The sequence below is a fragment of the Leuciscus leuciscus genome (assembly GCF_965113295.1).
Source record: "Leuciscus leuciscus genome assembly, chromosome: 2".
In the NCBI taxonomy this organism is placed as follows: domain Eukaryota; kingdom Metazoa; phylum Chordata; class Actinopteri; order Cypriniformes; family Leuciscidae; genus Leuciscus; species Leuciscus leuciscus.
Window position 1 is genome coordinate 66,530,818 of NC_138726.1, and position 144,179 is coordinate 66,674,996.

Sequence of the window (144,179 nt, forward strand, 5' to 3'; positions counted from 1 at the left end):
CTTTTACTTTTCAAAGACTTTTAAACACAAAATACAAAAAAAGTATTTTGTATTTCAAATACGTATTTTAAAATACAGCCCATCCCTGTATATATGCCAATTTTTTTGTCATTGCAAAAAAGTCATTCATTCATTTAAAATGTTAGTGATACACAGCAGTCAGATATGCTGAATTTCTTAGTGTGAAGCAAACATTTCAACATTTAAATTTAGAATGACATTTTTAACATTTAAAACAGCTGGTATTTAAATGCCTGTAATATACCTGACAAATATCTCTTAAAAAAAAAAAAAAAAAAAAAAGGAGTGGCAGGAATGAGGTAGTGAATGTCTGATTTCGCCTTCCGCACCAGTTACTATAGTATACAGCAATATGTCAGTCCCAATCTCTCTCTCTCTCTCTCAACATGTAATGAGTCATTAAACCTTGCCACACATACGCTTTTAAAACTCCATCAAACTTCTCATACATATCAGAAATTCAGTCCATTTAAAGCAGACAGACAGATTTGCCATTCAATGAACTGACATTGCCCATTTAAAACACTATAAGCCACTTAAAGCTCAGACACTTAGTCCATTTAAAACAGGCTGCTAGCTAATGCAGAAGTTAGCACATTTCCCAGTGAACACTACGATCCATAGCCGGGTCTTTAACACTCATTACTGCCTGTCGAGCAGTCCTGCAGTTTTGATGAAAGCCGACAGCACACATGGTTGGAGACAGTGACACTGAACTAACATTGATTGGTAGTTGATGACCACAAGATCATGCAGGTGAGTGTCTCTGCAGGACACAAGAGGGTGTTACTCAATCATGGGGCATGATGGGCATTTCCAACTGCTTTACCCGATTTGATTTAATCCATTGGGGGTTTGGTTTAGGGCTGGGCCATAATGATTTTATCAAGTCTGTTGAAACTGGTTGAAAAACATCCATTGCAAATGGCCACTGATTGGTAAACGCCCAATTTGGTTTTGCATGTGCACTTCTTAGTAGTCTAAGACTATGTCAGTCCAAGTCCGCTTTTTGTGCATATCAGATTGAAATCAGATTTAGCAAGTGTGGATGGCAGTTCAGTTACAAGCTACATTAATATGTGTACTATTCAAATCTCATTTCTAGAAATCATTTTCAGTCTGACTGCTCTGATCGGATTTGCATGGTTTACACGCCAAGTAAAACGTAAAGGTGCCAGACGAGCAGAAAAAGACAATATAACAGAGACTTTTTCTTTAAACTAGCGGAGACGACAGCACTGAATAAAGCCGCTCACACCTCCTCCGGTTCTGTCACCGATGATGCAGTCATCCAGCGCGCCGGATACACGCGCTCACAGCTGTGTTCCAAACCCCTCCATGCTGTGGTTGTTGTTGGCGTACACCTAACAATGCAACGTCATTACCATATAGTGTAACGACTGAGACAAATCAGACACAATTATTTGTTATATTTAACAAATAATCTTTAAAACTCACTCTGGGATCTATGGTCTCATCCCCCCAACACAGGCAAGAAGGGTCTTGGTTACCATGACTACAATCAGATAAGTTGTTTTTATTGCTGTTAAAAAATGTGGTCACGTGGAAAAAGCAGAGGCCATAAGAAAGACCCACAGCCCTTAAAACAGACTTTCCTGCATTATTTTATGACCAAACTGATCTGTAAATGAACATGCACCCCAGGACACTGAGTGAATGATTTACTGTCTTGTGTAGTGTCTTTTGATACTATTATGTCTTTGATACAATGTATTTTATGATAGAACCAATGGTCAATGTAACCCCACCTGTATCATGTCTCCTATCTAATTAATCCTCATTTAATGACTCACACTTTAGTGTACATCACCTTCTCGTAGAATGCAGTGTGTGTTTGTTATATCTATCTGAGTATAAATTAACACAAACAGCAAGACCTATGTCTAACCACACTTGAGACACAGCCATAAATCCTCCCAACAGAAGTCCATCACAACTCCAACCATCAACTCCGACTTTCTCCCTTCTCCTGTTTGCTCTGCGTGTCCTCTCTGGCCCAGGCCACACTCGGCACTCCAGCCATGGGAACAGAGTCAAACCAACCACGCACGTTTATCACCAATTCTTCAGTCAACGCCGAAGAAATCAGTTGAGACTCATGGGACCATCAAAATCCTTCTTCAGGAAACTTCACAAAATGTTTCACTGCAAAGGCCATGCAAGTATAGATTTAATGAGGCGCTCTAAAAATGATAAACTGATAAATCTTTTCATAGTTCCATTTCCTGCTTCCGGTTTCGTTCTGTCACTCTCCATTTTACCTAGGCATTTATGTATGTGTGTTTAGTTTAGTTATGTTTGTGATTTAGTTGATACAACTTGTGCACAATACATATTTGGTTCTGATTCTCTGCTTGCAACAAAGTTTATTTTATGATTTAGATGTTGACTACAGGCTCTTACTCTTACTGACTATAGCACTGTACAGAAAGAAAGACATTTCCCTCCCCCGGAAATGAACATTTCTTAGAATTAATAAACAATTATCACGGAGTGTTCACGGGACGAACAGGTGGATTGATAGTAATGTTAATTTGACTACATTAAGTTAATTCTATTAACTGATCCAAATATTCATAATCAATTATAACAAGTTATGATTGATTATTAATTCAAGCCCACCGGCAACTATAGTTGCCACAGTGTATAGTTCTCATTTTCCTTTTGTAATTATTTTTCTAGATGTTATCCATGTTTTATATCTCAATGACATTCAAGCAAACAACCAAATAAAGGATTTCAAGAAAGAAAAAAAAAGGTATTCACTTCCTTTTTGTCACATGAGGCTGTCAACATCCTACCCCTACTTCCAGGAAGCATGGCGAAGGCAAACCCTCCCAAAGAAAGGTCATTTTCATGTTACTAATAAGTATTTTTTTGTTGACACACATATATATATATATATATATATATATATATATATATATATATATATATATATATATATATATATAAAATCATGAAGGTCTCTAGAATCATCCAAACGAAACAAATCTTACAAGAGATCTATAGTTTTTTGTATACTTAGTCAAAAGTCCAAGCAGCAACTATAGTTGCCGGTGGGCAGATGCCTTGTAAGTACATATATCATGGGAACATGGGTATACTGTGTTAATAGGTTAATAAATCAAGGTTATTGGTCTTGTTTAGTGCATAAACATAACTTAACCCTTTAAATGACATCTCTACTGTTCATAAATTGTCTGTATGCACTGTTATTTTTGTTATTTGCCATTTTACAGTTAACAGTCGGGCTGTTTGGGTCTCAGAGACCCCAGGCAACAAAATGTAATTTTTTTGCAAAATAATATATATTTTAAACAAATGTAATTTTACTCAGTTTATTAATGTTTTTACTCCACATCTGGACATTTTTATTCCAGAAAATGTATATAAATAAATTAATATTTTATTAAATAGGTTTTTATAAAAATTTTAATAAATCACCTTATAAAAGACCCACATTTCTAAATTTCATTCATGAGGATAACATGGATAATTTGACATGGTTTAGTGTACGATTTTTGCCCATATTTTGGAAAATGCCGTTTTAAAAGTACAAAAAAATCACTTTAACCAGTAGATTGCTGCAGAGCTCTAAAAGCACTTAAAGTTTAAAACTAAAAGACATCCAAGTTTTTCCAGTTAGATTCATATCTACATATTATGAAATCACAATTATAACAATAAAAGTTACTTTTTGCCAAAGTTTAGCAGTTTTTGTACTGAAAAGAATCAGTTTTTCAATAATGTTACATTATGATACATTCTCTCTCTCTCTCTCACTCTCTCTCTCTCTCTCTCTCTCTCTCTCTCACCCTCACTCTCTCTCACTCTCTCTCTCTCTTTGTCTCTCTCTCTCTCTCTCTCTCTCTCTCTGTCTCTCTCTCTCTCTCTCCCTCTCTCTCTCTCTTTCAATCTCTGTCTCTCTCACTCTCTCTGTCTCTCTCTCACTCACTGTCTCTCTCTCTCTCTCTCACTCACTCTCTCTCTCTCTCTCTCTCTCTCTCTATCTGTCTCTCTCTCACTCTCTCTCTGTCTCTCTCTCTCTCTCTCTCTCTCTCTCTCTCTCTCTCTCTGTCTCTCTCACTCTCACTCTCTCTGTCTCTCTCTCTGTCTCTGTCTCTCTCTCTCTCTCTCTCTCTCTGTGAGAAACAGTGTTCAGTGGAGGTTTATTTCTGTGGCCGGTCAGCATGGCTGCAGGTGAACAGTTTAACTCGCACAAACTGACGCTCCGACATGCTGTTAAACTGTCTCGTTCTGACGGTGTTCGGTTGAAGAGTGAAGTCTAGCAGTAGATGAGATTGCTGGATAAGAAAGTGTTAAATCTGCTTGCAGAATGAATAGTGCTATTGTGATTTTCTAGAAAACATAGACAAAATAAAACAGCTACTTGAGAGCGGAGGTGTGATTCAAGGTTCCTACACACCAGTTTTGTACCTAGTAAGTCCTGCTAAAAAGGAAAATTATTTCGAATGTACCCCCATTTCTGAAAAACAAGCTTTTGGAAAAGGAGCTGGGGAGACACGGGAAAATAGTGTCTCCGATAAAGATGATTCCTATCAGCTGTACTGTAAGTCTCCTCATCTTAAACATGTTGTGTCTTTTAGGAGACAAGTTCACATGATTCTTAAAAAGAGTGATGAAGAATTAAACTTGGTGTTAAAAGTTGGAAAAAAAATGTATACTGTGCATGTAACATCAGAAGTGATGAGATGTTTCGGGTGTGGATCTGAAGGGCATGTGATTCGCTCGTGCCCGGTGAGAGTATGTGAGAGTATGTGAGAGAATGTGAGAGTATGTGAGAGCATGTGAGAGCATGTGAGAGTATGTGAGAGTATGTGAGAGCATGTGAGAGAATGTGAGAGAATGTGAGAGTATGTGAGAGTATGTGAGAGCATGTGAGAGAATGTGAGAGAATGTGAGAGCATGTGAGAGTATTTGAGAGTATGTGAGAGCATGTGAGAGTATGTGAGAGCATGTGAGAGTATGTGAGATTATGTGAGAACAGGTAAGGTAAGGTAAGGTAAGGTAAGGTAAGGTAACTTTATGTATATAGCACATTTCAGCGGAGTGTAATTCAAGGTACTTTACAAACAAAAAAAACAAAACAAAAAAACACATTGGAATGCAGTTTAAAAAATAAGAACAACGTTTAAAAACAGATTAAATACAGAAATAAAAGTTACAGTACAGTACGGTGAATTAATTAAAAATAAGCAATATTAAAAAGATAGGTCTTCAGTCTTGATTTAAAAGAACTGAGAGTTGTTGTGGACTTGCGGCTATCTGGGAGTTTGTTCCAGATATGTGGAGCATAAAAGCTGAATGCTGCTTCCCCCTTTTTGGTTCTGATTCTGGGGACAGCAAGTAGACCTATCCCAGAAGAGATCCGAAATGTATCTAGGTCCTAAGCCGTTTAGTGATTTGTAAACCAGCAGAAGTACTTTAAAATCAATTCTTTGTGGCACAGGAAGCCAGTGTAAAGACCTCAAAACCAGAGTGATGTGATCCATCCTCCTGGTCCCTGTGAGTACCCGAGCAGGAGCATTTTGAATCAGCTGCAACTGTCTGATAGATTTTTTCGGGAGGCCTGTAAAGACACTAGGTGTTTCTCAATGTCAAGGATACTTCCTTGGCAGGACTGGTCCTTCCAAGTCACTCCCTTCAGAGGCGAGGCTCCTCTTTAGCATTCGGAGAACACGTACATGGAACAGGCTAGCAAGTGCACGGTAAACAGCTGCTTGTGTTCTACACGGAGACGTATGAACGCCTCCGTTTGTTCCTTGGTCCCTGTTAAAAAAGATGAGAAAGCTATGAATAACGCTGTGAATGGTATAATATTAACGTTAAATTACTTTGTACAACTTAACTAGTTATTTATAAAAGAAATGCCGGTGACGGCAACCAAGCTAACAATTGTTAAATGACAGGTCCGGTTCAGTTAGCCATCAATAACGTAATTTGTATATATTTGTATAATTTATAATATCAATACGGTAGTAATTTGTACTGGCATTTAAATGTTAAACTTTACTTAAATGTACTACGGTTATAACAAATGTTTGGTAACGTAAATATACTTACATTTGAAAGCATATTGCCCCGTTATTGCTCCGACTCTAACGGCTAACTTCCGACATTTTGTATTTTTTTAACAAAGCTGAGCGCATAGGATTGTGGGTGATTTCAGAGCGCGAAGGCTACACATATGCATCCTTTCCTGTATATGGGATATTTTTCGAACGAAGGGTCTGTCCTTGGTTGAAATTCCGAAGATCCTCGACATTGGAACAGTCCTTCGACGGATGTCGATGACGTAGCATCCTCGAAATTCTGGCTTCCGAGGATCCTTCCTTGACATTGAGAAAAGTCTACTGTTACAGTAGTCAAGTCTACTGAAAATAAAGGCATGGACAAGTTTTTCCAAATCCTGTTGGCAAATAAGTCCTTTAACCCTTGATATATTTTTAAGGTGGTAGTAAGCAGACTTTGTTACAGCCTTAACGTAATTGTTCAAATTCAGGTCTGGGTCCATTATTACACCAAGATTTCTGGCTTTGTCAGTTGTTTTTAGCATTGTTGGAGATAGGTGCTGACTTTTAAGCGTTCGTCTTTTACTCTAAAAACAACCACCTCAGTTTTAAGAAAATTCTGGCACATCCAATAATTAATTTGTTCAATGCACCTAGCCAGTTCTTGTATTGGCCTGTAGTCTCCAGGTGACAAAGTTATGCAGACTTGCGTGTCGTCCGCATCGCTGTGATAGCTGATGTTGTTGTTTTCCATAACTTTAGCTAGCGGAAGCATGTAGATATTGAACAGTAGAGGTCCCAGGATGGAACCTTGGGGAACTCCACTCGTCATACTTATGTGCTCAGATGCAAAACTGCCTATGGACACATAGTAGTTTCTATTCTTTAAGTAGGATTCAAACCACTTTAGTACTGAGCCGGAACGGCCTATCCAGTTTTCCAATCGGTTTAGTAGTATGTCGTGGTCGACCGTATCAAAAGCAGCGCTGAGATCTAGCAATACTAGGACTGTAGTTTTGCCACTATCTGTGTTTAGGTGGATGTCGTTAAAGACCTTAACAAGAGCCGTCTCAGTGCTGTAATGTGGCCGAAAACCCGACTGCAAGGCATCAAAAATATTGTTTAAGGACAAAAAAAAGGTTTAGTTGTTGAAAAAACGCTTTTTCAATTATTTTACCTGAAAATGGAAGGTTTGATATCAGTCTATAGTTGTCCATTAGTGACGTATCTAGATTGTTCTTTTTTAAGAGTGGCTTGATTACTGCAGTTTTTAGGGCCTGTGGGAAGATACCTGCTTGAAGAGACATGTTTACAATCTGTAAAAGATCTGAGGCCAAACAGTTTGAAACATTTTTTAACCCTCTGAGGTCTGAGCTGTTTTCTGGCCCTGGAGGTGTTCTGACATGCTCTGACATTTGTGCTTATTTCTGTTACTTGTGACATTGTCATGGCTAAAGTCTTATTACACTGTATTTAGCACAAACTCTGCTACAATAATATATCAGCAGCATGTATGTAAAAGTTTGTAGTTTTGAGATAATGACATTTATGCGTGGTTTGTGAAAATACCCCAAAAAATTGTCACTGAAATAAGGCCATGAAACCCATACTGATTATTTCTTCACAAGACTTTTGAAAATTGTATCACGTAGCCTAGAATATTTGCTTCAAAACTATGTGAAAATCACCCTGACTGCTCAATCAGATAAGACAATATATTGATTTAAAATTTCTAAGACGTGTTTTGTGTGAAGAGCCATATGCGAAGAGGCGTGATCATCTCATGAATATGTAAGCCTTCAACACCTGAGAAAGACAAAGACACTCGACACTCCCCTAACTGCCCTATTAGGAGCTATCAGGCCCTGTCATTCAGAGCAACCTTGCACAAAGAATGAGGAGATTTAAAAAAGAATGGCTTTTAGATTGTTTGGATTTATTTACAACACAACATAATCCAAAAATACACAACAAATGACAACGCGATCACGCTCCAAAATATGATGCATTCAAACCCACAGCGCGCTCCAAAATATGATACATTCAAACCCACAGCGCGCTCCAAAATATGCTACATTCAAACGCGATCGCGCTCCAAAATATGCTACATTCAAACACGATCGCGCTCCAAAATATTAAACATTATGGTTATACATATCTATGTTTGAGCAGATATCCACAAACAGTATTTAACAGTAAACACGGGTCTAAATAGTATAATATTCACCATATATCTAGCAACAGTTCAACTGCAATGTGAAGTTTATGCAACAATACCATAAACTAATAAGTAAGAATTTCTTACCTTACATCTTTCTTGTCTTCAAATCGCGTTCTTCTTCTTCTGATGTAAATCCAATGTAAGCTCAGACGTGTCTTCCAAACTCGACGAAAAGCAGAGACTTGTGAAGTGTTTTGGTGTTTTGTGTTTGAGGTAACGAGGGCGTTCGCGTTGCATGTGGACGATTTGCATGTGAATCACTTTTGCGCGAGTGGGCGTGGTCGAATTAAAAGTAATTAGCACACCCTGTTTATTTTCTTTATTTTACAAAAGCACAATGTTTTGATTTGATTGTAAGTGGACACATACAAAAGTAGAAATATCACAGATTCTTTTTTTATATTTCTTTTTTCTGTATAACCATAAATGACGGAGTAATTTAAGTTTATTGTACTACAATGTGAAGAAAATCCAGCAAAATGCGGGGGCGCGTTTGCCGACCTCAGAGGGTTAAAAAGGTCGGTTGGCAGGATATCAAGGCAACAGGAAGAGGTTTTCAGATGTTGTATAATGTCCTCCAGGTTATTTTGGTTAACTATTTGAAATTCTCTCATATGGGAATTGGCAAATAAAAGCACGTGCATTGTTATTGTTTTCAGCAATAATATCAGAGACGAAGGACCGCCTTGCATTTCTGAGTTCCAAATTATAAATGTGAAGTCTCTCTTTATAAGTATCAAAATGGACTTGGAGATTTGTTTTTCGCCACTTGCGTCCAGCTTTTCGACACTCTCATTTTCCGGATCTTACAAGTGGGTAATTTCTCAATGGAGATCTTTTTTTACTTGAGACAACTTTGACCCTAATGGGGGCAAATTGCATCAATAACACTTGTAACTTTACAATTTAAATTATTCACAAATTCAGTGATTGAGGACCCAAAAAACGGCGGGAGTGGAGGAGAAAAGGTGAGTGAATGATTCACTTGTGCTTTCAGTGATGTATCGTTTTCTTACTATCTTTGTTTGAACACAGTTGCACACAGAAATAGCAGCGTTGAAAAAAACACAGGAATGATCAGAGAGAGCAACATCTGTCACTACAATCTTGGAAATATTCAAACCCTTGGATATAATCAAGTCCAGAGTGTGACCCTTAATGGGAGTGGGCTCTGCCACATGCTGAGTCAACCCATAGTTCTCAAAAACACAGTACAGTTCCTTGGTCTCTCTGTCCTGAAGGTCGTCAACATGAATGTTGAAATCGCCAGCGATAATCACACAATCAAAGTCAATACAGATCATAGACAGCAATTCAGAGAAGTTATTGAGTATGTGAGAGCAGGATAGAGTATGTGAGTATGTGAGAGTATGTGAGAGTATGTGAGAGCAGGAGAGAGTATGTGAGAGTATGTGAGAGCAGGAGAGAGTATGTGAGAGTATGTGTGAGTATGTAAGAGTATGTGAGAGTAAGAGTAGGTGAGAGTATGTGAGAGCAGGTGAGAGTAAGAGTAGGTGAGAGTATGTGAGAGTAAGAGCAGGTGAGAGTAAGAGTAGGTGAGTATGTGAGAGTAAGAGTAGGTGAGAGTATGTGAGAGTAAGAGTAGGTGAGAGTATGTGAGAGCAGGTGAGAGTAAGAGTAGGTGAGAGTATGTGAGAGTAAGAGCAGGTGAGAGTATGTGAGAGTAAGAGCAGGTGAGAGTGCAGATTCAGAATCAGAATCAGAAAGAGCTTTATTGCCAAGTGTGCTTGCACCCACAAGGAATTTTTCTTGGTACTGAAGCTTCCAGTGCACATATACAAATACAAATACAACAAGAAACATAGTAATACAAATTCTAAGAATAAAATATATAAAAATAAAAAAAATTGTATAAAAAGTAAAAAAAGGGGTCACAGTTGGGTTTAGTCTGAATAAACATTTACAGATTATGAACATATTTACAGTATTTTGAGTAGTATGAATAATATAAATATAAATATCACCTGAGTTAGAGAATATTACACTAGACAGTGGGAGTCTAGTGCATGTTACAGATTATGAACATATTTACAGTATTTTGAGTAGTATGAATAATATAAATATAAATATCACCTGAGTTAGAGAATATTGCACTAGACAGTGGGAGTATTGCACTTACAGGCATATGCCTTGGGGGGCATGTTAAGTGTTCAGAAGGGAAATGGCCTGTGGAAAGAAACTGTTCCTGTGCCTGGATGTTCTTGTGGCCAGTGATCTGTGTCGCCGTACTGACGGTAACAGTTCAAACAGGGGGTGTCCAGGGTGAGTGGAGTCTGTGATGATTTTACCTGCTCTCTTCCTCACTCTGGAAGAGTACAGGTCCTGGAGGGTTGGCAAGGGGGCACCAATAATCCTCTCTGCAGTCCGGACTGTCCGTTGTAGTCTCCTGATGTCCGATTTGGTAGCTGAACCAAACCAGACAGTGATGGAAGTGCTTAAAACAGACTCAATGACGGCTGAGTAGAACTGGATCAGCAGCTCCTGTGGCAGATTGAACTTCTTCAGCTGGCGACGGAAGTACAGTCTCTGCTGGGCCTTTTTCACAATGGAGTCAATGTGATTTGCCCACTTCAGGTCCTGAGAGATGGTAGAGCCCAGGAACCTGAATGACTCCACTGCTTCCACAGTGCTGTTCATGATGGTGAGAGGGGGAGTGCTGGGGATTTTCTCCTGAAATCCACAATCATCTCCACTGTTTTGAGCGTGTTCAGCTCAAGGTTGTTATAGCTGCACCAGACAGCCAGCTGTTCAACCCCCAGTCTGTAAGCAGACTCATCACCATTTTGGATGAGACCGATGACGGTGGTGTCGTCTGCAAATTTCAGGAGCTTGACAGAGGGGTCTTTAGAAGTGCAGTCATTAGTGTACAGGGAGAAGAGCAGTGGGGAGAGAACGCACCCTTGGGGGGCGCCAGTGCTGATGGTGAGGGTCCTGGATGTGAGCTTCCCCAGTCTCACTCGCTGCTGCCGGTCCGTCAGGAAGCTGGAGATCCACTGACAGATTGAGGATGGCATGGAGAGCTGAGTCAGTTTGGCTGTGAGAAGATCAGGGATGATGGTATTGAAGGCCGAACTGAAGTCCACAAATAAGATCCGTGCATAAGTCCCAGGTCTGTCAAGATGTTGCAGGATATAGTGCAGTCCCATGTTGACTGCATCATCCACAGACCTGTTTGCTCTGTAAGCAAACTGAAAGGGATCCAGCAGGGGTCCAGTGATGTCCTTCAGATAGGCCAACACCAGTCTTTCAAACGACTTCATGACCACAGACGTGAGAGCGACAGGTCTGTAGTCATTAAGTCCAGTGATTTTAGGTTTTTTGGGAACCGGAATGATATTGGAGCGTTTGAAGCAGCAGGGAACTTCACACTGCTCCAATGATCTGTTGAAGATCTGCGTGACGACTGGGGCCAGTTGGTCAGCGCAGGCTTTTAGACAAGCAGATGAGATGCCGTCTGGGCCTGAAGCTTTCCTAGTCTTCTGTTTTTTGAAGACTCTGCTCACGTCCTCCACACAGACCTTAAGCTCATGTGAGAGTATGTGTGAGTATGTGAGAGTATGTGAAAGTATGTGAGAGTATGTGAGAGCAGGATAGAGTATGTGTGAGTATGTGAGAGTATGTGAGAGCAGGATAGAGTATGTGTGAGTATGTGAGAGTATGTGAGAGTATGTGAGAGCAGGAGAGAGTATGTGAGAGTATGTGAGAGCAGGAGAGAGTATGTGAGAGTAAAAGCAGGTGAGAGTATGTGAGAGTAAGAGTATGTGAGAGTATGTGAGAGTAAGAGCAGGTGAGAGTATGTGAGAGTAAGAGCAGGTGAGAGCATGTGCGAGTATGTGAGAGTATGTGAGAGCATGTGAGAGTATGTGTGAGTATGTGAGAGTATGTGAAAGTATGTGAGAGTATGTGAGAGCAGGATAGAGTATGTGAGAGTATGTGTGAGTATGTGAGAGTATGTGAGAGTATGTGAAAGTATGTGAGAGTATGTGAGAGCAGGATAGAGTATGTGAGAGTATGTGTGAGTATATGAGAGCAGAAGAGAGTATGTGAGAGTATGTGAGAGCAGGAGAGAGTATGTGAGAGTATGTGAGAGCAGGAGAGAGTATGTGAGAGTATGTGTGAGTATGTAAGATTATGTGAGAGTAAGAGTAGGTGAGAGTATGTGAGAGTATGTGAGAGCAGGTGAGAGTAAGAGTAGGTGAGAGTATGTGAGAGTAAGAGTAGGTGAGAGTATGTGAGAGTAAGAGCAGGTGAGAGTAAGAGTAGGTGAGAGTATGTGAGAGTAAGAGTAGGTGAGAGTATGTGAGAGTAAGAGTAGGTGAGAGTATGTGAGAGCAGGTGAGAGTAAGAGTAGGTGAGAGTATGTGAGAGTAAGAGCAGGTGAGAGTAAGAGTAGGTGAGAGTATGTGAGAGTAAGAGTAGGTGAGAGTATGTGAGAGTAAGAGTAGGTGAGAGTATGTGAGAGCAGGTGAGAGTAAGAGTAGGTGAGAGTATGTGAGAGTAAGAGCAGGTGAGAGTAAGAACAGGTGAGAGCATGTGAGAGTATGTGAGAGTATGTGAGAGCATGTGAGAGTATGTGTGAGTATGTGAGAGTATGTGAAAGTATGTGAGAGTATGTGAGAGTATGTGAGAGCAGGATAGAGTATGTGTGAGTATGTGAGAGTATGTGTGAGTATGTGAGAGTATGTGAAAGTATGTGAGAGTATGTGAGAGCGGGATAGAGTATGTGAGAGTATGTGTGAGTAAATGAGAGCAGGAGAGAGTATGTGAGAGTATGTGAGAGCAGGAGAGAGTATGTGAGAGTATGTGTGAGTAAATGAGAGCAGGAGAGAGTATGTGAGAGTATGTGAGAGCAGGAGAGAGTATGTGAGAGTATGTGAGAGTATGTGTGAGTATGTAAGATTATGTGAGAGTAAGAGTAGGTGAGAGTATGTGAGAGCAGGTGAGAGTAAGAGTAGGTGAGAGTATGTGAGAGTAAGAGTAGGTGAGAGTGTGTGAGAGCAGGGGCGTCGGACTGGGGGGATAAAGGGTACCGAGTTCCCAGGGCCCGAGGCAGGGGGGGGCCCTTAGAAGTCAGTTTTCTATACATACATATACATGCACTAACATTTGTATAGCATTTATGTACAAATAAAAAAGTTCCTGTGCAAAACTAAACTTGTAGTTAGGCACTGGTTTGGTATAAAAAAGTCATTTTCATGCTGTGCAGGGCCCCACCACCCCTCTCGAATGAATGTAAATGGTACGACTCGCAGGTCAGGTGCTTCTGCTACGGACCCGCGGTGAATCAGTTGATGAGAGACAGGAGGAGCTGGAGTGAGCTGTGATAGGAACTAGGAAGACAGGGGAAGAGTCATGTTTTTCCTTAAGAAAGGAAAATAAGGGGCTCAAAAACGAAAAGAAAAGAAGATTAAAGAGAGAAAGGCAAATGAGGGCAAGCAGTTGCTCACTCAGTTTTTTTTAAAAGAAAGGTGAGCTCCAAATGCATCATCGAGCATTGACATTGTTTTAACATAAATATCTACTCCAGGTAGAATAGCATACATTTATGTTCGTACTCTGTTTGAATAATATACCAATACTTTATAGTATCACACAGGGATGCAAACAGCGCGCTTTTCGGCGCCTCGCGCTTTTTTCACGTCAGTTTGGGTGACAAAGTCATCTGAGGCCATTCCATAGCTTAATGTGAGGGACAGATGTCGTATTACATCATTAAAGTTTACGGAAACTCGTTTTCCCTCCTCTGCGGCTGTCAATCTCCATTCAGTAACAGCTAACTAACGTTATTCAAACAGCGCGCGCGCCTCTGTCGGTTACAGCAGGATGCACGGTAAAACTCTCTCCAATATGATATATTAACATTATAATGCTTGATCTGTAGAGAAAAGGCTGTGGATTTGCATAAAATGACTTTATTTTGTTGGAGTTTGTTGCTGTTTTTAAACGACTCGCTACCGTGTGCCTGTTAGATCACAAACAGCACAAAGACTATGAATCGGCATCAAACGCACAATAACTGGAATTTAAAACTGAAGAAACAAATGATCAATAAACTGTTGGACGGATAAACACTAGGATTTGTGTGCTCGACATGTCTTCGCTTTGTGCCGTGAACTTTTAAATGCACACTTGCTGTGACTCCATGTCGCTTTGAGCACATCATTCTGCACCCGCGATGCGCATACGCGCTCTGTTTTGAAGCGTTTCATATTATCATGGTTTTGCGCACTGAAAGATTATTAAAAGCCTATATTTTTTTATACCTAGCCTGCTCAATGCATTTAAAATAAGCATAATTTAATTGTGTATTATTTCTGTGTAGTGTAGCGTAGGCTATATAAATACACTTCTAAATTCTTGACATTAATATATAAATATAAAATTGAGAAATGTATGATTGCCTAATTGAATTTTATACTAATAGTACTAATAGCAATTTGTTTTTATTAACGTGTAGATTTGATAAAATTACTGTGCAGATTTTTTCAAGAATTACTTTTTGCTGCTGATTTATAGGCCTACACTCAATAAGTTTAATAAAAATACATAATAATACATTTATGTAATATTTAAAGGTGTTAACCGTAATCTTACACTGCAAAAATCAGATGTTTACATGAAAACACTGTATATTTCCCTCCGTTGTCAAAATCTAACACCCGCAAAAACACAGATCGTTAGCGCCTATTTTACCGCATTGCTATGCAAATTAGCTCGCGCACGCTCTTACATTAAGTACAGAATTGTTCTCAGTTTAATGCACATCTTAATGATTGAAAATGACTAATTTTAAAAACGTAATTCAAAGACTGAATGTCTAGTTTGGCGGTTAGTGTACCCTGTGATTCTATAGTCTGCATTTATTTTAAACAGACAAATAATCATCAATTAACTTGTACTTTTGACAATAAAACAAAAATATATTAATCAGAGTGTGGCTTATTTTGTTTACATTTGAAGTGTTTTTATGATAAAAATGCAATACCCCACCCATTGGTATCACTATGGTATTTGGTACGGGGGCCCAGCAAGATGGTTTGTACCCAGGGCCCAAAATTTGGTGCTACGCCCCTGTGTGAGAGTAAGAGTAGGTGAGAGTATGTGAGAGCAGGAGTGAGTATGTGAGAGCAGGAGAGAGTATGTGAGTATGTGAGAGTATGTGAGAGTTAACACAGTGAAACCGGCGTCCGTTAGGACTGAAAGTGGAGCCTCTTTATAGGACGAACCGCAGGGAATTATGCAGGTTTCATTCATAGTTACATTTTCACTGTTACGGAGGTTGCAGCCAAAGAACGAATTTGGAACTGTTTCTCACACAACACAAATCATATGGATTTTGAATATTTTAATTACAGCACATGAATAAAATGTATTATGTTTATGATTATTTTTTGGTGCGTTTGAGAAACAAAATAAATATTAGATTTGTAATGGTTAAATGGTTACAGAACATTTATTTATTTTAGGACCTTAATATCTTGTTAAAGGGATAGTTCACTTTGAAATAAAATTTTGGTATGTTTTAGCTTACCTCAAGGGCATCCAAGATGTAGGTGTCTTTTTTTCCGCAGTAGTTTCAATTTTGATATTTTTAGGTCAAACCGTTCTTGTCTGTCAGTCATATAATGCAGGTCGATGGTCACTTGTCTGCGAAACCGTAGCCAATGGGACATCTAGTGTATATATCTATACCCGCCCGCGCTCTCAGATCACTTGGACATGGCTGAGTTCAAGAGGTAAAAACGATATAAAAACTGTTCGTTTTCTCACACAAACCGCTCGTTTCGTGTCTTAGGCCATCAATGTGTACTTACGATGGGGAATTGTTTAATTTGGACGACGGGGAATTGTTTTAATTTGGACTCTGTGCATGCTCTTTGAGACAGTGACCATCGACCTGCATTATATGACTGACAGACAAGAACGGTTTGACCTAAAAATATAAAAATTGAAACTACTGCGGAAAAAAGACACCTACATCTTGGATGCCTTTGAGGTAAGCTAAAACATACCAACATTTTATTTCAAAGTGAACTATCCCTTTAACAATTAAGTTCTTTCTGCTTTGAAACTAGATGCACCAAAGTCACAGAACAGAATGAAATGCTATCATTTCTATTTAAGTAAATAAGCCAATTGTATTTAAAAAAAAATTCTTCATCACAAGAAACTCAATGTTAGTATATTTGTTCATTTAGTTATATATTTCTTTCAGCTTGTCATACACCTGTGGTCTCACATTTGGTGTGAAATGTTGGGGTGACATTACAGTAGACAAGTGTCTTTAAACAAATCACACTACATTACACAGCAGTCCCATCATGCATTTCTATACTCTGTGTCTTATACCCTCACTGACCCTTCAGGAATCCCAAGCAAAGACATGACAATCAGATATGTGCATAGTCAGGGAAAAGTTGGATCCTATATAGGTAAATGTCGCTTTTGCTAAAGGTCTGTGACAAAATGCAACATTTTGTGAAGAGAAAAAGGAGGAGGATGAAAGAAAGAGAGAGTAAAAGCTCTCGGCCTGTTGGATGTGGAGTGTTAATGGTTTGCTGATTGCTATGCAGTAACCAGCTGTTAGCAGGTAATTGCCGCTGAAGTGTGTAAAAGCCCTGACGCCTCCATCAGCGCTCCCCCACCCACACACAGACACACACACTCACACCCACGCACACACACACATACACTCACGCGCACACACACACACACACACACTCACGCACACACTGCTGCAATATCTGTCAAATCACAACAGCAGGGCTGGATTTGTGGCTTCATGACTATTTTGCTCTGCTTTTGTCTCAAAATCTCACGAAGAAACATAAGTAAAGTCAAGTAATATTCTTTTCCTCCATTTTCATCGTGATGTTAGGCTCAAGTTTTGATTGTGAACGCTGAAAGCCTGACAGAAAACTGGCTCAATATTTTTCATTTTTCATCTCGTTGGTCTCAGAAGTCCATTAGAACTGCTTATGTATGATGTTAATTTCATATGAACCTGTTATAGGCAAGGCAAGGCAAGGCAAGTTTATTTATATAGCACATTTCATACACAATGGCAATTCAAAGTGCTTTACATAGAAGAAATTCAAATAATTAAAAGAAATAAGAATAATTAAAACAGTTTAGAAAAATAAAATACAGTACAGTACAGTACAGTACAAACAGTCGGACGAACAGCGGCACAGTGCTCATTCAGTAAATGCACAGCTAAACAGAAGTGTCATACAGAAAAAAGAAATATAAAAAAAGAATCTGTGATATTTCTAAAATATATACCAGGGTGTGCGTTCTGCCTCTCCGTCGCGGTGAACTTTTTTTTCTTGAGCACGTCTATAAACTGAAACAAAACTCAGCGAATACTTGTCACACATTTATGAGCCATATACCTTTATATACATTTAAGTGTGTACTTTTAAATGATCGGATTCAAACTGAAAACAAATATTCTCTGTTTAAGTCATTTGTATAAAACCAACAGGATGTCCAGTATCTCAAACGCTTGCTAATTACTTTTTAATTCGACACGCCCACTCGCGCAAAAGAGATTCACATGCAAATCTCCACATGGAACGTGAACGCCCTCGTTATCTCAAACACAAAACACCAAAACACTTCACAAGTCTCTGCTTTTCGTCGAGTTTGGAAGACACGTCTGAGCTTACATTGGATTTACATCAGAAGAAGAAGAACGCGATTTGAAGACAAGAAAGATGTAAGGTAAGAAATTCTTACTTATTAGTTTATGGTATTATTGCATAAACTTCACATTGCAGTTGAACTGTTGCTAGATATATGGTGAATATTATACTATTTAGACCCGTGTTTCCTGTTAAATACTGTTTGTGGATATCTGCTCAAACATAGATATGTATAACCATAATGTTTAATATTTTGGAGCGCGATCGCGTTTGAATGTATCATATTTTGGAGCGCGATCGCGTTTGAATGTATCATATTTTGGAGCGCGCTGTGGGTTTGAATGTATCATATTTTGGAGCGCGATCGCGTTTATAATGTTTAATATTTTGGAGCGCGATCGCGTTTGAATGTATCATATTTTGGAGCGCGATCGCGTTTGAATGTATCATATTTTGGAGCGCGATCGCGTTTGAATGTATCATATTTTGGAGCGCGATCCCGTTTGAATGTATCATATTTTGGAGCGAGATCGCGTTTGAATGTATCATATTTTGGAGCGCGCTGTGGGTTTGAATGTATCATATTTTGGAGCGCGCTGTGGGTTTGAATGTATCATATTTTGGAGCGCGATCGCGTTTGAAAGGAAAAATGCACCAAACATTAGGCTTTATGTTTTTACTATTATCTCATTTCATATCATCATAACGAATGGAAACATTTGAAGTAACATAAGATAATCAATATATTTTTCTCTAGCATTGTTACTGAAATCTTTTGGAAGATTTATAGGCTGCTATAGGTTATTGTTATAATTATTTTATGCAGTACTGCACATAGCTTATGCCTACAAGGCACAACAAACATGGTGTTCATTATATTATATATTGTTGGAAACATTTGTGTGTGTGTGTATTCTGTGAATTTTAAAAAGCAATTTTAACCAGAAAAATCTAAAATGTATTCCCAAAATCGTGCAGGCCTAGTTTCTCTTGATACCAGTATGTTCACTTTTTTTCTTTTCTTTCAGGGACCAGATGCAACTGAGTCCTGCTGACTTCAACATTCACATGAGTCTCTGTATATGAATATGGTAAAGTGAAAATCAAACACCTTGGAAATGAAAGGTATGTACAATGTTTTTAGGAATGGCACAAAGGTCTCTGTCTTTGGATCATTGTTTTCAATGTGCTCTTTTGTCATTTGTTGTGTATCTTTGGATTATGTTGTGTTGTAAATAAATCCAAACAATCTAAAAGCCATTCTTTTTTAAATCTCCTCATTCTTTGTGCAAGGTTGCTCTGAATGACAGGGCCTGATAGCTCCTAATAGGGCAGTTAGGGGAGTGTCTTTGTCTTTCTCAGGTGTTAAAAGCTTACATATTCATGAGATGATCACGTCTCTTCGCATATGGGTTTCTCACACAAAACACGTCTTAGAAATTTTAAATCAATATATTGTCTTATCTGAATGAGCAGTCAGGGTGATTTTCACATAGTTTTGAAGCAAATATTCTAGGCTACGTGATACAATTTTCAAAAGTCTTGTGAAGAAATAATCAGTATGGGTTTCATGGCCTTATTTCAGTGACAATTTTTTTTGGTATTTTCACAAACCACGCATAAATGTCATTATCTCAAAACTACAAACTTTTACATACATGCTGCTGATATATTATTGTAGCAGAGTTTGTGCTAAATACAGTGTAATAAGACTTTAGCCATGACAATGTCACAAGTAACAGAAATAAGCACAAATGTCAGAGCATGTCAGAACACCTCCAGGGCCAGAAAACAGCTCAGACCTCAGAGGGTTAAAACACAACCAACACCATCAGATCACCATTTCTATTTGTTCATCTGGCTGTAATAACTCAGGTACAGCAGCCAAACAAAAATCTAAAATTAAAGCTATAAGGGTCAAGAACCCAACTAAAACAAACACTTATCACCACAATGGTGGCTTAAAATGACGGTTTTCTCCTTCAGCCAATAGTAGCTATTCAAGGGCGGGTCTTGGCGTGGCCATATATCGCCGTCTAGCGTAGAGAAGACTGATCTGCGCATGCCCACAGGTCATAAACTTACTTTTTCTAAATGAATCCAGCTCAAGTAGACTGAGCTGGTAAGAGTTTTCAACCTCAAAGTACAAGTGACTTACTAAAAGTGAGTGTTAATAGCAGGTTGAAAAAAAATGATTAAGGTCAATTTACTATTTTTAATTAAATACCATGTTTGCATTTACAGTGTAGAAATATAAAACTTTTACTGACAAAGAGCGTTTACAACCACTGGAAACAATGAAATCCAAGAAAGACCAAACCGACCCTGATATGAGATATGGAAACCTCGTAGATAGATAGATAGGTTTGTAGAGAGATTCTCTCTCTCTCTCTCTCTCTCTCTCTCTCTCTCTCTCTCTCCCCCCATCTGTGTGTGAACCATGAAGGTTGCCAGGCGACAGGGTTGCCTGGGAGCATGACTTTGATGGACAGTCACGGTGTAACAGATTGGAGCCCCTGCCGTTCACAGTTTCTCACAGACTCTGCAGCAAAATGGCCGCCACTGCTGATCAATGACTGAGGAAGGCAATTAAACAAACTAGAGCTCGGAGAGACCCGGAGCCTTCAAACCCTGCGGTCAGGAGCAGAACAGCCACACACACACAACACACACACACACACACACACACACACACACACACACACACACACACACGTACACATGCCCACATTCATCTCAGAGCCTGTTATTGCTGCTGGCGGCTGGCTCTCAACAGGAGAGTGATCAAGTCACATGCAGTTCAAAGAAAACTTTATTATCTTGTGTGGGTCAAAACCCTCAAATGTATAACCTTCTCAAACTATAACTGGAGGAAAAGGTCTATATTTTTATTACTACTTTTTTGCTTTTCACATGGAATTCATACAATATTTATTAATGTTAAAAAAATTTTTTAATGCAGCACATTTAGGGCCCTATTTTAACGATCTGAAACGCAAGTATCAAGCGCGAAACACAAGTAACTCTGTGGGCGGGTCTTGGGCGCTGTTGCTATTATACCAGTGGGATAAATGACTCTTGCGCCCGACGCAAATCTAAAATGTGTTGGTCTGAAGTAGCTTCATTATTCATAGGTGTGGTTTGGGCGTAACGTGGAATAAACCAATCAGAATGTCATCTCACATTCCCTTTAAGAGCAGGCGCTCTTGTTCCATGGCGGTTTGCTATTATAACGGCGGATTTGCCAGACGCATGCCAGGAGCGGTTCACAGCCGAGGAGACCGACATTCTCGTCAGGGCCGTAAAACACAGAGAAGTGACATTGGGGATGGAGAAACACACCCAAATTAACTTAGGTTAAACAGACGTATGATAATTTTGGTAAATGTGTAAGCTAGATGTATGCTTTTATAATAAACTGTCTATCTATCTATCTATCTATCTATCTATCTATCTATCTATCTAAAAATCTCAAGGCTAAAAAGCACCTTGGAGAAACTCAACAGCAGTGCAACATATGAAAAGACAATGCAGAAAAGCAGAGCGCATGTGGCGGAAGACAAAACTTGTAGTCCATTATAACATCTACAAAGACAGCCTGCATGCTTTCAATATGGAACTAGGCAAAGCTAGACAGACTTTCTTCTCAAATATTATAAACAGCAATTTAAACAACACACGCACTCTTTTTGCTACTGTAGAGAGACTGACAAACCCCCCAAGCCAGATTCCTAGTGAAATGCTCTCAAACAGCAAGTGCAGTGAGTTTGCTTCTTTCTTCTCTGAGAAAATCAATAATATCAGAAAGGTGATCAGCACATCCTTGAGTTGCACTGGGGTCAGACAGATCAGACCACCTGAGAAAGTAGTTCCTATGTCTGACTTCAAAGAAATTGATGGCAAAATTTTGGAAGAAACCGTACAACACCTTAAAACATCAACATGCGCCCTTGACACACTTCCCACATCTTTCTTCAAAATTGTGCTAAACAGTTTAGAAGCAGATCTTCTAGAAGTGGTAAATGCCTCACTTCTCTCTGGGAGTTTTCCAAACTCCCTGAAAATTGCAGTTGTCAAGCCCCTCCTGAAAAAGAGCAATCTGGATAAGACCATATTAAGCAACTATAGACCGATCTCAAATCTTCCTTTCATAGGCAAGATCATTGAAAAAGTTGTCTTCAATCAGCTGAACAAATTCTTAAGCTCGAATGGATACTTTGACAATTTTCAATCTGGTTTCCGACCGCACCACAGCACAGAGAGAGCGCTCATAAAGATAATAAACGATATTCGCTTAAATACTGATTCAGGAAAATTATCAGTGCTGGTACTACTCGACCTCAGTGCTGCATTTGACACTGTCGATCACAACATACTTCTGGACAGGCTGGAAAACTGGGTGGGGCTTTCTGGGATAGTCCTAAAATGGTTCAGGTCATACTTAGATGGGAGAGGTTATTATGTGAGTATAGGAGACCATAAGTCTGAGTGGACATCCATGACATGCGGAGTCCCTCAAGGCTCAATTCTTGCGCCACTCCTGTTCAACCTGTATATGCTCCCAATGAGCCAAATAATGAGAAATAACCAAATTGCTTACCACAGCTATGCAGACGACACACAGCTGTACTTAGCCCTATCGCCTAACGATTACAGCCCCATTGACTCCCTGTGCCGATGCATTGACGAAGTCAACAGTTGGATGTGTCAAAACTTTCTTCAATTAAACAAAGACAAAACTGAAGTTATTGCGTTTGGAAACAAAGATGAAGTTCTCAAAGTGAACGCATACCTTCACTCTAGGGGTCAAACAACTAAACATCAAGTCAAGAATCTTGGTGTGACACTAGAGTCAGACCTTAGTTTCAGTAGTCATGTCAAAGCAATAACTAAATCAGCATACTATCATCTGAAAAATATTGCCAGAATTAGATGCTTTGTTTCCAGACAAGACTTAGAGAAACTTGTGCATGCGTTCATCACCAGCAGGGTGGATTATTGTAATGGACTCCTCACTGGCCTTCCCAAAAAGACCATAAGACAGTTGCAGCTCATACAGAACGCTGCCGCCAGGATTCTGAGCAGAACCAGAAAATATGAACATATCACACCAGTCCTCAGGTCTTTACACTGGCTCCCAGTTAGATTTAGGATTGATTTTAAAGTATTATTACTGGTATATAAATCATTCAATGGCCTAGGACCTCAATACATTGCAGATATGCTCACTGAATATAAACCCAACAGATCACTCAGATCATTAGGATCATATCAGCTAGAAATACCAAGGGTTCATTCTAAACATGGTGAGTCTACTTTTAGCTATTATGCCAGCCACAGCTGGAACCAGCTTCCAGAAGAGATCAGAGGTGCTCCTACAGTGGTCACATTCAAATCCAGACTCAAAACACTTCTGTTTAGCTGTGCATTTACTGAATGAGCACTGTGCCGCTGTTCGTCCGACTGTTTGTACTGTACTGTATTTTACTCTATTTTTCTAAACTGTTTTAATTATTCTTATTTCTTTTAATTATTTTAATTTCTCCTATGTCAGCAGGGCATTTAGCCCGAAACTGTAAATGCCCACTCAGAAGGTGATAATGTGAAAGTGATTAATGTGGGTTTGAAAGTAGAACAGTATTTAAATGACGATATTAAAGTTTTCGTCTGAGAAAGAATGTGAACGCAGTGCTAAAGTGCTAAAGAAAGTGAAAAGACCGTGTGAGTAAATGAGGGAGAAAAGAAAGTTAAAGGAAAGTTGATAGATGGAAGTCGTAAGAAGATTGAAGGTTAAAAGAAGGTTGAAAGATTTAAGTCTTAAGGGAATCCTTTGAAAGAAAGATCTATAATAAATATTCTTTTTTATTTTTTAAAAGTACTGTATTTTATTTTATTTTTCTAAACTGTTTTAATTATTCTTATTTCTTTTCATTATTTTAATTTCTTCTATGTAAAGCACTTTGAATTGCCATTGTGTATGAAATGTGCTATATAAATAAACTTGCCTTGCCTTGCCTTGCCTATCTATCGTAATAATGTATGATTTGCAAAAATGAAAACTGCTGCTTCTGTGTAGATGAGAGAATCAAAGTGTATGCGCGTTGTGCACACGCTACACTGATTATGGCCAAGCATGCCCCCTTAAAATAGCATATGAATAACATGCGCAACGCGCCACTGACTTAAACTAGATTTTTTCGGTCAGTGGCGGAATTGTTTTCTAAACCTTCAAAATAGCACCAGGCAACGTTTGCGCCTGAACACGCCTCCTCTTTGCGCTGAACCGCCCCCCCGGGAGTGCAAGTGTATTTCTTAGTTTACCGACGTGCGTCTGTGGAGGGAAAAGTCCGCTGTGCGTGGGTGCAAAATAGGAATGATACATGCGTCGCTGTACAAAGTCAATTGCGCTGGGTGCAAGATAGGGCCCTTAGTGTGAGTGTGAACTCTGGAGTGTGTGTGTGTGTGTGTGTGTGTGTGTGTGTGTGTGTGTGTGTGTGTGTGTGTGTGTGTGTGTGTGTGTGTGTGTGTGTGCGAGTGTGTCAAGGCGCAGGGCCCTAACCCTAACCTAATTTATGCAGCCTAATATTGAATTCTAAAAATGTATAATATGTTATGTGTATGCTAGGTCAAAGAGATGTGTTTTTAGTCTAGATTTAAACTGATAGAGTGTGTCTGCTTCCCGGACAAGGATATGCTAAATAGGAGAAGGATCTACTGCCAGCAGTCGATTTTGACATTCTATGTATTATCAACTGGCTGGAATTTTGAGATCGCAATAGACGTGAAGGACTATAATGCGTTAAGAGCTCGCTCAAGTACTGCGGAGCTAAACCATTTAGTACTTTAGCAATTAGTCATATTTTAAAATGTATACCATGTGTAATAAAGAGCCAATGCAGTGTTGACGGAACCGGGCTAATATGGTCACGGTTCTGGTAAGAACTCGAGCTGCTGCATTTTGGACCAGCTGTAGTTTGTTTATTAAGCGTGCAGGGCAACCACCCAGTAGAGCATTACAATAATCTAGCCTTGATGTCATGAACGCATGGACTAACTGTTCCGCATTTTTCATTGAGAGCATATGACGTAATTTAGATATATTTTTCAGATGGAAGAATGCGGTTTTACAGATACTAGACACGTGACTTTCAAATGAAAGATTGGTATCAAAGAGCACACCCAGGTTCCTAACCGACTTGACAGAGCAGCCATCAAGTGTTAGACAGTATTCTAGGTTATTACGTGCAGAGGTTTTTGGTCCAGTAATTAGAATCTCTGTTTTTTTAGAATTAAGTAGTTGGAAATTACTAGTCATCCAGATTTTTATATCACTAGTCATCCAGATTTTTATATCAGCTATGCATTTCGTTAATTTTGTGAATTGGTAAGTTTCGTCAGGCCGTGAAGAAATATAGAGCTGAGTATCATCAGCATAACAGTGAAAACTAATGCCATGCTTCCTAATGATATCTCCCAAGGGTAGCATGTACAGAGTGAACAGCAACGATCGTAGTACTGAGCCTTGTGGTACTCCATACTGAACTTGTGATTGATATGACATCTCTTCATTTACTACTACAAACTGATAACGGTCAGATAGGTATGATTTAAACCATGCTAATGCAATTCCACTAATGCCAACATAATTTTCGAGTCTATTTAAAATAATGTTGTGGTCGATAATGTCAAATGCAGCACTAAGATCGAGTGACACTAATAGAGAGATACAACCACGATCGGATGATAAGAGCAAATCATTTGTAACTCTAATGAGAGCTGTCTCAGTACTATGGTACGGTCTAAATCCTGACTGGAAATCCTCGCAGATTCCATTTCTTTCTAAAAAAAGAACATAGTTATGAAGATACTGCCTTTTTTAGTATCTTTGACGGGAAAGGTAGATTCAAGATCGGCCTGTAATTGACTAATTCTGTAGGATCAAGTTTCGTTTTTTTAACAAGCGGTTTAATCATAGCCAGCTTAAAAGTTTTTGGTACGTATCCTAATGACAAAGATTAATTAATGATATTAAGAAGAGGATCTATGACCTTTGGAGGCATCTCTTTCAGTAGCTTAGTTGGTATAGGGTCTAACATACATGTTGTCGATTTAGATGATTTAACGAGTTTAGAAAATTCTTCCTCGCCTAAAGCAACGAATTGATTTTTTCCTCAAGGAGACTACAATGCACTGCCTGATGCGATACTGTAGTAGACGGTTGCATAGTTATAATTTTCTCTCTAATATTATCAATCTTGTAAGTAAAGAAGTTCATAAAGTCATTACTGCTGTGCTGCTTGGAAACAACTGGGGTTAAAGCTTTATTTTTTGTTAATTTAGCCACTGTTTTAAATAATGTTTGTTCTATGGCCTAAAATGTTAGAAATGTTCTTAGAAGGTTGAAAAATAAGCAGATCTAGCAGTTTTTAAGGCCTTTCTGTAAAAAGTCATGCTCTCTCTCCACGGAATGCGAAAAACCTCTAGTTTTGTTTAACCTAACCTATCCATTAAATCAGAAAACATGAAATAACACTTAATTTCAACATTAACTCACCCGATCCAGTCTCATGAAAAGCATGTAGTGAACGTCTCAGGTTACGACTGTAACCCTATTTCCCTGAGAAGGGAACGAGACGATGCGTCAATGACGCTTTGGGAACTCTCCTGCGTGATTGCGTCTGAAGCACTTCTGTCAATTAGTCCAATGGCGAGAGTGGGCGTCACGGGCGGGTGACGTGACGACCAGGAAAGGATAAAGTACATCTGGAATAGAACCGCGCTAGCTTCGAAAAGGGCCAAAGCAAGTCGATCACAGGGATGTAGGAAGTATGGCAAAGTAACGCATCGTCTCGTTCCCTTCTCAGGGAACTAGGGTTACAGTCGTAACCTGAAACGTTCCCTTTCGAGGGAACTCGCGATGCGTCAATGACGCTTTGGGAACGAGAATACCAAAACGCCATACGAACCAGAGCCTGTCTGTGTGAATACTGCACAACTAAGACAAGAGCACCTGAGAACCACGTCGAAGTTGTAAAACCTTACGAATGTGAGCGGAGAGGACCAGCCTGCCGCATACCACATCCAGGGATATCTACATATATAATAAGGCTTCGAAGCCGCCATACTCCTGTCCTGGTCTAAAAGCACCACGGAGTAAACGACCAAAGGTTTCCCCCCTTTCAGGGAAATACCACCAAAAGGGACATGGTAGGCACTAAGGCCGCCACATACACCTTCAGTGTGGAAGGGGATAACCCTGCAGAAAAACGAACCTGCAGTAACTCCAGCACTGTACCAATTGTGCAGTAAACTGGGCCCCACTGTCCAAGATCTGCAATATGAAGTGAAAACCCATCACTTAATACATACAGTTTCCTCGTGGAGGGAGCTCTGGTGTGAAGTATGGTCTCCACAGCCTCAGTTGAGAGACCAAAGTCAATGAGTTGGGCCCCATCAGAGGCCAAACCCACAGGTTCCAAATCTCTGGGCTGGGGTGAAGGGTCACCCCTTCCACTTGAGACCGAAGGTCCCTCCTGACTGGAATCTCCAAGGGAGAGCCGTTGATGACAGACACCAGGTCCGAGAACCAGTCAGCTCGGCCAGTACGGTTCTACTAGTAGTAGAATTATTCCGTCCCGGCGGACCTTCTCCAGAACTCCTGGGAGCAGAGTAATCGGGGAAAGACGTACAGACATAGCATGTCAATACCACAACGTCCAGCCCCAATGGAGCTGGGTGTGTGAGGGAGAATCAAAGTGGACCATGCGTCGTATCCTGAGACGCGAAGAAATCCACTTGTGCCTGGCCATAAACCCCCCAAATGTGCTCCACCACCTCAGTGTGGAGCCTCCATTCCCCGGGCCTCAGCCCCTGCCTCAACAGGATGTCTGCTCCTACATTCTGATGCCCTGGAAATAAACTGCTTTCAGGGAGAGCAGCTTCCCTAGGGACCACAAGAGAATCTGGTGCACCAGTTTGCATAGTGGACGAGAACGCAGACCCCCTGCCGATTATGTAAGAGACCACCGATGTGTTGTCTGTACAGACAAGCACATGATGGTCCCTCAGGTCTGGGAGGAAATGTCTCAACGCATTGAAGACTGCCATCATCTCCAGGCAGTTTATGGGCCAAGAAAGATGATGACAGGCCTTCCATTACCGCTCCCCAGCCGGTGAGGGAAGCATCTGTCGAGATAGCAACTCAATGGCAAAGAGCTCCCAACACCGGAACCTGGGATAGGAACCAGTATTTCCTCCATATAACCAAGGCGTGGAGACACCGTCGCGTGGTCTTGATCTTACGAAGTGGGTTTCCCCAAGGGTCTCATGTACAGTAGGCCAAAGGGTATCACATTGGACGCTGCTGCCATGAGGCCCAACAGTTTCTCGAACTGTTTCACAGTGCGTGACTGGCCTAGCTTCAACTCTATTTTGCGGCTGTGAGGATAGCAGCTACACGAACGGGCGATAATGTGGCTCGCATCGTGACTGAATCCCATACCACGCCAAGGAAAGTGGTTCTCTGTAGTGGAGAAAGCACACTCTTCTTGGAATTGAGTCTCAACCCCAATTTCTTATGTGAGCGGGGACGACATCTCGTTGCCGGGCCGCTAACTGTTCTGATTCCGCAGAATCAGCCAGTCGTCGATGTAGTTCAGAATGCGTATGAACTGCAGCCTGAGCGAGGCCAGAGCTGCATCTACGCACTTTGTGAACGTGCGGGGTGATAGAGCGAGGCCAGAGCTGCATCTACGCACTTTGTGAACGTGCGGGGTGATAGAGCTAGACCGAATGGAAGCACCCGATAATGGAATTCTTTACCCCAAAAGGAAACCTCAGGAACTTCCTGTGTTGAGGGAGGATGGAGACATGGAAGTAAGCGTCTATTAAATCTATCGTGGCAAACCAGTCCTCAGATCTGATTTTGGTCACGATCTGTTTGAGTGTGAGCATCTAGAACTTGAGTTTCATGACTGCACAATTCAACAGACGAAAATCTAAAATGGGACGCAACCCCCCATCCTTTTTACAGAATAATAAAGTAGCGACTGTAAAACCCCGATACTCTGTCGGGTGAGTACACCTGCTCTACAGCTCCCTTCGCTAATAGAGACTCTACTTCTTGCTCCATTACCAGAACCCGCTCGGAATGTACTAACGCGAGAAGCACCCCGTTGTAACGAGGTGGAGGAGAATGAAACTGGATTCTGTAACCTCTCTCTATTATCTGCAGGACCCATGGAGATATATTCGGCAGATTCTTCACTCTGTCAGAAATCTACTAAGGGTACCAGTCTCTCGAGATTGGCCTCTGGTGCTATTGTAACAGCCACTTCGGTGACCTGAAGCATACTGGCAGGAAACAATCGAACTGACTGTTTTTGAACCCCCCTCAGAGGATGCGAGTTTGACACAGAGTCGTGGTGACACTGAGCCATGTGGTCGCTGGAGACCGCTGCGCCCTGAGGCACCAAGGGTGGTGGGGTTGGCAGAATGGCCTCCTGAGGGCACCGAAGTTGGGCGGGCACCGTATACTGAGGTATACACCGCTCCACCCCGGTCGGGGTTGCCCTCAGAGGTCTGACACCAGTAGCGTCATGACCTTGGCCGAAGCCTTTTTCGCAGAAAAAACGGTCCTTAGATCCATCTTCTTCTTCAAAGGGCTCTGTTGAGAATGCCATTCCGGTCCCCAATTTTTATGCGGGGGAGCACAGGAAACGACACTCTGTCCTGTACAAGGAGTTTGTTAATGGCTAGGGCTGCTCTATTTACGCCTTACCCACCAGCGGCAAAAGTCTCTAACTGGCCTGGAGACTAATGCCGAGCCTTAAGGGGAGCCTAAGCCGTAACAGGACTGATAGCTCGCAAGCGTCTGTTCTGCCTTTGGCATCGGCCATGCCCAAGCTCTTTCAACCCAATTTATTAAACATCAATTTTTAGAATTGAAAATCCAGGTAGAAAGGGTTGATCAGGGATATCATTTTTTATTAGTAGAGATCGGGAAAAACTGGAAGGCCCTGACATGGAAGCTATAAACTCCAAAACTCATTGTACACAGGGGATTGAGATGGAGAATCTTCAATTCCCTTAACTTGATGCTCAGCACATCCATCTCCTCTAGGAGAGGAAGGGCGGAAGAAGCCGCGGCGCGGGCTTCCGATCCCAGAGAGAGAGCGTTGGATCCCCCGGGTAAAGGCAGAGCAAAGGCGGAGCCCGTCTCTAACCCCTCCGCGAGATCCATTTGCGAACCCCACAATACCAGCTTCCGTGCTGCCTCGGCAACAACGGGGCCGGTACTGCGAGGAACGCGAGCCTGAACACCCTCCTCAAAGAGTGACAAGCGGGAACGGAGCGAGTAAAGTGATAATAACTCGCAATGCTCGTAGTCAGCGCCCTCGAGCACTGACAGATCATGCTCCGTTCCAAACAAACAACACATACATCGTGTGTATCCCCACCCTTAAAGAAAGAGGGCAGGGAGGAACACACGATCTAAGGTTGTTTTGTTCACCATAACATCTATGCTTGGGACTGATATAGTGACAGACAACAATAAATAAGACAGACAGTATGTAACACAGAGCGCTTGCTGAGGCACAGAAGCTGGCGCGGTTCTATTCCGGATGTGCTTTATCTTTTCCTGGTCGTGACGTCACCCGCCCTTGACGCCCACTCTCGCCATTGGACTAGTTGACACAAGTGCTTCAGACGCAATCACGCAGGAGCGTTCCCAAAGCGGCATTGACACATCGCGAGTTCCCTCGAAAGGGAACTAGAAATCCACTGCCCTGTTTCAATTGTCAGCTCCTGGTGACTAACAACCAACTCTTGCTTGTCTATATTCTTCTGTACTGTATGTTAATTATTTTTCTTCCTTGTTGTTTGCTTGTCATCTTCACTTTATTTTTCACAAAGTAATATTTTGCTTTGCTTCAGCTATGATAAAGAGACATCCACTGCATTGTGTGTTTGTGCATTTAGGGGGCGGAGCAATGAAGGGAGGGGTGTGTTTGTTTGGATTTGTTTCCGGGAAATCACTTACTCTGCCTTAGAGTAAACTTCATTTTACAAATGTAGGTCTATTTTTACCTCTGATTACCTCATGTGACAGGTAATCAGATATGGGTCTGTATTGATTTTATACAGCAGTATAAAACTATGTAAATAAACATGAAAAAGTCAAGTCAAGTCAAGTTTATTTGTATAGCGCTTTTCACAATACAGATTGTATCAAAGCAGCTTCACAGTATTAAATTAAAATAATACAACAAAGTTTGTTTCAAGAGGAATTTATTGATTGATTAAATTAAATATCCCCAAAATATCCCCAAAAAACAAAACAATAAAACAAAAGAGTGACTCAAAAGAGGTTATTGTGTGTGGAACTACTTTCTTCTGCCATGGATTCAAACCTGTAGTTGATAGTTTAATAGACACTCACAAGTTTCCGTTACTAATTCTAAAACATCACTTTAGATCTAACAATGACAGCTTAGGCTTCTTCATTGAAAGATATTAGTGTATTAGAGTATTACTGAGTATTATGAGCAGACATTCACACTAACTGCTCTTCTCTTTCAGATTAAGTTTCAGAGGTTGTGTGAGATTTTAACTAGCGTAAAGGTGATGACTTACAATCACATCAGCACTGACGCTGTCAGCCAGATAAATCAGTCCTCTGTGGAAATGCCAGTGTCATCATGAGCACATCAGTCACACATCAGACCACTGCTTTGTTTGCCTGAAATGTCACGACCCCAGATAAAAGTGCCATTGTTTGCTTTTTGAGATACAAGCACCAGTACACAAGTTAATTAGAAATTAGTAATGAAGAGAAGCCGTTGGTGTGTGTAAGACTGTAATTGATCCGGTGTCCATGCAAGCATGCGCTGTAAGTTTGTGTTCGGATATCTTCCCTCTTGTTTAACCCAGTGCCTGTTGTCTTTTATCTTTACAATAGAGAGTCTTGTGTGGAAGTGATCTTGCTTTGCTGCCTAAAGAAAAGTATACAGACGTTCCCTCTGAATAATCTACACACCTAGTTTAGGTTGACTCCATTTGATTCGGAACCTGGAGTGTTTTTTCCTTTAGTTCTCTTTGTTTAGGCATATTTGAACACTGAAATTACACTCGTATCCATACCAGAATAACTGCAAAGAGAACTGGAACAATTATTATGGAAGACAGATCTACCTGTTGGCAGCTTTCTTATCTGTAGTAGAGCTACACACACACACACACACACACACACACACACACACACTCTCTCTCTCACTCACTCACTCACTCACTCACTCACTCTCACACTCACTCACTCACTCACTCACTCACTCCCACAATGCACCACATTGCACAGCTCCGCAAGCCACTCCCACTAATTTTCACAACACAAACGTCCGTGTCTTCGTCTGATTCAGAGATTTCGTCCAGTAGAAATTGGCATCATTGAAATCCTTTGCAGCAGACGGACTCTATCTCTGTGTCCGTAGGCGCACAGTGAGAACACAGGCACCACCAGTCCGCCCCAGCTTGAGCCAGTCCAGGCTCCTCGTCCGCAACAGGCAGGTCTTCTGCCTCGGCTCAGCTGCCTCCTGCTTCTCCATCAGCCTCCGCTGCTCTTCACTATATTGCAGCTCGTAAAGATAGCCACGAACATCTGATTTGAGCATCAGACTTTCGAAATCCTCTTCTTCCATATCATATTGAGTACCTTCCACCATTGTCGTAACTTCACATCTGGCACCACAGCACCTGTTAGCTTAGCTTCCAAACAAGATGGCGGATATTGCTTTTAGTTTCTGCAAGTGAAGTCCCACCCACTGATCTGTAATAGGTCTGTATCATGAATGGATCCGACCCCCTGGAAAAAATGAGGAACGAGTGTTTGTAGTCTCAACCCCTCTACAAAGAGATAGGACTTCCTGCTTAGAATGACGCAAAATGACGATTTTTACATAATTATAAGCAGGAACTGCAACACTGAAATCCGTATTTCTCCCATCTCAGGGGAAAATGAGGGAATAATGCCCGACCATTCAAAAATGTGACTGGGTTTCTAACGATACAAAGCTTAATGCAAATGGGTGAAGTGTCCCTTTAATAACCATCAGACCTCACTCAAAAGCACAAACATCAGATGGAACGCCATTCTAGACGCAACTCGGATGCCACGTTCTACACGAAGGAGAGAAAACCAGTTCCCTTTCAAAAGCTACACTCAATGCTGCACGAACAGTGCTATGGGGAAAACATCTTCGTTTGACCTGTTGTGAAGTAGTGTGGCAAACACGCCAAAGAATTTGGCTTAACCCTCTGAGGTCGGCAAACGCGCCCCGCGTTTTGCTGGATTTTCTTCACATTGTAGCACAATAAACTTAAATTACTCCGTCATTTATGGTCATACAGAAAAATTAAATATAAAAAAACAATCTGTGATATTTCTACTTTTGTATGTGTCCATTTACAATCAAATCAAAACATTGTGCTTTTGTAAAATAAAGAAAATAAACAGGGTGTGCGTTCTGCCTCTCCGTCGCGGTGAACTTTTTTTTCTTGAGCACGTCTATAAACTGAAACAAAACTCAGCGAATACTTGTCACACATTTATGAGCCATATACCTTTATACACATTTAAGTGTGTACTTTTAAATGATCGGATTCAAACTGAAAACAAATATTCTCTGTTTAAGTAATTTGTATAAAACCAACAGGATGTCCAGTATCTCAAACGCTTGCTAATTACTTTTAATTCGACCACGCCCACTCGCGCAAAAATGATTCACATGCAAATCTCCACATGGGACGCGAACGCCCTCGTTACCTCAAACACAAAACACCAAAAAACTTCACAAGTCTCTGCTTTTCGTCGAGTTTGGAAGACACGTCTGAGCTTACATTGGATTTAACTCAGAAGAAGAAGAACGCGATTTGAAGACAAGAAAGATGTAAGGTAAGAAATTCTTACTTATTAGTTTATGGTATTGTTGCATAAACTTCACATTGCAGTTGAACTGTTGCTAGATATATGGTGAATATTATACTATTTAGACCCGTGTTTACTGTTAAATACTGTTTGTGGATATCTGCTCAAACATAGATATGTATAACCATAATGTTTAATATTTTGGAGCGCGATCGCGTTTGAATGTATCATATTTTGGAGCGCGATCGCGTTTGAATGTATCATATTTTGGAGCGCGATCCCGTTTGAATGTATCATATTTTGGAGCGAGATCGCGTTTGAATGTATCATATTTTGGAGCGCGCTGTGGGTTTGAATGTATCATATTTTGGAGCGCGCTGTGGGTTTGAATGTATCATATTTTGGAGCGCGATCGCGTTTGAAAGGAAAAATGCACCAAACATTAGGCTTTATGTTTTTACTATTATCTCATTTCATATCATCATAACGAATGGAAACATTTGAAGTAACATAAGATAATCAATATATTTTTTCTCTAGCATTGTTACTGAAATCTTTTGGAAGATTTATAGGCTGCTATAGGTTATTGTTATAATTATTTTATGCAGTACTGCACATAGCTTATGCCTACAAGGCACAACAAACATGGTGTTCATTATATTATATATTGTTGGAAACATTGTGTGTGTGTGTGTGTGTGTGTGTGTGTGTGTGTGTGTGTGTGTGTGTGTGTGTGTGTGTGTGTGTGTATTCTGTGAATTTAAAAAAAGCAATTTTAACCAGAAAAATCTAAAATTTATTCCCAAAATCGTGCAGGTCTAGTTTCTCTTGAAACCAGTATGTTCACTTTTTTCTTTTCTTTCAGGGACCAGATGCAACTGAGTCCTGCTGACTTCAACATTCACATGAGTCTCTGTACATGAACATGGTAAAGTGAAAATTAAACACCTTGGAAATGAAAGGTATGTACAATGTTTTTAGGAATGGCACAAAGGTCTCTGTCTTTGGATCATTGTTTTCAATGTGCTCTTTTGTCATTTGTTGTGTATTTTTGGATTATGTTGTGCTGTAAATAAATCCAAACAATCTAAAAGCCATTCTTTTTTAAATCTCCTCATTCTTTGTGCAAGGTTGCTCTGAATGACAGGGCCTGATAGCTCCTAATAGGGCCGTTAGGGGAGTGTCTTTGTCTTTCTCAGGTGTTGAAGGCTTACATATTCATGAGATGATCACGCCTCTTCGCATATGGCTTTCTCACACAAAACACGTCTTAGAAATTTTAAATCAATATATTGTTTTATCTGAATGAGCAGTCAGGGTGATTTTCACATAGTTTTGGAGCGAATATTCTAGGCTACGTGATACAATTTTCAAAAGTCTTGTGAAGAAATAATCAGTATGGGTTTCATGGCCTTATTTCAGTGACAATTTGTTTTGGTATTTTCACAAACCACGCATAAATGTCATTATCTCAAAACTACAAACTTTTACATACATGCTGCTGATATATTATTGTAGCAGAGTTTGTGCTAAATACAGTGTAATAAGACTTTAGCCATGACAATGTCACAAGTAACAGAAATAAGCACAAATGTCAGAGCATGTCAGAACACCTCCAGGGCTAGAAAACAGCTCAGACCTCAGAGGGTTAAATAACCTGTTGATGACGTCATCAGAATGCATTTAAATGCATACGGATTACTTAAACAGAGAATATTTGTTTTTGATATGATTTACATAATTTAAAATAGAGACTTCAAGCTTTGTAAAGACATATGTTTCATGTCAGTGTGACAAGGATTCGCTGAGTTAAAGATCATTTTCTGACGCATTTCAGAATGAACTTCACATTAAAAGAGAGACGGCAGAACGTGCATCATATTTATTTTACGAAAAACACAACATTTTGTTTTTATTATTAGTGTACACAAATAAAGGAAGACATTTAACAGTTTTGAATGATGTATAACACTTGCCTGTATGACAAAAATCGACAGAGTTATTTGGGTCTCTTTTGCACTGATAAGAAAAAAAGCGAGACAATCATGCCGGCACGATGGCCAACTTACTACGTCACTTATTACCTTCACATCTATCCAATCATGTCCTAATACTTGCTGTATAAAAGATCGGTACTTACACATGTTTGAGTTCGCAGATGCTGACGCGAACAATTACCTCCACCCTCCCCATCACCACCAGGATGGTCCTGTCCATACCTCCCGGGGGGTCGGCTGTGCACCTGCCTTCATCTTCAGGCACGAAATGCAGATCCGCTACCCTCGGATTATGCACTACGGACGGGGCCTATGCCAAAGAACTTTATAAATAATTGGTTGCTGGGCTGTCAATAAATTAATGCTTTGTTACATCATTCTATCTCCCGAGTCTTTCTGGTAGAAATTACTTTCCATCCCTTTCAAAAGAGCTCTAGGTCTTATGGCAGCTATGTCCACAGTGATATGTTTGGGCCTTCTGCACATGAGACCATTTTAGCTGTGGCTCAGAGCCAGGGGATTTCATCGAAGGGCTAATCCCCAGAGGCAAACAGGGGTAAGGGCACACGCAGAGTGCTTCGTGCCCTTTCTAAAATCCAAGTTTATGGTAAGCGTACACATTAAACGATTTGTGCCCTTTCTAAAATCGTATCCTTTCTATGTGGCTCAGGCCCTGGTTTCTCACCTTGGGTCCCACTCTAGGTGCATGTTGTCGGGGGATCTTGGAGAGGCCGTCATCTCGACTGGCATATCAATTGCCTCGAACTGATGGCTGTATTTCTGGCCCTGGAATACTTCCTCCGGCAGTTAAGGGGCTACCATGTTCTGGTGTGGGTGGACAATACTGCGGTAGTCACTTATATAAATCGCCAGGGCAGACTGCGTTCATGCCGTTTGAACAAACTAGCACAGCAGATTCTGCTTTGGGCTCAGGACCATTTCCTGTCCCTAAGGGCGATTACCATTCCCGGAAGCATGAATGTGGCAGCAGATTTATTGTCCAGACGGGAGGTCACACATGGGGATTGGAAGCTCCATCCCGATGTGGTCAGTCAGATCTGGGAAAGATTTTACTGAGCAGAGGTGGACCTCTTCGCTTTACAAGAAACAGCACAATGTCCCCTTTACTTCTTACTGACACCTCCAGCCCCACAAGCTTCTGAATCTAGAGTTGTTGTTTTTTCATGGCTATCACTAAAGAGAATTGGAGATATGCAGGACCTGTCGGTTTCACCATCATGCTTATACTTTGCCCATGGACCGGTCAAGGCTATTTTGCACCCTCACACTGACTATCTTCCCAAAGTTTCATTTTTGACAGTACATCCGGTCATTGTTGAATCCTTCTGTCATCCGCCGTTCACTACCGCCGGAGCAGGAGAAACTCCACTTACTGTGTCCGGTTCGTGCTCTTCAGATTAACGTCCCCCACACTAGCCAGTGGCCTAAGTCAGAACAGCTGTTCTTTTGTCATGGGGGCCGTAACAAAGCAGACTATCGCATTGGGTGAGGGATGCTATTGCTCTAGCCTTTGAGGCGCGCGGTCCAGCTTCGCCTCTGGGACTTAGGGCTCATTCTACCAGGGATTTGCATCCTCCAGGGCTTTAGCAAGAAGCGCCCCTTTGCAGCACGTATGTGATGCGGCAGGCTGGTCCTCTCCGTACACATTTATTAGATTCTATAGTTTGGATGTTCACGTTACTTCAGGCTCTCACGTCCTTGAGTCGACATCCCAAGGTCATGTCCTTCTCGTCTTTGTGCACACACACTACACAACCTTGAGGAGTCCAGAGACAATTCCAGTGCAGCTGCGTTGGTATTCTCATTCCCCTAGCGCTGTTTTCGCAACATTGAGTGTAGCTTTTGAAAGGGAGCATCTCAGGTTACTTGACTCTAACCCTGTTACCTGAAAAAGTGGGAACGAGATGCTGTGCTTTATTGCTGCACTGAGGGCGTGTTCAGGATGTTCTTCAGTTAAAATGACCTGATGAGCGCACATGTCAAACGTCTATTTATAGCCTCTGATGTTTGCATTCCGATGACGTCATCATCAGAGGTAATTTAAGCCAATTATTTGGCGTGTTTGCCACACGTGTTCACAACCAGTCATACAAAGACGTTTTCCCCATAACACTGTTTGCACAGCATCTCGTTCTTGCTTTTTCAGGGAATAGGGTTACAGTCAAGTAACCTGAGACATTTTCCACTTCCAACCTCAATAAATTCGCAAGTCACGGTCACATGTGCACACCACAAGATGGCACCATGAGTCAGCATAAGTCATTCACACAAAACACTCATGTTTGCTTTAAAACATATATAAGTATTACATTATAAACTGAATGTCTTCACTAAAATATCTATTCTTTAACCAGGGCATTTTCCATGACCTACCCAGTTATTTCTGATTACCAGATAAGTACAATTTAAAAACACAGTTGTGCCTAAAGCCCTATTCAGACGTTAATTGTTTCTCATGTGGACGTACGTAAAAATTAATTTGCACGGCACCTCAGTAATAAAACTTTTATTAATTGGCAGTGGAGTGAATTTTGTGATTCTACGAACCCGGGAAGGCGCTGCACACGTGGTCAGTCAGTCGCATGATTGTTTGCTGTATATAAAATTGTATATGTTTGGAATATAAAAAAATATATATATAGTTTTTGATGTAATAAAATTTTTATTAAATAATATGAAAATAATAACCTATTTATTATTTGAGTATTTAAGTCTCCTCTTTAAAAATAAAAATATAGACACGCTATAGTTAAAATGGTTTTCTGTTTTATCTCAAAAGGATCAATGTCATTTTAAAAATTTGGAAATTAGCAAGAATAAATTTAATACAGAATCTTATTTACATGAGGTAAGCAAAGATGCTTGGTTTATATTTTTAATGTATATAAGTGCTGTCATAATAACGGCCCATTTCAAATGTTAACGTACTTTATGTTAAAGTGTAGGCTACATCTTTAAAATGCATCCAAATTACAGCGAAGCTCAACCATACGTTGCTCAGCAGTGGTCAAGGATTTAAACAGTGATTTTTCAATTGATCTCTTCTTGTAAAGTCAGTGATGTGGATTCTGACAGCAATTAAATTACCACACAACCTTGGTCTTTGTCAAAATAACATATGTAATTCAGCCGGGGATTTTTACGCTGGTGGTGGGAGAAAAACACTGATATTCTAACAGCAATAAAATCATAGACTAGCCCCTGTAAATGTTGAAAAGTCCTTATGACCCCATGAGAAACAATTACCATCAGACTAGGGCTTAAGTGATGTGCCATCTTGGAAATGACATCAAACAATGTTTCTTACTGAGGTTGGAAATGATTGATTTTAGAGCGCTTTTCCAGTCATCATTTTCAAGAAGGAGGTGGAAAGTTGTCTGGAACGCACCATGACCCCTAAAAGGGCGAGCAAAAGCGGCCGAAGGCTGTGGATGATTGATCGACAGGTGGGTTAAGGTGGATTTCAATGGAAAGGTCAATGGAATGGTTGGTGTGTGTGTGTGTGTGTGTGTGTGTGTGTGTGTGTGTGTGTGTGTGTGTGTGTGTGTGTGTGTGTGTGTGTGTGTGTGTGTGTGTGTGTTGTGTGTTTGTCAGTACGACCCAAGCAAGCACACTCTCAATTCTTGTTTGTCTTTCATTCAAAATATGCTAATATAGCAAGGAGTACTGAAGCATTATGCCTGTCTGCAATTATTGACATTTGTGAATGTGTACAGTACATGCTTGGTGCAATCACTGAAGGACGAGGTGAATGATACAACAACATTAGCACAGAATTCAGGAATGGAAACCTCAACTCAACACTGGGGTGTGGGAAAAGCAATCTAGAGACTGCTCTTATTCAAGGCAAATTAATAGAGCTGTTTTATCTGCACCCCAAAGGAGAGCGAGACCGAATGCGGTCAATGGGTGATTATCTGAAACATCTAATGGAGCCTTCTTATTTCACTGCGGAAGTAACCATAGCAACAGGAAGCAGCCACAGACACAAAATGGCAGGTTCAAGCGGGAAAAGAGAGTTGCTGCACCAACCGAATCCTTTAAAAACAGCATGGACACAGTATGCAATAATAAACATTTCACAATATTGCTGTCACATGACCTCAATACACACATAGTTTATTTCACGGAGTCCAGAATTTAAAATTATCTTTACTCTTGGATTTTCAGTCTAATAATGAGTCAAGAATAAAAGATATCTACGAAAACCTGGCAGATTTTACTTCATCACATACCTGTAGGTGAAGATGTGCAGAAAGTGGAGTGTATTGCATTGTGGGACACAGTATCTCTTGCGGAGTACCCTGTTGTGTACATATGTATGCATATTCAGCAGATAATATAGTAGGTATTCTACATACAAAACACAGTATATATAATATGTGCTGCAGAACAAGAAAGTAACTGGGGGGACCAATTTTTTTATAAAGCCTACAGAACTGTGAAGGAACTTCTACTTCTATTTCTAGTTGGAAAATAATCATTTTTAACTATATGCAAATAATATTAGACAGTAAGGAACCTCTGGGTGGAATATAACAACACTGAGCTTTTCCACAACGGCAGGTTTGCCCTTTATCAGGTAAATCAGACCCATCCAGTCTGAACATGTGGCAACAGCTCTTGTTATTTCAAGACCAACGAGACCGAGCCTCTGCAGGTGATCTGGCATCTGGTCTTCAACCAGCCAAAGAGATCCACGTCACAGCCCTCCTGCTCTCCTTCCACTGGTTCCCAGTGCCGGACAGAAAATTATTCAAAATTATGACACTGTCACGAACCAAAACTCACCCTCTCTGCTCCTCTCTGGTGGAATGAGCTGAAACTCCACCTGAACCGCTGAGAACACCTGACACACCCTCTGAATATGTGTTTTCATTGAACAGCATTTTGATATGCAAATGAGTAACACAGTGATTGGCTGATGGACATATCTTAATGAAAACACTGTGTAATTGTAAGAAAGAGACTAAGGGCCAATCCCAATTCTACCCCTTACCCCTTCACTTACCCCTTCCCCTCTGTTTTGCGTGTGCACGTGAAGGGGTAGGGCTGTCTCAATTCTCTTTTGGTTGGAGGGGTAGGGGTAAGGGGAAGGGCCGGATAGCCCTTGAAACGAAGATTTTTCGGGACCACACTTCAAACGAAGGGGTATGAGAAATGTACCTGCATACACCGGCTACAGAGGCAACATGACTGCCAATAATAATTTTCTTTGTCACATTCAATCTTGTGTTCATATTTACGGTCATGTTCTTCAAAGAAACAGTTGCAAAAAAATCGTTAAAGTTCGTTAACAATATGACGCGTGTAAAAAGCAAAAGTTTGAAGCGAAGTGGACGCGCGAATGAGGCGAATTCGCGTCCACCGCACCGCACTACCTCCAGACGCGTGTAAACGCGTCTTTTAACATTGAAATCACTCGCGCCAGACGCTCTATTCGCGTTTGGTGTGAACGCAGCTTTTAGGCGTCGAAGATATCGTCATCATCGTTATTTTCTGCAAACTGCAGAAGAAAAATACAAAAAATAGCTGTAACTCACGCAAGACTACAGCTGACGACGGCATCTTGGAAGTTTGTAATAAACATTGGCGCATCTCCTGTGACGTAGGCGCTAGCGACGATGTATAATGACATGTAACGGTGTAGTAGTGGTGTCCCATTTCTCAGGGGAATATTTTCACCCCTACGCCTTGACACTCTGTTTCAAGGGGCAAGGGTTAGGGGTAGGCGAAGGGTTAGGGGTAGGCGAAGGGGTATAAAATAGAATTGGGATTGGGCCTAAAACAGTGAAGTTTTGCATAAAAAACTATTTATTGTGACATGTTTTTATTTTGTTTTGTTTTTTTACATTTGTGTTTGTTCTAATGTCAACATTTTTAAATAAATAGACAACCCAGCAAGACCGGAGCTGATCACACGCACATTGTTGTATTCCACCATTCCACAGATTGCTGGGAACGCTTAACTGTCAGCTGATACGGAGATCCTGTGATCCACATGCAGACCTCAGAACTGAGCTTGCACTGAAGAAAATCTCATTTTGAGCAGTATTGAGGGGATTCTGACTAACCCTGATTGGCCATTTGGTTGATGCTTTCAACATCTGTGATTGGCTACAATGCTCAGAGCTTCAAATAACACACTGAAAATAGAAACCTTTGACTCTCTTCACAGAGGAACGCTCACACAAATACACATGAAAGCGTTTGAAAGCAACCGCCTATCAGTCTCTACTCTGTACTGAAGAAAAGCTACAGAAATAACATTTAGAAAATGTCATAACGTCATTCTTCGTACCGAAGTCTCCGGTGCTTTTGACAACACTATTCCTTCACATATCGCTGCCGCTGCAATGCTGACACACAAGCAGTTTACAGGCGATGACCCCTTCTCATACGGTATCAATTAGTCAGCAAGTTACTGAATTGTTAAACTGAATTTTTATTGTTAGGTACAGCTTACCGGTTAACATTTGAGCAGTCGGTGTGCTCGTCATCATCCGCGTCAGCTGGTCTTACGGATCCGACAGATTTTCAACCTGAAGTTGGAGGAGGAGTTCAAAACCAAGCTGTCAAATCCGACACTTTCTGCTTTCCGCTCTTTATTGCACATGAAATGGACTAGATGTGATATTTGTCAAATAAACAGACATTTAAGACTTTTACATGAAACAACAGAAACACTTTTCATTCAATACGTTCTGTACTGCTTTAATATGGAAGCTTGTTTCTGCCACAGTATAAACATTAAAAAGTTAATTGCGATTTTTTGGCTCACAATTCCGTCTTTTCTCAGAATTGTGAGATATAAACTCGCAATTGTAAATTATAAAGTCAGAAATGTGAGCTAATAATCCCAATTTCAACTTTCTTTGATTTGTTATACGAGATTAAACCCTTCTTGAAATGAAAGTGGAAATGACTTGTACAGACAAATTTGATTATAATTTAAAACAGAATGAAGCTAAACTAATACAATTACGCTAAATACAAATAATGTAGGTCCATTTTTTTGCCAATTTAATTTTGTGAGCAATAGAGAAACTAGGGTGTCAGAATAAACATAAAAAGCTTGTCTTTGGCAATGTCTGTCGATCGTGAAATACAACCCTTGAAAAAGCCTTCAACCTGATGGCAAACAACAGCAACAAACTCCCACATCTGCTAGGAGAACTGAGCTGGCTGCCAGGTTTGTGAAGGGTAACAGCCGCATTAATGACATCAACGCTGTAAACATTTGGATAAAAACATTTTGTCAAACTTCTTTTATTATTGTGTGTAAATGTGAATGTCTGTAATTTAATGTTACCTATGCTTTGGCAATGTAAAGCCTTTTACCAATACATTAACACTACTTAAATATGAGCCAGCAGATGCTCTAGAAATACTCGTGTTACTTTGATGCTACGGCACAGTGATGTGGCATCGGCGCGGTCTCAAGTGCTTGAAGTCAGATGCAGAGCTGCATGAATCTGAACACACTATCATCTAACTACTGCAAGCACCAACACGAGACCAAACGTCACCCGACTGAACGCCACAATAACCCCTCTCACGTGTCAAAACTCTTCAGGAAACGCTCCTGAACAACGCTGAGTACTCCATGCCAGTGGTAAACTGGAACATTTTGTAAATAATTTTCCAGGACAGTTTATAATTTCACTCATTTTCCATGTGTTTTATTTTTTCAGTTTTCCAGGACTCATGAGGAACCCTGTATTACTGTCATGTTATGCATCACACCATCAATTCAAATCTTTTATCAACACCTTCAATGCAAAGCAAGTTGCTTTAGATAAAAGTGTAAAGTGCTTCCACCATATGTCAGTAATGAAAAATATTCAGTCAGACTGTCAGTATGAATACAGCTGACGGATCATCTCACACACGTGTTCAGGGCCAGATTCATGCATTCAGTGCCTCGGCTCGCTGTCCAGGTGCCAATTACAAGAGGAGAAATCATTATTATTATTATTATTTCACTCTAATAATTCTAACACTCTAATAAAAAATTATTAATAATATTTGTTTCCTGTTTTACTTTGATTTTCTAATATGAAATGAAAAATTCAAAAATGATGTGAACCCATAACAGACAGACATGCTCTTTTTCTCTTTCTCTCTCGTTCTCTCTCTTTATATTTTCTGATGGCACTTTTATCTACAGCACTAAGAAGAATCCGACAATAACATTTTTTCGGCCCATCATCCTAATGGTCAATAAACTGAAAGGTCAGTCATTTCAGGCCCAGATATTGCTCACGACGGTGGAGAGAATGGTCTAAAGGCGGGGGTGAAAGATTGGTTAGCAAATCGCAATATGAAGCTTTACAGAGTCCCGTCAAGCGCTATAAGCTTTGATGGCGGGGAAATTTGGGACAAAACACTTGATCCATTTACTGCGGGGTCTCTCTCACACTGAGAGCGCTGAAGCTGTAAGCTGTAAAGGTCAGCTGTAGAGAGATGGGATCCTGCTAAACACACATGTGAACCTGTCCTGTCACATGCTATCACTGGTAATGCTAGCACACATTAGCATTGTGAAATCAACTGTTTTGATTAGAATGTGTTTGTGTTTGGATGTTTTGCTGTGAGTTTCAGCTATAGTAGTGATTCCTGTCGCTCTAACAGTAGAACATGGAGAATCAGAAGGAGCTGTTTGATGTGTATGTTTACACATACGAGGAATTTTTCTTGGTGACAGAAGCTTCCACATCACAGACAGAATGACAGTGACTAGACAGATAATAAAAATATTAGGGATGCACTGTAATTTCGCCGAAAATTGTCAGCCAAACAAGGCCAAATATATGAGCTGAAAATATATAAATATATGCCACCTCCCCTCAGTGTTCAGCGCTCAGGTTTCACTCTCGCTCTCGCCATTTTCACTGGATGACTTCGCTTTTCGCTAAATATTCAGCTCTATGCTATGGGTTTAGCGAATTGATTCCTCTTTTGGATCTCCGTTCGCTCGAACGGACACATACACAAAATATTTTACGTAAAGAGATCGGATGTGTATCATTATATTGGGTCTGTGCATTCGATCTTAAAGTGACAGCAACCTATAAATACTTGCTGCTGACTCAATGTTAATCAAACAACAAAAGCTTTAACAAAGATTAATCTACATTTAATTGATACAGTTAACACTATAGTGTTTTTTGTACATTTAGTCCTATTATTACATCTCTGTACTTAAAATACTCTACAGTTAGACCTTACTTCATTTGTAACTTTGTTATTGTATTTATCTATGATTGTAATTAGGGTTTTTGATCTTAATAATATTAAAGAATCACATTACACTGCTTTAACATAAATACTGGCGAGTAATGCACTCTATACTCGTAACCATGAAAATGACAATTCAGTAAATATCGCCTTTACTCCAGCATTGATAATTGTATGAACTTTCTTGATGCTAATTTTAGCATTTTTTTAAACCAATATGAAATATGCTTATGAACTGACTTTATTTCAAGAACCTGATTTTAACCCAATATCTGCTACTGTATTTTAAAATCACATTTTTACCATATAGATCATAAAAGCATTTTAACACTGAATCCTACTCAAATTCTTATTAATATTACACCATGAAATGCTCTTTTAAACATAATGGCTGAAGGACTGATGCTAGATGAAGTTTAAACATGTGATCACAGGCTGATTCACACTTGTGTTTAGCTTAGTTTCATTAAAATCACACACGGCTAACGTTCTTAAACATTGATTCAGTTTATCATTCATCACTCACCCCACATTTTCATCCCAACCATGGTATTTTTAAACACTTATTCCTCATTTTTCTCACGCTGAAAGTTGCAATCTTTTACCAGGATTATGAACATTATTGTTCCCATTTTAGGCGCAAACACTCTTAATCACCGTCAAGTTTAACATCTATTTTGAAGTTTCCTAATGTTGTTTTGGAGTCTCCTACAACAGGTTTACATGCATCAAAATGTGTTACTGAATGTATTTGTGTTGTCAAAGTTTTAGTTTTTTAATTAGAACTCAATAAATTGTTTTTGCATGTCATACCACATCCTGTAGGGATACCACTTGTATAATAAGGCTTTCTAAAGCCCCATTCGCACGGGATAAGTATTACCTGGTGACCTCTAGTCATTTGTAATAATTGCGGAGGTTGTCTGTGATCTTAATCCCATGTGAATCGGCCATGTCTGTAATTTGTAAAGTAAAAATTCCCCCGCAAATGACCTACCATATCTCGCCGAACACCGAGGTCCTGTGATAATATTAGTCCCGTGCGAATCGGCCGAACACAAAGGTCCTGTGATAATATTAGTCCTGTGCGAATCGGCCGAACACCGAGGTCCTGTGATAATATTAGTCCCGTGCGAATCGGCCGAACACCGAGGTCCTGTGATAATATTAGTCCCGTGCGAATCGGCCGAACACTGAGGTCCTGTGATAATATTAGTCCCGTGCGAATCGGCCGAACACCGTGGTCCTGTGATAATATTAGTCCTGTGCGAATCGGCCGAACACTGAGGTCCTGTGATAATATTAGTCCCGTGCGAATCGGCCGAACACCGAGGTCCTGTGATAATATTAGTCCCGTGCGAATCGACCGAACACCGAGGTCCTGTGATAATATTAGTCCTGTGCGAATCGGCCGAACACCGTGGTCCTGTGATAATATTAGTCCCGTGCGAATCGACCGAACACCGAGGTCCTGTGATAATATTAGTCCTGTGCGAATCGGCCGAACACCGTGGTCCTGTGATAATATTAGTCCTGTGCGAATCGACCGAACACCGAGGTCCTGTGATAATATTAGTCCTGTGCGAATCGACCGAACACCGAGGTCCTGTGATAATATTAGTCCCGTGCGAATCGACCGAACACAGAGGTCCTGTGATGATATTAGTCCTGTGCGAATCGGCCGAACACCGAGGTCCTGTGATAATATTAGTCCTGTGCGAATCGGCCGAACACCGAGGTCCTGTGATAATATTAGTCCTGTGCGAATCGGCCGAACACCGAGGTCCTGTGATAATATTAGTCCTGTGCGAATCGGCCGAACACCGAGGTCCTGTGATAATATTAGTCCTGTGCGAATCGGCCGAACACTGAGGTCCTGTGATGATATTAGTCCTGTGCGAATCGGCATCTCTGTGATTTGGCGGGGTCGTTTATAAAAACAAGGTTTTTGTTTCCTGTGCGCTTTTTTATCCATCTTTCGTGAAGAATGGAGGCGGCGTTGGAGTGTTTTGATAGTATTTTGGGTGCTAGGGCTGGGGGATAAAAGATAACGATAATTATCGCGATATAATTTATTCTCGATAAAACTATATCAAGAGTTCGATAAATGTTCGATAATGTTTATGCGCTAAAAGTGGAACGAAACTCATTTGAACCGCACGCCACACGGACCATTAATCCGCCCGGCTCAAAGTCCAAACGGCAGTGCAGCGCGAGCTCACTAGAGCAGAGGCGTTTACTCTGATCGCTCTCGCTCACGAGATCCAGTGAGAAGCGCTTGAGTTCAGCGAAGAACACACGTCTCAGTGATTTAAACCAGTTTAAAGGCAGATGAAACAGCGCTGACAAACAGGAGCAACACTGTGCGCAACGATACAGTCAGAAGGATTTTCCGTCTACAAATTTCCATCATTTACCATGGATTTACTGTAGACAATGTATTAAAGGACTAATGGAATATAATTACTATTATTATAGTATTTACTATACATACATACATACATATAAATACATACATGTATCAATACCTCATACATATAAATACTAGTATTATAGTATTTAATAATATATTAAAGGGCACCTATTATGCAAAATTTACTTTTACATGGTGTTTGAACATAAATGTGTGTTGGCAGTGTGTGAGCAAAACCACCCTAGAATGATAAAAATCCACCCAGTGTTTTTTTTACAATCTCAATAAATCATAAGCACTGTCTCAGAATGAGCTGTTCTCAGATTCAGCGCAATGTGACGTAGAATTGTGCAGGCCCCTCCCACGACTGTTGAGTGACACTTCAGTTTGAGCATAGCCCCGCCCTGAGCTGGACACAGTCCGCCATTGTTCGACGCTTGAGTAGCTGTAGACAAGAATGTCTCCTAAGCGATTGAGGTGTTTTGTTGTTGGATGTCAGAATGAACATATCAGTCTTCATTTACTCTCGTTCTTACTCGAGGATGGATCTGTACCAACTGTTCGTGATCCAGATTACACTCTCCGGAGCGACAGGGCTAACGTTACTGACCACGGCAGAAATGAAAGTGATAGCGCGCACTTTATGACAGCTCATCGAATAGTTTTACGGATTTACAGTGTACCAGTTTATTAAGCACAGACTGAAAAGGTGTGTATATATTTGTTTGCTGTTAGTTGTAACTAGACATGTGCCGGTATTCGGTAATGCGATATATCGCGGTAAAGAATATGCACGATATTGTTATCGCGGGCACTTCAAAATACCGTGAAAAATAATAGATCAGAATTTATATTTATAGAACGCGCATCAGCTTATTTTCCATCAACCGCTTAAACAAACACTGCGTATATGCTGCGCGAAACACGTGCGCGAAACACGTGCGCACTCTGATGTAAACAATCCCCACATGTAGAAGCGCTGTGTGCATGCGGCGCCGTGCGCACTCTAGTCTAATGTAATGAATCCTCACATGGAGAAGAAGCATGACGGAAGGAGGAACGCTGCCGTCGATTTATCCCCCTTCTAAAAGCAGGGCTGTCAACTCTACGCATTCAGCGTGAGACTCACGCAATCGACACTTTTCACACGCTCTCGCGCCACACATCCATTTTCTCACGCAGAGAAAAATCGCGGAGCAAAGAGGACACTGACACCGACAGACTAGACAGAGCAGGTTACTTTTGATATGAAAAAAATTTTCAGCTCTCAGGTTCTGTCCATTTTATTACGAAATTCAGACAATAAATACCGTTTTGGTGCTTGTAAATGTGACGTGACCGATCGCTGTAGCGCCTCAGTTCAAGTAAACCGATCATCTGTTACCTCTTATTTAAAGATACAGTACAACTTACCGAAAGGTTTTTTGCCTCATACATAATATCGATCAATCAGTGTTTTTCAACCACGGAAAGAGGTCAATGAAGCTGCAGGTGAACAATTATGCCATTTAATGACCAGCACGTTAGTTGACTATAAAAAAATAGCTATAGAGAGGAGTATTTTGCTAAATATGTGCACTATATTACATTTGTATTATATTTTTACTTGTGTCATAATTCTTATTATAATGAAAACCAAATTATATTAATGTTAATTTTTAACCTTTAATAATACCTGCTGATAGGGCTCTCTGTATGTTTGCAGCATTATGTGAGATATATTTTTTCTTGAGAAAAATTTACATGTAGGCTATCTACTGTAGCCTACCTAATATTTATCCGAAGAGTCAATATTGAATTGGCTTTCTACTTCGCTGTGTATGTTCCATGATAATGAAAGGGAGAGAGAGAGTTTATGGATAAGACTTTAATGCTCACTTCTTATACTGTGTTTATTTAGCTGTTCTTACAGGGATTCTCTGGAGTAAAACTAACGCTTCATCTTTTGTGTGATGTACAATAAACTTCATTGAACTCATCAGTATATTTTGGTCATCATTCGGACGAGGTCTGCTACAGCAGGCTTTTATTAATAGTGGATAAAAGCAGACGACAAATAAGTTATAACCATAATTAAGCTAAACTATACCTGTTTAATCTCCATACAGTATATATTCTCTGGCGCTGTGGGCATTATTGTCCGACTCCGAGTCAAAATGAATACGCTACTGAGAGTTTCTGTTTTGATATTATCAGACGAGATTGTCCTGACTGAAGCGCGAGCTCGTGAGGCTCCGCCCCCTGGGCCGGCAGCAGCAGTTAATTTGCATTTAAAGGGATACACACTAAAACCGCGCGTTTTTCTGAGCGCCCAAAAAATGACAATTTAAACATGCTGTAAAAAAAATATCTGTTGGGTATTTTGAGCTAAAACTTCACATACATACTCTGGGGACATCAGAGACTTATTTTACATCTTGTGAAAAGGGTCATAATAGGTGCCCTTTAAGGCTACTTTTTTTCATACAAATACCATAGAAACCATAAAGTTACATTTTGCCCTGATAGTGAGGTGCTATAGGCTATGCCTGGTTTTATCTGTGGTTATCATGATCTAAATGCATGATACTGGATGACCAATGGTTAATTTTAATAAAACTCATACAGTCAGAATATTATATTTTACCACATAAAAATGTTACATAGTAAAAACATTAACATAGTAAATCTGCATCCTAACTCAAGCTAATACTACTGTCAACTCACTGTCAAAAATGCATTTCGAGACAAAACATAATATTAATATTGCAGCCTGCACTGCAAACTGAAGATACGTGCCATTAAAGTCAGGCAACACAAACCTGTTTCAAGACTAGAAACAATATCCCCCATTAGCACATGCAGAAACTATGAAATACATTTTTCTATTAAGATATTTCAATTTGTTAAGGAAAAATGACAAATGTTTGAATGTTGTACCTCAGATTTGTGAAATGTTCTCCTGTTGGGCAAGTGTTTGTCATGATATGTTCTGACATTGGCTATGTATTGGCGAAGGCGCATGCGTACGCGTGCGACTGGCAGTGGAAGAGCAGTGGAAGAGCTGGCGTCCGATTTGTTTGTTTTGTAAGTGTTATTAAGTGCATCTAATTCTGTCTAAAGTTTGTACAAAGTTTGTCTGAGACTTCCTACCGAGCAGTTAAGCGTTAACCTAAAAATGGAACTTCTCTACTTGATTGTAGGTGGTTCGAATCCACTGTGGGTGGTAGTGGCGCAATGGATAAGACACATGCCTTTGGTGTGAGAGACCCGGGTTCGAATCCACTGTGAGACACCAATGTGTCCCTGAGCAAGACACTTAACCCCTAGTTGCTCCAGAGGCGTGCGACCTCTGACATATATAGCAATTGTAAGTCGCTTTGGATAGAAGCGTCAGCTAAATGAATAAATGTAAATGTAAATGTAAATGATTGTGACATGGATTTTATCATGTTTGCTGCTTGCCCAGGATTCAAAGCAGGCAGCTACCCAAGGAAGAACACAGTACAGCAGAGACCAATTGCTTCATCTTAGCTCTGGGAACTTTCCTAGTGTATTAGATATAACCTTACACTTACCAGACTGTATACGAAAGGATTATAAGTCCGGATCCTCGATATGGCAGATAAAAAAAGAGGAAGCGGGGAAAACGCGGAGGTGTCAGACTACGCCTGAGGAAGCAGGGAATGAGACGGATCCCCCTGCCCACGATGATAATGGGGAATGTGCAATCCCTTAGGAACAAGGTGGATGAACTCCAGGGAAATGTCCAGCTACAGAAGGATTTCAGGGAATGCTGCGTCCTGGCCTTCACGGAGACCTGGCTGTCCAACCGGGATAAAGACCGAGATCTGTGGATTGATGGCTTTGGATCACCTGTTCGGATGGACCGGGAAGTCAGTGCAACGGGAAAGACACTTGGTGGCGGGGTATGTGTGTACTTTAATAGACGGTATTGTACCTCTGTGACTGTTCGAGAAAAAATATGCTTGCCCGATATTGAACTCCTGTCTGTGTCATTGCGACCGTTTTATTTACCACGGGAGTTCCCACAAATTTTCTTAACAGTCGTGTACATACACCCGAGGGCAAATGCCACCACCGCTTGCACTGTGATTTCTGATGTTGTGCAGAAATTACAGTCACTCTCCCCAGACGCGCCAAACTTTATCCTAGGCGACTTTAACCATGTAACCCTGAAAAAGACTTTAAGATATTTTTACCAGTATGTCACCTGTCCTACCAGGCGGGGAAAGACACTGGATCTCTGCTATGGCACAATAAAGAACGCTTATAAATCGACGCCACTCCCCCCACTGGGCTCCGCACACCATAACTGTATACAACTCCTCCCCACTTATCGTACTGTCCTGAGAAGGGAAAAAGTGCAAACCAAGGCAGTACAAGAATGGACTGAGGAATCAGTTATGTGTCTCCAGGAGTGTTACGATTGCACAGACTGGGATATTTTTAAAGAATCATGCAAGGACTTGGATGAAATGACTTCATATGTGGCCTTTTGTAGAGATATGATTATACCTAGCAAACAAGTAAAAATATACCATAATAATAAACCATGGGTGAATAGGTCTATAAAAGAAAGTATACCAAAAAAAAAAGACATGCTCATAAGCAGGGAAATGCCTCTGATCTACATGTAGCAACCAAAGAGCTTAAAAGTGAGATATATAAAGCAAAACTAAGATATAAGTCTAAACTTGAAAAAAATCCGGTGACATTATCACAGGGCAAGTTTGCATCGAGTGATTCAAACTTCTCCTGTAAATAGGATATTTCCCAATTTGGACATTTAAACTGATTATCTAACATAACTCCCCTTACAATAATAAGTAATCTTTTATGCATTATCTACATCTGCCTGAGAATTCTCATAATTTGTCGGCTTTGATGTGTCAGCTTGTTCTGTGGTTGTTGGGTCCTTATTCTTCCTCTTCTCCGTTTTCTTAGCTTTATGAAGTTCTCTGGCGTGGTCTTTCTGGAGTCGTGCAACTAAAAGATCGTCCATAGATATTTCAATTTTGTCAGTTACTTTTGAGACTCTGTCAGTTCCCTTTGAAACATGTAAATCATTTAGGAGAGGTTCCAATTTAAGGGATTTATCAGAAGATTTCATATTAGAATCTAGCAACACAACAATATGCTAATTCAATTCAATGTTTGTGTGGTAGCTTACTAGCTACCAGATTGATAATTCGCTCCTCTACTAGCATTACTTGATTCATGAAGATAAATGGAGGACCAGATCGCTTCCGTAACATAGCCAGGCATACAACAAATTCGAAAAACTAGAGATAGTATGCAAGCAATATACTTACTAGTCCAACAGCATGACGGCCAAGTCAGCATTGGTCGGGCACCCCTCCTCCTCCTTTAACTAACCAGTTAAAGCGAGCGAACGCTAGACCAATATTGATCCTCGTCCGGCCTTTGATTTTGCCACTCTCCCTTTTTCTCTTCCTAGACTCCTCCGACAAAACCTTTGCCTTCTTCGGTTTCGTTGCTGCTTCGGCCATGACAACAACATACACACGCTATACCAGCCGGCAGACAAACGCTAGTTGGGCTCTCACGTCCGAATTTGAGGAAATGGGGAGTGGGGGGGTGGTGGGGGAAGTGAGGTATGCCATAAAGCAGTCGAATTTTGTAGTTATTTTTGTGCTCGGGTTACTACCCGAACCCCGAAGTTACGTAGTGCCAGTAAAAGCAATACAGACCCCGTCAGGCTATGGCAGACGTGTCATTCAACCTATTGTAAGTCGATGTACCATCACAAGGGTCTTGGAAAATATATTATGAAGGTTGAAAAACTACATGGTGTTGCTTTAAGTGATTGTTCATTTTAGCTGTAAACAAGTTGTTAATTTAGTTCATTTATATATATGTAGCCGCTCTGGAAAAAAATGTGATGTCATCGTTCACCTCAGTTCAGTTCTCATATAATAGTGTCAATGCAGGCAGATCAATAATATTGTTGAATATTAAATTAAATGTCCCCAACTAAGCAAGACAAAAGCCAAAGGTGAAAAAAGGCGACAAAGGTGAAAAATGTGACAGTAGCAAGGATCCAAAACTCCATCAGGTGACAGAATGGAGAAAAAAACCTTGGGAGAAACCAGGCTCAGTCGGGGGCCAGTTCTCCTCTGGCCAACGAGCGAACAGTGGGAACACTTCAGGGATGCGTCATGGATGGGTCCAGGTGCAGGTCCACCATCTGATCTGGATATGGCCAGGATCCGGCAGACTGTGGTAAACCTCGGATAAACAGAGAGACTAATATTAGCGTAGACGCCATCCTTATTATGATGTAACGAGTACATCAGGATTTATGGGGAGTGTTGCCAGTTCCGGCTGACCTGATCTATGCAGCCTAACATTGAATTATAGAAGTCTATAATGTGTTATGTGTATGCTAGGTCAAAGAGATGTTTTTAGTCTAGCTTTGAACTGACAGAGTGTGTCTGCTTCCTGGACAATGTTAGGAAGACTGTTCCAGAGTTTTGGTGCTAAATAGGAAAAGGATCTACCGCCAGCAGTCGATTTTGATATTCTAGGTATTATCAACTGGCCGGAATTTTGAAATCACAATAGACGTGAAGGACTATAATGCATTAAGAGCTCGCTCAAGTACTGCGGAGCTAAACCATTTAGTGCTTTGTAAGTAATCAGCAATATTTTAAAATGTATATGATGTTTAATAGGGAGCCAGTGCAGTGTTGACAGAACAGGGCTAATATGGTCATACTTCCTGGTTCTGGTAAGAACTCGAGCTGCTGCGTTTTGGACCAGCTGTAGTTTGTTTATTAAGCGTGCAGGGCAACCACCCAGTAGAGCATTACAATAATCTAGCCTTGATGTCATGAACGCATGGACTAATTGTTCTGCATTTTTCATTGACAGGATATGACGTAATTTAGATATATTTTTAAGATGAAAGCTTTCCTGTAGCTCAGTGGTAAGAGCATTGCGTTAACAACGCAAGGTTGTGGGTTCGATCCCGGAGTTATGCCGGAATGGAGATGAGTTTGTGGAGGATCAGTGCTGATGGCTGTTGTGTCGATGAGGCCTTACAGAGCTTTCCTGTACATCTAGCTCCTGAACGAGCTAAATGACTTTTATGCTCGCTTTGAAAGAGACAACAGAGAAACTGCCACCAAGCTCAAATCCTCAGCTGACCACCCGCCGATCACACTCTCCTCCACAGATGTCTGCAATGCACTGAGCAGGATCAGCGCGCACAAGGCTGCTGGACCAGACAACATCCCTGGACGCGTACTCAGGGCATGTGCGGAGCAGCTCGCTGGGGTTTTTACAGACATTTTCAACCTGTCTCTTGCCCAAGCAGCTGTACCAACATGCTTTAAATGCACTTCCATTGTGCCAGTGCCAAAACACTCCAGCCCGAAGTGCCTTAACGACTACCGCCCTGTAGCACTCACACCCATCGTAATGAAGTGCTTTGAGCGGCTGGTCCTGGCACACCTAAAAGACTCTCTTCCATCCACATTGGACTCACACCAGTTTGCCTACCGTAGCAATAGGAGCACAGAGGATGCAGTTTCCATGGCACTGCACTCTGTGCTCACACATCTGGACAATAAGAACACTTATGCACGCATGCTGTTTGTTGACTTCAGCTCAGCATTCAACACTGTCATCCCAACTAAGTTAATAGCCAAACTTGGAGACCTGGGCATCAACACCTCCATGTGCAACTGGATTTTGGACTTTTTGACCAACAGACCCCAGAATGTTCGATCAGGCTCCAACTGCTCCACGTCCATCACACTCAACACTGGTGTACCACAGGGCTGTGTGCTAAGCCCGTTTCTCTACTCCCTCTTCACCTCCGACTGCAAGCCTGTGTACGGATCTAATTCCATCGTCAAGTTTGCGGACGACACTACGGTGATTGGTCTCATCAGCAACAACGATGAGACTGCCTATAGGGAGGAGATCAAGCACCTGGCCACATGGTGCACTGAAAATAACCAGCTCCTCAACACCACCAAAACGATGGAGCTCATCGTGGACTTCAGGAAAGTGTCAAGAGGCACACACGACACCATCCACATCAATGGAATGGCTGTTGAGCGTGTCTCCAGTTTCAAGTTCCTGGGGACCCACATCTCGGCGGACATGACCTGGACAACCAACACCTCCAGCCTGGTCAAGAAGGCTCACCAGCGCCTTTTCTTCCTGAGGACACTGAGGAAGAATCAGCTTTCCTCCACTATCCTGGTGAACTTCTATCGCTGTGCAATAGAAAGCATCCTGACCAACTGTGCTACAGTGTGGTATGGGAGCTGTTCTGTTGCAGAGCGCAAGGTACTGCAGCGGGTGGTGAAAACCGTCCAGCGCATCACTGGGACTCCACTACCTGCCATCGAGCACATCCAGAGGAAACGCTGTCTGCATCGAGCTCCCAGCATCCTTAAGGACTCCTCTCACCCAGCCCACAGACTGTTTTCTCTCCTGCCCTCCGGCAGGCGTTTCAGGTGCCTACGGACCAGGACCAGCAGACTAAAGAACAGTTTTTTCCCCAGAGCTGTCTCTTTATTAAACTCTAACCCTCATTGATCCCACTCCCCTCATATACTGATTGACTCTCCTCTCCCTCCTCACACCTGCCTCCATTTTGTTATTTGCAATACTATAATGTTCATTTGCACTGCTGACTGTTATTATAGTAACAACTGTTTACATATGCATCTTGCACTACTACCTTGACTGGAATATGCTCAATTTGCACTGCCGACTGTTTATTTACAGTACCGACTGTTTACATATACATTTGCAATACCGTACTTTAACTGTAATATGCAATTACTTTCCACTGCACTTTCACTCGGATAGCTTCTGTCCAAACTTTATTTGCACTACTTTAAATCCATTGTTATACTGCTCATTTTAGCCTAACTTATACATATATCTATTTGTAAAATTCTGTTTATAGTAATAGCCATCTGTATATTATGCTCACATTCTGTTTATAGTAACAGCCATCTGTATATATATTCATAGTACATATCTATCTGTAAAATTCAGTTTATAGTAACAGTCATCTGTATATTATATTCAGTACATATCTATCTGTAAAAATTCTGTTTATAGTAATAGCCATCTGTATATTATATTCAGTACATATCTAGCTGTAAATTCTGTTCACAGTAATAGTTATCTGTATATTATATTCATAGGACAAATCTATCTGTAAATGTTTGTTTATAATAGTATTCAACTCTATATTTATTCAGTACATATCCATGTTCTGCACTTATGGAACCACTGTATATCCTGCACTTGCTGCTATTGCACTTCTGGTTAGACCTAAACTGCATTTCGTTGCCTTGTACCCGTACTTGTGTAATGACAATAAAGTTGAATCTAATCATCTAATCTAATCTTACAGGGGAGAGTCTAGTTGTCTGTGCGGGGGTGAAGAATCGTGCCTCCCAGAACTCCTGGGATCAGAGCAATCATGGGAAAAGTGTACAGATGACGTTATGACAATGAGCTCCTATGGGACCTTGGGACAAGAACCAAGGCTTCCTCCATATCACCAAGGTATGGAGACACCTGCACATAACCATGATCATGCGGAGTGGGCTCCCTCTCTGGGAAAACCCTTTGGTCCTGAATCACCCCTGCAAGAGTCTCATGTACAGCAGGCCAAAAGGTATCACGTTGCCATAAGACCCAACAGTCTCTGAAACTGTTTGACAGTGAGTGACTGGCCTAGCTTTATCTTGTTAATGGCTGTGAGATTCAATACGAGCAGGAGACAGACGTGCCTGCATCGTCGTTGAATCCCACACCACACCTAGAAAAGTAGTTCTCTGTGCTGGAGAAAGCACACTCTTCTTAGCATTCAGCTTTAACCCCAACTCTATTATATTGGCGGGGACAACATCTCAATGCCAAACCACCATATGTTACGATATCCATTTGCGCTCAACCACTGCGCTGTGTCTGCAGCCACGGGACTGGACACCGAGTCTGATCACCCTCCTTGAAGAGCACCGGAGGGACAGGAGTGAGTGGAGCGGTAATATCTCATGCATGCTTCGCTCCCAAACAAACCACGCACAAATTGTGTGTATCCTCACTCGTGATATAGCTAGGGCTAACCCTAACACACAATATAAATGCCTGTTAGCTCTCCATTATTGTCTTGTGCTTTGTGACTTGGACAAACAACACTAAATAAGACAGACAGTTCACACAGAGCGCCTGCTGAGGCACAGTAGCTGACAATGTTTGGTCTGGATGCGTTTTATAGCTTTCTGATCCTGACGTCACCCCGCCTGTGACGTTCTGTCATTGGACTGAGTTCACACACGCTTCAGACGTAATCACGCAGAGCCATTTCCAAAGTATCCTTGACCAGCGCTTGTTCCCTTGAAAGGGAACTCACTGTTCCTATAGAGATGGAGACTTTATATGCTGAAATGCATCAAAATACTGATGTACCTGCTGCAGGGCTGATGTGTTTACCACTGGGGTTTCGTGGCAGTAGATTACACTGGTTCAGAGTCTAGCTGGATTTTATTCGTACCTACACTACACTAATATCAGATTAGTGACAGAAGGACAATATTAAGCAAATGTCCAGTTCAACAGTTTAAGTGTCACTTGTGCTTTTCACCTCCCCAGCTCTGATAAAGTCCAATGAAATTCTGTTCTTTTGAGGGAACGAGAAAGGAAAAAAGAAGTACGGAGGGAAAAATAGATCAATATTTAATTTTCTCTGCTGGTGAAATGTTCAGCGCCTAATCAGCAGGGACTGGGAAGATGACACCAAGAATGTCAATTAGATGAGAGTGTTGTGTTCATCTCTCCTTTTCATCAGTCACGTTACCATTGAGGTCAAACCCAGGGTTCAGAAGTCAAATGTTTGCTAACTATTCTGTTGGATAGGCCATTTACAGTGGCGTCTTGCACTGGTTTTCAACTGATCTGGTATCAGATGAGAGGACAAACTAGGACCAGTACTTATGGTGTGCATCCGAGTTCGTTTGATGTCAGAAGTGGCTTGATTTGGTTTTGTGCGTGTTCTCACTCACTGTCCTGACTAGCGGGACGGGCGCACTGCTAGCAGAGAGAATGTACTGCGCATTTCTGATGGCCTTCCCTTACGAAAAATAAGTTTATTCAAGTGTGCTAATAGTAGACTTAATTTAAACAAAAAAACAAGAAAGTATACTTTCAGTCAAATTTGTATATACTTCTCAGAAATATACTTTATGGGCCCTATCTTGCACCCAGCGCAATTGAGTTTGTACAGCGACGCATGTATCATTCCTATTTTGCACCCGCGCACAGCTGACTTTTCCCTCCACAGATGCACGTCGGTAAACTAAGAAATGCATTTGCGCTCCCGGGGGCGGTTCAGCGCAAAGATGAGGCGTGTTCCGGCGCAAACGTTCCCTGATGCTATTTTGCAGGTTTAGAAAACAATTCTGCCACTAACCAGGAAAAACCTAGTCAAAAGTCAGTGGCGCGTTGCGCATGTTATTCATATGCTATTTAAGGGCGCATGCTTGGCCATAATCAATGTAGCGTGTGCACTTTGCTTATCTCATCTTCAAACAGACGCAGCAGTTCTCATTTTTAGAAAACCATACATAATTACAAGGAAAAATATTACACGAGGGAAATCATTGTTGTATCCATGAAGATGTGAAAAAAATAGGCATAAATCTAGCTTACATATTTTACCCAAATTTGTATACGCCTGTTTAACCGAAGCTAATTTGGGTGTGTTTCTCCATCCCCATACAATGTCACTTTTCTGTCTTTTACAGCCCTGACGAGAACGTCGGTCTCCTCGGCTGTGAACCGCTCCTGGCGTGCGTCTGGCAAATCCGCCGTTATAATAGGAATCCGATATAGAACAAGCGCGCCTGCTCTTAAAGGGAATGTGAGATGTCGCTCTGATTGGTTTATTTCACGTTACGCCCAAACCACACCTATGAGTAATGAAGCTACTTCAGACCAACCCCTTTTAGATTTGCGTCGGAGAGTCATTTATCCCGCCGGTATAATAGCAACAGCGCCCAAGACCCGCCCACAAAGTTACTTGCGTTTCGCGCTTGATACTTGCGTTTCAGATCGTTAAAATAGGGCCCTAAGTATTTCTCAGAAATATACTTAAAATTGCACTTTAGTATACTCGAATTATACTGACAGAAAGGTCTAAGTATATTTGGCCTACTTGTACCTATCTTTTGATCGAGATATACTTAAATGTATAGTTAAGTATTCTAAGTATACTTGGCTTGTAGTTGTGTTTAATCTTTGGATTGAGAAGCCTATTAAATACTTTTTTCACATAGTTCCCTTTCGAAAGGGAACTCGCACTGCGTCGAATGACGCTTTGGGGAACGCCTCAGGCGTGACAGGTGTCTGAAATCACTATCAAATCACGGCAATCATAATGACCGGCGACAGCCCGTGAATCATTAACGTGAATGATTAACGTGCGACCTGCAAGTATAAAAGGGCTCCTTGCCAACATGACAAACATCTTTTTCGTCTTCAGGAACTGTCTGTTTGATATCGCTGGGAAAAAAGTCGGCAAAGAAAAAGTATGAAACGCACGGAGAAGGCTGAAAGCTTCAGGAAGTGTGCAGATCCGTGCCCAAGGTATTTGACGCCGGGTGATACACACGAACTGTGCGTTCTCTGTCTGGGCAAAGAGCACGCACAGGCGGCTCTTCAGGGAGCCGTCTGTGCAAACTGTGAGCGTTTTGCTTTGAAAACGCTCCGCTCTCGTCTAGCCCTCTTCTCGAGTGAGGAGGGCTTACCATCTGTACCTCGTGGCTCAGGTCCCGCTCGCGCTGAAGCAGAGCGGCGACTCGCGTCATGGGGTTCCCAGAGGGATGTCGCCGATCGCCTTGAGAGGGGTGTTAACCTCTCAGATGATTCGGCGGATGACGAGGGTGAGTTGCAGGTGGATGACGAAGAGGATTTTTCTCCGACTATTCCTGCAACAGATGCTCTTCAGGACGGGCAGGTGATGGATGAGGAGGAGGTCATTCAGGTGGACCCTGAACCCTCTCAGCCACCCTGCCCCGTGTATGCTGAGCTGCTGGATGTAATGGAACGCGCCACTGACAGGTTGCAACTGCCATGGCGGCGCGTTAGGGGAGAAGTTGCTCGTGGCAGGCTGGACGATCGATTTCTCCCCGGCCATAGACCACCAGCTCAGGTGAGCCTTCCATTTCTTCCCGATCTCCATACAGAGATCGAGAGGGCATGGAAGAACCCATACTCTGCTCGGATCCACCGACATCAGCGGGCTAGTTTCGCTGATGTTGAGGGGATCGGCGAGTATGGGTATGTGTCGATGCTGCCCATTGACGAGACGTTTGCGAACCATCTCGTGTCTGGGCGGGCGTCGACGCTGAGTGCTCCAGCCCTGCCATCCAGACCGCTCAAGACCACAGCGCGTCTGAATGGCAGAGCATACACGGCAGCGGGTCAGGCCGGTGCCGCCCTGCACACTATGGCGGTGTTGCAGGCGTACCAGGCCGACCTGCTGGGGGATCTGAGGCGGTGGCTGAGCTGCGCCGCACCACAGATCTTGCTCTCCGGGCCACTAAACATACTGCCGCTTCGATCGGTCGTTCGATGTCGGCAATGGTGGCCACGGAGAGGCATCTGTGGTTGAACCTGGCTGGCATCGGGGAGAAAGAGAAGGCCTTTCTCCTTGATGCACCGGTTTCGCCCTCTGAACTTTTTGGCACCTCCGTGGAGGCGGTGGTCGGAAAGTTCAGGGAGGCGAAGGCGCGCTCAGCGGCATTTAGGACCTGTATACCGCTGAGATCCGGGTCCGAGCCCAGCAGGCGGGAGAGCCTGGCCCTTCACGACCTGAGGGCCGTAGACAGGGCCAGAGAGCTAGTGTCGCCTCTCGTGCACCCCCTCCATGTAGGAACAGGTCACAGAGGAGGCGTGACTCCTGCAGGAAAAAGAAGGATCTGAGGGAGGTGATCCAGTACAAACGATCACAGCGTTAGTGATGGATCAACTCCTGGAGGGCGGTACAATCCCAGCCTCTCCTCTTTTTCCTGACTCCCCAGGCGTTTCTTACACCAGGCCTGGAGCTGGGCCTATGATGAGAACAAAGTTCTGATGGCCCGCCTCGGCTTGGTTGGTGAGAGCGCCTCTTTCAGGCATGTAAGGTGATGGACCCCAGGTTCATAAAGAACTCTCTGGCGAGTCTTCACTCCGCACGCCGCAGGTGAACTGGTTGGTTTTGAAACAAATTTCTGTGTGTATACTAACACTGATTTGTATTTCTCTACAGACCTTGTTCCCTGTATAGATCTAGGGGGTCATTCCTAGAGGAGCAATGAGGTAAGGTATTGGACTTCAGGGCCCTGAAGCCTCCCCCCAGCTTGTGGCTAGAACGATTTAGGGAGAAGCTCAAAAAAGATTTGGCTTCCGTGTTGAGTGTGATGGCCTTCCTGTCATAACATATGATATGCGTGGTGGGCCACCACTCATTTCTATTTAGCCTCAGGGCTTTTAGCCACCCAAGGGTAGAGTAGTTGGTCTTCCTAAAAAAAAAAAAAAGTAAAAAAAAAAAAAAAAAAGAGCGTTTTTGCTTTAGGTTTAGACTGACGCTGGCGCTTCAGATAGATCTTATGTCCTACCTATCGGTTTGTGACATTGGTATCCTGAGTACTTCGCTCCCCTGAGCTCTAAGGTTTCAGTAGGTTGAGTGTTTCACAGCCTCTCAATCTAGTAGGCTGTGGCTCCTCCGAGCCCTCAGGTAGATCTATGCATGTAGGTCGGGGCCGCCTCTGTAGCTGGCCTAGGCTATGCTAGGGGTATTGGAGGCGTTCTGCTAAGTATAGCTGCCGCACTCATCAGGTATTAGGCTTCCTCCCCTTTATTTCAGCCTCTTCCCTTAAATGGGAGTTGTTGGCCAAGGCCCGCCCCTTTCACTGCATTCAGGGGTGATAGAGTAATGCAGGGTGGTAGTTGAGGTATGATCCTTCAGGCAGGGTTAGGCTGTCTTTCACTCTGCGATGTGATAGTTTGCCAGACCCTGCCGAACAGAGCTACTGGTTATTAGGCCTCTAGAGCTGGCTCCACTCAGCCTGTTGAGCTGAACCGCTCGAACGATGGGTGAAAGTTGGGTGGCTTGTAAGCAAGCCCCCGCTCCCCTAGGCTGGGCACAGGACAAATCCCTGTCACCCTTTGGAGCCACTTGCAGGCCCGCTCCCTGTCTAACATTTCAGGGGCATATGGTGTTACTCCCCTGCTAACTCAGGGTAGTTTTGAGTAGTCCATTCTCAGCTTTGTATTATCTACCTCACACCACGATGACTCCGGTTGAGCTGGGAGTTCTAACTGCATTTCATTCCGGTCTTTTGAACTCCGCTCCCTTGAAGCCAGAGCATTGCCATGAGCTGACGCCCATGCATATAGTAGGTAGGCCCTTAAAGTGGGGCCTCCACTAGGCAGAGTGGCGTATGTTGTACTCCCCTGCTATAAGGGTATTGCTTTTTGCTGAGTACACTGCCTTTGGCAATGTGATTAGGTACCAGGATGCTGTAAGCGCTGTAGTAACAGTTTTCTGCCACGAAGGCTGCATGGTTAGGTAGTAGGCCCCAGCAGGCCTCCTTGACCGGGTAGCCCCCAAAAAGGGCTCCTAGGCCAGCTCACCTTTGTTGGTTGGCCCTGGTAGTTCTGGCGGAAGGCTCGCTGCCGAGTAGTAGGCCTTAACAGGCCTCCTCGGAGGTGGGTCCCAACATTGTGGAACATACATTAAGGGAAAAACTATAGATACGTTTTTTAATTCGGTATGCTTCCAGCAGTGTTCGTTAAAGTAGCAGAATAGACTTGCTATCAGCTAGTAGGCCCGACCAGGCCTCCCTGTTAGGCGAGTCCCCAGCAGTAGTCACCATGTAGCCCAGTCTGGCAGGCCTTAGCAGGCCGCCCTGGGACTGTAAGCACCCGGATTTAGGGCTCTTAGTATCCAGCTGTTAGACTGTTTTCAGGTAGTAGGCCTCATCAGGCCTCCCTGAAGGAGGTCTCCCTGAGGGTTAATTCCCACATACTGTGGCAGGCTGTTATCAGGTTGCAGGCCTCACCAGGCCTCCCTGAAGGTGTGCTTCCACATATTGAAAGTGAGCTCCCTCATGTCATGGTTGTCAGGTAGTAGGCCTCACTAGGCCTCCCTGAAATTGAGTTCCAACTTACTTTAAGTTTCCACTCAAGGTGGTTATCTGGTAACAGGTAGTAGGCCTCTCTAGGCCTCTCTGTAGGTGAACTCCCACATATGTGGTTATCAGATAGTAGGCTTCACCAGGCCTCTCTGAAGGTGAGCTCCCACATACTGTGGCTGTCAGGTAGTAGGCCTCTCCAGGTCTCCCTGAGAGTAGTTTCACAGTGGTGCTGGGTTTTGTAAGCTAGCGGCCGCTTACTATCAGTTTAGCAGTCCTTATCAGGCAGCTACCGTAGGTGAACTTGCGCCCTGGCTCGACTCAAGTTTTTATTCTCTGCTACGGGTTCCCTCCTGGAACCTCTTTATCCTGCTACAGCCTGGTTGCCTACCAGGTAGATCTAATGCTCCCCTCACTGAGGGTCAGTATGAGTATGTGGTCTCCTGAGTCTGGTCAGTCGGTCGTAGGCCTCTCATGAGGCCTCCCAGTTAGATCAGTCCTAGGCCCTCACAGGCCTCCTCAGTGTTTTGAAACACAAACGCTGGGTAGATCCGTGGATCGAGTAGAGAAACTCCCCTCGCTGGCAAGGGTTGTAAAGCACTATGCTGAGTCATACTCTCCAGGATATCCCGTCTCTGAGATTCGGGCCGAGTGGTTCACTGCCTGCTTCACAGTCCCTCGGGTTGGATGCCTTCCTAAAGGCAAGTGTCCAGAGGCTCTGTCTTCAGACAGACAGGAAGTGGCCAGACTGTAGTGTCAAGTCAAGTCAAGTCAAGTTTATTTGTATAGCGCTTTTCACAATACAGATTGTATCAAAGCAGTTTCACAGTATTAAATTTAAATAATACAACAAAGTTTGTTTCAAGAGGAATTTATTGATTGATAAAATTAAATTAAATATCCCCAAAATATCCCCAACTGAGCAAGCCAAAGGCAACAGTGGCAAGGAACCGAAAAACTCCATCAAGTGACCTATGGTGTCCTAAAACTCCATCAGGTGACCTAATGGAGAAAAAAAAACCTTGGGAGAACCCAGGCTCAGTCGGGGGCCAGTTCTCCTCTGGCATTTATGAGCTAGAGGCCGGATTGTAGTTTGAACTGTGGGATTATATGAATGCCTGGCTGAAGAGATGCGACTTTAATCTAGTTTTAAACTGGGAGAGCGAGTCTGAGCAACGAACAGTATCAGGAAGACTATTCCAGAGTTTTGGAGCCAAATGTGAAAATGCTCTCCCTCCTTTGGTGGTTCTGAATATCCTAGGTATGACCAAAAGCCTTGAATTAAGTGATCTTAAAGAGCGCGATGGATTATAGGGCGATAGAAGATCCGTTAAATAGACTGGAGCTAAGCCGTTTAGGGCTTTATAAGTCAGTAGCAATACCTTGTAATTAATACGGAACTTTATAGGTAACCAATGCAGTGATGATAAAATCGGTGTTATATGATCATATTTTCTTGATCTCGTAAGAACTCTAGCGGCGGCATTTTGGACTAACTGTAGCTTGTTTATTGAGGATGCAGGACAACCAGCTAATAAGGCATTACAGTAATCCAGTCTCGAGGTCATGAATGCATGAACTAACTTTTCTGCATCAGAAACTGATAGCATATTACGTAGCTTAGCAATGTTTCTAAGGTGGAAAAAGGCTGTTTTTGTAACATATGAAATATGATTTTCAAAAGACAGGTTGCAATCGAGTATAACACCCAGGTCTTTTACTGTAGCGGATAAAGTAACAGGACATCCTATGATGTTAAAGTTGTATTGTGCGAGGTTTTGTGGGCGGTTTTTTGAACCGATAAGTATTACCTCTGTCTTGTCTGGATTTAATAAAAGAAAATTACGCGTCATCCAATCTTTTATATCTTTAACACACTCTGTCAATTTGGAAAATTTAGCGTTTTCATCCGGCCTTGATGAAATATATATTTGAGTGTCATCAGCATAACAATGGAAACTAATTCCATGTTTCCTTATAATATTTCCAAGCGGCATCATATATATTGAAAATAACAGAGGGCCTAACACAGATCCCTGCGGCACTCCATAGTTTACTGGAGTTATGATCGATTTTTCTCCATTTAAATAGACAAAATGGTACCGGTCAGATAGGTATGATTTGAACCAGCTTAGTGCTTGTCCTTGAACACCAGTATAATTTTGTAGTCGATCTAAGAGTATTGTGTAATCTATAGTATCGAACGCAGCACTAAGATCAAGTAAAACTAGTATTGAGATACAGCCTTGGTCAGAAGCTAAAAGTAAATCATTTGTGATTTTAACGAGCGCAGTTTCAGTGCTATGATGCGGTCTGAATCCAGACTGAAACTTTTCATAGATATCATTTTGTTGCAAGAAAGAGCCCAGTTGAGCGGACACCACTTTTTCTAATATTTTAGACATAAATGGAAGATTTGAAATGGGTCTATAATTTGCTAGATTATTATGATCTAATTGTGGTTTCTTAATGAGAGGTTTTATAACTGCCAGTTTAAATGTTCTTGGAACATGACCTAGAGATAAAGACTCTAGGTCATAGATAAAGACATAGTGTCTTATGTTGTGACACCAGGTCAGGCCTGCCTGGTGGCATTTCAGGTGGCACGTTCCCCTGAATAGTGACTGGCTGAGGTTCCCTTGGGTTCCCTAGCCACATTCCCTAGAAAGGACCCCTTCTTAGATTGAAGTGTGGTCCTAGGCCCTGGAGCAGGCCCAGGTAGACCTTTCACTAAACTATGTTTATGGAGGTTTTCTGTGGTATCATTTAGCTTGGGCTATGACCGTAGGGAGTGCTGTCACTGACAGCCCAGTGTGACCTGAGGGTGAGTGGTTCTAGCGTTTCATTTGAATTTGCTAGTTCTGACAGTTGTCACTGCCGCCTGGCAGGCACTCCCCTTAGCATGGTGGCGTTGGTATATCGTTCCCCAAAGCGTCATTCGACGCAGTGCGAGTTCCCTTTCGAAAGGGAACGTCTCAGGTTACGACTGTAACCTATGTTCCCTGAGAACAGGGAACGAGACACTGCGTCTCCTTGCCATGCCTCGGGGCCTGCCTACCAAACAGTCCCTTCAGACGATAAGGTGTTTGTCATGTTGGCAAGGCGCCCTTTTATACTTGCTGGTCGCACGTTAATCATTCACGTTAATGATTCACGGGCTGTCGCCGGTCATTATGATTGCCGTGATTTGATAGTGATTTCAGACACCTGTCACGCCTGAGGCGTTCCCCAAAGCGTCATTCGACGCAGTGTCTCGTTCCCTGTTCTCAGGGAACATAGGTTACAGTCGTAACCTGAGACGTTTTACATATTGTCTTATAAACTTACATTGTTTGAAAATATTGATTTTAATTCTGAGAATCTGAATATTTGTGTAGGCTTTTCCACTAGTAGTGTACTTAGGAATTTTTCTTTCAAATCTACTTTACTTTTCCCCGTCATTGACTGAAATTTCAGGCTATCAGTGTTTCCACAGTTATACAGTGAGGGGCGCTAATACACATCTTCTGAAAGAGGACTGAATCTCCGGATCAAACACAGGAGAAGAAGAAGCTGAAACAAGTGATAGAAGATTGTTCAGGCAAATGTAAAATAACATGATCATCAACATTAAACAGCATATAAATCAAAACTGCCTAATGCTACTGAATGAAATGTCGACGCAGGACGAGCTACAGGACTGTGAATCTTTGAGGTGTTGATGGACTCGATCTACTCCATCTGTGTTTGATCATCACTCTGAATCCCATCCGTACGAAGTCTTTGACAAAAATGCAATTTTCTCTGCTTTTTGTTTAAAGTGTTTGGGTGTTGAAGTGTTCATTACGTTGAAGTTTTAAAACAATTATAATTACCCATATTCTAGTGTTGATAAAAAAGGATGCATGAAGATAAAGAGTAAAATGTTTTTAAAATTAGTTAAAGTGCAGTTAAAGGGTAACTTTCGCCAAAATGCAACCTAGGGTATTTTTGTTAATCTACCCGAAGGAAACTTTCGTTTAAAAGCATCATTAGAATGGAAACGCCACTTTTAAGTTTGACCGTATTTTAGTTTTCGGTCAAATTGCCTTTTGAATGGGAGTGCTTGGGGCACTTCTATGATAGCATCAAAAATCGCTATTTTAAAACACTAAGAAGGCTCGACACAACATGAAACTTTGCTGGAAGTATCACCAGAGCATTGAGACACAGTTGAGACACTTTGTGTACACAGAGTTTACTAAAAAGAAAGATTTTGAAGAACTCACTGTAGCTGTGTCAGCCGCCATTTCGACAGTCAAAAATGGTCGATCCCTGAATGCAACGTAACAGGGAGGAGAGTAAAGATGGAAAGCTCCTAAAGCTTAGTTCCATATAAATTCACGGATAATTTGTGGTTTTGTCATTAGTAAAAATCAAAGGATGCTCATATAAGAAGCAAAACTAAAATTTAGAGTCAGTTCATTCACATTCGGAGACTGTCAAAATGCCGGCGGACACAGCCACAGTTGTTCAAAATCTTTATTTTTTTGTAAACTCTGTAGACCACTTTAGTAAAGTAAACTTTAGTAGACCACTTATCATTAGCGAGACAGGAAATGAGGCGCACGCAGGAAGTGAAACAGCGTTTTGTGCTTTTCAACTGCTCCGATTTAATGTTGATTTAAGTGTTCGGCAGCGGTGAGAAACGACAAGCAAAGCAAGTGTACTTTGTGAAACTTTAGTGCATTTTAGCATCATTTACAAGTAGAGTCTGAGTCTGACGTTTAAGTTAATTTGCTTCTTTTGTCTCTGTTTCTCTTTCTCTGTGTTTGAGTTCTTAAATTTACCAACATATTCTTTCGCTCATTCAGTTTTTCTTCGCTTGTGCGTTTTCAAAAACGAATCCCTTTCTTTTCCTTTCTTTGTGTCCCTCCATCTCTCCTTCATAAGTGAGGGGGCGTCAGTAGTGCGCACTCTTTCTCTCAGACGCTCGTGCACTACACAGCCGTCCACAGCTAGCTCAAGAAAAAGAGCCTGCGACCCTTCTCCTCCACTTCACTGCAGACGGGCAGAATCTCGGCATAATGAGGCACAGAAGAATATCAGCGTGAACGCCCTTGTCCAACATGCTTTAGGAACTGCCTGATGATTTCTGCAGCTGTGATTCATCTGGAATTATTCCCTCTCAGATCCTACACCCACAGACTGACGCTCGTCTCCTATGGGAGCTCGACTTAACAATCCCTTTCACTGTCACCACTGAAGAACCGGCCCGTGGCTCGGTCTGTTAGCTGCTATTTATCTCTCTCTCTCTGTGTTTTTATGTTTCTTGTGCTGCTCCTGAGGGTTCTAGATCATTGATTTCCCACAGATGATGTCATAGTCCACTCAGCACAGAACAGCCAATAACAGCAGCAGAAATGTCATGGAACAGGGTTTGTACATATTATTAAAATATTATATATTAATGTTCTTAATAATTTAGAAAATATTAATATAAAGTAAAATATTTAAAAAACAGTAACGTCATAACCTGACTATTCGTGATCCATTCGAACCCCAGTGGGAAAAAAATCTAGTCCTGCTCTGCTTTTATTTCCTGCTGATTATATTTCACTTTGGAAATGACCTTAAGGTATAGTTGGCTGAATGTTTTCAAATGTTAATGATGTGTTGTTTTGTATTTCTGTATTTCAAATGTTTGGATAGGGCTCTTAAATGATCTATGGATGAAATGTAATGTGTTCTCCGTCCAGTATCAGCTCACCGCTGTAAATCAACACAGCCGACATTTACAGCACAGCACTTGAAATGTCAGTGTTGGTGTTAGCAGGTGTTTCTGTCTCACTCGAGTCTCCAGGGAACATGGAGGGATGAGAGTGGATAAGGTTGGAACAGAGTCGTTCTTCATATTGCACCCACAGAAACTGTGGAAAGGTTCAGAAAATGTCCACAATCATCAATATCTCAGTTGTCACTTATTTGATTGTAGGTTCATATTGCACAATGAAGCATGCATATGAATCAGAGCAGGGTTTTAAGATTGGCCTTTCCCAGTGTCTCGGGTCTCAGGAAGGGAAACACTGGATGAATGAACAGTCCTACAGGCTATATGTTTATATAGGGCCTTTTATAGTCAGGTTCACTTTACAAAGGCTTAGTTATTATTATTATTATTTCTGTAAAAACATTACTGTTTAAAGCTTTAAAATGCTTTGAAATAAGTTTGGAATGTTTGTCAGTTAAGTTGCATTTCAGAGGTTTTTATTGGTAAACAAGGAATTTGTTTGTTGTTTGAATTGTGTTGTCAATAGTAGTGGTATTTGGGTACCAAGTCGATACTGAAATTGTAAAAATGTGATGTTCCTTCTGGTATAAAACGCTACAGGGTTCCGTGTGTATTTGTGTTTGCGCTGCAAGGGTCGTCAGAGGTTTTTCGTTCAAAGCGTGGTTTTGCAGTGTTGAGCTTTGTAGCCAATCACAGAGATGTCTGATGAGCTCATGAGCGCAGTGGCCAATCAGAAGTGTTTAAGTTAGTCAGAACCCTCTAATTCTGTAAACACTATGTAAATAAGAGATTGACTGTGCAGTGAGGTCAGCTTTGAGAAATTCACTGAAGTGTCAGGAGTGACAACTGCATTTAAATGAAGCTGTTCCGTCTGTGGCGTATTTCGGTTGTGTTTTCTTTCCCCCTTTCTTTCATTCTTGGCTGTCTGTATTCTTAGGTCTCACGATTGGTTTGTTATCATGTCAATCATCATGAGTCAACGTGACAACATTCCCCCAAGGAACCAATCCGAACTCTCTTTTCTCCATATAAAGACCAGGAAGTGACGAAAGAGCAGGAGGCGCGTTTTCTCTTGTGTAACCCTGATGTACAGTATATATATTTGTCATTTTCTATATTTACTGAGGGTGAAATTATGATAAAATGCTTTTATTTATTTTTTTGTATTTTGAAACATGTTTATGTTCAACATGTATTGTTTTTTTCTTTTCTACATTATAGTTTGGTTGGGGTGTACATGTGAAAAACGTGTCTCACATCATCTTGGGTTGTTAGTTCATGTGCATTGGCCAAATAAGAGACTGACAAGTTTGTGAGCCAATCAGATTTTCCTATGGGAGAGTTTTTTTTTTTTGTTGTTCAGAAGAAAGTTCGAGAGAAAACAGAGGGGAGACGAGAGAAAGTCATGGGGAGAAAAGACGCGACTTGAGTGATTTCTTTGAGTGTTAAAGTGTTTTAATCTTTCCTGTAATCAGAAGTACTGCTCGTATTTCTTCACTAAGGAGGTGGCTCGTTGTAACTTCGGACTGTTTCATGTGAGTTTTGCCGTCTTTGCATGTTTGGCTCGGCAAGAGTTGAACGCTTGTGTGTGTTGGCATACTTTCTAGACTGAAACTGTTGTTGTCATCTGCTTAAACCGAGCGGAGTTTCATGACAAATACGCAGACTTTTGGTTTCCCGGGATGAAAATGTCGAGGAGCATCATCCAGTAATTCTACGAGGATCCGACGTTCAAACCAACCTCCGCATCTGTTGCACACGGAGAAATTGCAACCCATGGGACACCGGACCATTTCAATGTGATGAATGCGGATGTGTTTCAACGTACACTAGCAACCAGATTGAGGTAACTTTTGAAACAATTCTTTTTGTTTGCTCCCTCGAGCGAAGGGGCCATTTTCGTTTTCTCGGCCACTACGCACTCAAGCTCCGAATCAGGCCTGCAACGGGGTGGGATGTGTGTTAACATTCAAGTGCACTAATTATATTGTGACCGGTCTTTTTCTTTCCATTTTGAGTGTATTTTTGGATGTGTTAAAAGTTTAAAAGGGTTATTAGAGCTTATACAAGTGATACAGAGTTATAAGTTAATTTGATAGTATAACTTAAAGTTAAACAGAAAGAAAGGGTGTATGCCTATATATGGTTAACTTTAGTGAGTTAAATACATTCAGACAGTGACTTAATATTGACAATCCTGCCGTGATACGGTAAAAAAAAAAAGTGTTTAGTTACTGTTAAAAGGAAGGCAATCACAAGAGGGTTGTTTTGTCATATTTTATTTTATTTGGTTTAGTTTTCATTTACATTGTCAAATTCAAATAATTGATCTATTTCATTTCATTTAAATACAAAGTTTCAATTTACCTTACATTTAATACAATACATATCGATTTAAACGTTATTTTGTGAGTGTGTGTGTTTTTGTAGTTTAAAAGTGATTTATAAACAACTCAAGTGCTAAGTAAACAGACTGCTTGCATAAAGTGATTTCCTGGGGGTTCATTTATATTAGAAGACAGGGTTAAAAGATCATTTAGAAATAAAAGAACTCAGGTCCTTATCAAAAAACTCTGGCCTAGTGCAAATGGTTGGTGGATAGGGGCTACACTTGTTTGACTTGGATCTTGCTGTTTGTTTCTTTTTAGTGAAACTGATTTTGTGTATAAGTAACTTTTCTCAGTTCCTTTATTTCTCTAAGTTTGTATTGTTTGAATAATTTGTGACCTGACTCAGCTGTTCTTTTTGAAATATCTTCCGGATCCAGAGTGATGGGATAGTATGTCACGTGACCGACACAATGCAACACGTTCGATCTTGAGTTTGTTTATACACGTCAGGTAAGGAGTGGATGTTACCCCATGTATGTATGTTTGTTAGTTAGTGTAGTTTAGTTGGCAATCCGTTGCCGAAGACTTGTTTATTTTCATGTTTTATTTCCTTGTCAGTTTAGTGCTTTAGATGGTGTAATTTAGAGTGTTTTGGTTTTGTTGATTTCTTTACTTTAGCATCACTCATGGTCACACACTCCAGTGTTCAGTGTTTTTGTTTTATTACTTGTACATATTCTGTAAATATTTATTTCTTTATTCACTATTGCTTTGTAAAAACAATCGGGTGTATTACCTTTACTACTTTGACCTACTAAAAAGCATTATCCAAATCTGTCTCTGCCTGATTCATCTCACTACACAAGCTATCAGTAACTGAACCTGTTTTTTTGTTTTTTTTATTATCTAACTTTAAAACTAATGTTGCATACCCTGTTACCCTTAGGCATCTTAAATAGGGAGACACAACAGAAGCTACAATAAAAACACACAGCATAATATTCACTACTTTTAGTCTCAAATTATTTTCAAAAATGTACTCTTATTTAACATGAAATTTGTTACAAAATAAAATGCTAAGCATGTTGAGTAGCCCTGCTCTAGCCAATGCCCTTTAACTATAACTGGCCTGTAAACTCATAATCAACTGTCTGCCACATTTTAACTTTAGAAACGTGTGTATGTGTTAATCATCAGACCTCTGCAACAGTGTTCAACACACAGCATTGAAGAATCACCAGAGAGAGAGAGAGAGAGAGAGAGAGAGAGAGAGAGAGAGAGAGAGAGAGAGAGAGAGAGAGAGAGAGAGAGAGAGAAAAACTTTACAGTAATCATTCTCACAGGTTTTTACATATTACTTCATCTCTATTCATCAGCAAATAGTATAACATTATTTTCAACTTTACAAAGTACATCTCCATATGTCCAGATCTTTTCAAATACCAATAATTTTTTCATATATAAATTAAAAGAAAAATCATGTTTAATTCTCACTTCTACAAGTCCTTTAAACACAATCACTACATTAGATTCATTTTCTGTTTTCTACTTAAATAAATAGACATTTTTGCTTGACCAATAATGAAATTGAGCAAACGCCCCATTTTTCTCTTTGTTTTAGATTCCTTAAAACCATAAATACAAACATTTATATTAAACATTTCACCAAAGTTATTTAACCCTAACAGTTCAAACAGAGGCTTCAACTTCTCACAATATACAAAACAATGAAATATAGTTTCTCTCTGTTCACAAAAAAAATCCAACTCTTTTACTAGCGGATTAAGAAATAAAAGCATTAACGGCAATAATGCCATGCATGATTCTCCACTGCAAATCTGGCTTGTATAGTGTACCCCACTATAACCAACATGTGCTACTCTGAGTAAATGCTAATTAAGAATCTGTTTGTAGGGAGGGTCACAAACACCAACATATGTTTTAAACCAATGAGTAAATAAAAACAGCAATGTAAGCACCTTTTGTGACTTTTATATAATCACCAAAATAGACTCAAAACAAAGAAACAACAGCACTGCAGAAACACACTGCACACAAAGATATACATAGAGTTCAGGAGGCGAGTTGATGCAAGTCCCGATTGTCTTTAAGGAGTCCAGTGATGTGGAGGCTTGATGGCAAACGAAACCCAACGATTGCAGACGACAGTCATCAAACACATATATCTCCCGTCAAAGGCAGTCCGCAGCAGCAGTCAAATCATGAACCTCGTAGAAGTACTCAATGTGGCATAATCCCAACCAGGACCACAAAACTGGCACAAATCCATTCAGCAGATACAAAAAAGTCCTTCTACAAAACACAAAATGCCTCCTGTAATTTATCTGCATCAAATCCCCTATATTCAATAAGCACAAAGATAATATTTCACCAGTAAATAAAACTTAAACATTAACATGAACGTTTTACTTACAGTTGAGCATGAAACAAACTGTTTCCCAACAGGACCTTGTTTGACCAAGGAGGTCAGCCATGATAATTTATTCTACTGCTCACCTGTCTCTTTATCTAAACACAGTTGTCTCACTAATACCCCTAGTGGTGAGGAGTGTAATTGCGGTCTAAGTAACTGACAGGTGTCTGTTACACCACATTGGTTTAGAACTAGAATCCAAACAGGATTATCAGAACGATGCATCAACTGTTCTTTATTCCACACTTTTACACACACTTTATAAAGTTTTCCACCAATAAACTTATTATTTCGGTCCTTCCAATCTTTTGACACTGTTAACGGACAGTTAATATCTGTATCTGGAGAAATTATCATTGCTGGAAACAAGTCTTCAGCATTTAACTTGCTTTTTAATGGTCATAGAGAAGCGTCCATTCTTCTTCAGATAAAGAGCCTCGACATTTTTCCAACATCTGTCAAACTACTCTTTAGGACCGAAGTCCAAGTCTTTGAGTCAATGCAACAGTATCACTCATTCCATCCAGTCACTTCCACCAAATCCTTCACTATTATAATCTTCCCGTTCTTCGATTTTTGTTGAAACCATGGCATTATTTCACAGGACAAATTAAAATGAGATCCATTAATCAATGGTTCTAACATTAACCAATGCAAAGATTTTCCATCAGTGGACCTTGTTATTTTCATCAAACGCCATGATTTTCGAACACCCATGAAATTTCTATCAAATCCATTTTTTGTAGAATTTGTCCAAAATAATTCTCTATTTAATCCTAACTTCCCAACCACACTTAGAAGCTTAAAAGCTATATTTGTCCAAGACAGCTTTTGATACAATAACTTTTTAACAAACAAAAGTCTAAAAGCGGTTTTCCGGCTTGCAAGGTGTATTAAACCTCCTCTACAGGAAGGTACAAAACACTCTTTGGAAGCCAATGTAATTTGTCCCAGAAAAAATTAACAAGAGAGGTTTGACTCTTCTCTAACAAGCCCACTGGGGGTTCTAATACTGCTAAGCGGTGCCATAACATAGATGCCACTAAATTGTTAATTACAAGAATTCTCCCTCTAACAGACATTTGATCTTCAATATGCTTTCAATATCCTCATAAAGGACCTTTATCATGTCTAACCAGGAGGAGAACCAAAAGCTTTAAAAGTATCTCATAAGTAAAAATGTTCAACCCGGTCAAAAGCTTTTTCCTGGTCCAGTGAAATCAGACCGCACTTTAGGCAAAAAAGCCTAGAAACCTCTAAAACATCTCTAATTAGTGAGATGTTGTCCACAATCGATCTGTCATGTATACAATATGACTGATCCATGTGCACTATCATCCCCAACCATTTTTTTTAGCTGATTAGGCAAAGTCTCAGGGCGTTTTTCCACTGGGTTCGTTTGCTGCGGTCCGAACCCGAGTGCGCTAGTTCCCGGCGCCCCCCGCAGCGTTGGTCTGGTTTCACACTCAATTAGTTGTATCGAACCCAGGTGCGTTTGCAGTGATCTTACGTCATCGCAAACGCACACGGAAAACGCATGGAGAATACAACTCGACTGAGCATAGCTGTAATTTGTCTGTTTTTTTGGTGCTATTATGCACAACATAGTGAGAGACAACTACGTTTATGTTCACGGCATTGCTCGATAGTTCTATGAAAACCCAACTGTTTTAATTTGGCGCTGAGTAATGCAAAAACGTCTGCATTCTTGTGTGTTGTATTTAACTGCTCCTGTATGGTTTGTTCTCCCCAAATTTGAATGAGGCACCTCACCTCTTCAGTGTCCCACAACGTTCCCCTGCCACTCATGGTTGTCGTGTGTGAGGAAACAATGATATCGACAGTGATACGCATGCGCGGGATACTATACTTCCTGAACAAGCGCGCACCCGAGTCCGTGTTGCTTGCACATTAACGCGATCGGGAGCAACCGAGCTCAGACCACCTCCTCCAGGTAGTCTCGGGTTCGGTACTCTAGTGCGCACCCGGGTCCGATGACAGCGTTCACATTAGCGATTTTTCATGCGAACCGTGCCCCGGTCCGCACTAAACTGCCAGTGTGAAAGCGCCCTTAGATAAGATTTAATAATCAGCACACAACAATGCCACTGGTCTCCAATTTTTTATTTCCTTTAAGTTGCCTTTTTTTGGGAGCATGGTTAAAACTGCCCTTCAACAGCTCTGTGGCAGCTTTCTTCCATTTAAACTGTCATTCAAAACTTTTAGCAAATCTTCTCCCAAAAACTCCCAATAGACCGTATAAAAATCAACAGGTAAACCATCAATTCCTGGTGCCTTGCCATTTTTTAAGCTTTGTAAGGAAACATATAACTCCTCCTTTGACAAAGGTTTCACTAATTCTTCAAACGCTTTTTTAGGCACCTGAGGAAGATCTTTATAAAATTGTTGTGCCAGTAAATCATCTTCTTTATGCTCACTGGCATGGAGCTCTTAATAAAAATTAGTTGCTCTTCTGCGTATATCAGCAGTTTTTCTAAGTTCTTTTCCATCATCAGATCTTAAACAACGCATTAACAGACTTTGGCCATTTTTTTCTTTCCAAGCTAAAAAAAAAAATCTGGATGGGGCATCCATTTCAAATATATTCTGATATCTTGTTCTCACCAACTCTAACTCCAAGTAGATCAGCCAAAATTGCTTTTTTATTTTTTAGTGCAAAGTAACTAAACCCTAAACCAACTTTTTTTAGTTAATGATCTGTAAGAATGGGGCTTTATTAGTGCTGTTCATTGATTCGAGTAACTTTTTTTACATTTGGGTATAAAGTGTTTTAATTCTACAATATATGGTGTAAAAACGTCTGAGTGCTGCCCTCTTCAGGTTGAACGGTGGCTACTGCGGTTGAATTTTCCTATTGGATGTTAGCGGTACTACGTGACGTTAGCAGGCTCCAGCTCACCACGCCCCTGGTACGAGCTCACCACGCCCTTGGTATGATGAGCTAGCGTATATTTATCTGTATTTAGTACAGTGGGCAGGAGGGTACGTAGGTGTAGTGTTGCTGGTTGCAAGATCACTGTTGGACTGCATAGCTTTCCAGCAGACTTGTAAATTAGGCGCCAGTGTTTGCATGCACTTGGCCTAGAAGACCGTGAGTGTGAAACCTGCATTTTACGTGGAATTGCTTTTGAAACGCAATAGAGGTGGAAATGGGCTTCTCCACACAGCTCGCGCTGAAAAGCGCGCAGTGCCAAACGCTGCTCCTCCTGCATGGACTCCACCACCGCAGCGGCGTCTTGATGTGAGTGATCATATATATTTTAATCACAATTTATGGTTAGGCTAAAGTTAATCCTTTGGGGTCGACAAACGCGTCGGCGCATTTTGCTGGATTTTTTCACATAGCGACAAAATATGAAAATGCCTACAGAGAGCGCGCGCTATTGACATCAACTCGATAACACTCATCAGATGCATGTACTTTACATTGTCTTGCGACCCTGTGAGTCACTCTCCATTTTAGAGAGTCTGACAGCAGGTTTCAGGTGCACGCCCTCCTGCTCACGGTTCGTCCCCTCTATCTCTGCTGGGGTCTGCCCACTTTTCTAGCATTTTTCAAATATTGCCAGTGGGTGGAGTCAGGTTCTGACCAGGGGTTTAGTTTCCCTTTAAATTTATCTTGATTTCCTATGGACCATCATAAATTTTGAAGCTCCAGAATTTCAAATTCAAATTTTTTTTATAGATCTTGCAATGTCCTTAGTCACATTGAAAACATATTGATTACAAAACTGTTCAATCTGATGCTTTCCAGCATCCCACACCATTGTTGCAATGAAATAAAATGTTCTTTTTGCAATCTCCATTTTTCCCAAAAAAAACCAAAACATTTCTTAAAATTTTAAATCTTCAATAAATGCACAATTAAAATACCAGTATGCATTTAAACAGAAGTAATCACCACATAATGATCTGATAAACCTAGTGGACATATGTGACAACTTATAGCATTGCGACTGAAACTTAAAACAATAAGATCTGTCCAGCCTTGCCAAAGCAATGTGTATTGTCTTGTATTGTCATGCAAGTTCCTCCAAACATCACAAAGTTCATTTAATTCAATAAATTGTAACAATCGACATCTTGAGAGACACCAGCCACCATAGTCACATGTTTGCCGGGAGCCAGAGCGCCTGACATCAAAGCAAATTTAAAAGTGCTGGCTAATGCTAATCGTAAATACTCTAAGATTATTATTCACGTCGGCACTAATGATGTTCGACTCCATCAGTCGGAGATCACCAAAATTAATGTTAAAGAGTTGTGTGAACTCGCAAGTACGATGTCAGGCACTGTAATTTGCTCTGGCCCCCTTCCTGTTCGCAGGAGTGATGAGATACTTAGTAGACTGTCCTCACTCAATGGCTGGCTGTCGAGGTGGTGTCCGCAAAATAATATAGAATTTATAGACAACTGGAAAAGTTTTTGGGGCAGACCTGACCTATTGAAAAGAGATGGTATTCATCCCTCCTGGGATGGTGCTGCTCTTCTCTCTAGTAATATGGCTCATAGTCTTGGAGCTCAAACATGACAATCTGGGGCTCAGGTCAGGAAGCAGACAGACTGGCTAAACCGACCGTCTGCTAGCTGTCTCACGTCACCAAGGTCAGATAAATCCCATCACATAGAGCCTCTTTCACCTAGATATCATCATATAGAGACTGTGTCTGTTCCCCGAATTAGGACATACAAAAAATTCCTAAACCCATCTAAGGGTAATAATTCAATTGATGTTCAACAAATAAATAAAAAATAATAATAATACAAATGAGCAAATGATAAAGCTTGGGTTGCTGAATATTAGATCCCTTACTTCAAAAGCACTCATTGTTAATGATATGATTACAGACTATAATCTAGATGTGCTGTGTTTGACAGAAACCTGGCTAAAACACAACGATTACATTACTTTAAATGAGTCCACCCCGCAAGATTACGGTTATAAACATGAACCTCGTCTGAAAGGCAAAGAGGGAGGTGTTGCTGTAATTTTTAGTAATATTTTCAGAATTACTAAGAAGTCTAGTTTCAAATATAATTATTTTGAAGTGTTGGTGCTTAATCAATATCTAGCAATATCTAGTGTAAATGATAAATCACGTTTGAGATTTGTGCTGGCTACTGTATACAGGCCACCAGGGCACCATACAGACTTTATCAAAGAATTTGCTGACTTTCTATCAGAGTTAGTACTGGTTACAGATAAAGTCCTAATTGTTGGTGATTTTAATATAAATGTCAATAACGAAAAAGATGCATTGGGACTGACATTTAAAGACATTCTGAACTCTGTTGGAGTTAGACAACACGTGTCAGGACCTACTCATTGTCGTAATCATACTCTAGATCTAATATTATCACATGGAATCAATGTTGATGCCGTTGAAATTCTGCAGCAGAGCGATGACATCTCAGATCCTTATCTAGTCTCGTGTAAACTTCATTTAGCCAAGGCTGCAAAGCCGACTCCGTGTTACAAATATGTTAGATCTATCACTTCTGCCACTAAAGATTGCTTTATTAATAATCTTCCTGATCAGTTTCATCACCTCAGCATCCCAGATAGCTTAGAAGAACTCGATAATGCGACAGAAACTTTTAAATCTCTCTTTTCCAGCACTTTAGACACAGTTGCTCCTTTACGCTTAAAGAAGATTAAAGAAAATAGTCCAACACCGTGGTAAAACGAGCACACTCGGGTCCTTAAGAGACCAGCCAGAAAAATGGAGCGCAACTGGAAGAAAACAAAACTAGAGGTATTTCGCATTTTATGGAAAGAGAGCTCGATTGCATACAGAGAGGCTTTAAAAGCTGCTAGATCTGCTTATTTTTCAACCCTATTAGAAGAAAATAAACAAAACCCTAGGTATTTATTTGACAGTGGCTAAACTAACGAGAAATAAAGCTTCAACCCCAGACGTTTCCAAGCAGCACAGCAGTAATGACTTTATGAACTTCTTCACTTATAATTTTCTCCCTGATATTATCAATCTTATAACTATGCAACCGTCTACTACAGTATCAGTACAGGCTCAGGCGGTGTGGTGTCGGCGGCCATCATGGCTGAGGATTCAGGTGGTGAGGTGGCGGCCATCTTTGCCAAGGGCTCAGGCGGTGAGGCGGCAGCCATCATGGCCAAAGGACACAGGCGCACGGCAGGCATGACGTGAACAGTCTCTGGCTGGGCAAGCATGGCGTGAAGAGGCTCAGGCTGGGCAGGCCTGACGTGAAGACATTCAGGCGGTGTGGCGAGGTAGATGGCTGGTGATGGTGGTTGAGTGGCTGTGTAATTATACAGGTGAAGGCTTTACCGTTCAACAACAGCACATGATCCAGGTATTGTGCGAATGAATATGGTTTAGCAGCTGAAGCTGGCTGGTGCAGAGGATCGTCCAGTCCAAGCCCGAACACGTTCTTTAGGACGTCATCTGTCCAGGTGAGCTGGTTTGAAATATCTAGAAACTCCTTCACATATTCTCCAATCGAGCATCCATTCTGAAAACAGGTTAGTAGACGATCGGTTGGGTTTTGATGGGTGTGTGAAATGCCCATATTTTGGTAATGGTCTGGTATTCTGTAACACTGAAATCCACAGAAAATTAAGATGAATCCCAGGTTTATTAAACAAGTACTAACAAAAGAGCCCACCATGTGAGCCAGTGTGCTATGCACAAACAATACCAGACACTGACCTGGGGCCCGTTCTTCGTACGTCGCTAACTCAGTTAGCTGGATTTGATTGTTGACGATTTGGCATGATCTTGGATTGTTTGGTTCTTCGAAGCTCATCCTGGACTTGCTGTCATAGCAACAGGTCCGTAAGCTTAAACCTGCTCGGGAGCAGCTTATTTCATGTAAACAGGATTAGACTGCAGCTTTATAAGCGGAGCTGATACAGGAAGTCCAGCGCAGCGCGATAGTGCACTTTCTGAGATGTATATTTTTTCTCGTGACTTGTGAGATTGTCGTTTACATTATTAAATTGTTGGAAACGCACATTTATTTTCGACTTGTTGGAGTCGGGCTTTAACTGCAGCACAAACTGTTTGCATTGCCCTGAGATTATTTGCGATTGGCTCTTTCCTTTACACTATTGGAGATGCGGAGAACTTGATGAAAAGTGCTGTCTGTAGTGTCATTCGGAGTTTACCTGGCGCTTTTAGGTTTAAAAAACAGTTTTAGTTTTTTTTGTGGCATTTCCAAGCCACTGAAGACCCAGTGTTGTAAAGCAGTTTTTTTTTAAAGCAATTTTTTTTTTAGGCTATCATAATTTTTTATGAAGATCATGCAATCATGACCATGCTGATTACAGTATGTCACTCAGGCTTCACTAACGTGATTAGTACCATAGACTATAGGCTACCATAGACTGCCATCAAGGCCTCAATGAAGGTTATTATGTGAACAGAAAGGGGGATTATGTGAACAGAAAGGGGGTTCACAATGTAAATTTGCAGCCCAGTTACTATTGGGATTCTTAATATTCCAGATTAATAATATTATATCAAATAAAAAAAAGGCAGTTGACTAAAATCTTCCATATCACAAAATTTGTGAAAGCAAAATGGCCAGGATCTGTGCATGACTTAAGAATTTTCAGAGATTCACATGTATGCACATTATTTGAAAGTGGTAAGAAAAGTTCCACAATTAAATGTCAAGCTCACTGTATTACATACACTTATGCTGATCCTAACAGAACTGCATTTCTTCATAGGTGATTATGACATGTTCCTGCCTGCAGACAGGTGTTTATGACCCCATTCCCTGACCCAAACCAGTTACAATGCAGCTCTAGCCAGGACAAGGGCACACAATGAAATGAACTTTGGCTAACTAAAGGGAAGATTTCAGTGTCGGAAAAGTCTGAGGGTTGCACACCTGACAGGGCCTGTGACATTGTTGCATGTGCCATATTACACAACATTGCCAAAAAAAACAACACTTTTCATTAAATATTTAATAAAAGACAAATATACTTAGTTCCTTGAGTTTTATTTCAGTTGTTCTTTGTAAAGAAAAGCCAGTGGTCAAGTGCCTGCAACAAGAGATATTAGACACATGCCTCATGCAACAAATAAAAAGGAAAAGTTGGCTATCCACTGCCCACCTTGTAGGCCTATGTCTCCTCTGTCTGTGCAGACTCTTCTGTAGGCCTTTCTGTAGATGTGGAATCCTGCAACTTATATTGCAGCCATAAAGCATACAAGTATAAATTAAGTAAAGTTATTTATGCACTTGCAGGTAGGCTAGTTCCTCCATATGACAGTTATCTGAGAGGGTTTATTCACTGTCCAGTGCAATGGAAACAAATGGACATTACAAAGTCTTATACTTTCTTTCCTTTGGAAAGTTAGAAAATGTCCACTTAGTGCACATATTTCAGCCACCACTTTCTTGGGAACAGATACAAGTGTTGGTGTATTATGTAAAAGTGCACAAAAGAGGAAAACACAATGTCATTACAATGAATACTCGGGAAAAATATTTATACATTAACATAAGTTTATCGGTTTTCACTTTCACAAGTTAAAGCAATTCATCATTACTCAAGATTTAACAGTTGAAATGACTATACGGCCTTAATTTAATGCAGCAAAAATTTGTTTACAGTGTAGGCTACTAAGATCTTTTTCTTGATTGCTTTTATAAACAGACAACCATTTATTTAACAGTGCCTTTTATAAAAGAGACTATAATATAACAAAAAATTACCATTATGTAGAATATTTTTGTACTTCACTTTTATTTGTTCCCATGTTCTAGTTCTTTTGTAGACTTTGAGGTGTTCCCTGGCGTTTTGATTAAACATTAAAATTCCGAATAAACTTCGACTATTAGTTCTTGCTCTGCTGAGGAGAAAAACTGAGCGCGCTCTTTGGCCACGCTGAACAGCCAATAGCAGCGTTGCTGATCAATGTTTCTACTATTGATACATATCCCCTTTTAAACCAGCGCATGAACACGCAATTATCTCAGATAACTCAATCCAACTATACTAATCATATCCGGCAAGTGTGTTCGAAGAACCGAGTTAGCCAGATCATGATTAGCACGATGATATCATCTTGGATGTGTCATTTGATCTCGGATGTAATAAGCAACGAGCGAAGAAGGAGCCCCTGATGACAAGCAGGAACTAAATACACAGATGATAACGAGACAATGACAGACAGCTGTGATGATAGTTTGTGTCCATGGTGATTGATGACGTGCAGGTGATCAGGTGATGGCTGATAGTGTGCAGGTGGGAAACATGAGGGATGCTGGGAAGTGTAGTACCGTTGAGGTGTGTGACACTTTGCCATTCTACAGCATTTTCTTGTGTGCTATGAGTTTCCTATACAAATGCTATATCTTTCATTTTAAAAACATCATATAATTGTGCTCTTTTAGCAGCATCTCTCGCTCCATTTCAATTAATGGATGAGGTTTTAAAATGACTCATTAGGAGAGAGCAAAACAAAAGGCACAACACATACACATTACTATTATTCCACCATTTGATCACTTTCATTTTACATTATTTGAGAACTCAATCTTTGTACAATTTTCTTCAGCCGATACACATCTGGATTTGACAGACAATTTTCTCCTCTTTGCCTCATCATCAATCTGGCTGACTCAATAAACAAGGCCTGATCAGAAAAAAGATCTATGACTTCAACATTTCGCTTCCCTTTAGTAGATTGTAGAAAATGTCTTATTCACTCCAATCTGTAACCACTAAAATCTTTCAGATTTGTATTAGTGAGAGAATCAACAGCTTCTCTTTCAGAGACCTCATAGGCACTACATGATTTACCCACTAACTCCATCATCAGTTGCACCAACATCCTGCATTTCTTTCTTAGATTTAGGAACAACTTCCCGTTGATTTGCTTTTCTCTTGATTGTTGGAACTTTAAAAATTGTCTCATCATCTCGAAAATGTTCTGCTTCTAGCTCAATCAGATTTATTTCACCACTTTCCTGTGTTTCCTTCACATTCCCCTCTATATTTCTATTCACCTCTTCCACCTTTTTTTCTTTTTCTTTTTTGCCAACTACAAGCTCCTGTTCTATTTTATTGCTGTCCTGATTCTTTTCCTCCAAATCTCTAGAACAATATTCAAATCCTCTATATCACTCTTCAGCACCATTTAGACTTGTCTCCTGAAAGAAACAACGTGTTTCAACAACGGAGACTTACAACCTAAAGGAATGTTCCTTATGGTTAAGACAATCTGACTATGTCTTGAAAGTTCCCTCTCTATAGTTTCATCCTAAATAAATGGGGCACATTCAAAAGCATCATTTTCTTCGCTGGATTAACCAAAGGAAAAACTTTCACAAAGCTGTCATTCAGCGTTATTCCTTTTTCAACCTTATCCAAAAACAGAACAACAGCACCGTTCATCCTAGATGCAGACCATACACTATCATATCCAACAATTTTTCCAATCGCTAAACCAGTGGTTCTCAATTCCAGTCCTCGTGACACATTTTGTATGTCTCCCTTATTTAACACACCTGAACCAGATCATCAGCTCATTAGGAGAGACTCCATGAACTGAACTGAGTGTGTCAGATAAGAGAGACATACAAAATGTGCAGAGCAGTGGGTCACGAGGACTGGAATTGAGAACCACTGCGCTAAACTAACCTCCTCCACTGAGCTCTCAATGCCAACCGGCACTTTAATTCCACGCCGCCGGGTGAGCTGGGCAAAATCTGCTCCACCCAAACTATCCATGGCCGCCAGTTTAAAACTGGCTAACTGTTACGGCCAGCTCGTTTCGACCGTACATAAAGTATACAAGTACACTGAGGTAATGACTTGCAAGATTTTATTAGTCTTCAAAAATACAAATAACTTAATATAACAAAGTCTAGGGTTCAAAATCAAAGGGGAAAAATCATAATCCAGATGGGGAGGAGAAAAGGTTGGCATGGGCTGTAAACAAATAAAGGTTCGCAAAACAAGTGACTTCTCCAGAGGCTGTCGATCCCCTGGACGAAGTGAAGAGGAGTGGTTGAGTCCAATGTTTTATCCTCTCCATAATTAAGTGGTAAACAGGTAACAGAGGTGTGCGATCTCCCACGCTCTCCTAGAAGAACACCGCTACCAGCAGGCGAGCAAGTAGAACGCAGGGTCGTAACACTAACCCTCCCCTATCCCACTCCCCCCTCCAACGTAACAGACCGTAAAAGTTGAGAAAAACGTCAGCCACGCTCTGAATCACCCTCCACTTGCTCCACAGATGCTCACGCATGCGCAAATGCGGAGAGAGAGAGTGTGAGAGAGAGAGTGTGAGAGAGAGAGAGAGAGAGAGAGAGAGAGAGAGAGAGAGAGGGGAAGGTGATCAGATGGGGTTTGGTGTTGTTGAGTTAAAGAAGGGATAGGGAGAAAGACTTCTTTACTTCTCTGGCTCTTCTGCATGTCAAACAGGCAGAGAGGAGAGACGCGAATGAAAGCAAAAGAACAGCCTGTGGGTCTGAACACTGAGCCTGAAGATGACCTTTAATGACTCAAATACGCTGCAGATTCAGTGTGTGTAGATACACATCACGCTACATGTTGCTCATCTCGTACTGTCCTTCTGCTTCTATAAGGGCACTGTCTCCAAGGGCTTCACGCTCTATTAAAAAACAAAGTTAAAAAGGAGCCTAATTGCCAAGATCCTTTTTTTTTTGCACTGTTAGTACTACAGGAAGCACATATAAGAATCAGAAAGAAACATCTTAGAAATTCAATTGTGTAAACGTTTACATCTTTATAAAATGTTATGGCTTTTTAAAAAAAAAAATGTATTAGTCATGAAACAGTCAGCAATTGCAATTCTCTCTCTCTCTCTCTCTCTCTCTCTCTCTCTCTCTCTCTCTCTCTCTCTCTCTCTCTCTCATTTATTTACCATTATTCACCATTATTCAGCATCTTTTGATTCTAATGCTGCCACTTTTTGGCTCTAAATGCCCAAACAGACTCTCTCACATTTCTCATGCAGATATATTCACACAACAGATTTGCATTATAAACGGAATGTTAATCCTTCCTGGTGTAATTTGGTACATAGAAGCTGAGAGTAGACAATGCCACTTATTAATTTGTAAGGACAGTATTCATTATAAAGCACAACAAACAAGCAGACACAGGAGAAATGCGTATCTCTCATTAGAGGAGCAGAGGAGCTCTCCATCCCAGCAGCCATTAAAACATGCAAATTAAAGCTTTGGGTTTAAGAGAATCAGGAAGATTAGCAGTGGATTATCATTCTGTCTCTCTGTCTTTCTATGTATCTGTCTATATATCTATCTGTCTCTGTGTGTCCATCCGTCCCTCTGTCTGTCATCTGTGATGATCTCATTCTCCTCAATCCACTAAAAGCAACCACAGGGTGTAAATAAACATTTGTTGCACTAAGACTCAAATCGTATTATATGGAATTATATAAACTCCGCCACAGTGTGAACCCTGTCGTTCCCCACATGCATCTTTCCACCTCAATCATTCAAATCTAACCGATTGGGTCACAATCATCTCTGCAAATAATGAAGTTCTCAGAACCATCAGTGTTGAACCGACCCAAACACGGGCAATACATACAGTCTCATTAGCTCATAAAAAAGTCCGTGACAGCTCGGGTCTATGTGTCTGTCTCGGCCTCGGCTAATCTACTGATGTGTTTGACATCGTCCTACATTCGTTCTTCCTCTATCAGCTGTTCATCTGATGAGCACGTCTGTGCTGAGAAGCCCATATAAATGCAAACAGCCATGCATTGATTTTACTGGGATTTTTCTGCATTTCACATCAGCCTCATAACGACGTGATGAACCGTCAAGAACAGTCTGTGTCTCAATTCATTTTTTTCCACCTAATTCATGTCAGTGTGTGTATGTGATGGGCTAAAAGATTAAGCAAAATAAAATTGAAATCACAGTAAGACTTCGTATGAATTGGGATTCAATCAAATAAATGTATCATTGCACATTTACATTGTACACATACTGTATCATTTATATGTGCATCTCATGGTTTAATATTTGAAAATAAAGAAATCAATACAAAATATTAGTATTGTAGCTTTATAGTACTTGTCATGTCTTTTATTTTGAAGTTTTCTCATAGTCTTGTTTCCTGGTTTCGTGTCATGTGCTTCCCTTGATCTTCATGTTATCTGGGCTGCGTTCAGCCCCGACAAAAAGCTGCAAAACGTTTTTTGCTTTTTTTTAAATGGAAACGGTGGTGCGTTGAACACCCTGTTCTGATGACGCAAGAGTTGCAACTATGGCAGCTGAGAAGGCCATTCTTTGTGTTCTTTTTGAACAATTTCGGAGCCTGATGAAATCGGTATGAATACGTGTTTAATACTATATGCCCTTGTTGTCCAGAATAAAAGAGAACATTATTCAAATCAGTTAAATGATTATTAGGCTGTATAGATTAGGTCAGCCGGAACCGGGGACACTTCCCATAACACCCGATGTACCCGTTACATCATAAGAAGAATGGCATCTAAGCTAATGTTAGTCTTTCCGTTTATTTCGAGGTTTGCTGAAGTCAGCCTAATCCGGGCCGTATCCAGGCCATATCCATATCAGATGGTGAACCTGCGCCTGTACACGACCACAATGCATCCCTTAAGTGCCAGCCTCATCAGCCCTGTGAAGGCCTCATCAACACAACAGCATCGGCACTGATCCTCAATAAACTCGTCTCCATACCGGCCTGACTCCAATCTTCAACCAGATGGAACTGGATAAATATTCAAAATTTTCTGATCCAATCTGACTTCTGACCTGTAATGCTGCCTGAATCATATCATACACTGTTGGTTCGTTGGCCAGAGGAGAACTGAGCGACTGAGTCTGGTTTCTCCCAAGGTTTTTTTCTCCATTCTGTCACTGATGGAGTTTTGGTTCCTCCACTGTTGCCTTGCTTAGTTGGGGACATTTATTATTCAACAATATTACTGATCTGCCTTACTTCAGGAGGACGATGACGCAATTTTCTTCTAGAAACAAACTTTGTTATATTATTTTCATGTTATCACTGTGAAGCTGCTTTGATACAATATGTATTGTAAAAAGCACTATATAAATAAAGGTGACTTGACTTGAGTAGATATTAAAGATTTAAAGTTTATTTTTTATCAATGTAATATGCTCAAAATATACGGATTTAATTATTTGGAAAGTTAAACAGTGCAATAAGAAAATATGATAATGGGAAAGTGTGTGTAATAATGGAAGGAGATTGGAATTGTACCACTAATTTTGTATTGGCCAGGAATGGGGAAGAACCTCATTTACAATCTAGTAATATGCTTATCAAGATTACTCAAGAACTAGAACTGAATGATGTGTGGAGAAATAGGAATCAATCAACGAAACAATACACATGGGTATATTAGATTCGAGTAACAAGTTATGAATGTTAGTATATCTTCTTATGTGTTTTCCGATCATAATATTTTCACATATATATTTATTTCAATACTACAAGTGTATCACATCTGAAATTGTATTGATCATTTTAACTTTAAATTTGTCAGGGTTCTCCTTTGACAGTTCTGTCTGTATTGTCTTAGTTAAATGTCTCTTGGTGTGTGTTGTGCTTGAGCACAGCTCTGTCTTGGTGTGTGTTGGCCATGTGCTCCTCTTGTCCCGCCTCCTTGTTCCCAATTACCACACGCTCTTGTTGTAAATGAACTTGATTTGAATTGTTTGGTTTCACTTTATTTTGATTGTCCCTTTAACACATTCTGTTGACTATAAGTAACGTTGCACCTACATGTCTACTAACTCTCATTAGAGTGTTAGCAGAGTATTAATAGACTGGTAAGAATAAGTTGACATGTAGTTGCAAAGTTACTTATAGTCAGTGGAGTGTCTGTTGGAGGACCATCACAATAAAGAGTTAGCAGATATTAAGCAGACAGTCTACTAATGCTCTAATAAGAGTTAGTTGACATGTTGTTGCGAAGTTACTTATAGTCAACAGAATGTTCAAAAGGGACCATCAAAATAAAGTGTTACCGAATGTTTTAGCTGTAACCAATGATTTAAAGAAAAAGAGATTTCCTTTTCCTCTTTGTCAAATGTACTACACAAAACAGCATGATTGCAAAGACATCAACGACCCCAAACAACATTGTATTGAAAATATAAAGGCAACTTGGACAATTGTAAGGCACACGCAAACATTACATAAATCTGTTGACTCTTTGTATAAAACTCACACAAAATAGTCCATATAGAGAAAGTTCAAGAGTAGTAAGTCCATGCAAGCAAAATATATTTAACAAAGATAATACTCAACAGTCCTGTCTCAGTCTTTTTCTGCTTTGGGGTAGGTAGGCAATTTAAAGTCCTGATGAAAAAAAACAATGTCCCCAAAAAGAGAAAAAAGTATAAATCCACTAGTTCAAGGCCCCACAATAAACAGGTTATCCTAAGCTGGAAAGAAGTCCCCAGAGTTTAGTCCACCACGTATATCCAAGACCAGAGCGTGCACATATGAAATGGCTCCAACGTATAATACACAATGTCTCTCTTCCCAGAGATCATTTTGGGAAATTTACTCTGAGCTAGGTTAGCCAAAAAAAAACAAAACATGCCACCTCACCAAACACACACTTTTCAAAATGGCCCCGCCTTTTCCTTATCCCTTGGCTCATCATAATAAGAGTCCTTAGAGTCCAACAAAAGTCCCCCTAATTCCCCCTCAAACTAAAAAGTATAGGCAAATGCTCAAAATCAACTACATGCAGATAAAAAATAAACGATAAACATGTTGGTATGACACATATACATACAGTATACAATATATGTATTGTTGCACTTAATTTATATATATATATATATATGCATATATATGTATATAAATTAAGTGCATCGTGCAGGGCTTCACGGTGGCAGTGTCACAAGATGATTTCATATGAGGTTCCAGACAGGAACACAGTCTGGATTCTTTTCAGATGCAGTATTAAAGGGATAATTCACCTCTGGAAAGATGAATGTGTATTTAATTTGAGTCATTTATGTAGTAGAAATGTGAAATTATTTTTGAATTTGGAGCTTTCTAGAATGAGAAAAGCCAGAAAATTTATTTTTGGCTCATGTGGATGAACGACAACAACTCCCAGAATGCACTTGCTTCGCTGCCCTAGGAGGCATCTCCCAAGCCACGCCTACTGGTTAGAGAGAAGTGAAACAACAAAGCTAAGCTACTAGTGAGTCTCCGTGACTAGTCTGCCTGGGTTTTTGAGATCGCACAAAATGTCCGGGATTCGGCTTTTGCGTTCTACAGTCGCCATTCATTATGTTTACTGTGGCGAGCAGGACGAGGCTGAGGGCCGCGGGAGAACGGCGCGAGGCCGGTGGCGTGATTACTAATGAGCGTGTGAGACGCACCGATCTCGTATCTCTCACGGAGGAGCGGGAATTTTCTTAGCAATGTTAAAACGCACATCAACCGATCACTTTTTTAGCGTTCATGTAAACACTACATTCAGATTCACCATTCGGAATGACTTCAGTTAGATTGAAACAAAAGGTGTGCATGTAAAAAATGAACAGCGACTGCAGAAAGCAAAAGCCGAATCCCGGACATTTTGGAAGATCTCGACGGGTGGACATGTCCGGGAAAAAGAGGATGGTAACCCCTACTACTCAGCTTTCTCCTACTACTCAGCTTTCTCCACAGTATAAGAGCCTGTTAGCTTACAGTAGCTTCCAAATAAAAGATGGCTGACACTGTGTGTACATTCTGTGAGTCAGATCCCTCTATGGGCGGGTTGAACACATGCGGGACAGCTCTTACTACTGGCTGTAGTCTCTAGCCTCTGACGCAAAATGAAGATTTTTGCGTCATTGGAGGATTTTTTCCAGACAAAAAATACATAAATCTCTCGTCTCAGGGGGATATGAGGGAGGAAAGCATGGTAATTCGAAAATACTACAGGTTTTCTACTGATACAAAGCTTAATGCTAAATCCTGAAGTATTCCTTTAACCTGACTCTGTTAAGAAGAGGTAAAGTAAGACATTTCAGTAAAACACAGGCTTTCAGAGAGTATCAGAGCTGTGCTGAATCCACCTGATCTAATGACAATGAATAAATCTGTGCAATTTTTCCCTGTATAACATCATGGCACATGCATCATATGGTCTCTTACAAAGGCAATTTGCAATGTGTATGTATTATGTTTGTGATAACTCTAAATTATTTTTTATCACAATTTTTGCTGAGTGTTGGCGAAGTACTTTACTAATGAAATCCTTATGTAGAACAGCAGTTTTTACCTAAGCTCACACAGAAACCAAACACTGAAGGCTTGACTGTCAATGTCTACTGCAGAACCAGGCCGATTTTCAGGTGCACTGTTTGCGTCGCTGTTTGACAAAATGAGGTTTTGTTTGATTCTAATGAGGAACTGGTGTTGACAGCAGGAGAATGGCACAATTCAGTGTAGCTAATGAGAACTAGAGTTTTTTTGGCCGCTTTCCTGGAAGCTTCAGAGAATTGGCATGTAGCTCCACCAGGCGACCACAGAACAGTTCAGAACAATGTTAGTTATTTACACAGAAGCGGCCGTATATCCAAACCTTGATAACACAGGCTGACAAGTGATTCAACAGCCAATTACAGGCCAACAGGCCACTTTTTTGTAAGTACTCATTGGAATTTCAAAAGTGCTACAATCTACACGCTTCGCTGTGGCAGCAAAGTCACTTTAACATCCACAGATTTCACTATTGTCTCATCTCTATGCATCAGTTTGTCTGCTGCCCACTTCTGCTCTCTTGGGTTAGTGGAGGAGTGGAACTCTGCCTGATCTTGACTTGCTGGACCCATGAGAGATAAGAAAAAAAAGTATCTTGTTGTATTATTTATTAATGTCTCCAGATATCATGGTTATACATGCTGTATATGTCTCCCTCCTGCCTTCCCTGAGCTTCAAAGCAATTAAAGTGGTGCAATGAAACTGGGCAGGTCATGCTAGGCTAAACCTTCACATTCCTTCATGCTTTAAAGGGATACTCCACTTTTTTTGGAAATAGGCTCATTTTACAACTCCCCCAGAGTTAAACAGTTGAGTTTTACCGTTTTCAAATCCATTCAGCCGATCTCCGGGTCTGGGGGTCCCACTTTTAGCATAGCTTAGCATAATGAATTGAACCGGACAAGACCATTAGCATCTCCCAAAGTTTCTTGATTATTACGCAGGAATGAGAATATAGTTCCTGGCCATATCAGCCTAGAAAATCGCAACTATACATTTTCCGTCGGTCTAAATACACGATGTAACTACAGAAGAGTCAAGTTTTAAATAGGAAAAATATCGAAACTCTTTGTTCATTTTTTTGAGAGAGATGCTAATGGTCTTGTCCGGTTCAATTCATTATGCTAAGCTATGCTAAAAGTGGGACCCCCAGACCTGGAGATCGGCTGAATGGATTCGAAAACGGTAAGACTCAACTGTTTAACTCTGGGGGAGTTGCAAAATGAGCCTATTTCCAAAAAAAGTGGAGTATCCCTTTAACTCCGCTATCTTAGGCCTCGGAGACCAGGGGCTCTAGTTTAATCTCACCGGGTCAAGAGCTCACCCACTGCTCACATGTCAGTCCAGTCAAGTGTCCTTTACAACAATTCTCCAGTCTATGAAGTAATAAGTGCGTGCAGTTTTGTGTAGTACTGCAGTTAAAATGCTTTCACATGTTCTATTTTATATTGTGATTGCGTTGTGATTGTGCACTGTGGTTCTCTGTCCGTAACTTCACTTACAGTTCTGAAAAACATGTTTGGAAAATGGCAGAAGTGCACAAGAAAAACTGTCCAGTGTTGGCAGATGCTTGTGTTTAATGCTTTTGAACCTACATTTTATTCTTATACTGTATTCTATGTTCTGAAAATATTATGAATTCTTGTGCATATTTCCATTTAAAAAAACTAAATATTTGTCTTAATAATAATCCTTATCTTTAAACTGTAAAGCTACAAATATAGTGACTAAAATGATAAACATTCCCATACATTTACAGGAAAAATAAATTACAATATATAATGTTCAGTTTTTATACAGGACATTTTACATGTGACCTGAAAACACTCTGATTGCAATGTTTGCTGCTTCTTCCTGAAATAGAAAGCTATGCACAGTGAATTTTGTAGCATTTATAATTTAAAAGATTGGCAAAAATATTTTTCTCCTAAAAAGTTATTTGGGATTACTTGTGGTTCCTTGAAGTCCAAGACGTGGTCAGTCAAGGAGCTGATTGGAATTTATGTGGTTCATGATCAAAATCTAAAAAGCTGCATTTACATTAAGTTTGGGATCCGTCTTAGATAAATAAATTCAAACTCTGCCAGACCCAAAAAAAAAGAAAAAAAAAGGGGGTGATTATTTTGTTTCACAATCTAAGTGCAGCACAAATTGTTTGCATTTTATTATAAAACATTAAAACAACTCAATAATAGTGCAAGAGTTAAAAGTTTAACACATTATGTTAAAAAAGAAAGCTATATTTGAATGTTAATTCAGCAATATCTATTTTGTGTTAAAGTCGATGTTGTTGTGGGGACTTTTATTATGACGGGTATATAGAAAGGGGAGAGTGGAAGAAAAGGAAAATAATAATAATAATAATAATGCTGTAAAATGAGAAAGAGGCTAAAAAGAAGCACTTGTCAGTGTCCAAGGGTTTTACTTCTATATTCCTAAAGTTGTTTCAGGATTAAAGCCCTGGAAACACCCACAGGCAAATATTACTACAGTCCTGGAGTACCAGAACACACCAGCGCCAACACGGAGAGAACAGAAACAGAGAGAAACACTCGTGAACCGCTGGACTCTGCACAGACGCCATTATACTACATGTTGTTGATGGGTGTTTTTGATTGTTTCTTTTTGTAATAATTATTGATATTAACATTCAATACTTCTTGTATTGATTGGTTGATTATTGAATAATTATTGTAATAATTATTGGTCTCAGTGAGTTTTGGAGGTGATATTAACTGTTTGGCCAAGATTCATCTTGGCAATGCAGACTGAATGAAGAATTTTGAAAAAGTGGCTTCAGTATTGACAGATAGCAATTGACAAAAACTTTAATAACTAAATTAAAATCATTTTAACTTTGGTTGGAGAGACTTCAGAGACGTCTGGAGAAAGCGAGAGTGTCCTGATCTTTGTCTGAAGCTGAACATATACTCCAGATGAAGATGTCCATGTGCCAGCGATGTCGTAAACTCATTAGGATGCCGAGTCACACTATAGAAGTAACAGACACGACGTGTCACGGTCCAGTTAAACTCACCTCCGGCACGACGATTCCCCCCTCTTCAAAGCCACAGGTTCTTCTGAGTGTTTGTGAGAGAGTGATCTCGGCACGCAAGTATCAGGAACAGACGGATGGACTGTCATGAATAAATCATGAGTCTTCCACCTGGAAAGGCCAGAATTATCCTGCATTAAGCACAGCGTGGCCATCGTCAAGGTTCATTACACAACTATGCATACTGAAGCACAAACATAGACTTTCAATGAATGAGATTCTCCTTTTACTTTTTTCATATAAAGGTAAAGATTCTAGAAGAGAAAATTATTTCCTCAGAAACATCTTTGTTGTACTATACATGACTGTACACTTTTACAGGCTTGTATCCACTGCCGCATTTGTTTTTTACAATCGCTAGGACACGTTTCTCAATCTTCACACAGTGATCACAGCATCAGTCTATGTGAGCTAAACTGTGGACCATTTATCATTGCTTTGACACAAAATACATTCAACAATGACATCTTAAATTACATCAATTGTTTTCTCACTTCGACACAAACACCACCAAAACTCTGTGTACCTACAGGACAATTTGGCCAGTTTACATACTCTTCAAAACTGTTAAACTTAACTTCAAAACCTAAGAAAGTTAAGTTTAAGAAAGTTAAGTTCTCTTAGAACTGTGTGAAGAGTTTAAAAAAAAATGACCTACGTTTTGAGAAATGTGTCCTAGTGATTGTAAAAAACTGTAAAGTACGGTTAACTCTCCTAAAATAGAGCTAAGGCCCTGTTTACACCTGCTATTGAGATATATTTTGTTCAATCAGATCACAAGTGGACCACGCTAAATACAGGAATAAACGGGGTCTAAAACGTTTTGAGCTTGTCCACTTTCAACCACTACAAGAGGTAGTTGAAAATGCATTTGGATCCTGATTGCTTTCGTAGTGTAAACGCTCCTGTGGTGGAATGTGTTCGAACAGCCACAAAAGACCACCTACTCTCCGCCTTCTGACCTGTGGGAAGTGCACTAGACAGACGAGATTTAAACTTTGTCGACTGAAGACCCAAGTTTGGTTTGAAGAGGAAAAACGTACCCAGCACAATGCTCTCTCACTATTTCTGATTTCTAACACACACTCAAAGTGTTCAGCTGGTCTTGCGGCTGTCAGAGCAGAAACAATAGCTGATGCTCTCCATGTGTTTTATGTTTAGAAAATTTTACATCCCCAAAAAATTTTTATTTTAGTGGCAAGTGAGTGTTTGTGTTTGAACGAGTTCAGAACACTGCCACAAGGGCTTCGAAAAAGGTTTGGAACATAAATAAAGCATTTCCAAGGTTCTAAAGACTCAATTTCTTTGAACTGTTGGGACAATGCAACAAGCTCTACGGGATGGAAAGATGGGACGTGATGGGCGGACACTTGGAATCAGGGTTTTTCCTGCATTGACATTTTTTTGACGTCCGCCAAAGCGTATTTTTGTCCCGCCAAAGCCTTATTTGATCAGTGAGTAGCCTAATGTAGATGACTGCTGAGCTTATGACAGGGTGGATGTTAACTGAAAGAATGAGCAGAGAGAGAGAGAGCCCCGGTCGCGTGCGCACACTCTCTTCACTCTCGCTGTCTCTCCCTCACTCATATTAATCAAATCAATTGACACGGTGGTAAAAGGTCGGAAGACCGAAGTTTCACTTTGCGCATTCAGAGATTTATTTCTTGAATTACCGCTGGGTGTGAATTGTGCTAAAAAAACGTTGCCTTATCTTTGCTGAAAAGCGTTCCCCACATTCAGCTGACATAGCTGAACCACACTTTCAATAAACGAAAAAATCTATCCAGTGATGAAATGTTTTCTGTGTTGAATGACTAATGACTCATTTGAACCGATTCACTTTAATGAATGGTTAAAAAAAATTATCTGTCCAACACTGAACTCACGGAACGACTTAATCTGTGTATAACAAATCGGTAACACTTTACAATATGGTTCCTTTATTAAACTCTAGTTAACTACATTCATTAACATTAACTATTAACCCCATGGGGTCGGCGGTCGCGCCGGCGATACCAGCTCGATTTTTTTCTTATCAGTGCAAAAGAAACTCAAAATACTAGATTTTACACTCATGCCACTCATCACTTAATCAGACTCATGTACTTTACGACGTTGTGAGGAATAATACTATCTTGAATAATAATCCTGGGGAAAATTTACCTCAGAAGTGCTGGTAGTTTCATTTTGAGGAGCAACGGATCCAGCTGAGGAATAGGTCAGTTCAATATTCTCAAGTGCTTTGTTCTAATCGCAATATGGAATAGTGTCTGTAAACGCGAAAAGACTGTTTAAATATGAATCGCGTTTCTGTGTGTGAATGAATGAATGAACGAACGGCACAGATGTGCGCTGTTGTATACTACAGCTCGCAAAAAGACTGTTTAAATATGAATCGCGCTTCTGTGTGTGAATGAATGAACAGCTTTTACCAAACTATATTGCTATACTAAGATGAGAATGTACTAAAAATCTACTGAAATATGTTGAAATAAAATGTCTTTGTATAAGCAACGTATTAAACTGCAAATTAACATTTATATGCCCTAATATATCATAAAAACGATACGTTACAGAAGAAATATGAAAGACAACATTTCGTTGACTAGTTTTGGATAGATTATAAAGTTTTTACTGTAAAATAGACTACTGCCACATCAAATAAGCTTTTGTTTTGAAATTTCTGCTCATATGTTAAATATATATAGTATGTTTTGTCAAAAATAAAGTCGTCAACTAAGATGTTATTATAGTGTTTGTTCCAATGTAGGCTATATTCAAACGAATGAATCCTTAACTTTAAAATATGTATGATAAAATGAAGGCCTATACTTTATTTTTTACAAAGAAAGAGTACACTTGAAATATTGTTAAAATTGTAATTGTTGTTGTAATTGTAACATTTTTAATAAAACATATATTTACAAGGTAGATGCAAATAAAATCTTAATAGGTCAATATAAGCCTTCTCTTTCAATTATTTTTATTGTGTTTTATTAGTGACACATTTGGGGAGAGGATACATATTCCAAAACTTTCTGAAAATACAGTATGAGAATTAACTGCACAATTACTAGAAATGTTTACCTTGGATATTATACAATGTGCACAATTTGTGGAAAAAGACAAAAACAATTCAAGATGTTTCAAACTCTGAATCAATTCTGTAGTATATATATATATATATTAGGGCTGGGAATCGATTAAAACAAATGAACTAATTAATTGCACAATTTGCTGTAATTAATTGCATTTCCCCCAAGCTTGTAATCATCACTATTTAAACTATTAAACATCAATATATCAATATATTATTATTTTTCAATAATCATTAAACATAATCAATTTAAAAATGTTTTGTTTAGTTTTTTTACTAAATATCAAAATAAAATATAGTCCTACAAAGCTATTATTACCAGAGCATGTGATCAGAGCAGGTCATTTTACCATTGTTGCCCAGCATGACTATACCAGCTCAGTAGGGCTATTGCAAACAGAAGTCTACTACTGATAAATTTCACGTTATTTGAGCGGACTCTGCTTTTCCAGTGCGTGATCGGTACATGATTGCGTTTGGGCCGTAAACGACAGAGCAGAATGCGCAGCGCAAACACGGAGAGGCGCAGCAGGGCGCCGACACACAAACACACACACACACACACACGGAACGGAGAGCGCGGCGCGGAAAAGACCCGCTCATGAAAGCTGCGCGAGAATGAAACCTGATCGCCGAACACGGAGGGGCGGGACGGCATATTTTCGGCCTTTTCAATAGCAGCCGCAACCGGAAGTCATTAAAACGAGGCAAAAAAAAGTGCTGCGTTAATTGCGTTATTTTTTTAACGCGTTAAGCATCTCAAATTTATCGCAAAGATTAACGCGTTAATTCCCCCAGCCCTAATATATATATATATATATATATGTAAGGGATAATGTATAGTGGGGCGGTTGTTATAGCGAATAACAACCCCGACAGGCTGAACGGGACCCCGACGCGAAGCGGAGGGGTCTTGAATCAGCCTGAAGGGGTTGTTATTCGCAATAACAACTGCCTCGCAATACATTATCCCGCTTATTACATGGCTACCTACAAAATAAATAAATAATTTGACACAAAATATTGATTTAAAAACGATTATATTGCTTCCGCTAAAGAAAATAGTCCGTTCCGCGTCCATAGCAAAGCTCTGTTTTTCATGTCAACGGTGTGTTATACTTCGCAGCGGTCTGTTATCAATAAATAACAAACCGCATTCTACATTGGAATTCAACCAAGCCATGTAATTATATATATATATATATATATATTATTCTTTTGTCCTTGCATTCTTTCCTGTGGCTCAGTGACACACCTGAATGAAAGGCTCATTATGCGGCTCATTACGCGGCTCATATTGTCATGAGGAGAGGGGGAGAGAGAGAGAACCCAAACGCAAAGGCAGATCAAATGTCTCTTTAATAAACTCAGAAGCGCTGATAGGCAAAATCAGAACACAGGTGCCGACAGGCAAAAACAGTTCAAACAGAGAGTCTCTTTAAGGGAAAAAGGCAACTGAAGAGAGTCCGCAGGCTAAGTACAGGGAATTCCCACAAGATGCGGAGAAGGGTCCGGGTAGCGGATGAGTAGCTTCAAACAATAGTAGGAACCGACAGCCAGAGGCAGGCAAGCAGAAGATGATCAGCAGTAATAATCAGGAGACAGCATATACCACACTGGACACGACAAGACTGGTAACGATAGAGAAACATCAGGTACGTAACACATTTCAGGTAATACTCTGGCAGGGAACAAAGGAAAAGAGGGAGAAGAAATAGGGAAAGAAATCAGTAGGAAGAGAGAACAGGTGTGAGCGTTAACGAGATGATGAGATAGAGAACAGCTGAACGAGAGAAAAGAAACGGGGAAGTGGTGTAAGGAGGGAAAAAGACCAGGAGAGGGAGCAAGAGAGAGAGGAAAGAGCCCGATTCATGACAGTACCCCCCCCTCAAGGAGCGCCCCCTGGCGCTCCCGAGGAGGAGGACTGGCGAGAACGGTAGGAGTCATCAATCAGCGAGCGGTCCAGGATGTTCCGGGCCGGAACCCAACTTCTCTCCTCAGGACCGAATCCCTCCCAATCGACCAGGAACTGGTGGCCCCGGCCGCGGGGTCGCACATCCAGTAATTTACGGACTCTATATGTGGGGGAGTCCACGACGCGGACAGGAACGGTGACAGGACAGGACTGAGAACGAACAACAGGTTTAATACATGAAACATGAAAAACAGGATGAATACGACGGAGATCGGAGGACAATTTCAATTTGACAGCGACAGGACTGAGCACCTTAAGGATGCGAAATGGCCCGACGAATTTAGGAGCCAACTTACGCGACGAAAACTGGAGCGGGAGATCGCGAGTGGACAACCAAACTCTCTGGCCGGCAACATACCGGGGGCTCTTGACACGCAAACGATTGGCAGCCCTGCGAGTGCGAACACGAGTCTTACACAGGGCGGACCTAACCCTTCTCCAGGTACGCTTAGCACGTTGAATGAAAACCTTAACAGAGGGAACGTTGGTCTCAGTCTCCTGCGAGGCGAAGAGCGGAGGCTGGTAACCAAGGCAACATTGGAACGGGGATAAACCGGTCGCGGAGGAGGGAGCGGAGTTATGGGCATACTCAGCCCAGGAAAGCTGCTCAGACCAAGAAGCAGAATTACGAAATGCGAGACTACGAAGGATGCGACCCACGATCTGATTGGTACGCTCGGCTTGGCCGTTGGTCTGTGGATGAAAACCGGACGACAGACTGGCAGAAGCCCCGATCAGTCGGCAAAACTCCTTCCAGAAAAGGGAGGAGAATTGAGGACCCCTATCGGAGACAATGTCAGACGGAAGACCGTGAATCTTGAATACTCTGTCAACGACAATTTGGGCTGTCTCCTTGGCGGAGGGCAGCTTAGGAAGAGGAATGAAATGAGCGGATTTGGAAAAACGGTCAACTACGGTGAGAATTACAGTGTTCCCCTCAGACGGGGGAAGGCCTGTGATGAAATCAAGAGCGAGATGAGACCACGGTCTAGACGGAAGTGGGAGGGGTCGAAGTAAACCAGCGGGAGGCGTGTTGCTGGACTTGGTCTGCGCGCAGACAGAACAAGAAGCAACAAAACGGCGAATGTCGCGCTCACGAGTGGGCCACCAGAACCTTTGACGAATGGAAGCGACTGTACCCCTAACGCCAGGATGGGCGAATAATTTAGATGAATGCCCCCATTGAAGGACAGCAAGACGCGCGACCGGAGGAACATATAAAAGATCCCTAGGACAAAGACGAGGAGTGACAGCGTGGGAAAGTGCGCGTCTGACGACTCGTTCAATTCCCCAGACAGCCGAACCAACAACCATGGTCGGAGGAAGGATAACCTCCTGTGTAGGAGCCGCTTCTGGAGAAGTGAATTGTCGCGAAAGAGCATCCGGTTTGAGGTTCTTGGAACCGGGACGATAGGAAATCGTAAAATCGAATCGGGCAAAGAAGAGCGCCCAGCGTGCTTGACGCGCATTAAGCCTCTTGGCCGAGCGAATGTATTCCAGATTACGATGATCTGTCCATACAATAAACGGGACAGAAGAACCCTCCAACCAATGACGCCACTCGCCGAGAGCCAAACGGATGGCTAGAAGTTCGCGATTACCGACATCATAGTTGCGCTCGGCGGGAGACAAGCGATGAGAAAAAAAAGCGCATGGATGGACCTTCTCATCGGACGCGGAACGTTGGGAGAGAATGGCTCCCACGCCCACCTCGGAAGCGTCGACCTCGACGATAAACTGTCTGGTGATGTCAGGAGTAATGAGAATTGGGGCGGTAGTAAACAGGGATTTGAGTCGATCAAAGGCAATCTGAGCAGAACGCGACCAAGAGAAATGCGTCTTGGCAGACGTGAGAGCGGAGAGCGGGGCGGCGACCTGGCTAAAATTCCGAATAAAACGACGATAAAAATTAGCGAACCCCAGGAACCGCTGGAGCGCAACACGGGAATCCGGAACAGGCCATTCCGTGACGGCGCGAACCTTGGTGGGGTCCATAACAATCCCCTCGGAGGAGATGACCGAACCAAGGAACGTGACGGACGTAGCGTGAAACGTGCATTTCTCAGCCTTGACAAACAAGCGATTCTCAAGAAGGCGCTGGAGAACCTGACGAACGTGCTGAGTATGTATCTGGAGAGAGGGAGAAAAAATTAAAATGTCGTCGAGGTAAACGAAAACAAAAATGTTTAACATGTCTCTAAGGACATCGTTGACAAGAGCCTGAAACACGGCAGGGGCGTTGACCAACCCGAACGGAAGAACGCGATATTCAAAGTGCCCTAAGGGCGTATTGAAAGCTGTTTTCCATTCATCCCCCTCCTTTATGCGGACGAGATGATAGGCATTACGTAGATCTAGCGTTGTGAAGATCTTAGCCCCCTGCAGGATCTCGAAGGCGGATGACATCAGAGGCAAGGGATAACGATTCTTGACTGTGATGTCATTCAACCCACGATAATCGATGCAGGGTCGCAACGTACCATCTCTCTTCTTAACGAAGAAGAAACCGGCCCCCGCAGGAGAGGATGAAGGAACTATGGTACCAGCTTCGAGCGAATCAGATAAATACTTCTCGAGGGCTTCACGTTCGGGCGCCGACAAGGAATATAATCTTCCCCGGGGAGGGGCGGTCCCCGGCAGAAGATTGATGCTGCAATCGTACGGACGATGGGGAGGGAGAGAAGTGGCCCGGGAACGACTGAAAACCGCCCGCAGATCATGGTACTCCTCCGGGACTCCGGACAAATCACCGGGCTCCTCCTGAAACACAGAAACAGAAGACACAGGAGGAGAGGCAGACACTAAACAATTTACATGACAAGATAAATTCCAAGAAAGAACGGACCCTCTGGCCCAATTAATCTGTGGATTATGCTTGACTAGCCAGGGGTGTCCCAAAACTACGGGGGTATAAGGGGAGTGAAAAACTAAAAAGGAAAGGCTCTCACGATGATTACCCGAAACAGTGAGACTCACCGGGACCGTGGAACGGCGTACCCTGGCGAGGATACTGCCATCGAGAGCGTGAACAGGAGTGGAATCCTCTAAATCGATAAGGGGAATCCCCTGAGTGCAAGCCCACGTCTCGTCGACAAAACTTCCCTCGGACCCCGAGTCAATGAGTGCAGAGCAGGTGACGGACGAGCCCGGCCAGCGGAGATGTACTTGGAAGGTAGTGCGGCTGCATGGCGGAGGGACTAAAGTTGAAGCGCTCACCAGTAGCCCTCTTCTCACTGGTGAGCTCTGGCTTTTACTGGACACGAGGACTGAAAGTGAGAAGCAGACCCACAGTACATACAGAGGCGTTCGGTTATTCGGCGTTGGCGTTCAGCCGCAGAAATCCGTAATCCTCCCAACTGCATGGGCTCCGCATCAGTGTGGGCAGAAGGAGAAGAAGAGACAGGTGCAGGAAGGAGTGATCTCTCCAAGCCGCGAGCCCGGCGGCGTAATTCGAAGCGTTTCTCTGTGCGGATGGCAAGATCAATAAGGGGATCAAGGCGCGAGGGAGAATCACGGGCGAGGATCTCGTCTTTTAAATCGGCATTCAATCCCTCTAGGAAACGGGCCACTAAAGCAGGTTCATTCCACTCACAGGAAGTCGACAATGTACGAAATTCAACAGAAAAATCGGCTACAGACCTCTTGCCTTGACGAAGTGAGGAGAGGAGTCGAGAGGCTTCAGCACCATGGACAGAGCGGTCGAAGACGCGTAACATCTCTTCCTTGAAATAGTCATAACTGTTGAGACATTCAGACCCAGCGCTCCAGACAGCGGTCCCCCATTCCCGTGCTCGCCCCGAGAGAAGGGAGATGACAAAGGCGATTCGGGAGCGATCCCTGGCATAAGTGGTTGACTGCAAGGAAAAGACAACCTCACACTGTGTCAGGAATGAACGGCACTCGGCCGGCTCACCAGCATAACTGGGCGGATTGTTGACCCTGGGCTCCGGTGGTGCGTGGGAGCTGGAAACGGGCGTCTCAACACGAAGATGCAAAATCTGTTGGGTTAGGTCGTTCACCTGGGCGACGAGAGACTCCACAGCATGACGAGAGGCAGCGAGTTCATCCTCGTGACGGCCCAGCATGGTTCCCTGAAGCTCAAGGGCGGACTGGAAATGACTCTCCTTTGCTGGGTCCATGAACTGGCCAGAGTATTCCGTCATGAGGAGAGGGGGAGAGAGAGAGAACCCAAACGCAAAGGCAGATCAAATGTCTCTTTAATAAACTCAGAAGCGCTGATAGGCAAAATCAGAACACAGGTGCCGACAGGCAAAAACAGTTCAAACAGAGAGTCTCTTTAAGGGAAAAAGGCAACTGAAGAGAGTCCGCAGGCTAAGTACAGGGAATTCCCACAAGATGCGGAGAAGGGTCCGGGTAGCGGATGAGTAGCTTCAAACAATAGTAGGAACCGACAGCCAGAGGCAGGCAAGCAGAAGATGATCAGCAGTAATAATCAGGAGACAGCATATACCACACTGGACACGACAAGACTGGTAACGATAGAGAAACATCAGGTACGTAACACATTTCAGGTAATACTCTGGCAGGGAACAAAGGAAAAGAGGGAGAAGAAATAGGGAAAGAAATCAGTAGGAAGAGAGAACAGGTGTGAGCGTTAACGAGATGATGAGATAGAGAACAGCTGAACGAGAGAAAAGAAACGGGGAAGTGGTGTAAGGAGGGAAAAAGACCAGGAGAGGGAGCAAGAGAGAGAGGAAAGAGCCCGATTCATGACACATATACCCTTTCCAAACAAAAAGTGTCTTACAAAGTTTAAATCAATGTATTGTTTAATGTGAATGATTAGGCTGGATGATTTTGATGAATTAATCTTTCTTAATGTTAATTTGACCATTTACTAGTATTACCTACATTATTGACATCCGTTAATGCACTGTGAAGTAACATGAACAAACAATTCATGTATGCAAGAAACTACCGCCTGCAGTCGATTTTGATATTCTAGGTATTATCAACTGGCCAGAGTTTTGAGATCTTAACCAATAAGATTGTGTACTATGGTGTACCACAAGGCTCAGTACTAGAACCATTGCTGTTCACTCTGTACATGCTACCCTTGGGAGATATCATTAGGAAGTATGGCATTAGTTTTCACTGTTATGCTGACGATACTCAGCTCTATATTTCTTCACGCCCTGACGAAACTTACCAATTCACAAAATTAACGGAATGCATAGCTGATATAAAAAACTGGATGACTAGCAAATCCCTACAACTTAATTTTGAAAAAACAGAGATTCTAATTATTGGACAAAAAACGTCCTCACGTAATAATCTATAATTCCGTCTAACACTTGATGGCTGCTCTGTCAAGTCTTTGTCGTCGGTGAGGAACCTGTGTGTGCTCTTTGATACCAATCTTTAATTTGAAAGTCACGTGTCTAGTGTCTGTAAAACCACATTCTTCCATCTTAAAAATATATCTAAATTACGTCAAATTACTAGATTAGTGTAATGCTCTACTGGGTGGTTGCCCTGCACGCTTAATAAACAAACTACAGCTGGTCCAAAACGCAGCAGCTCGAGTTCTTACCAGAACCAGGAAGTATGACCATATTAGTCCGGTTCTGTCAACACTGCATTGGCTCCCTATTAAACATCGTATACATTTTAAAATATTGCTGATTACTTACAAAGCACTAAATGGTTTAGCTCCGCAGTGCTTGAGCGAGCTCTTAACGCATTATAGTCCTTCACGTCTATTGCGATCTAAAAATTCCGGCCAGTAGATAATACCTAGAATATCAAAATCGACTGCTGGTGGTAGATCCTTCTCCTATTTAGCACTAAAACTCTGGAACAGTCTTCCTAACCAGGAAGCAGACACACTCTGTCAGTTCAAAGCTAGACTAAAAACACATCTCTTTGGCCTAGCATACACATAACACACTATAGACTTCTATAACTCAATGTTAGGCTGCATAGATTAGGTCAACCGGAACCGGGAACACTTCCCATAAATCCTGATGTACTCGTTACACCATAAGAAGTATATGCGCACATATATATTCAAACGCGCATACAGATGGTGGACAACCAGAATGAGACTTTTACCGCCGCCGTTCCCGCGGCGGCAAAATTGGGATGTGTATTTGCTGCCTTTTACCGCTGAGTGGCGCTGTACTCAAGGACTTTGAAAAGTGTCAGTTTATTCTCTTTATGACGTAATCTGCCGCGGCAGTAATCTGAGCTGAGGTCACAGATAAATTCAAGATAAATATTGTGGTTAAACGAATTCAAATTTATTAAACTTAAAAAAAGTAGACACACGTTAACATTGTGTGCCCAGTTTTTCTATAATTTAGAAAGGCTATGTCAATAGGTTACTTGTCATTTACTTCGTGTTATTTTAATGTGTTTGTAGATTTATTAACTGTGAAATAAATTAAAATAATTTACCGTAAAATTAAAACATTTTCAGGACTTGCAGTTACTAACCGATGTTAGTCGGTTTAAGCATTCTTTGTTATATTCAGAATTAAATAGGCTTACTTGTTGTTATGATTATCAATTGAATTCTTTAATAAATAATCAACCACAATGCCTATTACTGCCGCAGAAAAAATAAACCAGTCGAATTTCAAAGTCGTTCGCGAAATGACTAGGCTATACCGGGTGGCGCAAGTGACATGGCAAAACAGCAGCAACTGCGGCATTTTAAAAGGTTAGTTTCCTATCTGTTTATAATATATATATATATATATATATATATATATATATATATATATATATATATATATATATATATATATATATATATATTTCATTATTTGAACAAAAATTAGACTGATTGAATATGTAAAAATATAAATCTGCTAAATTATTTTTTTGTGTGTGTGTGAATCATTCACGAGATTGAGATGACTGTAGTGTTGCTTTCGTCAACGAAAATGATGACGAAATATTGTCGTCAACGAACCGTTATCACCTGACGAAAACGAGACGAGACGTAAATGCTGGTCATGTGACGATGACTAAAATACATGTATAATGCAATATCGTTGACGAATAAAAACGAATAAAAAACGAATAAAAAATGTCCCTTTGCGCCACCTGGCGGTCATTTCGGGAACGACTTTGAAATGCGGCTGGTTTATATTCGCCGCGGCGGTAATAGGCATTCAGGGGTGCGTTTCCCGAAAGCATCGTTAGCCAACTATGGTCGCAAGTTCCGTCGTTATCAGCATAGTTCAACGATTTGGTGTTTCCCGAAACCATCGTTCCAACGAACGTTCGCAAACAGCATCGCAAACTTGTGTGGTTGGAACGACAGCTCTCGAGCTGTCGTTAGAAGCATAGTTTCTAGTTTACATGAGATGTAGACTGAATAAATCCTTATCTTTAGCAAAATAAGCAAGCTGACATTCAGTACAACCCGTGTTATTTATTTAGAATACATAATTTACGTCTTTTAGTTTGTCAAGAGATTTAACGCACCGTTTTTGAAGACTGCGCATGTGCGAACGTGCTCTACTATGTAAGAACGAGCCAAATATTGAGTCTGGTAATAAAGCAAAATAACTGAGAAAAATTAGAAATGGTCTTCAGATGCCATATCTGTAACTTATATGACAAAATCTAGCGTTAATTCGATCTCAAACAGATTAATTAAAATAAGTTATTAGTCCACCACGTGCGAGACGTCATAAACCAACGTGGTTGAACGATACTTTGCGACAGATGGTTTCGGGAAACAGTCGTGACTAGCTAGTTGATTTCTCCAACGATGCATCATACTATGGTAGTTAAGCAGCGAGCTATATAGTTGTACGGGAAACGCACCCCTGGTTGTCCACCATCTGTACCTTTGGACTGAACACGTAATGCGCATGTGCGTGACGTCTGCATTTTTGCGGGTTTGAGTTTTTGAGGTTTGCGCAGAGATAACGGATAATCGTTTGCACCTTCTAACCTATTTCAGGGAGTGTGTTCTCGAGACACCAGACACTGTTTTGTGCGGATGGGTGGCCGGAGCGCATTAAGGGTTTTCCTGTTAGAACGTTGTCGTGTAAGCGGCCCCTAAGTTAATAACTAATGATCTTAGCAATGGAAGTGAATCAATCAATCAAAACTAACTTTATCTGGACAATAACTTTATCCTAGAGCTGTTGTAAAGCCTAAACAATCTGTTACTGTACTTTCCTATTATCACTGTAAAGCTGCTGTGAAACAATCCATATTGTTAAAAGCGTTATATAAATGAAGGTGACTTGACTTGATTTTCATTGGTTATCATGTTCATGGTATGACCAGTATCACAACGTAAATAACACAACAGTTCTGCCGATAGTAATGAGGAATGAGAAATGAGGAGAAATTCAGTTATTTTGCATGTCAGATAACAGTAAGTGTGAGAGAGAGTGAGACTAAGGGGGAAAAGAGGACGTTTTGAGTAGATCAAGTAATGAAAAGGGATTGACTGTGTTAATGAGAGCATTAATTGCGTAGCACAAATCATACAGGATTGTAATAGTCCATAGATTTTATTACTGTATGAAAAGACAGGAGAGAGAAAGAGAGAGAGAGATACAGAGATAGAGGTTTATTAAAGTGATGGAGCTCCTCATGTTTATCAGCTGTCTCAGAATGTGAAAATGCACAGCTGGCTCACTTTATTAGGACTAGAGTACGTGTCAGTGCACCTTTTTCTGCTCTTTACACAGTCACTACTAGAAAATAACACAATATTGTTGGTGCTAAACGATGACAAACTCTTGGACTAATTAATTAATTAATAATTCTCTGTAGGCTGTGTGTGTGTGTGTGTGTGTGTGTGTGTGTGTGTGTGTGTGTGTGTGTGTGTGTGTGTCACAGTGAGGCCTCTGAGCTAATTTCACTCCTGTATGTAAATCTTGTACATTAATTTCTCTTTTCTTTTTTTTCTTCTTCAAAATTGTTTCCTATTCCCTATATATGCCTGCACTACGCCCTGAATAAGTGGTGTCTGCCATTTTGTCAGAATACTTTGTGCACTGTATAATTGTTAACACCTTTATACCCATCATGTTCTGTGAATTTTTTATTTTATTTATTTTTTTATTTTTTGGTACAGAACTGATGCATACTATTAACCAATGCCAACTTGTTTTTTTTTCTTCACTAATATTTGTATATTAAATGATCATGTGCACCCAATTTGATTTAAAGCAGCACTCAGTAGCTTCGGGACTTCTTCGCTGTATTCTCGCTTTTTGCTCGCAGGTTTCTCTCTAGAGCTCCCCCCACAGCTTCGGAATAGATATTTGACAACACTGTTGTAAAAACTCGTTGTTGATTCTCAGACACCAGAGGCTATAGATCAACGACATCAAAGCAGATGGGACATTCTTTAAAACGTCTTCTTCATTCGGGTTCGGACAGCGTGAGGGAGCGCAATAATGACAGCATTTTAGCAGATTTCTTTTGGCCGTAAAGCAATTGTTTACATCGCGAGACCTGATATCACACGAGACTTCCTGACGCAGCGGCCGGCGGCCCGCCGGCTCAAAGTTGCAAGTGCATATTTTCCGCTCACGGGCACCAGGGGGGTGCGAAACGACCACCATTCAACCCGAAATAAGTAATATAACCATTCCAATGACTCCAAAGCTGTTCAGTTAAGGTAAAAAAAGTTACTTAGTTCACCTTTAAATATACAGTTTAACACTGATAATTGCTTTAGGAACAGATGAGACTTGTACATCCATCTGATGACAGTTGTAATTTGAAATCTGTTTTTGAAGTAATTTTTTTGAAGAACAATAAAAATAATGAAAAAGATGTCATGACGATTTTCTCAGAATACATGTTGTCCATTGAATATCTGTCAACGGATAAGGATGCTTTTTGCTGCCAAATGGTGTAGTTACATCAGGCCAGCTAAACCTTGACCCCTTGGTTAATATTGTTATTGTCTCTTTAGGAAAGATGTTGAAAGTACAACACTGAACACTGAAAGAGTTTTTTTTTTTTCTAGAAATCCAATGTAATGACAATTATTTAGCTATTTCTTTCCTCCTCTAGTCAAGTCAAATCAAGTCACCTTCATTTATATAGCGCTTTTAACAATATGAATTGTTTCAAAGCTGCTTTACAGTGATAATTGGAAATTACAGTAACAGAGATTGTTTTGGCTTTACATCAGCTCTAGAATAAAGTTGTTGTCCTGCTAAAGTCTACTTTTATTCTTTTTGAATTAAATTCGAAACTCCATTCCAAATCGGTCTGGCCCAATTTAACCACAGCTCATATCACTCCGGTCTAGTAAATACACACAAAGAGCAGAGTGGATGAATGTTGGTATGTGCTCATGTGCAGCTGGAGAGAACTGAAAATGTAAGAGATGGTAGAAGAGCTGATGTCATCGCATCGAGATCTTTCGTGGCTCCACAGCGCCCCCTTCTGACCTACAACGAGTGCCTTATGACCATGAAGAACAAGTGATTTGAATCAGCACAGTCTGACAGTCTGGGCACTTTCTGGTCTGTTCTCTGGAATTATCTGCCCAACTCAACCCGAGCTGCTGAGTCCGTGGCCATTTTCAAGAAACGGCTGAAGACGCATCTTTTTCAGCAACACTTGATCCATTAATACTAACACTTTAGCTTCTATTCTGTCTCTATTATCTTTATAAAAATAAAAAAGTACACGTACTGCGTTAGATTAAACTGGGAAGGGTCATAAGCACTTGCATATTGTTGTCCTATTGTTAGTTTAACTGCTTCTATTGTTCTCATTTGTAAGTCGCTTTGGATAAAAGCGTCTGCTAAATGAATAAATGTAAATGTAAATGTAAATGACAGAGACAATGTAGCAGAAAACTGTGGACACTGAGAATTTGAGGACCAAATATTAATTAGAAGGAGACAACACAGTTCACAAGAATGTTACCTGTATTTTAGCAATATTGCTACTAAGCTAATTGTCTGGAAGGGTGCAGATACAGTAAAATACAAAAATGAGCTTTAAGAAAAGTTTATTTTCATGACAGTACTGTAAAGTAGATAAGAAAAGATATGAAACGTTCTAGAAAAGAAAAGTACCAAAGAATTGAATAAGAACTCGGTATGCAACAAAATACAATATACTTTCAGTTACAGCACAATAAAATATCAATAAAAAAATTAGGTCAGCATCCACAGCATCTCTGGCACTCTCAGCCGAAATGCATTGCAGTACTGGCAATGCCCATGTTTACAGAATTAGAGCAGTTCCTTGGTCCTCTGATAAAATACATTTTGAAAAGACTTTTGGTCCACCTTAGATTTAAGTGCTGCCTGTGATACAGTGGACCACAAAATTCTTTTCTCACGACTTGAAGGATGTGTGGGTATTGAAGGTTGCACTTTAAACTGGTTTAAGTCCTATCTGAATGCAAGAACGTTTTCTGTTTGTCTTGATGGGATCTCTTCTTCTGTTTCTGTTTTGGATTATGGAGTCCCTCAGGGCTCCGTTCTGGCCCCTGCTCTGTTCTCGTTGTATATGCTCCTTTTGAGGACTATTCTTTCTAAACATGGGGTGTCATTCCACTTTTACGCTGATGACACCCAAATCTATTTGCCCCTAAAGAAAAACTACAAAAAAGGCCTAAGCTCATTATCAGCATGCTTGTCTGATATTAAGTCATGGTTTTCCTTACATGTTTTGCATCTAAACAAGAGCAAAACTGAGGTTATTGTTTTTGGGCCCTCAGGTGTCTCTGCTACTCCTGATGGCGACCTTGGAGATTTGGTCCCCTATGTAAAACACTGTGAAAAACTTGGGTGTTATTTTTGATTATTCTGCTCTTAAAGTTAATAAACAGATAAATGCTGTAGTTAAATCTAGTTTTAACAATTAAGATTACACTGGCTGCCAGTTTATTACAGAATGGATTTAAAAATTCTGCTTTTTGTTTTTAAAGCCATAAACGGATTAGCTCCAAAATATCTCTGTGATCTTTTGAAATTAAATAACTCTGCTAGATCATTAAGGTCATCTGTTTTTTTTTGTTTTTTTTTAGAGATATTTATCCTGTTGTACATCACAATGGCCAACTACCATTGCTTTTATTGTGTTATATAAAAAAAAGTTGATTTCATAAATTACTATACTGATACTACTGTGTACTGTATGTGTAAACAGAATCAATAACCCTCCAGACGACCTGTAGGTAGAGGTCTAAATGGAAATGGTTTTTTTTTTTTTTTTTATCCTGCTCCCTCTTAAAATTCACTCAGTGTTCACCTGCTATCTGCTTAAAGTGATTTTCTTCCCAACCCGACCAATCCTACTAAATCCCACTAATCTCACATTTAAATTTTCCCTAAAGAAAGAGAGAGTGATTGGGAATAACACGTATAAAATGTTGGCTATGCAAGAATTTTATTTGTTATTTTTGTCTTATCATGATACTGCCAACCCAGTACAAATGTCACAGAGAAAAATAGGCTAAATTAAAGGTACAATATGCAAGAATTTTGCATTAAAATATCCCATAATCTCAAGGCCAGTGTTATATATTTTGTTAAGTTGATTACTTACAATATCCCAAATGTTTCCAACTATTTTTAAATCGTGAGAAAATTGCGATTTTAACCAAGGAAACGGGGCGTTAGAGCAGGGGGGAGCTGGGAGTCGCCAGTCAATTGCGTCATATCCGCGTTACCCTCGGTTTCCGCTCGTACTGCGTGGAGTCCTCATGGGAGTCCTGGACAAATGCGGAAGTTGTAGTTGTAGCGTCTATCAAGCAACACACGTAGCTTGTTTCTTGCAGTCGTTATGGAACATAATTATTCTTTACCGATTGCAGCTGGTTCTGTCGACAAAGTAACGTTATGCTTAATTTTATATTTCCTAATGTAGCATTCGGTATGTAAGGGAAGTATTATTGCTTTAGATTTCTGTTTAGTTTATTGACATTGTTTATCACGTCTGGTGTTTATGGCCATGTAAATAAATATAGCATGTGTTATACATAAATATTAATCAGTATTTTGGCAAATGATGTGGGTATGTTCGAATGTACTTTTACAACAATTGTTTAGAACACGTAAAACTGCGCCACGTTATCACAACAATGAATTCGACATACAGTAACATCTATGATAACCAATGTAGTATTAAACCTTACTTTTCTTGCGGTTAATTCATTTTAATGAAATAAAAGTGTGATGAGGTTCAAGAGTCAGGAAGGAAGAAGACAGGGGTCGGCGTGACTGGGACTCGTACTTTATTAAAATAAAGCAAAACAAACAAAAGTCGTGCACAACGCGCATTCACCGTGGCAACCGCGACGGCACAAAACAGTTCAAAAATGAGAGCTCGGATCCACCGGTTTTCTTTCTCTGCGTCCAATTTTCTCTTCAGTCTCTCTCTCGTTCCAGCGCGCGGCTTATAAGCGGTCTCTCCACGCGGATCACTGCAATAAAACACAGGTGTTCGTCATTTGCACTTGACCTACTTGCTCGTCTCTTCTCTCTCCCATTACAGACCGCGCTGAACCCCCCCCCCCCCTCGCCACAAAAAGCATGTCATTATAAAAAAAGAACTTAGCCTCATCCATGAACATGATTTTAGATTCCCGTCTGACTGATTTACATCCACGGTGGAGTTTAAAACGACAGTTCCCATCATTCCACGCTCCTTCACATCGTCATCAAGCTACGCCGTTGTTGTTGTTTGGAATGTAGCGCCCTCCAGAGGCCAAAAATTCTTGCATATTGTAGCTTTAAATATGACTGTAACGGGGTTCAGACAGATGTTATGGGAAGAAGGAGGCGGGAACCGGCGGACATTCAAACATATTTAATAAATAAATACACAAATACAAAAATGAAAGTAAAAGCCAGCAGCCCCTCACGGACGACTGCTGGCAACACAAACAGAAACAAAACATGAACTAAAAATCAGGCCTGTCCTCTCTCGCTCTTCACTGTCGTCGCTCCTCCTTTATGCTTCCGCTCCTCCGTGAGAGATGCGAGACCGGTGCGTCGCGCAGGTGTCACTCATTTGCAATCACGCCACCGGCCTCGTGCCGTTCTCCCACGGCCCTCGACCTCGTCCTGCTCGCCACATACCCCCATCGCCCCTCGCAGGCCGGGGGGTACCACCGAGGCTGCGCCTACTCCCCCCCCCCCTCCCCGGGAGGACCGATCACGGCGGCTGCGGTACCTGGGGGTATGGACAGACGAGGCGAGAGTACAGGAGACGGAAGCATGAGGAGCGACAGAGACGAGAGAGGGGAGAGAGAAAAAAGAAAAAAAAAAAAAAAATCTTTGATCCGGTTCCCGGACACACTGCCACTCGGCCCTCAACCAGCTGAGAGACTCACTCGCGGTGCCATGCGATGGTACTGGACATCCGTTGGGGGACGGCTCGACGCTCCTCCGCCTCCTGGCGGACGGCGATGGCTCCTCCTGTCGAGGGCAGCCGGCAGCGAGCCTCCCGTCCCCTGCTCCGCCCCCATCATGGCCGACGGCAACAGGCTCCGGCCCACGGCGAACGGGAGCGACTCCTCCGCTCCCTCGCGGATGGCAGCCATCCCTCCTCGACCCAGGAGGACGGCAGCGAGCTCTCCGTCCCACCTGATCTTCTTTCGATCCAGCACCATCGCCTCGGGCAGCAATCGGCGGCCGACGCTCCCTCGTGCTGCCCGACCTCCTCAGCACCGCGATTCCTCCCAGCAGCGAGGGCTCTCCGACAGCGTGTCCCTCCTTCTTCCCGGGTTTCGGCACCAATGTAACGGGGTTCAGACAGATGTTATGGGAAGAAGGAGGCGGGAACCGGCGGACATTCAAACATATTTAATAAATAAATACACAAATACAAAAATGAAAGTAAAAGCCAGCAGCCCCTCACGGACGACTGCTGGCAACACAAACAGAAACAAAACATGAACTAAAAATCAGGCCTGTCCTCTCTCGCTCTTCACTGTCGTCGCTCCTCCTTTATGCTTCCGCTCCTCCGTGAGAGATGCGAGACCGGTGCGTCGCGCAGGTGTCACTCATTTGCAATCACGCCACCGGCCTCGTGCCGTTCTCCCACGGCCCTCGACCTCGTCCTGCTCGCCACAATGACATCTGTCACAAAAAAATGATGTCATAAATATGAATAAACAAAAACTGTTGGCTTACTTGCTATACTGCTAAATTATTATTATTATATATTTTTATTAAACATCCATGCAAGGACAGAATGTCGCTGACTGCCGACGGTTTCAGTATCCTACGTTTCTCCTCCAAAATCCGAGCACAAAGGCTGAATGCTCTCTCTTAAGGAGCACTCGTGAACATATATTGCCAGGTTGCTCAGGGCAGGGAATGGGAACTGTGTGAACGCCACCACTGCAGAAAGTTTTGTTAATTTTACTTTCAAGTGCAGATACGCTGTTGTCAAAGGATGTTGGGAGTGCCGGGTTTTTGTCAGACTGCCTGTTCACGTCCAAAGTACACCAGCGTGTATACTAAAGTACACACTGCAAGAAATCAGATGCTTAATGCAGAACTCTACCTGTTACATGTAAACACGCAAGATGGACGAGTTTGACTGTGTTGGTTTTTCCAACGCACTATAACTGGTTCAGTTGGCACAGTTTCCCAAATCATTCATTCAGTTCTCAAAACAAAGACTCATTTATGCACATTAAAGTCAGCCCAAACAATCGGTCCCCGCACACCGAGACGCCTAGGCTAACTCTCGCCACCGCGGGCGAAACATCCGCGATCTCCGTCCACATCTTTCTCTAATCAGACCAATTCAATTCTCCCTGCCATAGAGGAATGGACAATAAGGCCCGTCGAGCACCAAGCTTGCGTGTCTGACAATGCCATCCTCTTTTTTTTTCTTTTTTTTTTTAAATTAAAATAAAACATGCTTTAGATAAGCTTGGTGTACTCAAAAAGAAACATTCTTCTGCTTCCAGGAGAAATAATGGATGAGGAGAGAAGACTGGAGACAGTGAGAGAGAGAAATGCATTGCTTATGTTGGAACTCCCTCCTGTGGGTTTATTCAGTATTACATGTTATGAATTATTCTCTATTACACTTTTTCAAATGGAAAATCAGTTAAACATGAAAATCTCTGGAATGAATGGCCACTTGTCAAGTCAAGATTATTTTGAACGATTTTATTTTCACACCCTTCTTTGATCATATTTACCTAGGGTGCCAATAATTCTGACCACGACTTCTCATTTCCAACACCAGCGCTAAGTAACTCTGCCAACCACCAAAATCAACTGCAAATTTAATTTATTATGAAAAGGAATTGTAACAGTAACAGAAACAGAAAAAGGCTTCAGGAGGGGGCATGGCCAAAATAATAAGCAAAATTGAGCCTACCCAAGTCTTAGATCTAATTTACCTGTCACAAAATAAAAGAACAAAAAACAAAACAAAAACAATAGCACTTCCTTGACGGAGATACAATACTGAGAGTTGGGGTTAACACTCTAGGTTATGATGGGCAAATTAAGCTTTGGTGAAGCACTGAACCACTTAGAAGAATTGTTTTGAAAATGGGTTCATTACTTGAAGCTTCAGTAACAGCGACCTCGCCTGGTGAAGTGCCAAGGCTGCATCTAAATTATCCCGGCTAGATAGTGGACAGGAGGCTTTAAGACGAGTGAAATAAATGTAGTGCACGCACCAGAGTGCTTGGGGAAACAGAGGATGTGCTGGGAAAATATGGCCCAAGTTGGGTGTGCTTGTTTAACTATGGCCAGGGGGTATTGTGGGATAGGGAACACTCAAAGATTTTTATTAAGGAACAATATTTTTTCCACACTTTTTGGACTGAGTCTGTTTCTTTTTTTGCTCACAACCTCTCCACATTTAGAGAAAATTCGTTCAGAGGGAACGGATGATGCCGGCGTGCATAAAAACTGTTTAGCCAGTATAAAAGGTGAGGGTACACATTTTTGTGATTTATCCAGTACGCCAGTGGGTCTTCAGATCTTTCCAGCGGTGGATCTGTCATGCAGGAGCGATCAGAATAAAGTTTTCCCACATGTCAGAACGACCTCTCTTCCTAGATGCTTCCATACCCACATGGAAATAACCTATATAAACATATATGTTTTAATATAGGTTTTGATATAGGTTTTTAATATATGTGACGTATATAAAATTGGCCGTTTTCCTATATTATATGTACATATATGCACGTATATATGCACCTATATGTTCACCTATATATGCACCTATATGTTTACCAATATATTAGTAAAATTATTAAAATCCATAGCTACTATACACTGTAAAAAAAAAAAAAAAAATCCCGTATACAAACGGTAAATCTCTGGCAGCAAAGTTTCCAGACGGATTCCGTTAAATTACGGCAAATAACCATTTCACCAAATTACAGGCAAAAAACGTAAAAAGAGTTGACTTTACAGTCAAAATTAATTAAATTACAGTACATTACTGTTGATAATGGCTTATTAAACCGTGGAAAAACGGATAAATTACATAAAAAAAACATTTAACTTTCAGGTTAAACTGTAAATTTAGGGTTTTATAAAGTTATTTTATAACAATGCTGTCTATCTACAGTAATTATCTTTTAATATATAGTTTTTCTGTGTATAATAACTATGAAGTTATGTATAAAAATGCATTAAATACATAAATTCAAATACAAAGTTTGTATATTTACAGTTTTCATTTTTGCATTTCCAATTACACAACTTTGACCAATTTCTAATTAAGTACTTAATAATAGCAAATGTACAGTCAATTTCTGTTAATTTAACTAAACGTATAAGTACAGAATACCTGCACATTTACAGTATTACTCATTAAACAAACACTGAACATCAAAATACGTGAATGATAGGAAATACAATCTTAGTATATAATCTAGAACATGTAAAAATATCCACATTAAAAGGCAATTGCTGTATACCTTTATACTCTAATATAACTTATTTTACACATTTACAATTACATTTTATCCAAAGTGACTTAAATATTAAGAGAACAATAGAAGCATCAAGTGCAGTGACAAGTCCCGGTAAGTGTAGCACAGTACACATAGCAATTATTATTATTTTTTTATTATTAAAACAAAGATTTAGTATTATTGGGTCAAGTGTTTATGAAAAGATGGATCTTTAGCGGTTTCTTGAAAATGTGTTGAGTTGGGCAGGTCATCCCACCAGCAGGGAACAGTCCAGGGAAAGGTCAGTGAAAGTGTTTTTGTGTCTCTTTGGGATGATGGCACCACAAGGCGCCGTTCACTTGCAGAACACAAGCTTCTGGAGACACATAGATCTGAAGCAGTGAGTTTACATTTACATTTACATTTATGCATTTGGCAGATGCTTTTATCCAAAGCGACTTACATTTGGCAGATGCTTTTATCCAAAGCGACTTACATTGTATTATCCTATACATTTATACATAGGTATGTGCAATCCCCTGGGATCGAACCCACAACCTTGCGTTGTTAACGCAATGCTCTTACCACTGAGCTACAGGAAAGCTGTATAGGTTTAGGTCTTAGGGTTAGAGTGTTAGGGTTAGGTTAGGGTTAGGGTTAGAGTTAGGGTTAGGTTTAGGGGAAATTACAACTGCTCCCCCCTTACTCAAACATTTGTTTAAGAAGGTTTGGAATAGGGAGACCGAGGAAATGCACGGGCCTACGCCTGTTTGATCCTACCCGAACCTGTGATTGACTCCTGTCTGGGAGTCCAAAAACCTATATTGGTTTTAGACCTCAATGTATGTGTGTAGTTTATCTGAGTATATGGGTACGATTCTGGGTTCTCAGTTAATAAGGTTTTGGTTTTGAGATTTTGGATTGGTGATAGAATCCTGCTTTAGTTCCTACTGATTCTCTTTGGGACATACTATTCCGGAGTTTTTGTTCCTACACCCTCAAAAGTGATAGTGTGAGGGAAATATTTGAGACATTTCATCAGTGGTGTACCTCAGGATCCTCAAGTGTTTCGGCACCTTAGACAACCAGACACTCTCCTCTGAGGCGGCCCGCTTGGGGTGATCAATTCCCAGCGAATGTCTCATAGCCAATTTTTAATATGGGTGTATACAGAATCTCAATTGAATGCTGTTGGATTCTGCTTCCTGACTAAGAGATTTTTTCACGATTATTTTGGTATCAGTGTGTCTGGGGTGTTGAAGTGCCAATGTGCTGTTGTATGAATGGCCTAGATAGCCATAAAAAACTGGGCACCCATTTAAGACCCGTTTGCCCTAGGTCACCCTCCCTGTGTGCAAGCCCGAAGGTACAGGGGGGCTGGATACTTACCACTCTCCCAAGTGACCCTTTGTTGTCACCGTGAGGTTGCCCAGGTCACCCGAAAAGAGTCTGCAGTCTATAGGTCTCATCTTGGGGCATACTCTGCGTACAGAGCCTGAGATCGTTGGATCCCCGGGAACCCGCCATGGGCAGACCCCCCGAAATCCTCAGATCCCCTTGCCCAAGTCAGTTGAACCTCTAACCGGTTCCAGATTTCTCTGGCTGACTTTGGTTTGGGGCCTTCCCCGGCTAGGCCAGAGAGCGGGCTCCCCCAAGGCCTCCCAGCACCCAGGCGAACCCGGAGTACTAAGGAACCCTGAGCAAGCCCTTTGCCCAAATCAGTCGGATCTGGAGACCCAGCTGATTTTGCCCGGAGCACCCCGACCTCCCAGAGAAGTCCCCTGGGCAAAGGGCATGCGTTACCGCCTGACCAGAGACCCTAGGAACCCCCAACGAGAGTCGGAAATATGTTTTTTCGGTGGTTTTGAGTGGTTTTTGGTGGTTTTTTTTGGTGGTTTTTTTACTGGTTTTAGTGGTTTTTCAGAGTTTTTTGGTGGGTTTTGATGGTTTTGGATTGTTTTTAGGGGTTTTGAGGTTTTTTTTGATAGTTTCTGGTGGTTTTTTGGTGGTTTTCGGTGGTTTTTTGGTGGATTTTGGTGGTTTTTAATGGTTTTTGGTGTTTTTTTGGTGGTTTGTGGTGGTTTTTGATGGTTTTTGGTGGTTTTGAGTGGTTTTTGATAGTTTCTGGTGGTTTTTTAATGGTTTCTGGTGGGTTTTAATGGTTTTTGGTGGTTTTTAATGGTTTCTGGTGGTTTTTGGTGGATTTTGGTGGTTTTTTGGTGGATTTTGGTGGTTTTGAATGGTTTCTGGTGGTTTCTGGTGGATTTTGGTGGTTTTTAGTGGATTTTGGTGGTTTTTAGTGGTTTTTGGTGGTTTTTTGGTGGTTTGTGGTGGTTTTTGATGGTTTTTGGTGGTTTTGAGTGGTTTTTGATAGTTTCTGGTGGTTTTTTGATGGTTTCTGGTGGGTTTTAATGGTTTTTGGTGGTTTTTAATGGTTTCTGGTGGATTTTGGTGGTTTTTAAGGTTTTTTGTTGGTTTTGTGGTGGTTTTTAACGATTTTTGGTGGTTTTGAGAGGTTTTTGATAGTTTCTGGTGATTTTTTGATGGTTTCCGGTGGGTTTTGGTGGTTTTTGGTGGTTTTGGTGGTTTTTGATGGTTCTTGGTGGTTTTTGGATGATTTTTGGTGGTTTTTGAGTGGTTTTTGATGGTTTTTGGTGGTTTTGGGTGGATTTGTGGTGGATTTTGGTGGTTTTTTTGATGGTTTTTGTGGTTTAGCGTGGTTTTTGATAGTTTCTGGTGGTTTTTTGGTGATTTTTGATGGTTATTGGTGGATTTTGTTGGTTTTTGATGGTTTTTTGCTGGTTTTGGTGGTTTTTGATGGTTTTATGCTGGTTTCGATGGTTTTTAGGTGGTTTTTGGGTGGTTACTGGTGGTTCTTGATGGTATTTGGGTGGTTTTAGTAGGGTTAGGTCCAAAGTGGGTATAGCCTTATGTATTATTCCTGGGTAGGTTTAGGTCCAGGGTGGGTGTAGCCACAGGGAGGGGTAGGGTAAGGTCCAGAGTGGGTATACCCATGGGGATACTAAGGGGTAGAATTAGGTCCAAAGAGGGTATAGCCACAGGGAATACTGATGGGTAGGGTTAGGTCTAGAGTGGGTATATCCATACTGACGGGTAGGTTTGGCCACGGGGGTTAGGTGAAGAGAAAATCCATAAACTGTCCGAAGACACTTCAGGCTGTGCACTGGCCTTCGCTTCAACTGGCCGCTCCCCACACAAGCACCGAAATGCCCCAAGAAACCCCGAGAGAGACGCATACAATTATAAAACATTAAAAGAGGGCTAAAACGCCGTGGGCTAGATCCAAAAGGGCTACATTGCCGTGGTTTATGCCAACAAGGGCTTAATTTGAACAAAAAAACGAATGGTAGGTGTTAGCTAAGAGTGGTGAGGGGCATAAATCCCACGTCTGTATGGACATGGACCCTTTTTGGAGACGCTCAACGTCACAGTGGACGGAGGAAAAATTTATGTGGCTCTGCAACATCACTCAGACCAATGATGGCGGCCATTTTAACCAACTCCAGACCTGTATGGGTCGAAGAGAAAATTTTCCAAGGCTTCTGCTACATCACGAACCCCCAAATGATGGCAGCTGTACTCATTTTTACGGTTTCGAGTCATTCAGGCATACTTTCACGACGCGTTTCGAGCTTTCCCAAGGCTCCTCATCAGGTGAATTTAGAATGACAACTCTCTCAAATCCCTCTCGGCTTCCTCGTGCTCGAGGGCGTGGTCACACTTGATTTTATAGTGGACTTCAGAGGGCGGGCGCCCCTCCCACTTGAACTAAAATACCTTTCAGCACTAAATGGTGCTTCATAAATCGTTTTTTGACTATCAATAAATGTATTTATCATTTTAATATTTAATAATTATACACATACCCCCCCAGACATCTCAAGGAACATCCAGATAACATGCACGAGGTCCAGAGTTACGAGGCACGGGCTTGGTTAGGTGAAGAGAAAATCCATAAACTGTCCGAAGACACTTCAGGCTGTGCACTGGCCTTCGCTTCAACTGGCCGCTCCCCACACAAGCACCGAAATGCCCCAAGAAACCCCGAGAGAGACGCATACAATTATAAAACATTAAAAGAGGGCTAAAACGCCGTGGGCTAGATCCAAAAGGGCTACATTGCCGTGGTTTATGCCAACAAGGGCTTAATTTGAACAAAAAAAGAGTTAGGGTTAGGGTTAGGGTTAGGGTTAGGGGAATGAAAAATCCAAGATCTAGGGCCCGAAGGCCCCAGAAATGGCTGTGCACTGGCCTACTTTCTACTGACCACTAAAGGACACCACAGGCCCAGAAAGGAGAATGGTCACACCCTAGAGAGATACATATATAATTATTAAATAAAAAAATAGAGGGCTAAAATCGCCAGGGTTCAAATCAAACGGGCTATATTGCCGTGGTTTATACCAACAAGGGTTTAATTTAATGAAAAAACTAATGGTAGGTTTTAGTCAGATGTGGTGAGGGGCATATAACTCACGTCTGTATGGACATGAGGAGACGCTCGACGTCACAGTGGACGGAGAAAAAATCATGTGGCTCTGCAACATCACCCGCACCAATGATGGCGGCCATTTTAACCAACTCGACGCCTGTATGGGCTGAAGAGAAAATTTTCCAGAGCTCTGCTACATCACCCACCTTCAAAATGATGGCAGCTGTACTCATTTTTACGGTTTTGTGTCATTCAGGCACTCTCGCGACGCGTTTCGAACTTTCCCAAGGTTCTCATCAGGCGAATTGAAATGACAACTGTCTCTGTTCCCTCTGCAACTACAGAGTGCTTGAGGGCGTGGTCCCTCTGGACTTTATAGTGGTAGAGGGCGGGGCGCCCCTCCCACTACTAAATACCTTTCAGCACTGTATGGTGCTTCATAAATAGTTTTTTCACTATCAATAAATTTGTTTTTAATTTTAATATTTAATAATCATACACATACACTCACAGACATCACACACAATCCAATCCAGACGAAGGGCAATCCAAAAGCTCAGAGGCGGTGGCACGGGCTTGGTTAGGGGAATGAAAAATCCAAGATCTAGGGCCCGAAGGCCCCAGAAATGGCTGTGCACTGGCCTACTTTCTACTGACCACTAAAGGACACCACAGGCCCAGAAAGGAGAATGGTCACACCCTAGAGAGATACATATATAATTATTAAATAAAAAAATAGAGGGCTAAAATCGCCAGGGTTCAAATCAAACGGGCTATATTGCCGTGGTTTATACCAACAAGGGTTTAATTTAATGAAAAAACTAATGGTAGGTTTTAGTCAGATGTGGTGAGGGGCATATAACTCACGTCTGTATGGACATGAGGAGACGCTCGACGTCACAGTGGACGGAGAAAAAATCATGTGGCTCTGCAACATCACCCGCACCAATGATGGCGGCCATTTTAACCAACTCGACGCCTGTATGGGCTGAAGAGAAAATTTTCCAGAGCTCTGCTACATCACCCACCTTCAAAATGATGGCAGCTGTACTCATTTTTACGGTTTTGTGTCATTCAGGCACTCTCGCGACGCGTTTCGAACTTTCCCAAGGTTCTCATCAGGCGAATTGAAATGACAACTGTCTCTGTTCCCTCTGCAACTACAGAGTGCTTGAGGGCGTGGTCCCTCTGGACTTTATAGTGGTAGAGGGCGGGGCGCCCCTCCCACTACTAAATACCTTTCAGCACTGTATGGTGCTTCATAAATAGTTTTTTCACTATCAATAAATTTGTTTTTAATTTTAATATTTAATAATCATACACATACACTCACAGACATCACACACAATCCAATCCAGACGAAGGGCAATCCAAAAGCTCAGAGGCGGTGGCACGGGCTTGGTTAGGGGAATGAAAAATCCAAGATCTAGGGCCCGAAGGCCCCAGAAATGGCTGTGCACTGGCCTACTTTCTACTGACCACTAAAGGACACCACAGGCCCAGAAAGGAGAATGGTCACACCCTAGAGAGATACATATATAATTATTAAATAAAAAAATAGAGGGCTAAAATCGCCAGGGTTCAAATCAAACGGGCTATATTGCCGTGGTTTATACCAACAAGGGTTTAATTTAATGAAAAAACTAATGGTAGGTTTTAGTCAGATGTGGTGAGGGGCATATAACTCACGTCTGTATGGACATGAGGAGACGCTCGACGTCACAGTGGACGGAGAAAAAATCATGTGGCTCTGCAACATCACCCGCACCAATGATGGCGGCCATTTTAACCAACTCGACGCCTGTATGGGCTGAAGAGAAAATTTTCCAGAGCTCTGCTACATCACCCACCTTCAAAATGATGGCAGCTGTACTCATTTTTACGGTTTTGTGTCATTCAGGCACTCTCGCGACGCGTTTCGAACTTTCCCAAGGTTCTCATCAGGCGAATTGAAATGACAACTGTCTCTGTTCCCTCTGCAACTACAGAGTGCTTGAGGGCGTGGTCCCTCTGGACTTTATAGTGGTAGAGGGCGGGGCGCCCCTCCCACTACTAAATACCTTTCAGCACTGTATGGTGCTTCATAAATAGTTTTTTCACTATCAATAAATTTGTTTTTAATTTTAATATTTAATAATCATACACATACACTCACAGACATCACACACAATCCAATCCAGACGAAGGGCAATCCAAAAGCTCAGAGGCGGTGGCACGGGCTTGGTTAGGGGAATGAAAAATCCAAGATCTAGGGCCCGAAGGCCCCAGAAATGGCTGTGCACTGGCCTACTTTCTACTGACCACTAAAGGACACCACAGGCCCAGAAAGGAGAATGGTCACACCCTAGAGAGATACATATATAATTATTAAATAAAAAAATAGAGGGCTAAAATCGCCAGGGTTCAAATCAAACGGGCTATATTGCCGTGGTTTATACCAACAAGGGTTTAATTTAATGAAAAAACTAATGGTAGGTTTTAGTCAGATGTGGTGAGGGGCATATAACTCACGTCTGTATGGACATGAGGAGACGCTCGACGTCACAGTGGACGGAGAAAAAATCATGTGGCTCTGCAACATCACCCGCACCAATGATGGCGGCCATTTTAACCAACTCGACGCCTGTATGGGCTGAAGAGAAAATTTTCCAGAGCTCTGCTACATCACCCACCTTCAAAATGATGGCAGCTGTACTCATTTTTACGGTTTTGTGTCATTCAGGCACTCTCGCGACGCGTTTCGAACTTTCCCAAGGTTCTCATCAGGCGAATTGAAATGACAACTGTCTCTGTTCCCTCTGCAACTACAGAGTGCTTGAGGGCGTGGTCCCTCTGGACTTTATAGTGGTAGAGGGCGGGGCGCCCCTCCCACTACTAAATACCTTTCAGCACTGTATGGTGCTTCATAAATAGTTTTTTCACTATCAATAAATTTGTTTTTAATTTTAATATTTAATAATCATACACATACACTCACAGACATCACACACAATCCAATCCAGACGAAGGGCAATCCAAAAGCTCAGAGGCGGTGGCACGGGCTTGGTTAGGGGAATGAAAAATCCAAGATCTAGGGCCCGAAGGCCCCAGAAATGGCTGTGCACTGGCCTACTTTCTACTGACCACTAAAGGACACCACAGGCCCAGAAAGGAGAATGGTCACACCCTAGAGAGATACATATATAATTATTAAATAAAAAAATAGAGGGCTAAAATCGCCAGGGTTCAAATCAAACGGGCTATATTGCCGTGGTTTATACCAACAAGGGTTTAATTTAATGAAAAAACTAATGGTAGGTTTTAGTCAGATGTGGTGAGGGGCATATAACTCACGTCTGTATGGACATGAGGAGACGCTCGACGTCACAGTGGACGGAGAAAAAATCATGTGGCTCTGCAACATCACCCGCACCAATGATGGCGGCCATTTTAACCAACTCGACGCCTGTATGGGCTGAAGAGAAAATTTTCCAGAGCTCTGCTACATCACCCACCTTCAAAATGATGGCAGCTGTACTCATTTTTACGGTTTTGTGTCATTCAGGCACTCTCGCGACGCGTTTCGAACTTTCCCAAGGTTCTCATCAGGCGAATTGAAATGACAACTGTCTCTGTTCCCTCTGCAACTACAGAGTGCTTGAGGGCGTGGTCCCTCTGGACTTTATAGTGGTAGAGGGCGGGGCGCCCCTCCCACTACTAAATACCTTTCAGCACTGTATGGTGCTTCATAAATAGTTTTTTCACTATCAATAAATTTGTTTTTAATTTTAATATTTAATAATCATACACATACACTCACAGACATCACACACAATCCAATCCAGACGAAGGGCAATCCAAAAGCTCAGAGGCGGTGGCACGGGCTTGGTTAGGGGAATGAAAAATCCAAGATCTAGGGCCCGAAGGCCCCAGAAATGGCTGTGCACTGGCCTACTTTCTACTGACCACTAAAGGACACCACAGGCCCAGAAAGGAGAATGGTCACACCCTAGAGAGATACATATATAATTATTAAATAAAAAAATAGAGGGCTAAAATCGCCAGGGTTCAAATCAAACGGGCTATATTGCCGTGGTTTATACCAACAAGGGTTTAATTTAATGAAAAAACTAATGGTAGGTTTTAGTCAGATGTGGTGAGGGGCATATAACTCACGTCTGTATGGACATGAGGAGACGCTCGACGTCACAGTGGACGGAGAAAAAATCATGTGGCTCTGCAACATCACCCGCACCAATGATGGCGGCCATTTTAACCAACTCGACGCCTGTATGGGCTGAAGAGAAAATTTTCCAGAGCTCTGCTACATCACCCACCTTCAAAATGATGGCAGCTGTACTCATTTTTACGGTTTTGTGTCATTCAGGCACTCTCGCGACGCGTTTCGAACTTTCCCAAGGTTCTCATCAGGCGAATTGAAATGACAACTGTCTCTGTTCCCTCTGCAACTACAGAGTGCTTGAGGGCGTGGTCCCTCTGGACTTTATAGTGGTAGAGGGCGGGGCGCCCCTCCCACTACTAAATACCTTTCAGCACTGTATGGTGCTTCATAAATAGTTTTTTCACTATCAATAAATTTGTTTTTAATTTTAATATTTAATAATCATACACATACACTCACAGACATCACACACAATCCAATCCAGACGAAGGGCAATCCAAAAGCTCAGAGGCGGTGGCACGGGCTTGGTTAGGGGAATGAAAAATCCAAGATCTAGGGCCCGAAGGCCCCAGAAATGGCTGTGCACTGGCCTACTTTCTACTGACCACTAAAGGACACCACAGGCCCAGAAAGGAGAATGGTCACACCCTAGAGAGATACATATATAATTATTAAATAAAAAAATAGAGGGCTAAAATCGCCAGGGTTCAAATCAAACGGGCTATATTGCCGTGGTTTATACCAACAAGGGTTTAATTTAATGAAAAAACTAATGGTAGGTTTTAGTCAGATGTGGTGAGGGGCATATAACTCACGTCTGTATGGACATGAGGAGACGCTCGACGTCACAGTGGACGGAGAAAAAATCATGTGGCTCTGCAACATCACCCGCACCAATGATGGCGGCCATTTTAACCAACTCGACGCCTGTATGGGCTGAAGAGAAAATTTTCCAGAGCTCTGCTACATCACCCACCTTCAAAATGATGGCAGCTGTACTCATTTTTACGGTTTTGTGTCATTCAGGCACTCTCGCGACGCGTTTCGAACTTTCCCAAGGTTCTCATCAGGCGAATTGAAATGACAACTGTCTCTGTTCCCTCTGCAACTACAGAGTGCTTGAGGGCGTGGTCCCTCTGGACTTTATAGTGGTAGAGGGCGGGGCGCCCCTCCCACTACTAAATACCTTTCAGCACTGTATGGTGCTTCATAAATAGTTTTTTCACTATCAATAAATTTGTTTTTAATTTTAATATTTAATAATCATACACATACACTCACAGACATCACACACAATCCAATCCAGACGAAGGGCAATCCAAAAGCTCAGAGGCGGTGGCACGGGCTTGGTTAGGGGAATGAAAAATCCAAGATCTAGGGCCCGAAGGCCCCAGAAATGGCTGTGCACTGGCCTACTTTCTACTGACCACTAAAGGACACCACAGGCCCAGAAAGGAGAATGGTCACACCCTAGAGAGATACATATATAATTATTAAATAAAAAAATAGAGGGCTAAAATCGCCAGGGTTCAAATCAAACGGGCTATATTGCCGTGGTTTATACCAACAAGGGTTTAATTTAATGAAAAAACTAATGGTAGGTTTTAGTCAGATGTGGTGAGGGGCATATAACTCACGTCTGTATGGACATGAGGAGACGCTCGACGTCACAGTGGACGGAGAAAAAATCATGTGGCTCTGCAACATCACCCGCACCAATGATGGCGGCCATTTTAACCAACTCGACGCCTGTATGGGCTGAAGAGAAAATTTTCCAGAGCTCTGCTACATCACCCACCTTCAAAATGATGGCAGCTGTACTCATTTTTACGGTTTTGTGTCATTCAGGCACTCTCGCGACGCGTTTCGAACTTTCCCAAGGTTCTCATCAGGCGAATTGAAATGACAACTGTCTCTGTTCCCTCTGCAACTACAGAGTGCTTGAGGGCGTGGTCCCTCTGGACTTTATAGTGGTAGAGGGCGGGGCGCCCCTCCCACTACTAAATACCTTTCAGCACTGTATGGTGCTTCATAAATAGTTTTTTCACTATCAATAAATTTGTTTTTAATTTTAATATTTAATAATCATACACATACACTCACAGACATCACACACAATCCAATCCAGACGAAGGGCAATCCAAAAGCTCAGAGGCGGTGGCACGGGCTTGGTTAGGGGAATGAAAAATCCAAGATCTAGGGCCCGAAGGCCCCAGAAATGGCTGTGCACTGGCCTACTTTCTACTGACCACTAAAGGACACCACAGGCCCAGAAAGGAGAATGGTCACACCCTAGAGAGATACATATATAATTATTAAATAAAAAAATAGAGGGCTAAAATCGCCAGGGTTCAAATCAAACGGGCTATATTGCCGTGGTTTATACCAACAAGGGTTTAATTTAATGAAAAAACTAATGGTAGGTTTTAGTCAGATGTGGTGAGGGGCATATAACTCACGTCTGTATGGACATGAGGAGACGCTCGACGTCACAGTGGACGGAGAAAAAATCATGTGGCTCTGCAACATCACCCGCACCAATGATGGCGGCCATTTTAACCAACTCGACGCCTGTATGGGCTGAAGAGAAAATTTTCCAGAGCTCTGCTACATCACCCACCTTCAAAATGATGGCAGCTGTACTCATTTTTACGGTTTTGTGTCATTCAGGCACTCTCGCGACGCGTTTCGAACTTTCCCAAGGTTCTCATCAGGCGAATTGAAATGACAACTGTCTCTGTTCCCTCTGCAACTACAGAGTGCTTGAGGGCGTGGTCCCTCTGGACTTTATAGTGGTAGAGGGCGGGGCGCCCCTCCCACTACTAAATACCTTTCAGCACTGTATGGTGCTTCATAAATAGTTTTTTCACTATCAATAAATTTGTTTTTAATTTTAATATTTAATAATCATACACATACACTCACAGACATCACACACAATCCAATCCAGACGAAGGGCAATCCAAAAGCTCAGAGGCGGTGGCACGGGCTTGGTTAGGGGAATGAAAAATCCAAGATCTAGGGCCCGAAGGCCCCAGAAATGGCTGTGCACTGGCCTACTTTCTACTGACCACTAAAGGACACCACAGGCCCAGAAAGGAGAATGGTCACACCCTAGAGAGATACATATATAATTATTAAATAAAAAAATAGAGGGCTAAAATCGCCAGGGTTCAAATCAAACGGGCTATATTGCCGTGGTTTATACCAATAAGGGTTTAATTTAATGAAAAAACTAATGGTAGGTTTTAGTCAGATGTGGTGAGGGGCATATAACTCACGTCTGTATGGACATGAGGAGACGCTCGACGTCACAGTGGACGGAGAAAAAATCATGTGGCTCTGCAACATCACCCGCACCAATGATGGCGGCCATTTTAACCAACTCGACGCCTGTATGGGCTGAAGAGAAAATTTTCCAGAGCTCTGCTACATCACCCACCTTCAAAATGATGGCAGCTGTACTCATTTTTACGGTTTTGTGTCATTCAGGCACTCTCGCGACGCGTTTCGAACTTTCCCAAGGTTCTCATCAGGCGAATTGAAATGACAACTGTCTCTGTTCCCTCTGCAACTACAGAGTGCTTGAGGGCGTGGTCCCTCTGGACTTTATAGTGGTAGAGGGCGGGGCGCCCCTCCCACTACTAAATACCTTTCAGCACTGTATGGTGCTTCATAAATAGTTTTTTCACTATCAATAAATTTGTTTTTAATTTTAATATTTAATAATCATACACATACACTCACAGACATCACACACAATCCAATCCAGACGAAGGGCAATCCAAAAGCTCAGAGGCGGTGGCACGGGCTTGGTTAGGGGAATGAAAAATCCAAGATCTAGGGCCCGAAGGCCCCAGAAATGGCTGTGCACTGGCCTACTTTCTACTGACCACTAAAGGACACCACAGGCCCAGAAAGGAGAATGGTCACACCCTAGAGAGATACATATATAATTATTAAATAAAAAAATAGAGGGCTAAAATCGCCAGGGTTCAAATCAAACGGGCTATATTGCCGTGGTTTATACCAACAAGGGTTTAATTTAATGAAAAAACTAATGGTAGGTTTTAGTCAGATGTGGTGAGGGGCATATAACTCACGTCTGTATGGACATGAGGAGACGCTCGACGTCACAGTGGACGGAGAAAAAATCATGTGGCTCTGCAACATCACCCGCACCAATGATGGCGGCCATTTTAACCAACTCGACGCCTGTATGGGCTGAAGAGAAAATTTTCCAGAGCTCTGCTACATCACCCACCTTCAAAATGATGGCAGCTGTACTCATTTTTACGGTTTTGTGTCATTCAGGCACTCTCGCGACGCGTTTCGAACTTTCCCAAGGTTCTCATCAGGCGAATTGAAATGACAACTGTCTCTGTTCCCTCTGCAACTACAGAGTGCTTGAGGGCGTGGTCCCTCTGGACTTTATAGTGGTAGAGGGCGGGGCGCCCCTCCCACTACTAAATACCTTTCAGCACTGTATGGTGCTTCATAAATAGTTTTTTCACTATCAATAAATTTGTTTTTAATTTTAATATTTAATAATCATACACATACACTCACAGACATCACACACAATCCAATCCAGACGAAGGGCAATCCAAAAGCTCAGAGGCGGTGGCACGGGCTTGGTTAGGGGAATGAAAAATCCAAGATCTAGGGCCCGAAGGCCCCAGAAATGGCTGTGCACTGGCCTACTTTCTACTGACCACTAAAGGACACCACAGGCCCAGAAAGGAGAATGGTCACACCCTAGAGAGATACATATATAATTATTAAATAAAAAAATAGAGGGCTAAAATCGCCAGGGTTCAAATCAAACGGGCTATATTGCCGTGGTTTATACCAACAAGGGTTTAATTTAATGAAAAAACTAATGGTAGGTTTTAGTCAGATGTGGTGAGGGGCATATAACTCACGTCTGTATGGACATGAGGAGACGCTCGACGTCACAGTGGACGGAGAAAAAATCATGTGGCTCTGCAACATCACCCGCACCAATGATGGCGGCCATTTTAACCAACTCGACGCCTGTATGGGCTGAAGAGAAAATTTTCCAGAGCTCTGCTACATCACCCACCTTCAAAATGATGGCAGCTGTACTCATTTTTACGGTTTTGTGTCATTCAGGCACTCTCGCGACGCGTTTCGAACTTTCCCAAGGTTCTCATCAGGCGAATTGAAATGACAACTGTCTCTGTTCCCTCTGCAACTACAGAGTGCTTGAGGGCGTGGTCCCTCTGGACTTTATAGTGGTAGAGGGCGGGGCGCCCCTCCCACTACTAAATACCTTTCAGCACTGTATGGTGCTTCATAAATAGTTTTTTCACTATCAATAAATTTGTTTTTAATTTTAATATTTAATAATCATACACATACACTCACAGACATCACACACAATCCAATCCAGACGAAGGGCAATCCAAAAGCTCAGAGGCGGTGGCACGGGCTTGGTTAGGGGAATGAAAAATCCAAGATCTAGGGCCCGAAGGCCCCAGAAATGGCTGTGCACTGGCCTACTTTCTACTGACCACTAAAGGACACCACAGGCCCAGAAAGGAGAATGGTCACACCCTAGAGAGATACATATATAATTATTAAATAAAAAAATAGAGGGCTAAAATCGCCAGGGTTCAAATCAAACGGGCTATATTGCCGTGGTTTATACCAACAAGGGTTTAATTTAATGAAAAAACTAATGGTAGGTTTTAGTCAGATGTGGTGAGGGGCATATAACTCACGTCTGTATGGACATGAGGAGACGCTCGACGTCACAGTGGACGGAGGGTTAGGGTTAGGGTTAGGGTTAGGGGAATGAAAAATCCAAGATCTAGGACCCTGAGGCCCCAGAAATGGCTATGCACTGGCCTACTTTCTACTGACCACTAAAGGAAACCCCAGGCCCAAAAAGGAGAGCGGTCCTGACATAGAGAGACATATATAATTATAAAATAATAAAATATAGGGCTACAATCGCCAGGGTTCAAATCAAACGGGCTATACTGCCGTGGTTTATACCAACAAGGGTTTAATTTAATAAAAAAACTTATGGTAGGTTTTAGTCAGATGTGGAGAGGGGCATATAACTCACGTCTGTATGGACATGAGGAGACGCTCGACGTCACAGTGGACGGAGAAAAAATTATATGTGGCTCTGCAACATCACCCACAACAATGATGGCGGCCATTTTAACCAACTCGACGCCTGTATGGGCTGAAGAGAAAATTTTCCAAAGCTCTGCTACATCACCCACCTTCAAAATGATGGCAGCTGTACTCATTTTTACGGTTTTGTGTCATTCAGGCATATTCTCGCGACGCGTTTCGAACTTTCCCAAGGTTCTCATCAGGCGAATTGAAATGACAACTGTCTCTGTTCCCTCTGCAACTACAGAGTGCTTGAGGGCGTGGTCCCTCCGGACTTTATAGTGGTAGAGGGCGGGGCGCCCCTCCCACTACTAAATACCTTTCAGCACTGTATGGTGCTTCATAAATAGTTTTTTCACTATCAATAAATTTGTTTTTAATTTTAATATTTAATAATTATACACATACACTCACAGACATCACACACAATCCAATCCAGACGAAGGGCAATCCAAAAGCTCAGAGGCGGTGGCACGGGCTTGGTTAGGGGAATGAAAAATCCAAGATCTAGGACCCTGAGGCCCCAGAAATGGCTATGCACTGGCCTACTTTCTACTGACCACTAAAGGAAACCCCAGGCCCAAAAAGGAGAGCGGTCCTGACATAGAGAGACATATATAATTATAAAATAATAAAATATAGGGCTACAATCGCCAGGGTTCAAATCAAACGGGCTATACTGCCGTGGTTTATACCAACAAGGGTTTAATTTAATAAAAAAACTTATGGTAGGTTTTAGTCAGATGTGGAGAGGGGCATATAACTCACGTCTGTATGGACATGAGGAGACGCTCGACGTCACAGTGGACGGAGAAAAAATTATATGTGGCTCTGCAACATCACCCACAACAATGATGGCGGCCATTTTAACCAACTCGACGCCTGTATGGGCTGAAGAGAAAATTTTCCAAAGCTCTGCTACATCACCCACCTTCAAAATGATGGCAGCTGTACTCATTTTTACGGTTTTGTGTCATTCAGGCATATTCTCGCGACGCGTTTCGAACTTTCCCAAGGTTCTCATCAGGCGAATTGAAATGACAACTGTCTCTGTTCCCTCTGCAACTACAGAGTGCTTGAGGGCGTGGTCCCTCCGGACTTTATAGTGGTAGAGGGCGGGGCGCCCCTCCCACTACTAAATACCTTTCAGCACTGTATGGTGCTTCATAAATAGTTTTTTCACTATCAATAAATTTGTTTTTAATTTTAATATTTAATAATTATACACATACACTCACAGACATCACACACAATCCAATCCAGACGAAGGGCAATCCAAAAGCTCAGAGGCGGTGGCACGGGCTTGGTTAGGGGAATGAAAAATCCAAGATCTAGGACCCTGAGGCCCCAGAAATGGCTATGCACTGGCCTACTTTCTACTGACCACTAAAGGAAACCCCAGGCCCAAAAAGGAGAGCGGTCCTGACATAGAGAGACATATATAATTATAAAATAATAAAATATAGGGCTACAATCGCCAGGGTTCAAATCAAACGGGCTATACTGCCGTGGTTTATACCAACAAGGGTTTAATTTAATAAAAAAACTTATGGTAGGTTTTAGTCAGATGTGGAGAGGGGCATATAACTCACGTCTGTATGGACATGAGGAGACGCTCGACGTCACAGTGGACGGAGAAAAAATTATATGTGGCTCTGCAACATCACCCACAACAATGATGGCGGCCATTTTAACCAACTCGACGCCTGTATGGGCTGAAGAGAAAATTTTCCAAAGCTCTGCTACATCACCCACCTTCAAAATGATGGCAGCTGTACTCATTTTTACGGTTTTGTGTCATTCAGGCATATTCTCGCGACGCGTTTCGAACTTTACCAAGGTTCTCATCAGGCGAATTGAAATGACAACTGTCTCTGTTCCCTCTGCAACTACAGAGTGCTTGAGGGCGTGGTCCCTCCGGACTTTATAGTGGTAGAGGGCGGGGCGCCCCTCCCACTACTAAATACCTTTCAGCACTGTATGGTGCTTCATAAATAGTTTTTTCACTATCAATAAATTTGTTTTTAATTTTAATATTTAATAATTATACACATACACTCACAGACATCACACACAATCCAATCCAGACGAAGGGCAATCCAAAAGCTCAGAGGCGGTGGCACGGGCTTGGTTAGGGGAATGAAAAATCCAAGATCTAGGACCCTGAGGCCCCAGAAATGGCTATGCACTGGCCTACTTTCTACTGACCACTAAAGGAAACCCCAGGCCCAAAAAGGAGAGCGGTCCTGACATAGAGAGACATATATAATTATAAAATAATAAAATATAGGGCTACAATCGCCAGGGTTCAAATCAAACGGGCTATACTGCCGTGGTTTATACCAACAAGGGTTTAATTTAATAAAAAAACTTATGGTAGGTTTTAGTCAGATGTGGAGAGGGGCATATAACTCACGTCTGTATGGACATGAGGAGACGCTCGACGTCACAGTGGACGGAGAAAAAATTATATGTGGCTCTGCAACATCACCCACAACAATGATGGCGGCCATTTTAACCAACTCGACGCCTGTATGGGCTGAAGAGAAAATTTTCCAAAGCTCTGCTACATCACCCACCTTCAAAATGATGGCAGCTGTACTCATTTTTACGGTTTTGTGTCATTCAGGCATATTCTCGCGACGCGTTTCGAACTTTCCCAAGGTTCTCATCAGGCGAATTGAAATGACAACTGTCTCTGTTCCCTCTGCAACTACAGAGTGCTTGAGGGCGTGGTCCCTCCGGACTTTATAGTGGTAGAGGGCGGGGCGCCCCTCCCACTACTAAATACCTTTCAGCACTGTATGGTGCTTCATAAATAGTTTTTTCACTATCAATAAATTTGTTTTTAATTTTAATATTTAATAATTATACACATACACTCACAGACATCACACACAATCCAATCCAGACGAAGGGCAATCCAAAAGCTCAGAGGCGGTGGCACGGGCTTGGTTAGGGGAATGAAAAATCCAAGATCTAGGACCCTGAGGCCCCAGAAATGGCTATGCACTGGCCTACTTTCTACTGACCACTAAAGGAAACCCCAGGCCCAAAAAGGAGAGCGGTCCTGACATAGAGAGACATATATAATTATAAAATAATAAAATATAGGGCTACAATCGCCAGGGTTCAAATCAAACGGGCTATACTGCCGTGGTTTATACCAACAAGGGTTTAATTTAATAAAAAAACTTATGGTAGGTTTTAGTCAGATGTGGAGAGGGGCATATAACTCACGTCTGTATGGACATGAGGAGACGCTCGACGTCACAGTGGACGGAGAAAAAATTATATGTGGCTCTGCAACATCACCCACAACAATGATGGCGGCCATTTTAACCAACTCGACGCCTGTATGGGCTGAAGAGAAAATTTTCCAAAGCTCTGCTACATCACCCACCTTCAAAATGATGGCAGCTGTACTCATTTTTACGGTTTTGTGTCATTCAGGCATATTCTCGCGACGCGTTTCGAACTTTCCCAAGGTTCTCATCAGGCGAATTGAAATGACAACTGTCTCTGTTCCCTCTGCAACTACAGAGTGCTTGAGGGCGTGGTCCCTCCGGACTTTATAGTGGTAGAGGGCGGGGCGCCCCTCCCACTACTAAATACCTTTCAGCACTGTATGGTGCTTCATAAATAGTTTTTTCACTATCAATAAATTTGTTTTTAATTTTAATATTTAATAATTATACACATACACTCACAGACATCACACACAATCCAATCCAGACGAAGGGCAATCCAAAAGCTCAGAGGCGGTGGCACGGGCTTGGTTAGGGGAATGAAAAATCCAAGATCTAGGACCCTGAGGCCCCAGAAATGGCTATGCACTGGCCTACTTTCTACTGACCACTAAAGGAAACCCCAGGCCCAAAAAGGAGAGCGGTCCTGACATAGAGAGACATATATAATTATAAAATAATAAAATATAGGGCTACAATCGCCAGGGTTCAAATCAAACGGGCTATACTGCCGTGGTTTATACCAACAAGGGTTTAATTTAATAAAAAAACTTATGGTAGGTTTTAGTCAGATGTGGAGAGGGGCATATAACTCACGTCTGTATGGACATGAGGAGACGCTCGACGTCACAGTGGACGGAGAAAAAATTATATGTGGCTCTGCAACATCACCCACAACAATGATGGCGGCCATTTTAACCAACTCGACGCCTGTATGGGCTGAAGAGAAAATTTTCCAAAGCTCTGCTACATCACCCACCTTCAAAATGATGGCAGCTGTACTCATTTTTACGGTTTTGTGTCATTCAGGCATATTCTCGCGACGCGTTTCGAACTTTCCCAAGGTTCTCATCAGGCGAATTGAAATGACAACTGTCTCTGTTCCCTCTGCAACTACAGAGTGCTTGAGGGCGTGGTCCCTCCGGACTTTATAGTGGTAGAGGGCGGGGCGCCCCTCCCACTACTAAATACCTTTCAGCACTGTATGGTGCTTCATAAATAGTTTTTTCACTATCAATAAATTTGTTTTTAATTTTAATATTTAATAATTATACACATACACTCACAGACATCACACACAATCCAATCCAGACGAAGGGCAATCCAAAAGCTCAGAGGCGGTGGCACGGGCTTGGTTAGGGGAATGAAAAATCCAAGATCTAGGACCCTGAGGCCCCAGAAATGGCTATGCACTGGCCTACTTTCTACTGACCACTAAAGGAAACCCCAGGCCCAAAAAGGAGAGCGGTCCTGACATAGAGAGACATATATAATTATAAAATAATAAAATATAGGGCTACAATCGCCAGGGTTCAAATCAAACGGGCTATACTGCCGTGGTTTATACCAACAAGGGTTTAATTTAATAAAAAAACTTATGGTAGGTTTTAGTCAGATGTGGAGAGGGGCATATAACTCACGTCTGTATGGACATGAGGAGACGCTCGACGTCACAGTGGACGGAGAAAAAATTATATGTGGCTCTGCAACATCACCCACAACAATGATGGCGGCCATTTTAACCAACTCGACGCCTGTATGGGCTGAAGAGAAAATTTTCCAAAGCTCTGCTACATCACCCACCTTCAAAATGATGGCAGCTGTACTCATTTTTACGGTTTTGTGTCATTCAGGCATATTCTCGCGACGCGTTTCGAACTTTCCCAAGGTTCTCATCAGGCGAATTGAAATGACAACTGTCTCTGTTCCCTCTGCAACTACAGAGTGCTTGAGGGCGTGGTCCCTCCGGACTTTATAGTGGTAGAGGGCGGGGCGCCCCTCCCACTACTAAATACCTTTCAGCACTGTATGGTGCTTCATAAATAGTTTTTTCACTATCAATAAATTTGTTTTTAATTTTAATATTTAATAATTATACACATACACTCACAGACATCACACACAATCCAATCCAGACGAAGGGCAATCCAAAAGCTCAGAGGCGGTGGCACGGGCTTGGTTAGGGGAATGAAAAATCCAAGATCTAGGACCCTGAGGCCCCAGAAATGGCTATGCACTGGCCTACTTTCTACTGACCACTAAAGGAAACCCCAGGCCCAAAAAGGAGAGCGGTCCTGACATAGAGAGACATATATAATTATAAAATAATAAAATATAGGGCTACAATCGCCAGGGTTCAAATCAAACGGGCTATACTGCCGTGGTTTATACCAACAAGGGTTTAATTTAATAAAAAAACTTATGGTAGGTTTTAGTCAGATGTGGAGAGGGGCATATAACTCACGTCTGTATGGACATGAGGAGACGCTCGACGTCACAGTGGACGGAGAAAAAATTATATGTGGCTCTGCAACATCACCCACAACAATGATGGCGGCCATTTTAACCAACTCGACGCCTGTATGGGCTGAAGAGAAAATTTTCCAAAGCTCTGCTACATCACCCACCTTCAAAATGATGGCAGCTGTACTCATTTTTACGGTTTTGTGTCATTCAGGCATATTCTCGCGACGCGTTTCGAACTTTCCCAAGGTTCTCATCAGGCGAATTGAAATGACAACTGTCTCTGTTCCCTCTGCAACTACAGAGTGCTTGAGGGCGTGGTCCCTCCGGACTTTATAGTGGTAGAGGGCGGGGCGCCCCTCCCACTACTAAATACCTTTCAGCACTGTATGGTGCTTCATAAATAGTTTTTTCACTATCAATAAATTTGTTTTTAATTTTAATATTTAATAATTATACACATACACTCACAGACATCACACACAATCCAATCCAGACGAAGGGCAATCCAAAAGCTCAGAGGCGGTGGCACGGGCTTGGTTAGGGGAATGAAAAATCCAAGATCTAGGACCCTGAGGCCCCAGAAATGGCTATGCACTGGCCTACTTTCTACTGACCACTAAAGGAAACCCCAGGCCCAAAAAGGAGAGCGGTCCTGACATAGAGAGACATATATAATTATAAAATAATAAAATATAGGGCTACAATCGCCAGGGTTCAAATCAAACGGGCTATACTGCCGTGGTTTATACCAACAAGGGTTTAATTTAATAAAAAAACTTATGGTAGGTTTTAGTCAGATGTGGAGAGGGGCATATAACTCACGTCTGTATGGACATGAGGAGACGCTCGACGTCACAGTGGACGGAGAAAAAATTATATGTGGCTCTGCAACATCACCCACAACAATGATGGCGGCCATTTTAACCAACTCGACGCCTGTATGGGCTGAAGAGAAAATTTTCCAAAGCTCTGCTACATCACCCACCTTCAAAATGATGGCAGCTGTACTCATTTTTACGGTTTTGTGTCATTCAGGCATATTCTCGCGACGCGTTTCGAACTTTCCCAAGGTTCTCATCAGGCGAATTGAAATGACAACTGTCTCTGTTCCCTCTGCAACTACAGAGTGCTTGAGGGCGTGGTCCCTCCGGACTTTATAGTGGTAGAGGGCGGGGCGCCCCTCCCACTACTAAATACCTTTCAGCACTGTATGGTGCTTCATAAATAGTTTTTTCACTATCAATAAATTTGTTTTTAATTTTAATATTTAATAATTATACACATACACTCACAGACATCACACACAATCCAATCCAGACGAAGGGCAATCCAAAAGCTCAGAGGCGGTGGCACGGGCTTGGTTAGGGGAATGAAAAATCCAAGATCTAGGACCCTGAGGCCCCAGAAATGGCTATGCACTGGCCTACTTTCTACTGACCACTAAAGGAAACCCCAGGCCCAAAAAGGAGAGCGGTCCTGACATAGAGAGACATATATAATTATAAAATAATAAAATATAGGGCTACAATCGCCAGGGTTCAAATCAAACGGGCTATACTGCCGTGGTTTATACCAACAAGGGTTTAATTTAATAAAAAAACTTATGGTAGGTTTTAGTCAGATGTGGAGAGGGGCATATAACTCACGTCTGTATGGACATGAGGAGACGCTCGACGTCACAGTGGACGGAGAAAAAATTATATGTGGCTCTGCAACATCACCCACAACAATGATGGCGGCCATTTTAACCAACTCGACGCCTGTATGGGCTGAAGAGAAAATTTTCCAAAGCTCTGCTACATCACCCACCTTCAAAATGATGGCAGCTGTACTCATTTTTACGGTTTTGTGTCATTCAGGCATATTCTCGCGACGCGTTTCGAACTTTCCCAAGGTTCTCATCAGGCGAATTGAAATGACAACTGTCTCTGTTCCCTCTGCAACTACAGAGTGCTTGAGGGCGTGGTCCCTCCGGACTTTATAGTGGTAGAGGGCGGGGCGCCCCTCCCACTACTAAATACCTTTCAGCACTGTATGGTGCTTCATAAATAGTTTTTTCACTATCAATAAATTTGTTTTTAATTTTAATATTTAATAATTATACACATACACTCACAGACATCACACACAATCCAATCCAGACGAAGGGCAATCCAAAAGCTCAGAGGCGGTGGCACGGGCTTGGTTAGGGGAATGAAAAATCCAAGATCTAGGACCCTGAGGCCCCAGAAATGGCTATGCACTGGCCTACTTTCTACTGACCACTAAAGGAAACCCCAGGCCCAAAAAGGAGAGCGGTCCTGACATAGAGAGACATATATAATTATAAAATAATAAAATATAGGGCTACAATCGCCAGGGTTCAAATCAAACGGGCTATACTGCCGTGGTTTATACCAACAAGGGTTTAATTTAATAAAAAAACTTATGGTAGGTTTTAGTCAGATGTGGAGAGGGGCATATAACTCACGTCTGTATGGACATGAGGAGACGCTCGACGTCACAGTGGACGGAGAAAAAATTATATGTGGCTCTGCAACATCACCCACAACAATGATGGCGGCCATTTTAACCAACTCGACGCCTGTATGGGCTGAAGAGAAAATTTTCCAAAGCTCTGCTACATCACCCACCTTCAAAATGATGGCAGCTGTACTCATTTTTACGGTTTTGTGTCATTCAGGCATATTCTCGCGACGCGTTTCGAACTTTCCCAAGGTTCTCATCAGGCGAATTGAAATGACAACTGTCTCTGTTCCCTCTGCAACTACAGAGTGCTTGAGGGCGTGGTCCCTCCGGACTTTATAGTGGTAGAGGGCGGGGCGCCCCTCCCACTACTAAATACCTTTCAGCACTGTATGGTGCTTCATAAATAGTTTTTTCACTATCAATAAATTTGTTTTTAATTTTAATATTTAATAATTATACACATACACTCACAGACATCACACACAATCCAATCCAGACGAAGGGCAATCCAAAAGCTCAGAGGCGGTGGCACGGGCTTGGTTAGGGGAATGAAAAATCCAAGATCTAGGACCCTGAGGCCCCAGAAATGGCTATGCACTGGCCTACTTTCTACTGACCACTAAAGGAAACCCCAGGCCCAAAAAGGAGAGCGGTCCTGACATAGAGAGACATATATAATTATAAAATAATAAAATATAGGGCTACAATCGCCAGGGTTCAAATCAAACGGGCTATACTGCCGTGGTTTATACCAACAAGGGTTTAATTTAATAAAAAAACTTATGGTAGGTTTTAGTCAGATGTGGAGAGGGGCATATAACTCACGTCTGTATGGACATGAGGAGACGCTCGACGTCACAGTGGACGGAGAAAAAATTATATGTGGCTCTGCAACATCACCCACAACAATGATGGCGGCCATTTTAACCAACTCGACGCCTGTATGGGCTGAAGAGAAAATTTTCCAAAGCTCTGCTACATCACCCACCTTCAAAATGATGGCAGCTGTACTCATTTTTACGGTTTTGTGTCATTCAGGCATATTCTCGCGACGCGTTTCGAACTTTCCCAAGGTTCTCATCAGGCGAATTGAAATGACAACTGTCTCTGTTCCCTCTGCAACTACAGAGTGCTTGAGGGCGTGGTCCCTCCGGACTTTATAGTGGTAGAGGGCGGGGCGCCCCTCCCACTACTAAATACCTTTCAGCACTGTATGGTGCTTCATAAATAGTTTTTTCACTATCAATAAATTTGTTTTTAATTTTAATATTTAATAATTATACACATACACTCACAGACATCACACACAATCCAATCCAGACGAAGGGCAATCCAAAAGCTCAGAGGCGGTGGCACGGGCTTGGTTAGGGGAATGAAAAATCCAAGATCTAGGACCCTGAGGCCCCAGAAATGGCTATGCACTGGCCTACTTTCTACTGACCACTAAAGGAAACCCCAGGCCCAAAAAGGAGAGCGGTCCTGACATAGAGAGACATATATAATTATAAAATAATAAAATATAGGGCTACAATCGCCAGGGTTCAAATCAAACGGGCTATACTGCCGTGGTTTATACCAACAAGGGTTTAATTTAATAAAAAAACTTATGGTAGGTTTTAGTCAGATGTGGAGAGGGGCATATAACTCACGTCTGTATGGACATGAGGAGACGCTCGACGTCACAGTGGACGGAGAAAAAATTATATGTGGCTCTGCAACATCACCCACAACAATGATGGCGGCCATTTTAACCAACTCGACGCCTGTATGGGCTGAAGAGAAAATTTTCCAAAGCTCTGCTACATCACCCACCTTCAAAATGATGGCAGCTGTACTCATTTTTACGGTTTTGTGTCATTCAGGCATATTCTCGCGACGCGTTTCGAACTTTCCCAAGGTTCTCATCAGGCGAATTGAAATGACAACTGTCTCTGTTCCCTCTGCAACTACAGAGTGCTTGAGGGCGTGGTCCCTCCGGACTTTATAGTGGTAGAGGGCGGGGCGCCCCTCCCACTACTAAATACCTTTCAGCACTGTATGGTGCTTCATAAATAGTTTTTTCACTATCAATAAATTTGTTTTTAATTTTAATATTTAATAATTATACACATACACTCACAGACATCACACACAATCCAATCCAGACGAAGGGCAATCCAAAAGCTCAGAGGCGGTGGCACGGGCTTGGTTAGGGGAATGAAAAATCCAAGATCTAGGACCCTGAGGCCCCAGAAATGGCTATGCACTGGCCTACTTTCTACTGACCACTAAAGGAAACCCCAGGCCCAAAAAGGAGAGCGGTCCTGACATAGAGAGACATATATAATTATAAAATAATAAAATATAGGGCTACAATCGCCAGGGTTCAAATCAAACGGGCTATACTGCCGTGGTTTATACCAACAAGGGTTTAATTTAATAAAAAAACTTATGGTAGGTTTTAGTCAGATGTGGAGAGGGGCATATAACTCACGTCTGTATGGACATGAGGAGACGCTCGACGTCACAGTGGACGGAGAAAAAATTATATGTGGCTCTGCAACATCACCCACAACAATGATGGCGGCCATTTTAACCAACTCGACGCCTGTATGGGCTGAAGAGAAAATTTTCCAAAGCTCTGCTACATCACCCACCTTCAAAATGATGGCAGCTGTACTCATTTTTACGGTTTTGTGTCATTCAGGCATATTCTCGCGACGCGTTTCGAACTTTCCCAAGGTTCTCATCAGGCGAATTGAAATGACAACTGTCTCTGTTCCCTCTGCAACTACAGAGTGCTTGAGGGCGTGGTCCCTCCGGACTTTATAGTGGTAGAGGGCGGGGCGCCCCTCCCACTACTAAATACCTTTCAGCACTGTATGGTGCTTCATAAATAGTTTTTTCACTATCAATAAATTTGTTTTTAATTTTAATATTTAATAATTATACACATACACTCACAGACATCACACACAATCCAATCCAGACGAAGGGCAATCCAAAAGCTCAGAGGCGGTGGCACGGGCTTGGTTAGGGGAATGAAAAATCCAAGATCTAGGACCCTGAGGCCCCAGAAATGGCTATGCACTGGCCTACTTTCTACTGACCACTAAAGGAAACCCCAGGCCCAAAAAGGAGAGCGGTCCTGACATAGAGAGACATATATAATTATAAAATAATAAAATATAGGGCTACAATCGCCAGGGTTCAAATCAAACGGGCTATACTGCCGTGGTTTATACCAACAAGGGTTTAATTTAATAAAAAAACTTATGGTAGGTTTTAGTCAGATGTGGAGAGGGGCATATAACTCACGTCTGTATGGACATGAGGAGACGCTCGACGTCACAGTGGACGGAGAAAAAATTATATGTGGCTCTGCAACATCACCCACAACAATGATGGCGGCCATTTTAACCAACTCGACGCCTGTATGGGCTGAAGAGAAAATTTTCCAAAGCTCTGCTACATCACCCACCTTCAAAATGATGGCAGCTGTACTCATTTTTACGGTTTTGTGTCATTCAGGCATATTCTCGCGACGCGTTTCGAACTTTCCAAGGTTCTCATCAGGCGAATTGAAATGACAACTGTCTCTGTTCCCTCTGCAACTACAGAGTGCTTGAGGGCGTGGTCCCTCCGGACTTTATAGTGGTAGAGGGCGGGGCGCCCCTCCCACTACTAAATACCTTTCAGCACTGTATGGTGCTTCATAAATAGTT